A 135,600-nucleotide genomic window follows, 5' to 3' on the forward strand; every position below is an offset into this window, starting at 1 on the left:
TAAAGCCTCCTCATCCATCATGTGAATGAAAGCCCACGGCGCTCCACGCACCAGCTCTCTGCACGCCGTTCACAGGAAGCTGCAGCAACGTCCTGCTAATGACATTAAGGCTTTGCAGGACACTGCTAATTTAGGCTGAGGAGCTGAATAAACCTCTCACTGAAGCTCTGGGTTACGACACGTGGCCCATAAGCCACTGCTGACGGGTGCATGAAACCTGCCAACACACGCTTGAGCAATGTCACTGATGTGCTATTTATCTTTGCGTGAATGAACGTTTCTTGTTTTGGCCTCAGAGCTGAAATGATCACAAATGTTCTAGAGTAAATAAGTGTTTAAGCCTTCCAAACCTCCACAGCCTCAGCGCTGGAGGAATGCAGGAATGTTTGGAGATAAAATATTGATATCTGTGCAGCCTCACTGAAGGATCTGCAAACGTAAAGTGTGGCACATCAGCAGCGTGTTAAAGCCAGAGGAAGCACATACATGTGTGTAGTAACAAATTCTTTTTTATTACAACATTTCACGGTTTTCCATTTTGTAATGGTTTGTGGCAGAATAACATGAACTCTGGGAATTTACAAAACTCCAAAGAATTGTGATCTACAGTCAAAAGCAAACACGTGGATTCAATTGCCAGTGTTATTTTTTCCTTCTCTCCATTGTGAGACAATTTGAAGACAGACTGCAACATAAAAAAAAAATCCCAAAAATCACTCAAACTGGGGCAAAGAATGTTCAAATATACCGTAAATCGGGTCCATTTGAGCATCTCTCCCATCAAGATGGAATCCATAAGAAAAAAAACAACATTGTGACAAAACAACAGTATCAGTATTTGGGGCATTTACATTTTGGCCAGCGTACAGAAAGTTGTGCATTTCTGAAAATTAGAAGGCGAAGAAACAATAAAGCCTGACGCCTCAGCTTTGGCGCAAAAAAGCAGCCACAGGAAGTTGGGTGTTGGTGGTTTTGGTAAAACACGACGAAGAACTTCCTGGGACGCAGGCCACGCCCCATCCCTCAGGCCACGCCCCCGAACATCAATGGCGATAAGATAAAGGTGGTGTTGGTCAGGAGATGCGCACCTTTAGGACCGTCTTCTGCAGGTTCTTCTCACCCCACGCGCCCCGGGTGCATCTCCTCATCTCCCCTGACGAAAAGACGAGCGTGAAGGTGGTCGGTCACCGGGGCAACGAGCAGACTGGCATCATCTGGCGTCCTCTGGCCGCGGGCTGTGCAGCTTGGTTACTGTTGTCGTTTCATAATTTCAGGTTACAAAGTTATACAGCTAAAAGAAGTGAGTGAAAACAAGGCAATGCGGGAGGAGAGGGCGGACAGTGCACGGGAGGGGGGGGGGCTTCATGACGTCGCCGCCGCCTTCTCCTGCTCGATGGCTGCGGAGGGGAAACAAGGAGAGACGTGAGACTCGAGCGGACAAAATGGAGACAAAGACGTGCGCAAACGACGCCCGGCTGCGCAGCGCAGCGAGCGCTGGGGGCGTGACGTCGAGCAGCGCGCGCCTCACTTTCTTTCGAAGGCAGGGGGTTCTTCTCCTTCGTCTCCGTCTTCTTCAGCTTGGACTTGTCGAAACTTTCCACTTCAGAGATGTCGGGCTTGTCAGACATGGTTGCGGGGAGTCTGGAGGAGCAGAGACACGCGGGCGGTTGAACAGAAAGCACATAAAGACATTTCCAGGCAGCCCTCAAGTGTTATTGCGCAAACTGCACGTGTTTATCATCTGCGCCCTTCTCTCATAAACCGTCAAGAGGAGTGATTCAATAATTTATCTCATAAACGCACGTTAGGTTGTTACCACCGGAACATGTGGCGTCTTCTGATTTATTTTATCAGTCGTTGGGCGTTGCCTAAATCTGTGGTCAAACAATCAGTTGTTCGGCTAACACGGTTGTACGTGCGCAACCGCATTCTTTTGTCTGCGTGATGCGACCGCCGTCCACCCCGTTACGACGCGCACGCCGCCCGGGATGTGGCGCACGGGGGACGGGCGGCTCCAGACAATGAAGCCAGTCCAGCGTCCGGACCCCCGCATTTACATAACAATGGGGCTGCCACGCTGGGCAGATGGAGGAGAAACACAAAGGCTGCGCGTCTGCGCAAAAAGCAGCGGACATGCCGTTTATTTGGCCAAATGCGTGATATTGTGGCGGTCTGTTTTGGTTTTTTAGGCGTCCACTCGGGGACTTTCCACATGGAAGCAGTGCAACAGCCGCACATTCACTTGTCACGTACTTCTCCCCTTGGGGCGCGATGTGAAGGAACCACCGCCCAGATTGGCATGCAGCTCCATCTATTAGCCCAGGTTCCTCCTAACGACTATAAAGTCACCTGAAATAAACGCACAAAGCGCCGTGAACGCAACGAGCCCCGCTTTTGATAACGGAGCCCGACGCACGCAGCTCGAGCACAAACCGCAACAAAGGAAGCGTCAGATCTGCGTGAACGTGTGCCAGCGAGACAAAGACGGACCACACACCTGCCCGCTGCCACTTTACGCCACGTTCTCAGCTTTTCGCCCATAAAAACGACGCACGCTCGGCGGAAAGTCACATTATCCTATGATTTGCGGCCGCGTGTGTGTTTGGCACGTCTTCTCCAAACGCACTCATCACACTTCTAACATGACGGCGACAGCTCAACTCGCCGTTCACACTCAAGCACGACAACGTGGACGCAGTTCGCCTCGCTCGTCTTACCGGAGTGCTGGCTGGTGGCTCGAAGGTCTCTGGTTAGTGGGTTGCAGCAGTTGTGGCGCGTCTTTGCGCAAGCATTAGATATAGCCAGAAATATGCTAATGACATCTGACATCACCAGCCCCCGTCCTCCGCACCCCCCCTGCTGGACGGACACGGAAGCGCTCTGCTCGCAGTCAAACCGAATGTAAAGCTCTCCTTCTGCTCCTTTACTGATAAAACCACTATTAATCTATAGTTTGGCTCTTTTTTCCTGTATTGTGACGCACGTGGTGCTGAAAGTCTCTTCTTTTGGTTTACAAGCAGCACGTAGTCATTACACTTCCTTCAGCTTTTCATGAAAACAGCTGTTTTACTTTAAGTTCTACCGTGTATCGTCTAACTGCATTTTATGTGAAGAATAAGTAAAAGCGACTTAAACCACAGAAACGCGTCCTCCTTCATTCCTCATGTTGTGACTGCGGCTCTGGCTGCACATTCCTGTAGACTGGGCTCCTCCTGGTGGCGGGGAGCTGTTGCTCACTTTTGTGTCATGCATTAATGAATTTGGTCACTTAAATGCAAGAATACATGCCGTTGAGTTTTCACACCTACAATATGAATAATAAATCTTTAGAAAACAGTCACTTGAAATGCACAGACCGCCCGTTACCCATTGTCAAGGCTTTATTGTAAAACAAACAGCTTGTACAGTTACATGGTAAAGAAAATGATCACTTACTGCAGCTTCTTTCTACCTACAGGTAAAGCCAAACCTATCAATTTCAGCTGTGACAACCACACCATCTGCATAACTAACCATGGTTGCAAAATCTATAAAAATAAGTGAAATGTTTTCCTCTTCGTGACCTTAAATTTTTTTTCTCACGTGTGCCAAGGTACAAAATCCACCTCATCATAGACACCGATAATCCTCAGTTGAGGAAGCTACGTTTAAATTAGCACTTAAGGATGTGGTGCAAACGACTAAAAGCGCAGTGAAACGAGTGAAGTAATGTCTGTTGTGTTGATTCTGTGGTCAAATCGACTCAATTGCAGGCTTTAAACATCGATAAAGATCCAAGGAGCTTTGTGAGCAGATTAAACACTTTGCAGTGAAATGGTGCAGAATTCCACATTTACTACTTTATTGTCTATGAAGCCAACAAGTTTTAATGACAAACAGTGGAATGTCTCAGTTAAAGGAAGATACAAATGAGACTTCTGTTACATTGTGGACCCTTTGGTTAAAGTGAAGAACAGACCTCACAGGGGTCAAAGAACGAAACTGAAATGCGAGCGACAAATAGAGAAAGAAAGAACACACTTATAAATACAAACGTTGTCGTCATTGAAGGAAGTGATATTTTCACTGTGTCCTGGGTGAAAAATGGCAAAGAGGATGTGTGGGCGCGGCCTTTAAGCGACTGGTCTGAAACCAGGAGGCTCTATCAGGCATTTCTGGAGGATAAGTAGCCAAACAGCCTGATGGGTGAGTAGAGAGACAGAGACAGACGAGGAGAGGGGGCCGGGGGCCGCCCCCCCCCCATGTCTTTACAAAGGTACGTGGCTGAACAGGTAGGACACAGACTCGCCATTATGGGTTCGTCTAATGGCCTCTGCCAGAATCATGGAGATGTCGATGACCTGGAGGAAACAAATCCATCAGAAAAAGCAAAACTAAGCCTTTTTATGTACAAGTGATTCATGTATAAATTATAAAATTATAATTTATAATCACATTTGATTGTAGCAGCGTATTAAATATACAATGTCATTGGTTGTTTTAGCAGTAATATTTTACTACTTAAGAAAAGGTGATTGCATCTAAACCATACATCCACTGGATTAATGCAACCTAACCAAATATAAGACAACACGTGGACTCAAAACAAGGAAATCCAACAGCTCTTGTGTAGAATGAGAGCAGGTACCTGTATTTTAGGGCACGCCTTCATCTTCTCTTCCTGTGGGATAGTGTTAGTAACCACTACAGCCTCGAATGGGGCGTTGTTGATGCGGGAGATGGCGGGGCCAGAGAAGATGCCGTGCGTGAGGATGGCGTAGACCTTTACCGCCCCAGCGTCGATGAGCCTGACAGGTGAGGAGGAAGCAGATGACGGTGAGTCACCTCCTACTCATGCACAAACCACCAGAGTTAACGTTCTGGCCACTGACTTGTCGGCGGCGTGGCAGATGGTGCCGCAGGTGTCGGCCATGTCGTCCACCAGGATGGCCACGCGGTCCTTGACGTCGCCGACCAGCACCATGCGGTCCACTTCATTGGCCTTCTTCCTCTCCTTGTGGATGAGAGCGAAGTCGACGTTCAGGCGATCGGCGATGGACGTCACGCTGCGGATGAGAGGAGGAGCAAGACGTTGAACCTTCAGCTTCTCATCTAACTTACAGCTTTCAGAGTGTGCATTCTAATCTTCAGGATTTGAATTAGTGCTGAGGAAATGGAAAGACAGAAGCAAACTGAGTCGATCAAAACACCTTTGCACTTGAGCAGGTGTCCCCTAATTACGCCTCACACATGTGACACTGGAGGCTGTAGCTCTGTCATAATACAGCCTGGCTACTTTTTAACCCACTGTGTGCCGCTGCGTCTCACCGCTTGGCTCCGCCAGCGTCTGGAGACACAATGATGCAGTTCTTCCACTCAGGAATGTTTTCTCTGATCCACTGCAGAACAGCAGGCTCTGCATACAGGTTGTCCACAGCGATGTCGAAAAATCCCTTAGAAGGAAAAACAAAGTCAGCACAGTAAATACAAGTATGTAACAGACCAAGGTGTCAGGAGTTATTGTTTAGCAAAAGCCAATTAATAACCTGCAACCTCTAAAGGCCTTTCCCCATTAACGTCAGTACTGTGGGTCGACAATGTGCCATTAGGAAAGTGACGACGGTGGTGTGTACTGACCTGGATCTGAGAGGCGTGAAGGTCCATGGTGATGATGTGGTCGGCACCGGCCACAGACAGCATGTTTGCCACCAGCTTGGCTGATATGGGAGCTCGACTCTGGGACAAGCATCAAGTAGACACAGTGGTGTGAAACGAGGAAAAACAAGCAACTTCATTCACTAGGAGGAGGTTTTCTCTCATCAAAGCAAATTATGTGCATATCGTCTATGTTGCTCTTTCACTCAGGACTCTTATACCCAGGTCAAAAACCTTAATAGCATCACGTGTGGGTCGGTTAAAAGAAAACGGTGCTTTCTGTTTATCTCCAATTAATCAGCTGAGGTCGGCACAGTCAACAGGCAGCTCTCTGTTCTGCTGGGACACTTTCAGGGCTTGTGACTCCTGGCTAAACTTTATCTGTGACCTTTCCCATTACGGCATGTCAAATCTTGGCTGTGCTGTGGCCGCAGGCTTGTTAGCGCCAGAAAAAAGCAACACGGTGCAGCAAAACGGGCAGAAGGTTCAGAGCTTGTTGACAAAACACGCAGGTACCTGGAAATAATGGCCGAGCTGCGTTTGTGTGAGCGCCTACAGCAGCAGGGTGAAGAGAGGAGGAGGGAATGCAGAAGCTTATTGGCAATGAGAAAATGACGGGGTTGCAGTTATGGGAGTGATGAAAGAGTATTAACTGGACATCATTACATAGCTGGCATTTTTACCACTAGGTCATTCCACACAGATTGTTGACCTGCATCAGTGAAATCTGACAGCGTTGTGAAATGTGAACTGGACTCGACGTTTGCATCACACTGATCTTTCAATCAGCTCGACTGACAAAGCGAAATCTTTATCTGAAGTCAACAAGTGGATGAGGTCAGTGTTTGCAGAGGTCTGACCCCAGCGAGTAAAACGAGATATAAACCAATTACCAGCAGCTTGTGCGCCAACAGGTAGACTGAAGACGAGGGGAGGAGAATAATTCACAGGAAAACCACAGCTCTAACAACCGAGGAAACGCAAGACAATAATTTACAGCATAAGCAGACTGCTTGAACCAGTTTTCAGGCTGCTGGAGGTCTGATGCATTAAAACAGGTCTTTCAGACCAGCTCCAACTGCAATAACACTTTATTTGATTTGTTCACTTTAATATATTACTGAGCAACAACAGCAGAACCAGCAGCACTGAAGGAAAAATAACTAACATTAATGCTTAAGGTACAACTGGCAGCTTGATTTGTTACATTTCGACAAAAATGAAAGTCTGTCAGAAGCATCTCACAGCTGCTTTACTGGGATTAAGTCATCTGCGTGTGCTTCTACCTTGTCTTTCTTGTCCTGCCGGGCGTAGGGGAAGCAGGGGATGACGGCGGTGACGCGGGACGATGAGGCGATCTTGCAGGCGTTGATCATGATTAGCAGCTCCATGAGGTTGTCGTTTATTTCGCCGCAGCCGCTCTGCACGATGTACACGTCCTCGCCTCGCACGCTCTCACCGATTTCCACGCTGTCGAAGACAGAACGGGCAACAGGAGATATTCAATTATGCCGATTATTTATGCGTTTATTATTGGGCCTACGTGCTTCGCACAGCTCACACTGGGACATATCCTCTGTCACGTTCACAATCTGCAGCACACGCTGATGGAGAAAGTAAGCATTCCTCTGTGGGAGATGACCAGGTTCTCCACCAACCTCAAATGTGGTCACACGTACCATTGTAGACAGTGAGAGTCAGGTCAGCGCACAGGGTCATATGGGCTGAATGAAGAGAGGCCAGTAGAAAAAGTCCAAAAAGCAACAATGTGGCCAATATTTATGCTAAATACTCATTTAATTAGCACATACTCTATGCTGCATCTAGAAATAGGATTATTTTTGTTCAGGCATTCAGGATGGACAGCTATTCTAAAACCATGAAAATTCCCACTTCTTCATGCATTCCTGACATTTCGTTCCCAGTGATCCACTCCCTTAGCCTTGATCCATGACCTCAGCAAGTCACCTGCCAAAACTTGTTTGGGAGCTGTGGGAAGAGCCGCTAATAGTGCATCATTCTCGCATGCGTGTTGGTGTTGGATGATGGGAAAGTAATCTCTGTTGTGCACTGTGTGTCGCCCAAACAGCTGCGTTCCCTAGAGAGAAACCTTGACACGGATAATCAAGAGTTGTCCCTGGATCTGAGGCGCTGTGGGCCAAAACAACAGCGGCAGAGATGATCTAAAGACTGGATACAGCGGCGAAAGAGGCGCCTTCACAAACGGCGCAGTTTCACTTTACGGCAACAAAGATGACACCGCGGGACGAGACGAGCCACGCGCCCACGGCTCAGCTGAAGCGGATACACGTCAAGCGCGTGCGATCTAAGCTAAAACGTAACAAGTAGTAGCGACCGCTACGTAGAATTTCAGTCGCTAACGCTTCTCTTCCGTAACTCACCAGCGTTACCGTAAAACACGTAGAATTCATTGAGAATAGCACCGAGCTTGCGAGCGTCAATTACCGGACGTGCTCCCCGACCCCTTTTGCTATAAAAATTACAATAATCAACATTTAACTAAACATCGTTTAATCGTGTTCACAGACATCTGTAAGATGCGGACGTGTCTTTAGGGGTGTAGCGCAAAGTGTTCACCTAACTAGCCGACTTAGTTGACTAGCTTAGAAGATCTAAGGTATATTGTCAAATATTGTATCCTACAGCGTTCATTTCCCAGTTCAAACGTAGCAGCTACACATCTTAACAGTTCTATCAAACCACAAGCTAATCCGGCAAACAGCCACGGGGAACACTTTGCAACACATGCACAAGTGTGTGTCGGGACGCCCGCTAATCACGAGAACCAGGCGTAGCGTCAACAGAAGCGCAGTTAGAAAAATGCGCAGCACATTTAACATGGACGTATGGACGCTTTTCTATCGGTACATAGCAGATAAAACACACGTTCAACCAAAATCAAATAGAACTAAAGTTCCACGAGTGGGGCCTGGCGTATTTACATGTAGCTAGCTAGTCACGTGTTTCCATCTACCGCTACCCATTAGTAGAGTGCTGTTAGCTTCATGCTAGCATGCCCACATGGACCACGGAGGCTAAAGCAACGCCAACAGACAAGCACGCGCCTCACGCCGCACAAGTCAAACGATGCCACGCGACTCACCACGTCTCCTGGTTGCTGAATTTCTTCGTTATCACCTTCCCCAGCTCCAGCCCCAGCCGATCGGCCACTTTCTGGGACAGGTCGTGGTGGGAGCTCCCGCTAAAAAGCACGATGTTCGGCATGGCGGCTGCGGTTGGCTCCGGAACACTAAATCTAGAAGAAGCGTGAAGATGCGGCGGCTCTCCCCACTGGAGGGTTACAAAAACGGGGGGAGTTGAGCTCGCTAATGTTGCAGGCTCAGCATTGCGTCGGTGCGGCGCTGGGGACGGTGCGCTGCGCGGAGAGGAACTATCAGGTTAGTGTTTGCCTGCGAAGGGAAGTGGCCTCCGCTCATTGGTCAGCGCCGCCGTGACACATGTTCACTCGCCGCTCCGCCGTGTTTACAAAGCACGCTAACGCCTCGCGCTCGCGTCAGCGCACATTCATAATCTATGTCACCTCTGTTCCAACGACTTCATGTTCTAGTAATTTGATACTGTATCGTTTTTTATCTTATATTGTGTCCTGAGCACCTGTAAATAAGCCTATTATCCTAATTATACTATCAACATATAATCACTTTGGATATAAGCTTGTTAGTGCAAACTATAAATAATTATTAAATATTGTTCATGGTTGCTAAATCGACGTATGTGTACGTTTTTTTTCTTTTAATGTAATACCTATTTCATTCGTTAGGGTGTACATGAAGCCCACATTCTGCTTCTCTTACAGTATGTTCATATTTGTATGCACTGTTCATGTTCATGTGTTAAGGCAGAAATAATTATTAGAAGTCAAACATTTGCTAGTTTCTACAGTACTAAACTGATTCTTTACTCCTCAAAGCTTGTGTTTTTGGAAACCATATTAGGACAAAACCGTGTCAATGTGAGGAGGATGTCACCTGACAGCTGCTTCTTTGGACATAAATTCACTGTGCACTAATTCAATTTACCACTCAGAGAAGAGTCAGCTGACACGTCATGCCAAGACCTGCCTCCTTCACTCTGACGACATTTCTGCTTTGGCTGCGCTCACGTGCCGCCGCTAATTTACTGTTCTTCAAATGCAGCACAGAGTCAGGAGGATCAGCCTGATGTGGACACTACAAGTAGGGCTCCTCAGTGATCCTGCCTTTTAGAAATGCTATTATTTCAGGAATTTCACATCAATCAGCTGACCTGAGTATTTGCACTTAGATTACACTACAATGGATTTCAAGTAATCACTTCACTGGGTGATAAAACCAAAAAAGGCCGTCAGGAATTTAGATCTGATACTACACTCTTAATGTCTTACTGAGTGATACAAGTGTCTGTGTTCAATACGGGTCTGTTTGATAAACTGTTTTTTTTAAATCTTCAGTCATCGTAAACAGCTACCGACTTTCATACAAAAAAACTAAAAACAGTTACTTGTATTTTTCAGAAATATATTTTATAGATGATGTCAGAGATGAAATGTCCAAAGCGTAGGTCCCAAAGAAAGATAACATTTCTCATCAAGAGAGACAAACAACAAACAAAAAATAGCTTTTTTATCCATTTACATGTAAACCAAGATTTGCTCTTGAACCACAGTGGTTATATATATTTATATATATGTAGAACTGGTCGAGGTGGGTGTGACAATCAAACAACGATGCCCTTTTTTTCCAAACATTTTCTCAACCAATATCCAAAATTCCTCCACCATAGCAGTGCCTGTTTAAAAATCTTTGAAAGATGTACATTCTTTGGGAGAGTCTTTTTAAGGTGAGAATGTAGCAGAGTTTTGGCAGAGCATGTTTCTCTTAAACACAGTCCATACATGTTTTAAGTGCTGAATCTTGTTAAAATCACTTATTGGAAACAATATTCAATAAGAACAATATCAAATGTGTCTCAGTTGAGTCATTTGGACAAAGTCTTTTGAATTGTTTGCACACCACAGAGGAAGCAGTCGTTCCACCTGGTGCCCTTGGGGGAGGTTTCGTTTTTTAAGTCCTCCAGTGTTCTTCGTCTATTGTGCAAATACATTTTTGTTACATAGACAAGCAGGCATGCTGACTCACAAACCATGCAAAGAGTTAAAGTTGGCGCGAGCAGACAGCGAAAAAGAAAGAGAAGTAAGAAAGTTCCTACAAAAAAACCTCAATCGTCTTAAAAAAAATATGTTAAGCCAAATTAAACAAGTAACAAGTGGAATGTTTGTTAGACATGGAAAAGATATCAACTTAATTTCAAATTGTACAGCTTTATAAAATGATATAAGCTTGAAGTAAACATGACAGTCACTGTTAATCTGGTGTTTAACAAAGCAGTTAACAAGTGGGGGTTGGTTGGAGAGTCATTTTACAGCAGAGTAGTGTCAGATCTGTGGAGGTGAAGCAGGAAAAGGGAAGAAGGAGACTGACGTGATGGACAGGCGGACATGATAGTGCAACACATGCTCTCAAAGAGTTTATTAAAACCATCAGCTGATATTTTCCAGTTTAAACTGGAGAGAACTCCACTTTGCCGTGTCCCCTTCTTTTCTTTTCCCACCAATGTAAACTAGCTACATAAAACAGCGTCTGAACCTCTAGTTTTACTTGTGTGTCGGAAAGAGACTGCGTGTCGCCCGAGAGGCAAATGTAGCAACAAGGCGACGCAGGGATCCGATGTTCAGGCGTCCAAGATTCAATCGCAGTAATGATTCACTTGAGGGCGACTTGAAAACAGTGCAGTCGATGACAAGTTAATATGCTGCGTCTTCTAAGTTCATGGAGTAATAACCATACACCATACTGTTTTCGCTCACAATATCATAGCTGTCATTAGTTAGAGTACATTTATAAATTTTCCATATACAAATCTTCTATAAACAGCACGTTATAAATACACAGTTGATGAAATGCAGAGGCTTAGAGAGCCAAAGAAAGAAAGAAAGAAAAGTGTCGCTTCGTATTTTTGATAAATACAAGAAACGAAAGTTTGGAACAGCAAGTGACGATAGGACTAAGTATGTAAATGGCAGCCCTATAACTATCAGGAAACAGAAAACCCTAAGTCTTAGAAAAATAATCGTATACAATAAAAAATAAAAAGTGGACACGCTTACCAAACACATTTCTGATATTGTAAATTAACAACTTGATGTGAAAATCATACATGTAAATACACACAGGCAATACTCCATTACTGCCCCACAAAATATATTCAATCCAATATACATGACTAATGTTCAGCTCACACTAAGAACCAAGGTAGTTGCCAACGCCACGGCGGCGGCTCAGCGCACGTAAAGAACTGCTGACGCGGCGTGTGAGCGCTGGCGCCAGTAAACGGGTCGCACCGGGAGCCTCGTCCCAAAGGGCCAATAGCAGAAGTGTTCTACTGTAAATGCGGACTCATGCTTTGGCTTTTCTTGCTTGGCTTTATCTTTTGGATAACATTCAGAAATGTTGCAAAAATGTCTGCTCTCTGCTCAATTGCATGCTTCAGTCTGCGCGTGCGCGCGCGTGTGTGTGTTCAAAGCGATGGTGACTGCGGTTAAAGGGAAGCTACATAAAAGGCTGAACCTTTTTGACAGGTTTCAATCTAATTTCCTTGTTGAGACGTCTCCATGTTTGCCCCCTTGTCTACTGAAGCTGGCAACTACCTTAACAAAGCCTTTTCCGTTTTTTACACAAAAATAGATCCATCCAAAAGTAAAGTAACTCTTCAAGAGAGGCTGTGAGAGACAAAAATGCTGTCGTCATCACCATCCAAGTAAACATGCTGAAAGATTGTTTGCTTTATTTTTGTCGTTCTCGTCCCCAGTAGGACTTGAACCCCTCCATCTCCCTCCCTCCCCACCTCCCTCCCTCCCTCCCTCCCTCCCTCCTGCCGATTTCTCAAGGAGAAAAATCTTTTTAACTTAAGGCAATCATTTCCTGAACAATCCTGAATTTCAGCGGACCTTCACAAAGGCACTCCTCTCACTCGTCAACCCTCCACGACAGGCTGGTCCAGCGAGGTCACAGTCTCACCATCAAATCTTTGTAAAAGCCTCATTTCGGCCACAGTGAAAGCATCCTGTTAAATATTATCTCGGTTGCCTTGACGCCATTGTTTTGAAGGGAAATATAGTTGAGAAAAGACCAAAGAGGATCCCCGAGCTGCGGCAGCCAGCTGGGGATGACGCCGTCCCTGGTGTCCATTCCGTGGTCAGAGGGCGGCTGTGTAAAGCACCGTATGTTTCTGCACAGAAGTGTCATCACACCTTCCTATGACGCGAGAGGCTCATCTCGCGCCAATTCCAAACCGGCTCGCCCGCTGCCTTGGTCGCTCGGTTAGCCGCTGGGGGCTAACGTGGGGGTGCGAAGACTGACAGAAAAAAACGAGAGTCTCTGAGCGAGCGCCGCCGAAGCAACGCTGTCATGTTTATTTTTTTTCCCCAGTTCAGTCCTCTGTCTCCTGATTGGCTCCCTACTCTGAGGCTGAGCCCACCCCCTCTCCCTCGTTTTTGGCCGAGGGGCCGCCAATCAAGGTGACTGACGTGGTGAGTGGGGTTAGGGCGACTAAATGAAGGGATCAGTCGAGACTCTTCGCAGCTCAAAGAGGTGTTCTCCGGAGAGGTCAGTGGTAACAGTGTGACACCCTCGCATTTCCCTCCGTTACAGTGGTTCCTCCTCCTCCATCGGTTCCTCCTCTGGCCTGAGGGAAAAACAAGAGCAGGTCGTTAGACTGGGCTTTTCCTCCAACCACCTGTAGGGTTTTCACTGCAGCCGTACATGAGCCGTGCTTCCAGGACTTGGACCTGAACGCACCCTGCTAGACTGAAGGTGTGAGTGAAGCATTTTCTGGCAACGTTGAATCGGAGCTTTCTGTTCTCCAATACAGTCTCTGTGTTTACATACACAAAACATTTATTGGCTGTAGATTGTTCAAGTCCTAAATGGTAAATGCCACACTCTTCCCACATTCCTTTAAACAATGCTGAAGCTCCAGCTTTACTCAAACCTTTAGTAGTGATGCAATATATTTACCTGTAATAAAGAAAAAGCCATTCTAGGCATAGTCATCTCAAACATGAAATCCTGTACATAAACACATTCCTTACAAGCAGAGATCATTCTCTCAGTCCTTTACCTTTGATCCATAGTGTTGGTGTTGGCCACAGACAGGGAGGCCATGGCGCTGACAGCTTCAGCCTCCTCCGAGTCCCCTCGTTTGGCCTCCAGCAGGGAAAGTCCGAGCCGTGGCGAGTAGCGATGCACTGAGCGCCAGTACTTACCTGAAAAGGTGGGAGAAACAGACATAACTATAATAAACAGCATCACATGTGAGATGATGGTAAGGACCTCAGATAGAGGAGATTGCTCCCAGATGTGGGCTCAATACACAAACACACAACAGATTTACAGTTTCCAGATAAGATTCTGTTTTACCAAAAAAACTGTGAAAAATATGAAGCGTTTAAGGACCAACTCACTGTGAGTCTCCAGGACTTTCTCCAGAGAGCGGACAGCGTTGAGGTTGGGCCTTTGCTCGAGCACAGCCTTCGGCAGCGGGTCCAGCTGCACCGGACAAAAACACATGCACAGAATGTAAACACAAGCATGCAACAGGCAGCGTTTCTCATTGTTTCCACGTGGGGTCAACCTGGATATAACGCGCCATGTAACATCACTGATGAACTGATGTTTCTGACATTACTGATACAGCATGTCATACATATGATTGTGTTATTCCGTTTCCTTCCCTGTGTTTTGGCCAAGTGGCCTCCTCACCTCCTGGCCAAGCAGGGCGGCCACGCAGGCCTCGGAGGCGTCGCAGATGGCAGTGAGATCGTGACCCCCCTCAAGAGCCAGAACCACCCGGCCTCCGGCAAGAGTCATGAGCTGCCTGGTCAAATAGCCGAAACCTGGAGATAGGAGATTACATGAAGTGAATGAATGGACTGGTCAGATGCTTATTTCATCATCAGTCAACAGTTCATGTGCATGCCTTTGTGTGATAAGAAACACACTCCACATAATCTCATACTAACATTTGGAGGTCAGAGTGTAGCCGCCCAGCGGTGGAGGGTGTCCCTCCACAGCATCAAAGCCAGAAGACACCAGCACGATGTCTGGAGCAAACTCATTGGCTATGGGCATCACCACTGACCTGAGGGCGTGAGGGTGCAGATCAAAGATTACACAAATGGCCCACATTTCAATGTGAACACAAAAGATTAACACAGTTCATTTACTTTTACTTTCAGTATGACCACAACAATTTTACAACCTGCAAACGTTCCCCTTAATGTTGGATTCATCTGATATTTTTTACATATTTATATAAATATATATTGGTGTTTTTCATATTTCTGTCCTGATAGCCTGCTTCAATTTGTCCCAAAGACTGATTTTGAGCAAAAATCCAGCTCGTCTGGGTGTGATTTGACTCCAGCATTACTGGTACCTGAAGGCAGCCAGGTACTCTGCATCTCCCATAGGTGGATCAAGGCCACCAGTGAAGGCAACATTGACATTGAAGCCAACTCCAGGACCACTGCCCACCTGCAAGGTGACACAAGGACATGGATTATGTCCATAAATTGGTCCCTAGTTAATCCCACATTAAATCTAGTCTGAATTTCCCCCACAATGCATTTCAGTCGTTCAGTTTAGGTTGCCCACCTCATCAGGTGCTCCGCTTCCAGGGAAGAAGTTTCCATCGTCATAGCGATGAATAGAGATGTAAAGGACGTTGGGGTCGCCGTAGAAAGCTTGCTGGGTCCCGTTGCCATGGTGAACGTCCTGCATGCGGGTAGCACACATTTTATCAAAAGTCTCTCTACAAGGTGTGCAGTTTAAGATGGAAAGCTTGGAAAAAGTAAACAACAAACTTTCTGATATAACGTGTGTTTTGAAACTCACCCAGTCCACGATGAGGATCTTACTGACATTTAGTCTCTGCTGCAGCAGTTTGGCAGCAATGGCCACGGAGTTAAAGTAGCAGAAACCCCTGAAAGGGCAGCAGACAGAGAGAGCTGCTTGTTATGGAACTGATCTAAATCAAAGTGTTTTCATGCGGTTATTGTGAAGAGAAAATGAAAAATAAATGAAGCAGAACAAAGGCACTCAGTCATTGCGTGCTTTATGTAATTTGTATTCAAGTTGAGTCTGATGCTACACCTGTATTCATATACACACTGAGCCAAATATAAAGATGGCTCTGGCCTTACATGGGAGTGCTCTCCTCTGCATGGTGTCCAGGGGGCCGGACCACAGCGAAGCCATTCTGGAAAGACACACACGATTAATATGTGGCAAACCATTGTAAACATAAACCGTGCTTCTGAATGGAAAACTAAGCGAGCTCAGGAAATGTAGCGACTGCATTTACCTTGATTTCTCCTGTTGCCACTTTGAAAACCAGCTCCACCACAGAGCCGACGGCGAGACGAGCTGCACTGGAGGAGTGGACCTCGTTCCAAATGGTGTCGCTGTCCACCTGCAAACACAAGACACACAAGTCTCACATCTGAGCCAGAAGGTGAATGAAGTAGAGGTGAGACAGAAGCAGGTTTGGTTCAAACGGCTGTTTGATGTTGATCACAATACTAATACAAGCAACTTATTCTACTGACACTGGAATATATGAATATACTGCTGTTGTCTAACTGTAATTTCCTCATTCTAGCTTTATCTGTGCAGCCTTCTCAAGTACTAACTACATCTGTTTTTAAGATGTAACACAAAAAACATGCCCTTTAAAACCTATGTGTCAGTTTTATAGTGTACTAGTTCGCGCTGCAGCCATACGATACTTACTCCAACTCCTCCACACGGGAGCCGTACAAACATAGGAGTGATGGAACCTGGTGATTAGGAAATAAACATCACATTAGGGACAGTGAACAACTAAATATTAGCAGCTGAGTAATGCTGATGGTGTGTGTGTGTGTGTGTGTGTGTGTGTGTGTGTGTGTGTGTGTGCGTGCGTGTGTGCGTTCATGCGTGCGTGCGTGCGTGCGATCTTACAATCAAGTTTCTGTCGGAGAGGGTTGGTTCCGTACAGAAGCACGTGGGCTTCAGAGTGAACCGTCTGCAGCTCTTCCAGAGTAGCCTTCCTCCCACGGATGCACTACACACGAACACACAGAGGAATAGGACTTTCACAGCAGTTTACTACTTTGCGTAACGCTGAGTGTAAAACCACTCTGAACGCACCTCGCACTGCGCTCGGAGTCCGGTTTCCTGCAGCCGGGACCAAATGCTCTGGATCCGCCCAGCGTGCTCCGGGTGGCTGTTGGTGTTTCCACACATGCACTGATGCTTCTGCATTAGAGAGTCGTACACCAGGCCTGACAACACACACACGCAGACATCACAGTTCTTGTTTCTGCCTGTGTTCAAACAGACAAATGTCTGACAGGAACTGAGAGTGGGAGAGAAAACGACTCCTGCCCAGATTTATTCATCTAGCTCAGTTATTGCTGTGGAGGCCAGGAGTCATTACACTCGTTTCTGGCCAATTCACCTGCTTTGAGGACAGACATTTCTCATTGCAGTCCCCAAAACGATCATAAATACAGGCTAGAGTGAGGAAACAGCTGTTCAAATAAATACTAACTGCAACACAGTGGAAAACAGCCAAAGGGGGACAGACAGGATGCACAACTGAGAGATGTTACCTGTGGTGAAACGAGGTTTGACGGGAGGATCCGCGGCTGGAACGCTGATGGGAAAAGAGGAAGCCGAGGCCGGGGACGACTGGGCCCTGGACAGGGGCCGATGTCCCGGGAAGGAGACGGACAAGCCGTCGGCCTCCATGGAGGCCTGGTAGTTCCTCAGCTGATGAATCCGCTGCTGCTCCAACAGCAAGGCCTGCTGCTGGCACACAAGAAAGCACCGTGTCTTCACGTGTCACGGGGTGAGCGCGTTAGTGGACCACAGGCACGGGTCGGACTGCGAGTGCAGGTTTTGGCCAAGAGGTGGCAGTGAAAACTAGAGGAGCCGCTTCAATTTTGCCTCTGATGTTAATCACGGGGGACACCACGGGACATTTTCACAGCTACAAATTACATTTCTGTGTCCATGTTTTCAGTTTGCACCTCTTTGGGACTTCCCCAGAAACACCTACAATACATTAGTGCCAAGCAGAGTCAGGGAATCAATTCTCTGAAACTTCATATTGATTCTCTCAGCCTACGTTGTGTTGCAGCGGTAAACTAGGGCAGATGTCTCACTTTTCAGGGGTTTTTTGACTCCCCTATCCTTACCTGTCTGAACAGCAGCTCCTGCTCCGCCTGCCTCTCCCGCTCCCTGTGCTCTCTGTGCTGCTGCTGCTGCTGCTGCTGCAGGGCCTCCTCCTCCAGCTCCTGCGGGTCAGGCGGCTCCTGCTTGATGGTGACCCCCAGTGGCAGAGTGCCGGCATCCTGGTGCTCCCTCAGCTCCTCCTCCGTCTCCTCGGGGTGGCTCTGATGCTGGCGGCCCACAGGTGACTCGCTGGGCTTGGCTATCATCTGCGAGGGACACAGGACCGGGAGACAATTGAACAGCAGAGCGTGACAAATTCTGCCTGGCGCGTGAGGCTGCATTCAGACAAACAGGCACGTTCTCGTCTGAATCAAATTCCTGCCAAATCAGACCTCTCTCTGGAGCATTCTTCTTTTAACAAGCTTAATTTGGATTAGTCAGTCAGATTGGTGTCTTGCTCATTTTAAACCTATCCGTTTTAATTGAATGTGAGTGGCCGCTCCGCCGACTGCGTTCAAAAGAGACACATTTAGTACAGACATTCCACGTTCCCTGTTGTGCTGCTTTTCATCCACTCATTCTGGGGCCTGCTGCTAACCAAGCACTGATTCACTCGCCTCTTCATTCACTTTTTCCGGACGCGGACAATTCAAAGTGCCGTTCAAGGCCGTGGAGTACGTGCCTCCATGAAGTGTGTGTTTGTGAAGTGAGTACTAAGAAAGAGATGTGTTTGCTGGGAGATCTGCAGCCACAGGTGTGTGTAGAAGGGGGCATACGTGTGTGTGTGTGTGTGTGTGTGTGTGTGTGTGTGTGTGTGTGTGTGTGTGTGTGTGTGTGTGTGTGTGTGTTTCCCATAGCTCCCAGCCTCTGGGTCCTCTGGGTTGGTGCCAGGGGACAGCATTGACGTCAGAGCATTCACCAGCTCTCATTCACCCCCTCCTCTGCTCTACTGTTCTCGTCTTCTTTGCGTCCAAACTAACTCCTCTCTCCCTCTCTCGATGGTTTTCACCCCCCCTCTCTGTTCCACTTTCCCAGAAACCTCCTCTTTATCTGGCCTGAACTGATACTCTTCCTTCCCCTAATGATCATGAATGCACTGGATTCTTGTTGCTATAGGAGAACACAAGCTAGATAGATGGAGATACAGAGAACAAATGATCATGTGACCCAAATTTATGATAATAAATAATAATATTTTAATTCTTTGAAATATGTTCTTTCATTCATCTAAAAGAGAGAAAACTAAATTTAAAGTAAATTTAAATAACTTATTGGAAAACTCTTATTCTGAACAAAATGTCTGTACCATTTTAGAATCTGTGTTAACTGACCAAACTCATACTGTTTTCGTTTCTGCTCTGCCAGCGTGTTTCACCAGCATGAACTGTGTTTGCTTAATGTTTTAGACAAGTTAAGCATGACAGTTGCCCTCAGAATGTTTCAGCCCAATAACATGACAATAATCCAAAGCTATGCAGTAAAGCAGCAGTAAATGTTTTTACACAAACACAAATATTATAAAACCATATGTTGTCGTTAGAGGATGTCACACAAGATATATATACGTTTACCTTGGACAGGTGCTGCTTGGCAGATTTGTGACTACGCTTGGCCAGAGCCCAGTCAGCTGTGTCCAGTCTTTAATTTAAATTACATTAATAATAAAAAAACTATTTCTTACTCTAAATAATTATTTAGTAAAATGTCAGAAGAGGGGATTTAGATTTTAGTCTTGGATAACTTGTCCCTGACATGCCAGAGGCTGTAATAGAGATGCTTGTGAGAGCTTTGAAACACATGTAGGGACTGAGGGAGTAGAGCAGCGCAGGGGAGGTGGAGGAGGAGGAGAGGAAATCCCTTGTTTCATCCACCCACCTCTCCTCCAGCGAGGACTCTGCTTGAATAGGTAAAGAAGTGCCTGCTCGCTCGCTTCCTCCCTGACCATATAAGGCAGAGGCTTCCGTTTTGTTGCCATGGCAGCTCACAGTTACCTCGCAGCCCATGGCAACTGTCTCTGCCACAGTCGCACAGAGACGTAGATGCAAACATTCACACACGCTCACACACCACGCAATACATGTTAACCCAAACCTGCCTCCGCCTACTCACAAACAAAAATACTACACACACACACACACACACACACACACACACACACACACACACACACACACACACACACACACACACACACACACGTGTTGCTTGCTGTGTTACTGACTGCCACCTACACAAACAATTCCACTACAGCTCCTGTGGGTTATAGACGCAACTAGATGAAGCATTTCCTGAAATGCACAGTGAATGCTGTAATGCTGAACATATTCCTGAAGAATTGCTGAAAGTTGCTGAAACATTTAAAGTATAGCTGCATGTAACTGAAGAGAAATAGGAGTTGTTTTTACCGAGCTAAATATTTGCAGAAGAAGCTGAAGCAGCTCATTTCATTTCAAAATGAAAGAAAATGAAAATAAATTTTATAAATTTATTTATACATTTTTATAAACAACTCTAACTTAAAGTTAAAAAGAGAAATGTATTGGTGTCAAAATCAGCCTCTCGCTCTAAGCTGTGATATCACTCCTCTTGCTCACAAAACACACTAATACAAAAGCTGAAAAACCATCAAAACATCTAAAAGTCCAGACCAGAAATCAGCAGCTCTATGAATAGAAGATTTATAGATGAATGTCTTGCGACATGTCTGTGCTGAAGCAGTTAAACAGTGATTAATTATCTCTTTACTTGAATGACATGTCTGGTCTGTAGCTTCTTCCATCACCTCAGCCTCATAATATGCAACAATGATAACAACATGAAATGGCAGCAAAAGCCATCTGCATTCAAATAACACCCAGAGTTAAAAAATGTGACCCAAAGGGTCGACTTTACAGTAGAAGCTGCTTCTGCATTTTATTTGAGTGCTTTGCTGGCATCTACCTTGTTGAGGTGAAGCTGCTGCTGCTGCTGGAACTGTTGCTTATGCTTCTCCAGAAACTGCTGGTGCTGCTGCTGGACCACGAGCTGCTGCAGGGCCAAGGCCTGGGCATGAGCCTGGGCGGCGCTCCCTTGGGGCAGCGGCGCTGACTGGGTCCTTCCCAGGGGCCGGTGCTGCCGCTGCAGCTTGGCCATGGATGCTGCAGGCGACATGGAGAGGCCGCTCACACCTGAGACACAAAGAGGGAAGAGTTCAGCTACAAAAGGAAATGACACTGCAAACTACACACAAGACGCTGACAGCAGCTTAAGGCCTGGAGTTGGGCAGTGAACAGTGGATGCATTGTGTCTGAACACAGACAGTCGCATTTATTCAATTCTCTAGCTGCATTATCAGGCTTGTTTTTGTACTTTATAATGGTAATACTGTTTCTTCTGTTTTCCATTTGTGTACATGATCAACACATATACTACATATGTCAACACAAGTTACCTTTGTTAGCAGACTGTCCTAATAGGGATTTGCTCCAATCCAGCCTCCCTCTAAGCTCCCTCACGATGCAGAGCCACGTCTTGCTGATGCATGATGCACAAAGCAAACAGTACGTAGCTACGGATGCGCTTGTGTAACTGTTTAGGAAGGCTACGGCGGGCGTTTCGATGGCGACGCGCCTTCCCGCCGTTCCAAACACCTGAACCTTATGAAGTATTTAGACTAGATGTCATAATGATTCATGGTTGCGTCTGCACGGTCTATTTTGGTAGCTAGTTGAGGGGAAATGTGACAACATTTCCAAAACAGTTGCCGTGTTTTTCCAGATTAAGAATCAAAAGCAGACACTGGTGTTAGAAGGTTGATGTTTCGTGTCTCAATGAAGGGGGAGGCTGTCACGCCTGGCTCAAAGTAGGAACCGTAAAACCTATAGATGAGGTGAATGTTAAAGTTTATGGTGCACACACACCAACACATGGGAGTTTTAATTTCAGTCATACTGGTGTTGGACCTAAGATCAGTTAGCAGATGTATTTATGCACCACATTAAAATGACCATCTGTGCTGCCATACTGTGATTCTTCTATTGTGATGATACAAGCTGGGAAAAGTGAACATCTTAGTCCTTTTACAGTGTATCATCTGGGTGAGAAGAGCATAAAAACAGATTCAAGCGAATCTGGGAAATGACCTGAGAAGCTTGATTACTGTGCAAATCTCAGAGAAAATGACTACCAGAGTATTTTTAAATTGCTTCCAAAAAGCCTGCTGACGCAGAGCGAACACATGGCGGGTCGGAGCAACAAAGCACTAGAAGGAAGTCGGCGCCGATACGAAACGCTAAACTTTGTGTTACTTGGATATGGAAATATAATAACACGGTTCCCTTGTCTTAACTGCAGCTTATTGCATCTGGGCTGTAAAAATCCACGCTCTGCTCCTGGCCTGTGTGTGGGCGTGCACATGTCCTTGTCTGTATGTTTTTGTGCGTAGACACACATGCATGCGTCTGTATGTGCGTCATTGCCCATTCACTGCCACTGCCCAGCTGAAAATAGCAGCGATGTGGCAGTCAATGAATGAGCTGATGGGAAAGGGGGAACAATGTGACCATGTCACGCTGTGATAGCGTACGCTGATATATGAAAGGAGCTCATTAGTTTGAGCTGATGAATGGACGCCTGTCAGTGTGAGAAGAGGCACAGCATACCAGGGCCACACATCTCCAGTGATGCTCTTCCTTTTGACGTTGTGAGTAAATGTCAGGAAAGTAAAGATTTTAATATTATGTCTTTAGACATTTAAGCATTTAGTGATTCGACTCTAAACGCTACTAAAAAGTAAAACGGCCATAAGTGTTCCCACCTGTCACCAGGGGGCTCTGTGCCGGGCTCTGCTCCATGAGCACCATGTGTTGGAGCAGAGGACTGTGTGCCCCGTGTCCGCCTGTTCCTGCTCCTGCCTCGGCCAGGTAGGGGGTCAAATGGCCACCAGAGATGAAAGGAGGGCTGAGGGAGAGCGCTGGCTGCAGACTGCCCTCCTGCTGGGCCGAGGTCACCTGAAACACACACGTTTTGAATAAACAGACACATGCGTTACACCCCACACAAACCAAAGGCACAGTTGAACACTGCGCTCCTTCTTACGTTGGAAGCAGCAGTGGCTGTGGCAGTGGCAGGCAGCCCCAGGGTGATGTTGGGTAAGGATGGTGAAGTGTAGAGGGACAGCTGGTTAACTGAGCCTCGCTCAGCAACGCTGCACAGCCTCTGGGCCAAGGAAGCCTGGGAAACAGATTTAAATGATCTATCTGTGTTTGCACCATGAAAGAAACTCCAGCATTACAGCAGTTTGTCCCCACATGGAGAAAGAGACACATTTGGTGGCATAATATCATCCCCACCACAAGCCTACTCCACGCTGCCTGAGTGCTCCTAATGACTGCCACAAATAGCATCTTGCTGGCTCCATGTTGTTCCCCAACCCATCATCTGACTGTCTTTCACTCCGAACCACTGTGCCTGCCATAGGCATGGGCCTGTAACTGTAAAAGCTAATAACTAGCACCTGAATAGCCTAGCACCCACACAAAAGAGCAAAGCTACTCTGACACGTTATATAATATACTGTATATATTTGATTTTCTCACTTCTACTTGTGTAAGATTTGGATAATACCATTTTTTGGGCCTGGGCTGTCTGTAGCTCATTTTGGGTCATGATGCATAACACATTATTTTAGTTTCATGCTAAAATAGCAAACGTTCAATATGATGTTAAATAACTTTCAAATTCAGGCTCTTTGTATAAGAACTACAGTAGATGATAACTCAATAATTCCATGTTGACGCACCTCCGTGTTGTTGGAGACTGACACGGTGATGCCGTTCTCATTGGGGATGTTGTTAGAGCTGTTATTTGGGGAGCTCGGGCCTGAGCCAGGGGCGCTGCTGCACGCAGAGTCTGGAACACACATCCAAAAATAAAGCACTCCGAAAAAACAACGGCATCCCAAAATACAACAGTTTGAGGCAAGGCGGAAAGAGTGTCTCCTACCTGCCATGTCGAGCGAGCGCTTCTTGGCCGCCGTGATGGGGCTGTCTCGACGCCGCAGCAACGGGCTGCTCCTTCGCTCGCTCACCTTCTGCTTCAGCCTGGAGCGCAGCTTCAGGTTGGGCTCGGAGGCTGCGGGAAAGGATGGGAACCGAGGTGACTTATTGATTTATTCATAGTCTGACTGCTAAATTGCTATTTGGTGAATCTAGTGTTTTTCCCACGTCCCGACGAGTACAAGCACCTTAATTGAAAATAGAATCAAGGTAGAGACAAACAAATGTACCTACGCTGGTCGAAGTGTAATTGTGGTTTATTATTAACTGTTTCTCAATGAGAACACTTAAATATAAAAGTAATTAGTTCAGTAAGCTTATCAAACTAGAATAAATAGTGTCAGACAATGATGAATAATTAGAAGCTGTTCGTCTGATCCACTGTTGTCCTCCACATCATCATCAACATCCAAAATAAAGTACTACAACATTAGCACCTTCTCTAACTGTCAGATTTTTTCTGTCTGTTTAGTAACCCTGTCAGCAACTGTGCAGACGACTGATGGTTGGACAGCCGCAGACAAATCAATCAAACGGGTGGATGAGTTAACTGAGCTACAATCTGACAGACTCTCATCTTAACACACACTGTATTTGTCCCTCCTACTGTAACTAGACACTGGGACAATTCTGATCATTTTTGTCCAAATGCATCAGAGCTAAGTTGCATTTAGCTCTAATGTAGGAGTTCTATCTGATCTTCTACCGTGGCTCCAGCCAAAAAGGCAAACGCTGCGTTTACTTTGCCCTGCTAATCTGTGATTTTGGATGATTTCTCTTTTGGAAGTATTGAGTGTAAATAATGACCCAGAGAGATTACCAATACTATTATTTTCTTTATTTTATAACTAAGGGTAAAGGCACATACTGAAAAGCTACATATCCTGGAGAAACCTTTTCTAAGTCAGGTAAAAATGAATGTGTGAGACTGAAGTGTGAAAAACAGGAGGGAGTTCAGTCCAGATGGAGGCACAGTAATTGATTTCGAGGGCAGTTTAGTTAGCCGGTTTAGTACAAATTAGGATTTCTGGGGCTTCTTGTGCCTGATTTAATTTTTAGCTTATTAAAAAAGAATATTACAAGAAATTATATTACTCTTTAAAATGTAGATGAAGATTTTCAGTACTAGTTCTACCCAACAGAGCCAATAAGTGGGTGGTATTAAATTATTACTATTATATTCTTATACTATACAGTCATTCTAAATAATATTTTTACCATTACAGTCAAGGCTGAAAGTTAAGACCATAACCTCCCTTTGGGGATAAAATCATCTAACTATGCAAACCCGTTAGATTTGACTTGAATTACAGTGTCCAAAACTAATGACAAAGCTAATTTAAACGGAAATCCATTTGTTGATAGTCTGTTGGTGAGACACACTGAGCATGTGCAGTGCAGTTAAAAGAGATTTGGTTAGGTTAATTAGGTTTAGCAGATTGAAAATGAATGGAAAATGATCCGCACCCAATATAATCATGGCTGAAGCGGAAGAGAAAAGTGTTACAGTTCCCCCTCCGGCCCGTTGGTGGCGCTGTGGCTTTTTTGTATGTCAATGTTTTGTGACTTCGTTTCCTGTTTTTTTTCTGTTCAGGTGAGTCCTGTTTTATTCATATAAATCTGTTCTGTATTAATATTCACAGACATCACAATCCTTGTTGTTAACGTGTGATCTCTGAATCTCGTGTCCTAACTCTTTGCTCCACTAGCTCGTCTTGTTTGTAAGCTTGTTACTCAGTGTTTTGACTGCTTGATTCGTTAGTTTCTACTCTGCAGTGATTTCATTTTATAGTATTTTCCAAACTGATAGTTTGTTTCCTCTCTTGCTTTGCACAGCTTTGTGCAGCGCTTTACATTTTCTAATTTTACTAAATTCGAAATTCCGTGTTTCTAGTCTCGCTGTGATTTTTCGTTGTGTAAATCATGTCTTCAGATTATTCTTGCTCTTGAGTCTAACCTGTTAGCTATTGTGTTTAAAACAAAAACAGCCTGATGTGATGCTTACTTCTCTATTCTGATGTTTTCTATTTTTGCATTTAGTAATACTTAGTAATTGTAATTTATTAATTAGTGATGTTTAGGATTAAAAATGACGCAGTAATTCAAAGTCTCAACCAATCACAGCATTTTTTTTTAAATACTTGACCAATTTCTCAATTGTTATAGAATACAGGGAAATGTAAGCGCATTCAATCACACATTATAGTGCATTGTCCTCCTGTTAAAGCGGGCCTCCAAACATGTTGCTTTGAGTTCATGAAAGCGCTACAGTCTAGTTATCAACCAAAGCATGTACTGTACACTAGCACTCTGCCTATGTGCCATTGTATCCATGTGAAGGACAAGCTGCCCCAGTTAAGCTACAAAAACACATTTACTCATCTGTGAAAAGACAGGAACAGTATGTCTTGCTCTGCTTTTATCAACAAGCACTGAGTTGGAGGGCCTCACACTTTGACGTTCACCTCATTCACAGGCAATCATGTATTTGTGAGAACTTACACTAGACAAGGCATCCTGTGTGTGCACATTATGCACTGCAACCCTCAATATGTCGAGTGTAGGAAGAGCTCATCATTTCAAAGGCTTTTGCTTCTGACTGTAACTCAGTTTTTCGGGATATTAGATTTTGAAGCAACAGCTTTTCAATTTCTTTACACTCTGGAGTTTGTTTGTAGCATTGTAAACAAATGCCAGCTGCTCTTCTGGGGTATTTATGACAAAGTAGCTGTCGTCACGCTGGTTACAATGTGGCATGAGCGAAAGTATCAGCTGACCTAAATCGCTAAACTGTAACATGGGAGATGCACAAAAGAGTGCTGTTGTTCCCGTTGACTGTTGCTGGGAGCCCTGGGTGCCAGTCTGTTACTTTATGGCCGGGCGATGATATAAAAGAGCCTCTAACCTCGCTCGAGCTGGCATTACCATAAGTAAACCCCACAAAACACGTCATTGCTGTGGGCAAATATCAGGGTGGCACAGGTTCTCCCCTCGTTCTGCCATCCCGTACTCAGCTATATACAACTTAAGGGACAATCTCTTTATTCTTTGCAATCTTTCCAATTCCTTGGAATACCTTTCTCTTTACAGAGCAGGATTGTTGGGTGGGTGATAAAATTGTGTCATTTCCTGGAGTTCTTTCAAATATTTATTTTCAGCTCTCATTTTCTGAACTACTTTGTTGCTTTTACAGAGAAACCAATGGTCCCTCCAACACCCACCTCAAATGTTTGCCTTGACATAAAGGAAAGTGTTTTGAGGTCTTTTAAATAGTCATTGAACCCACCAGACTCCTGGAGGATAGTAGGTTGAATCCTCTTCGCTTTACCATTCTCTGTGTATGTCGGTGATTACACCTATAGTTACTTCACATCTCACCAGCTCTTCTACATTCGATTTTCAACAGTCTCCTACTTCCTCCTGTTCTCCAGCGCTTTTTCTTTGTATACTGCTCTCACACGGTGGAATGTGGTGGTGTGGGCTGGTGTCAACTGTGGTCTATCTGCTGTCGTATCCAGCGGCCTGAAAGCTCAGAGTCAACAGGCCTGGAGCGCTGGCTGAAGCTGCCTGCCGCTGCACTAAGTGAATAATTGCACTGTAAGATGACCGCTGCTTCATGGCTACACCACCACACATACCACTCACACTTTACAAAGACACACACACACACACACACACACACACACACACACACACACACACACACACACACACACACACACACACACACACACACACACACACACACACACCTGACAAAAACATAAAGCTGCTTTTACTCTGTAAAAGCTTCTGTGTTAAGACCTAAAGCCTTAAGTCGACTGCAGCTCTCAAAAACCTTTGTCCATCTTTAGAATACAGTTTTTTGGTCTGTCATCTACTAAAAAAAATAAATGTACTCTTTAAAATCTCTCCACTGTATGTTTTGTGTTTGTAAAAGATACAGTATAGCAGCTAATTAGTCAACAGAGCAGACTGAAACATGTATTACAGGTGTGTGGAATTAATTAAAGCAAGAACTCAAATCACTTTAAACCCTATTTGCCTTGTGTTTATAATAAGAACATTATCCTATTTGCTGTATCCAAGCAGGTATAAAATGTATTAGCATATACATGAAATTACTGCCTTGATGATCGCCAGATTAGTGGGTAAATGCACTGAAAATAGTCTCATTGTCATTACAGAGAAATAAAATACTACATTTATGAACTTCTTGACCCAGAGGTTGAGTGTAAATTGAAAACAATAAAAGTCAGAGAACAGAGCCCTGGAGAACACCAAAGGTAACGGTTGAACTGCAAGAGAAGGTAATCCCAGCTGACACTGACTAAGATCTGTCAGAGCCCCTTAACTTTAATGTGCAATTATCAAACTAATTAAGTAGAGTAGAAAGGCAGATAGTAGAAAGGCAGCCAGATTTGGAACACCAATTAAAAAATGTATGCAATAATATCAAACAACTGTGATTTATTGACAAAGGCAACATCAAGTTCAGCTTTCTTAAGAAAATGATGTAAAAGTTTAAGGCAGCATTAAGGTCTCATAAAACAGGCAGTGCTTAAATGGTAAAAACCTCTCTCACTCTATTGAACTCTTGAACCACCTACACTTACACGCTCTCTAACTCTCTCATGTGCAGGATGCTGGGAGACCCTGACAGCCCAGTGTGGCTGTGATTAATGGAGCAGAGTTCTGATGCCATCTAAATTATGCTAGACGTGAGTCTGCATAGCAGCTACTGTAATGTTACAGTTCCTAAATGTGTGTGTGTGTGTGTGTGTGTGTGTGTGTGTGTGTGTGTGTGTGTGTGTGTGTGTGTGTGTGTGTGTGTGCAATCCTCTCATGCACAGGAGCGTCTAGACAGCTATGCACTGCCACGTGTGTGTGTGTGTGTGTGTGTGTGTGTGTGTGTGTGTGTGTGTGTGTGTGTGTGTGTGTGTGCGCGTGCGTGTGTGATGTACCAGTCTTTCGCAGTGGGAAGTCATCCCGGGGGTTGTAGACACCCAGCACCGGGTGGTTGTAGGTGGACACACCAGTCTGTGGAGGCGAGCTCTGGTCCAGCGAGCTGTGCTGGGTTTTGCTATAGAACAAGAAGACGCATTGGTAAAAATGGCACCAATATCAAAAGCAGGTGAAACAAAGCCAAACACTGATATGTGACTGATTGATTAATCACAACAAAGTAGCAAAACTTCACATCAGCTATAGATGTGTATGATTAAAGCACCACACAAATCCCTTGGCACGGCCTCAGACATGTGCTGCCATCTGTTCGCTGCCGACAGAATAAGGTGGCATTTGTAGGAAAAGTTAAGCCGAGCTGGCTTTGGCCCAAATTCATGTTCCTGACAAGCGGATGCACACACTCTCGTCTTCCAAAAACTGAGGGGGCCGACGAGTCCAAACGAGTGAAAAAAAATGTACATTAGGGAGAGAAAACACAGAAATGGAGAGGCGGGATATAGAAAGAGACACTTTGTATCACTTCTAGCTGCTAAAAGTCAACACTTGTGGGTGTTTCACTGGGTCACACATCAAGATTATGTAACAGTATGTATTTGCATGTTGTGGTTTTATTTTATTATTTTGTTATGTGTTTTATTAAAATACAGGATTATGGACATCATCATTTAGATGGTATGTCCTCTGCTGTGCTACAGTACAGTAATGTGGAGGTTATTAAGTGCATTTACTCATGTAGTGTAGCACACAGGTACAAGGGTTTCTTATAAACTGCACGGATAACACACAAATGTTGATTTTGAATTACAAATTATCGTAGGTTGAACACCTCAAGACTTTATAAACTAGGAGAATCATAATTCTTTACTTTGGCCACACTTTAAAATGGAGCCATATTGTGGATAAATACTTTATAGTAATATGATATTTACATTAGTAGCAGATGTGAATACTTTCTCTACCTCTAGCAAATCTAGAGGTATGAAGTTATGTTACAGATACACCCAGATGTTGTATTATATAGACTTGACCTTTCTCTTCACATGCTTCTCGTCATGCAGCACATACAGAATCCCAGCTACTCAAAGACACTGAATGCATGTGACAAGGTAACAAGGAGGAAACAGCAAGTGTGCACACCTGCAAACCGCTGCGGAGATGCTACTATAAACACTCAAGGCTGAACCTTCATCGTCCTCCCTATCATCAGGTCTCAATATCCTGCTCCCTGTGTATGCGTGTGAGTGAGCATGCAAGTCCTATCATTGTTTGGTAATGCTGCTTGATCCATCCCTCAGTCAGGCTCAAACAGAGTGGCAGGTGAGGGTTTAAGACACAACCAATACATTATTCATCTGCTGTCAGAGGCGAATTTACATCCAAATTTAGAAACACCGCCAGCCTGCTTTTGTTAGAGCCAGGATACTTAATTGTTTCCCAGCTTGGTAGTGTCAATGGAGATCTCTATAGAATGAGCTCCTCAGCTACGCAGAAGATTTTAATCTACTTTGCAGCACCGCTACTTACCGGTACCAGTAGGGAGCATCATTGGGGAGACCTCCTTGGTTGAGGCTCCGCTGGGCCAGAGCCTTCTTCTTGTTCAAAACAAACTCCTGTAGGCGCATCTTCACCTCAGTACTGGCTACAGCACCTGACGGGTGAAGCAGAGAACATTTTCACCCTGCAGTTAGTGTTAGCTACAAAACTATAACCAGACAAGAAACAGAACAAAAAGCTCAGATCAGAAGACAGATGTAACCTTCTATTCATTAAGATTTTCTAAAGTTCGAATGTAAATATGATCAAATATCTTTTTGTACAGGTGTTCAGATACGTGTAGCATTTCTAAAAACAGTTGGGAGGTTTCCATCCAAGTATTTGACTGCACAACTGACCCATAAGTGACAAGGTGTCTTTACTTTACTAGTAATACTTAATTAATATCACATTTACATTGGTTTACATTTATTTGCACAGAAGAAGCAATTTCTAAATATGTTTTGACATCAGAGTCAAAACAATGAATCCATTTATGAAGTATAATACAGAACAGAAATGAAAACGGTGCAAAAGACTATGAAAAATGAGGGCTCTGAGGCAACGGAGCGCACTCGCGCAGGTACATGTGAGCGCAAAAATACTGTGCAATCCCTTTCTCACACACGCACACACTCTGCCTGCACGCATGCCGCCCTGATCTGTAACCACTTTCCATATAGTGTGTAAACTGCTCTCAAGGACTCCTGTCCACTCGCTTTCAATGAACTGTTGAGAGACATCCAGCATGCAGCGGTAATAACTTGGCTTAACCAAGGCCACTGGCTAATACAGCTCGTTTACCACAGTAAATACACAGGTTCTCCAAGCAAAATGGAAATACTCAGACATGCAATACAGATCTCAATGGTCCTTTCAACCTTGGAGCGTCTTGAATGAAGAGTTTTCACAAACTGGTTTGGACCCCTGCCAAATGCTACCAACAGTCTGACTGCTGAGACAGGAAACAACTCTCTTTGTCATGTGCAGCAATGGAGGTGTCCAAAAAGCTTTAAAAATATGTTTAGACAGCAGCAGTATCAGGTTCAAGTCTAATGGAAGAAACAGCATAGCCAACCAGCCAAGCAACACACAAGGTTCTATCCGTTAGCTTTCTGCTTTATCCATGTCCTTTAGTGCTTCAATGTGTGACTAGGTGTGAGAAAAAAAACCTCTCTGGCCTGAATTTACATGTCACACTGACTGCATTTGGGAGATATTTTAGATTAAACGTGTGTGTATTTTTGCACTTTGGGTGCTTTTGCATATATTTGTTAGTATCCTTTGTTTCCAAAGGCCATTACCTAGTAGACCAACTTACTGTAGCAACCACAGCTAGGATTTTGAGTGCTGCTCGGTGTCACATGGTGCTAACTTACTTTCTTGTCCCCTCTCCTTGTTCTTCAACAACTGCAGTTTCTGCTCCCTCTGCTGCTTCTCCAGCTCCTGCTCCAGACGATGGTTCTCCATCTTCCTCTGGTGCTCCAGAAGCTCCTGCTGGTGCTTCAGTGCCAGGAGCTCCTGTTGTTGCTGCAGAAAAGAAACCCATCACAATCATCGGAGTCGGTAAAAGCAGTAAAAATAGAAGCCATTACACACTATTCGCCTTTAATAGTGTAGACTCTCGCTGCTCCCTGTGAGTCACTGTGGATCGGAGCAACAATTAAAAGCCACAAGCGCACACAGAAACCAGCTTTCACCTTTGTCAAAGTCTTAATGCATTTTGAGGACCCAAGGCAACAAATCAAGTCCAAATTGCTCTTTAATATCTTTTTAATATACAATAAATAGGAACGGCTTTCTGTGCTTGTTCTCATCCAGCCACATAATCAGCTTTCTGTAACGCACATAGGAATCACCACCCCTCTGCCCCTTATCATCACACACCCAATGGCAATATTTGATCAGTTTACTGTAACTGTGCGTAACCAACTCCTGACGGTGTTTTTAAGTACTGTAACTAGACGGGCGGTAGCTGCAGCATGCACTTGTGTCTGACCATGAGACCAGTCTGTGAATGAATAAATGTGAAGGTGAGAGGAAGGTGAGGCAGGTTCCAACCCGGAGTTTTGTTTTGCTGGGTATCAGTCAGTGTTGGGGATGGGAGTCTGAGTGGGTGAGAAGGCTCAGTGTAACAAAGTCAAACACAAAACGAGTCACACAAACATTCTCTTTTGACTAATCCTCTCAGGAGCTTCAGGATGTGTCTCAATTTATGAGCGTTTAGTTGTGAGAAATGTGTTCTTGCTGACATTTTGGCGTGTGCATACAGCTCAATGCGCTGCTCCTAGTGTGTCAGTAGACTGGGCATGTATGTGACAGTGTGTTTGCTGACATTTGAGAGGATATGTATGTTTTAGTGCCTGTACAACTGTGTGTGTGTGTGTGTGTGTGTGTGTGTGTGTGTGTGTGTGTGTGTGTGTGTGTGTGTGTGTGTGTGTGTGTGTGTGTGTGTGTGTACACAGGGGCTGTGAATGGGCCTGATTGAGGCCGGGCCTCCCTGCTCACTATGTGCGTCACTAGCCTCCACCTGAGTGGTCCTGCAACCCCACCACAGGCCAGATGGCCCCTCGTATCACTTGCACCTCACCATCACAAAGAGACCCAACAACAGAGACTCACCAGGAGTCAAGCTTTAACAAGAAACTAGGAGAGGAAAAGAAATAATAAAAGGAGGCAAAAGTGGAAAGGGTAGTGAAGGAAGAGAAGAAAACAGGAATAAACAGTAAAAAAAACAAGACAAGACTGGAATGAAAGTAAGAACAAGAAAAGAGGAAGTAAGAAAACAGAAAAGGAAGAAATGATGAGTATGAAAACACAAATGAAGGAAAAAGAGGAGAAAAGGAAGAAGCAGCAAAGGAAGGTTGATAGAAGAAGAGCCAAAAATACATACAAGAAGGAAGAAGGAAGTCAGACTGAAGCAATAAAGACGAGACTAAAGTAAAAAAAAGCTATGAAAGACCTTCAGTGTGGACTATGGTACACATGACAGTCTCAAACTAAAGTGATCCTGCACAACCTAATCTCATTTGATCCCAAGTGCTGAAAAGTAGTGCATTTGTTCTTCCTGTTACAATTTATATTAGAGCAGTAAAAAAGAACAAATATTTTTATATGACACTTGGGCCCCACAGGAGCGCTCCGCTGCTCTCACAGGGCCTTGTGTGTTACAGCTTCAGCGTGTGGGCGTGCTGATCTAGATTTACTTTGTGTTTCCAGGTCACTATGATATGAGCATGTGATCCCACGGCTCCAACGGCTCGATACGCGCAGCAGCTCCAGCTCCAGCTGCCTTTTTATTTACCATTTCCAAAGCAGCGAGTCTGTCCGCGCGTATTATTGGACGCTGATATTTAAAGTAAGGACTCGGTGCATCATGGTTTAGTTATGTAACAACACCACGAGCGCTACAAAAGGTCTGCCTTTCACACGTTTTCTGAATTTAAACACACACTTATAGTAAATGAAGCCAGAGTGCCTCCTTGTCCGCTGCTCCCTCTTTATTTTTAAAGCTAAGCAATTTCAGGCTGACAGAGGCGCTCTCTCTCAGCGAGTCTGCTCTGTTAATGAATCTCGTGGCAGACCAAATTAAGAGCTGCCTCTACTTTGTTTAGTAAAGTTTTAAATAGGTTTGATCTCAGATTGTTGTCTCTGGAGGAACTTAAATAAAAATGAACCCTTGCTCTTTTGCACGGATCTGATTGTGTTTGTTTATGTGGATGTTCGTAGTGCTGCAGCTTTAATTACTGATTTCCTGCTTTAAAATAAAGACCAAGTAGCCAATTCACAGATCTTAAATCTGAAAGCACTGAAAGAATATATGTATGCAATCATCTTGCTTATCAAGGGGCCATGCATAATTAACCATACTGATGCCTTGCCTGTCCATTAAGGTTAACAGACTTCAAATACTATTAGAACTTCAAAGACTTTAATCCCAACCCTAACAGTACCTTAATGTGTTCCTGGAGCTGGGCCTCGTGTTGGCGGGACAGCTGCTCATGCTGCCGCTGGAACTCCGCGATGAGGATCTGCCGTTGGATCTGCTGCTTCTGCTTCAGAGCCAGCAGCTCCTGCTGCAGCTGCTGCTCGCGCACAGAGGCCGCCACCACGCCGCCCTGGCTGGTACCGAGGGAGCCGGGCGACAGCTGACCAGGTGGGGAGAGCGAGGACACCTGCTGCTGCTGCTGCTGCTGCTGCTGCTGCTGGTGGTGGTGGTCCACGCGCAGGTCCATGGGGATGGCAGCTGGAGGGAGACGCAGGGGCAACGCCGAGCTGATGTCCACTGCAGGAGAGAAGACGCATGCAGGAGTTGTATTCACACACGTTACTGCCTCTGACCAGGAAGTCGGCGCTGAGTAAAGTGGTGAATCGCTGTTTGACATGGTTGTTTAATGACTAGGTGAACACAGCCACAGCCATAGCTCTTCAGAATAAAATTAATTGTGTACATGCTAGGACATAAAATATGGAGTGGGTCAAAAAAGCTTTTGCTACGAAACCTCAGGTCCTGTTATCAATATATGTATCAACTCTGATCCACTCTTACTACGTGTATTTAGGAACACCTTTCATAGCATACGCTGATTTTAAATAAGCTTTAAATTGATACACAGTTTAAGAGCCAGGGATTAAAAGCGCTTTAGAGTTTAATTAAAAACCAATCTGCTTACATAAACCCATGAGCAGTCGCATCTCGCATCTGCAATAATAAAACAACTTTGCAACCTAGAGCTGCAAAGGTGTAGAATATTCTAATGGGAATTAATAAAGCTTTACACAAATAATCAGCAGCAATAAAAGCCATCAGTGCTGCTGATTCCTTCGCGCCGTCCGTAACGGCCTGTGACTGATGCTGCAGCTATGCATGGAGCCCGCCGGCATCTGACAAAGATGGCATTGACCCGGCGGCGGTGCAGGCCTTGGGCCGGGTTAGCCACCCACAAATCACTGCACAGGAAGCCTTCCAACCTCGTGGCTTCCCCCCCATTAAATCTGAATAAGGAGGAGTCGACTGGCTGATTATTCACCTACGTGTTTACACAGAGCGCGGCGAGAGCCAGGGATGCTTCGCGCAAATACGGAGGCAAACATGCCATCGCTGACACTTAATATGCTGAGCCACAACCTAACGCACAGGTACACTTACACGGGCACTTATATGAAGGAAGAAAACATCACAAATCAGTGGGAAGAACACACTGGAGAAGAGCCTCTTAAATAGGCGGCAGACGTGAGCCATTTCCCTCGTCGCAACATCAGCAGACTAACATTTACTGTGCATCACTGGCAATTAAATCCATATGGTGGTTTTAAGACTCCACTTCCTCCTGTGTGTTGCTGTGCAGCAGGTGAAAGACATCCCTGCAGCTGTTTCGTCTGCACCACTGGAGAACGGAGCAACAATATGCAACAGGTCCTTCAGGGCTGCTGTCATGTGGGAGATGGCAACAATATGTCAGCACGGCCTTGTAATCTGTGACAATTAGCCCACAGGACTCCAGGTCTGACATCATCATAAGACGACTTGATTCCACTTTCTTTCTGCTCTCTTCTTCTTCCTCTTTAATTTATTCCATGGGAAGCCGCTACAAGAGGTCCCGCTATTTCTGAACACACTTAACAAGGTGCCCAAAATTTAATGAAATGCAGAAATGCACTCATTCCTTTGGCTGCTCTCAGCTCTAGCTCATTTTAGAAACTGCGACGGTTACAGAGAGAGAAGGGAAGGACAGAGTCAGCCTGCTGAGGAAGACTACGTCCTACAATCGCAGATCCTTCTGTGCAGGAACAATGTGAGGCATCTGGAGTGAAGGGCAGAAAAAGGGAGGACCCCGTATAATTCTTCAGGATAAGTTGAGAAACTGACATCAAATGTAAACAGGCACTGTGACCGTTTAACTTCTGGGTGAAAAAATGATGAATTCATGGCTTTTGTTCCCTTAGTTCTTATCTAATATTAGTTTAGGAAGTATGAGAGCAAGCCAATTACTAAATCTTACAGGTATTAGGACAGGGAAGACAGATAGGACGGCAGCCATGTAATTATGAGTGAAAACTGCTCTAGCGGCTCCAATCCCGGCTAATGCAAATCCATAACTCATGCCCACGAGCAGACCTGCGCACACACACATCTCTCCCCGTACAAAATGTTCCTCCACAGATACTGAGTCCCTGACACAACACAAACAGCCTCGCACGCCTGACGGTGACGCACGCAGACGCACAAACGCACTTCGTATGGCATCTCTGTCACATCGGCGGCGCTAATTGCTCACCACACAAAACCGGGGGAGACAGAGAGAGTGGGTAATGTGTGTTGTCGTTACCCATCAGTGCCCTCCTCCTCCTCCTCTTCTCTGCAGCCTCCTGTCTTCGTCCTCGCCTCCTTATCCCCGCACCTCCTCCTCCTCCTCCTCCTCTCTTCCTCTCTCAGTCTATAGGAGGGAATGACAGCAGGCTCGCCTCCCTGTTCATCTAACTTCTCTTCTTGCTGTCCTCCTCACTCACTTTTGGCACTTGGCTCATCTCTTCTCCTGTTTTAACCTGATGGGCGTCTCTCTCGCTCGCTCTCTCTCTCCCTCGCTCTCTCTCTCCTCCCATCGTCCCTCGTTGGCCCAGTGGTGACATCACAGGGCAGTCTCAGGCATGCAGCCTGTTTATTCTGCAGCCCTCTGCTTTTCCAGGAACCAACGTCACTCTCTCTCACACATACACACACTTTCTCTCTCCCTCACTCACTGTCTCTCCCGACTCCTTTCTCCGCTCAACCTGCTTTCCTTGCTTCTAAGGCCAAGGAAAACCCTTTATGCCAGTAGCTCCACCTCCATCTCTCTCTCTCACCCCCCCCCCCCCCCCCCACACTTATAAAAACCACCTCTCCCGTGCTGTTTAATACTGTGTGCTCGAATTCCTGGTCTGGAATTTGCCCGCATTTCCCAAACAAATAAAACCACCAAATGGTTTCAGGTGAAGCTGAGTAAGGACTTTCCCCACAGGGAGGCTCCCCATATATTTAAACACTGGCTGTCTTAATAAAACTGAGCATTAGCATTTGGTGCTTACTTGTGATTGTTTCTTAATTCATTGTGCCTGGTCACACTGCACTGCACAAGTCACTTATTTTAACATTTCAATTTTGCCTAATTGTTGTGTGTGGAGGTGTTAAGGCTCAAGGAGGACTGCTTATTTTTACAGCAGCTCAGGCTGAACGCTAGACACATTTTGCTTGAGAGAGCAACCCACTCCTTTAAGTGTCTAAATACACACAAATCAATCTTGACTAAACAGAAACACGCTTGTGTCCCTGTTGCTGTGAAGAGCATTTATAGCCAATGTGCGGCTCATCATATCAATTTCACCTGAAATTAAAACTCTATCAGATAAACTCTGATATCGGCCCATCTTTGAATACAAGTCATGACGTCAAACCTGTACCAAGCAGGCGACAATGCGGGGCGCTTGTGCGAAACCAAAACAAAGACAAACGTGCTGTCTAAGACGGAGACCGTAGGAGCCCCCAGGAGTCTTATACGACTGACAACTATACCAACAGCAACACAAAAGGACTCCAGTTTGTCAGTGTTTCCTTGAAGATCTCAAGTGAGATTCTGCTGGGGCTTCAAAGACAAAAGGCAAGAGAAACCAGAGTGGAGGCCTGACATTCCTTTTCCTTTTCTCAGCATGGATCACAGGGAGGGAATCTCCATGACAGTCGCATCAAACTAAATTGTTTTAACATTTAAGACACCGCTACAAGACAATTCTACCCTGTTTTTTTAATGTGTTGTTCTTCAGCAGCATCTGTGAACCTTTACGCCTTCAACAGGTTCCTTCTGCCATCTACCTCCTCTGTCCTCCAGGTTCTTCCACGCACAGTAGCACCACCACCACCACCACGCACCTTTCTTCCCTCCATCTCCACAAAACAAATCACAATCTGTTTACAACCCCTCGGGCGCACTTCACGACTCTTCTGGCTCCAATTGCAGATCTATTTATACCAGACAATGCAGGGGCCTGGCGTCTCTGCTATGAGATTTTGCCGAGTGTATATCCCATGGTCTGACTGTCTGAGCTCCACACTCTTTAGGCTTAATAGATGTCATACTGAGTCCAGCAGAGCTCTTCAGAGCGGCCTAAGTAAAATGAGGCAGAGATCTTCTTTTTAAGCTGTGACAAGGAGGAGATTTTCTGCACAGGGTTCCACAGTGAATTTAGCAGCGGGGCCAGATGAGGAGCAACAAGTAGCACATCTGTTGATCGCGGCGTATAGCTGCGGTTGGCTTACTGATTGCTCTCCTAGGGCCGGTTGGGTGAACATCAGCCTGCGTTGCTTTCTCTCGCTGCTCTGTATTAGAGCGTCGCCACCATGCAAGCCAAGACTCTTAGAGACGACAAGAGCTCTTCCTGATCATAAGATAATGGCAACGACTGATTGTGATCTAGCTCTGACCTCCTACAAAACTAGACAGACGTCTGTCTGGGTAGGGTAGAGGAACGGGGAGGGTGTGACCAAGGTGTAGTAAATTTAGTTCTGCCGAGAGCACGTTGTAACTTGTTGAGGGCTGAGTGACGTCATACAACAGTCTGCAGCGCCACAGCTAATGGGGAAGGAGATTGTTGCATGTGGGGCAGAGACACTAGAGACAGAACATGAGATAAGTGTATGTGCAGCCACATCTGAATGATGAGACGTGCAAAAAACATGATACTGCTCATACCTACACACGCACAAATAAGCATTTTAGCGCAACGATCCAGAATCTGTTATTGTGTATATGTTGAGGCTCTGAAATTGCTTGACATCTATGAGTGACAGTCCAAAATGAGCTGCTTTAATATTTTATAAGCACTGACCAAATAACAAATTCTGTCAAATAAACCAGAATTCCTAATGAATTTTCTAGCCAGTTAATTGCATTAGCTCAAATTTCCTCCTCTGTAAACTTGTCATTGGGTCAAATGAATAATTACAAAATAAAAACAAAGAGCATTGTTATTTAAAACAAACCAGAACGGCTTTGCGTGAAACCAAATTCAGGATTTTACTTAGACTCTCTCAGCTCAACCTGCAGGTGCAGCCACCACTGCTTTGCATTCCAAAAGAAAGCCCTGCATGTAGTTTGCTTAAACGTCTCCACGGGCACCTGAATGCATTAAGATTAGATGACACTGTGCAACAATTGCCTTCTGCATTTTCTATGACTAAACTATTTCGAGCTGTAGTGGAGGGATTTTAGGGAGTGCACCGTGCTCTAAATGCTCTTAGACAGGTGCACTCTCCTCATCCTGTTAGCGGCAGATCCAAATGGTCTGGGTCACACGCGCTACCAACGTGGAGGCCCCGGCAGCTCTGTATCCAAGACAACAGATTTCGAGAATATCTGATGAAGTGACTCCAGTGAATTTCAATATTTTATCAGCCTAGCCGCAGGCACGCACAAAATAACTCCAGCAACAACATGAGGGAACACGTGAAGCCTGTAAAGGTTTGGGACAAAGGCGAGAGGCTTTGGGTCAAAGTACAGATCGCACTTAGCGCGACTGTTGATTTGTTCTGCTACAGCAACAGAATGGCTGGGCTCACTGCTGCTCGGGTGTTAAGCAGCATCTACCTGCTCAAAAGATGTAAACTGTAATATGCTGTTCTCATTATTTGAAGGAGAAAACTCATGTAGCTCTCTGTGGTAAATATGGACAGATTGCTTCATACCTTTCAGATGACCTCATCTCCGTCTGTGCCCCTTTCGTTTCTATATTCCTGCACCTACATCATGCTGCTTCATCTCTGCACCATCTCACACATATAGAACACACCATTATTAATTCAGTGCAACACTTGTATTATATTTTGTCTGCGCTTAGCAGAGAAGACTGATTATATGCAGCAGATGGGGATTCAGAGGCAGGGACGTATTTTAACAAAAAGGCACCGCTGATTTGTTGTGGGACTGATGAAGTGTCTCAGTAACTCGCAGTAAGAACATCACCAAAATGCATAATTTCTGTGGCTGTAGATATTTAGTTCACTGTCCAGCATCTGACAACAGATACATGTACACATGAGCTCACAAACAGAGCTCATACACTGAGGCATTTCCATTCCATTCAGCAAAATGGCTCTATGAGATTCCTGCATAAAATAAGACTGAGTAGTACACGTCTGCTCCTCATTGTACTTAAAGGGAGCGAGAATAGATCATACATATTTGTGAATTACAATTATCACACAGCATGTGACTATAACATGAGAACACGCCGATATTATATTTGGACATAAAAGATCAGCAGTATCGGACACATGCTGCAAAGATCACCTATGCATGCAAAGTCACACAGGATGTGCTTAATAGTGAAATCACGTAGATTCACACACACACGCACAGAGGCTCTGGTTTATGGAAGCTCATGCCCTCACAAACAAGCACACAGTCCAACCTGTTGGGATGTGGTTGAGCGCCGATGTCTTCAAAACCTCCAGCTGCTGCTCCTTCCCGAGGATCCCCTCTGTTGGAGAGAGAGAGCACTCTGCTTCAAATATGGTCCGCAACATTGAGACGAGCTTCCAGCAACAAAACCTGCTAATGAGTCAGTTAAGACTACGGTCCATGTGAGTGGGCTTCAGGTCATCTGCACAGCGGCACATGCCGCGGCGCCGCTTCTGCCACCTGAGCAACTGTCTGATCCATGACCAGTGAATGAGCGAGCTGTGAATTTGCGGAGATGCTTGGCTGCTGGAGGAGCTCTAAAATAAGCCTGAAATCTGAGGGATGCCGAGGGAACAGCCTTCACTCGCTCGTGTGTGAGTTCAGTGTGCGAGAGGAGGGATGTTGGGGCTCGACTGATACTGCCTGTGCTCAGCATAGCAAATGTGGCTGGCAGCCGCGGCAGAGAGGGATGAGGGGGGGGGATGGAGAGGAGGCGAGGGAGGGAGAGAGGTAAAAATAGCTCACCCTTTTGTGTATAACAGCACATGCAGAGCACGCACACACATGCAGACACAAAGACACAGTGGTGTTGCTGTGCTCCTGTGTGTGTGTGTGTGTGTGTGTGTGTGTGTGTGTGTGTGTGTGTGTGTGTGTGTGTGTGTGTGTGTGTGTGTGCGCGTGCGCGCGCGCGCAAGTGTGTAGGCTGTAATTATAGTGGCAACATGAAAAGGCTTTTGTAGCTGCTGAGCCCTGGGAAGACATGGCTATAAAAAGCAGAGCGACGGAGAAGGGTGGTGGAGGAGGCGGAGAAGGAGGAGGACGACGAGGACGAGGATGAGCAGGATGTAACAGGGGAGAGGGGGAAAGACAGAGGTGAGGAGGGGAGAGAGAAGAAGGGAAAGGCGAGGACGATGAAGCAATGGAAAGATGGAGGAAAAACAGCGAAACGGTGCAAAAACAGAGGACGGAACAGACATGCAGTGCAACCACACACCGATCTGAATACTTCACACAGACTCTATATTATATAGATCATATGCATCGGATTCATATATATATTGTGAGTAGAGGGCTTAAAGATCGGTGTGATGCACAAACACGCAATTATTCCCTTAGATGGCAGATGAAAACCCGTGTAAAATCCCCCTCAGAGGAATAAAAAACAGGAAAACAGACGAGCGTCTCGCTGTGCATGAGCTATTTCTGGAATTCTCTTTGGACCAGACTGGCACATACACACACTTAATTAGCCATGAAACCGGAGAAGGCATCGCGTCTTGATTATGCGTGTGTATTCGTCTCGCACCACCTTGCATGAATGGCTGCACCCCTGATGCACCAATCCCTCTGAGGACCTGGGTGTGGACTCGAACACCACGCTCGGCGCTGTTGAAACGGAGCTCACATCGCACAGTTTGTTTACCTAAATCCACCCGCGGGTGGCTACTGGACGTCGCCGCCTGATGCATTCTGATTTAAAAAACACAACAACAACCTCAAAACAGGTGGCATTCAAATTCAGAATTTTGCAAATTGATGGTCTCGTAAACATAAACACCGTCAGACTTCATGTAAAAGGTGAGGAAATATTGCAAGAGCAAACGGGCGGTCACGCCACTCCACGTGTCCCTGCCTCCTTAAAACAAACACACTGATATCTCTTGATGAGTCTATTCAAATGACACACACGCTGCTGGGTTTTGCATTGGAAATGAGGTACATTTGTGAGTCGACACCTGTGGCTTAGAGTAATTCGACACTGTTTTTTGAGCAAATTGCCAGTCGCAGCTTTACATCTCTGACTTAAGTGTGGGGACAAATGTCTTTGTCTGCGGTTCGCCAGACAAAGCGTATAGGCTTTCAGACCAAACCACGCACTTGATACCTGAGACAAACATGGAGGGAGCACAGGTGTGGTGGAGAGCGGGAGGCCGGACAGACAACGAGGCAGAGCTGTGTAATGAAGCTACAAACCACATGCACAACCACCACACACTAGCAGGGGAGAAGTGTCCTATACCTCGGTAGTGGGGCCCATCAATCTTGAATGCAGCCTAGATACTCAGCAGCCCCGTCCTCTCTCTCCCTCTCTCTCCTTGTCTTCCTTTCTCCTCATCCTTCTCTCCTCCTGGTCCCACTGGGCAAGCATCGAGAGTCAGAAAACTATAAATAGGCTCGGTTAGCCTCGGGCGAAAAGTCAGTCAGCTTAAGCTAATGCAGCTACCGCTCGTCCAAAACATGCATGTTATGATTGCCGCTGTTTAATGGGAAAGGATGCCAGCTAATGAGCTGACCGAATGTTGCAGAGCTCTGGTCTGCTGCATTGCTAAGTGCAGATTTGTGACAGCATAGAGGGACTGCTGAGTTTGACCCTGGACTGCATACTGTATGTTGACAGAGGCCTTTGTTATCTGGCAGAATGAGAATGAGATGTCTGTCTGTGCCTCAGCAGTGTTTACAAAGAGAGACAGTGACAGAGAAAGAGGGGAAGGATGCTCCAGCCTCATTACATTCAATGCACTTCCGTTCTGGCTGCTCCATCCAGGGTGACTCCATTGAGCAAGGTGAACCAGACAGGAACAATACGATTAATCAAACACGCCTCTCCTTAAAGAGCCTTTTCCTCTGGGTCGCAAATTTGCTTCCCGAGGGCACCGGCTGACGTCATGGCGACTGATAAAAGAGAATGGGTGACCCCTGTGTGAGCCACCACCGGTTTGTGTCCCATGAACAGTCGGAAGCAACCATCTGACCTTCATTTCATGCCGTCGGAAAAACACAGTGGTAATGCAATTTGGCGTGGCGTCTAAGTGCTTCTTTGTGCTTCTCGGTGAATGCTGTCATTTTATATAAAATCGCAAATTAGTTGGCAATTAGTAATTACACTGTGGGTGTCTGTTGCACGTCCAAAGCGCATTAAAGTCATGGGGTTAGCAGACGCTTGAACTAGGAATGTAAAGCAAACACACGTGGAAGCAAGCTGCTTGGGTCAACGCTGCGTTTAAGATTCCTCACTGTAACATGACCATAGCCTGAATATGAGTGGTCGGATGGGATTTATAACTTCATTTCTAATTTAGGCAGTGTAAATATTTTGAATTTACAGACAAAGGCCGCAGCTCGATGAAGACGAGGTGCTAAACTAATTACCAGCTTCCTGCTAACTTTTAAAATTGACTTCACTGAGAAAAGAACACTAGTATATTTTTTGCCAATGCATTGTGGGTAAATGAGCAAACGCCTATAATCCGTTTCTCTGCAGCTACTTTCCCCAGAGTAACCAGCGAGATAACATTTTGATCGTTTTCTTTGTTTCATGCACAAGGAATGACTGAAATGCGCTAGCAAAGCAGCAGTAGTTCCCTGACGCCCGTAACACACGTCATACCCCGTGTCAAGTATTGTGGAGCACTATGTCAAAAGGCACAAGGATGGGACTCTGAGGCAGCAGTGTAAACCGTAATTGCCGCTGACAGCTCGTTGGCAGAACACAGTGTATCCAGTTTCTCGACTGGGACAAGACAAAAGACACGGGGACAAAAGATGTATCCCGTTCCTTTCATTAGCTCATGCTCCCTCTTTGCTAATAGCAATTAAAAATGCAACTTTTCTAATGTACTTGGACATCCACCCTCCGTAAAGGCCATTAGGTGTTTGTTTATGGAGGGGGATGGGTGGATGTTGCACCCCGTCTGCACAAGGACAAAGCGGAGATTGTGCATGCGAGGGTTCGGCCGTTGAACAAAACACCCCCCTGGGTTTGTTCTGGGATGGACTGCTAGTCATGTTCAGCCAAGTTGGTGGCACATGGGAGGCCGGAGCTGACAAACTGTCTGGCTGGCAGGAACCTCATCTCTGTTCACCGGGTTCAGCGAGGGAGGGAGGGAGGGTGCGGCATTGTGGGAACACGCCGCCGAAGTGCATTTTGCAATCTGCCGCGATTTCGTAATTTGCTAGAAACAACATGTCAGCACAAGTGGACAGCGCACGAAATGTGACAATAAGGCCTGAAATTACGCCCGATGAGGCGCATGCCCGTATCACAACCACTGCCGCCGCGCGAAGGCGCTGGCGGTTGTGTCATGCATGCACTCGTCCTGCGATCCATTTTTAGCCGCGCGATACATGGCAACAAACCGCTCGGCTGTGAAGAGGAGCATCGACACGGGAGAGCAAAAATAATGACTGTTTGTTCGCCACGCGTGCACGTGCACATATCTTGTGTGCGTTTCTATAAATAGACCCAGGGATAAGCTGGGCCGCTTTATTGCAGTGAGAGCTTTTAACCCCTTCACCTCTAGATTTAAGCAGTGCGATGTGCCATTGCACGCATTTGGATGAAAACGGGTCACAGAATGGCTTTAAAATCTATATTTAACACTCGAACATTCTATACACATAAGCATGATACATATCTGTATAGACAGCCACTGCAGAGACACTATTACTGCTATTATAGTTTAACATCAACCTTTAAAGGATCCTTCCTTTTGCATAGTCCTGTCTGTGGCAGCTCTACTCGGCCAGTTATGACTTAATTGTCTTGCTCAAGGGCACCTCCACTTACTGAGGAAAAGGAAAGCGCTTCTTATTCAGTTTTTCCATTCACCAGCCAGCGCGGGCCTGTGATCTTCCAGTCCCAAGTCTGTTCCTTAAATCACTACTGCTGCCACTGCTGTCCCGTTAATAGTATGTGGCAGGTGTAATAAAAAGCAAATCCATAATATAGACTTATAGCCATCTAGAGATCTGTGTATACTGTACTGCAGTGCGTTTATCAAGGATGGGTCAAAAGTGGGCCATCAAATGATTTTGGAGCGATTCACATCCAAAATAAATAACTGTTATTTACAGTATGTAACTTTATGTAGAAATTTAAAGGTAATGGTTTTAATTCAATATGTCGGAGTTCAAATAAAAAACATATCCTAGACAGAAAACACTTTTCTGTCTCTACCATTTATGGTGAGGGAGAATCCAGGACCTTCAGATTGGTCTCGACAGTGCAGGAGTCTGGGTTTTTATTAGAACCAGGTCTAATAAATCCACAAGATTAGTTTTTGTTTACAACAACAATTTCCTAGAAGTATGAGGCCTATAAAGAGAAGTAGACATGGCCTATTGGATTTTTTCTCATCTCATACGAAGACGAGCATGAGCTGAGACTTCTACAACTGCTGGTGTGAGCATTTAACACCAGTGACACCTCTGGGATCCAGTTCTGAGAGGTGACGCCATTGACTACATGCTTGTCGTTGTCCTTGTCCCCTGAGCCACTTGTCCCACACCAGCCAGAGAAAAACCCCACACCTGGGTAAAGACACGTGTGCCATTAGCCTGTCCGTCGCACTGTTTACGTCATCAGCAGTCCCCTGGCGCTGCAGCCACAGCTCCCTGCTGACCACAAGTTACACAACAGCCAAACCTCACATCACAAGGATTAGTCGGTATCTGAGAAGTATTGAAAATCAATATTTTCATGTTTTTATGCTATGATTTCTTCAAAATAAAACACATGAACTGCAGCAGTGTTTGGGGTCTGTGCAACCCTCTTTGCTTTGTTGTTGTACACATTTAAAACCATTTTCCACAAAGTAAAAATATCAATAATAGCAACCATTGCTTTTTACACCACGCTACAAAGCCAAGAAGCAGCTATTTAGTCACTGGTATTTTCATGTTCAAATCTAAATTGTGCAAGACATTAAGCTGTTTATGCAAAACACGAATGAAAAAGTACACATCTTAAGGTGCCAAGATGCCCGAGGTCCAAAGTGACTAATCTTGGGCATCAACCCAAACAGTGCACTCTCCTGACCAGACTCATTAGTGTCTATTTTACATTATTTGATTTTTCTTCAATGTTATTGTGTTTCATTGCTGTATAAATATAGAAACTTCCACGCTTGTAACCTAGATACCGCTGAGCCTTCGAGGAAAGGAGCACTGTGTCAAGTTCACTGGTTCCAGCCATAAAAGGCGCTCACACCCACACGAACCCTGCAAAATAAAGCTGTAAAAAGCTAATCTGAACACAGTTTATCTCCTGCTGTAGACAGGGTTTTGATAGTGTTCATGGAATGTGTTAATCTTTAATTTTCATGTATAACAATGTAAGGCTCAAACCTCTCATTCACAAATAATCACTTGGTGAACCTGGCACTTTGTTACTAACCATTTACGGGCTGTGTGTGTGTGTATGTGTGTGTGCGTGCGTGCGTGCGTGCGTGCGTGCGTGCGTGCGTGCGTGCGTGCGTGAGGATGACTCAGACCCAGTTTTTGCTCCAGTGGTAAACACTGCAGACTTTCCTGGAAAGCCAGTATGTTTCTGACTAAGACAAAAACAAACGGTTGCCAGCTAGTGGCATCATATTCCCTCTTTAATAAGACACTGTAACACCTTAGCAGCGTGCTCTTTTAAACTTGTGTCTTCATTTTCACTCACTTTATCCTGCCTGCATCCTTTTCACAGTGAATCACCCACAGTAAAGCAGCTTTTATGGTGGGTTGATAATGTTGACACACACACACACAAAATCTTGATTATGGAGCCGTTCATACAAGGAACATGTATGCAAATGAAGATATAACTCACATACAGCTATAACATTTAAGTCTTTCCCAATAAATATGTTTAATTAATTCTAAACAACAGTTATTATCATCAGTTACGTTTCAGTGTCAAACATTTCTTGACAAATTTTCTGCATTTTTCATTTTTATTTTTTTCCTTTACCTTTGTTTTGTCACTGTGAGTCTGATCTAAACCCACACACAGCAGCCCATATGTGGGCACACTACATGGGCCCTATCTGTCTGGATGGGGGAAACCCACACTGTCATAAAGAACTGATAAGGGCACTCAACACATGACCACAACCACAGAGGGGATAGTTGAAGCACCTCAAGCAAAGGTGTTTCTTTGTAAAGAAAAAAAAAGAGCAAAACCTATCAGTGAATGATAAACCCTAGAAAATCACTCATTGACTAACTTTAAATTATTATATAGGTTAGTCATTTATGGTTTCAAAGGCAGTCAACACCTGCTGCCTACTGAGTTTTCTATGAAATATACTGTACTCCATATTTAGCCTAGCTCCTATCGACTAGCGCGATTCATCCTAAGTGTGACATTTACAGACACCTCCCAAACACGGCCAACATGTTAGCTCACTGCAAAGCACAAGTGCAAAACAAATGTCGCCAGCTAATATGCAGAAGCCGTCTGCACACAGAGTAATCACTCCTATGCAAACACTCCAACCTGTTTGATGATATGCCGGCAAAAAGACAGATGTGCTGGCCCTTATCGGCTTGACCCCCTTTTGTTCTGGAAAATCTAACCCTGACAAAAGCGTTTTGCATTTCACTTTTCAAGGAAAGATTTATGGCAAATTATATTTAATCTAAAAATCCCACTGCTGCTGTAATAAAGAAAAAGAGTAAGTCCTGGATCAAAATGCAAGTAAGCTCATTTACAGATTACAAAAATGGCACACAAGCAGGCGGGAGCGCTCACAAAACACTAGCCAGAGCTGCTACATGAGGGTGAACACACGCATTTAGAGCTTTACTGAGAGGGCTGCTAGATGATTGGAAGGAAGTGCAAAGCAAGCTCAGAGGAAAGTTGGCAGCTTCAGCTTCTGCTCCCGCTGCAAACACAAGGGTACAACAAAGCCGTGGATCTCAAAGTCCCATTCTTCACCATGAGAACAACAAATCGCACTGATATTAAACAAATTCGGTTTAAGTGTGGCAGACAACCAGAGCCCTGATGCAACAGGAAGCCGCATGATCAATTTCTCTGCATCCGTATCTGAAAGGAACAAGAAACTGAACTGATGCATCTCTTAAACACAGCAAATCCCATGACCGGAGCCGTGTCGCTCGTGTTAACCTCCCTGCTGCAAACATTTAGTCGGCTAAATAAGCCCCATGACAAGCAGAAACAAAGCTGACAATTTTTCACATTTGATGTCTTAAAGTTGTCTCTTAGCTGCCTATTTCTGTCTCTCTCCGTGCAGCGACATCCAACAAGTGTCTCCAAGCTGTCATTCAAGCAAGAGAAGCAACACCTCAAATTGACGCCCACACCTGCCAGCACTCTGAGGACTGAGATCGTCTCCCCTGAAGGCTTTTTGGAGGCAAACAAGACAGAGGCAAAGAGCGGTTGCGTGGAGGAATCATCACTTCTGGACTCGGAAAGATCACAGCTGCTCTGTTTGCATGAAAAGAGCCAACAGCGACGATGGGTAGTCGATGGGAAGGTAGAGGAGGGCTGGACAGGGGATTGAAAGCTGCTCACGGTGTCATCCCTGACACGATGTTTGCAGAATCACATGGAACCCAGTCTACTCACTGAGCTCAGATGTGTCAGCGGTGGCGATGCTGGTTGGCTGAGGGTGCTGGCTGAGGCTGCAGCTTGTTCATATCCCTCAGGGCCTGGTGGTTACCTCAGCTGTGGTATTTATAGTGCACACATTCCCAGGTGTACAAAGTAAACACAGCCGACGCTGTCAGGTAGCACACCGGCCCGTGCAGGAGGCTAACCTCCTCGTCCGCCTGGTGCTCACCGAATTATTCATCAGCTCGCTAAAACACAAGCTAAAGCTCCTAAAACTGAGCCTGATTAGGTGTCAAAGAGGAAATAGACTCTCTTAATGAGCCTGTGTTATGGACCTTTATTCTTGCCCTCTGGAGCTCATTCATATTGAATCAAGCCAATTAACAGTCATAAGACCAGATTAAAATGTTTTATTGCGTTTTAGTGAGCAGAGATCTGTCTGTGCTTCTAATCAAAATGTTCAAATACATCAATATGGCAGATGTAGCAGCGGAGAGATTTCCCCTAATGTGGCTGTATTAAGATGCTAAATTCTCATTACTCCACACATGGCTGGTATAAATTTGGCTGAAATTTTTTTCAGCAGCCGCCGTGGATTTTCTTCAACGTGTGGCCCGAGAAGATGCCTTAAAATACCAGCGACACCTTTTAAATTAGACTCAGAAAGTGTATTCTTAGAAACACTTAACTGACAGCTAACTAAAATTTTAAAATTACAATTAATATTTCAAAACTGGTTGTAAACCATGCAGGGAATGTAAAACTTCTGATTAAACATGCAGAATAAATTTTCCAGGAAACGTAAACAACAGCTTGAATTCAAATCTACCACAAAAATGTTCTGTACTTGTGTAACTTCACTCTGCATGTGTTACTGACACGAGACACTGGCTAAACGCCGACGAGGTAATGACACCGGTCTTACCTTGGTGGCTGTGTGACGTCATCGCCGACAGGTTGCTCAGGTGGGAGTCCACGCAGCGCCGCAGACGAACACCCGGTGCACGTATTTCAGAGAAGATGTGACTGTATGTGTCTGTGCAAGTGCAGATGTGAGTTACAGGGCGGCGGAGGATGTTATCCTGCCAAATCTGTGGCTGTCTGAGAGTGCGTGTGTGTGTGCTCTAAGGCTCATCCAACACTCAGGACGGGCCCTCAAGAATCCCTCAGGGCAGGAAACAGGAAGCAGACATCCAGCAGCGACGGCCAATCCCCATGCAGTGTGTGATTTGGCTTCTCCAATCAGGGTCTAACACCAACCTACAGCAGCACAGGAGATCAAAAAGCTCATATCAACATTTTTATGAAGAGAGAAGTACTGCTTCTAAAAATATCACATCCTCGTATTTGCAATAGTTTCAGTTCATGCCGTGATTCACAATATATAGATTTTAGAGAAGACAGATTTGAGACGTGTTAATCTCATCCTAGGAAGCAGGTTGATTCACTGTAAAAGCTGAGGAATCACAGTGGATGTGGGAAAAATGTTGTTATCACAATTGTACAGATTTTTTTGTGTTTTTACTGTTTGATCTTTCCTTGATAATAAAAGGCTGAAAAGCAAAGTGTTTCCAAAGGTCTTGTGTTGTCAGTAGCACAGAACAAGGCCCAAATATATTCTCATGTCTTAAGACATAAGTCACGTCTGCCCATTTATGCCTGTTAACTATACAAACATTCAAAATCCCAAATTCAACCTAGGTACGTGTGGTGAGAGGCCACTTGTAACATTTCATGTTTGTGTGCTGCCCGACAACAAACACAAGGGCAGAAAACCTACGTAAATGGAAGCGCATGTATTTTTGGCCCATGTTTAATTGTCGTCGAACGCAGGTCAGTGTTGACGCACATCAGCATCAGCTGTTTACAAAAGTGTCACTACATGTACCGGGCTTTTTATAATTATAATGCAGCAGGTCCAAGAACTGCGTCAAACATGAACAACTCCTCAGGAGACTTTAACCCAAACAGACCAGAAACTGCTTGTTGTGGACACTGTTTGTAAAGAAACTTCACTGTTTGTTGTTTCTGGAAATGATGACCGTTGTTTAGGTCTGAGTTCAGGAGTGTCAGGTGTAAATCACAGCTCGAGCCCAAATAGGAGGGAGACAACGGTTGAGGTATGGGGGCAACGCACATGTTTACGTCTTTGTGTGTCTTAGCAGAGATCTCAAAGGTCCTCACTAGCAGGATGAACGCATGTGTGTGTGTGTGTGTGTATTGAAGGGGGGTGGGTCTCAAGACAAGAGGGCCAGACAGTGCAGCCGCAGGACAAATTGCCCCAAAAAAGTCGGTCACTGCACACTGCACACACACTTGAGCTTTGTGCAAGGCAAGGAGGGGCGGGGAGCAAATTTGTGTGTCACAGGGAGTAGCTAACACTCCAGGGGGGCTCATGCAACACTATTCTCCCAGGGCATCTCATCTGTGTCGGGAGGGGTATTAGTGTGTGTGTGTGTGTGTGTGTGTGTGTGTGTGTGTGTGTGTGTGTGTGTGTGTGTGTGTGTGTGTGTGTGTGTGTGTCCTAGGCCATTGTCCCTAAAAAGGCCTTGTTTGATCCAGGCTGACAGATCTGGGGAGACAAGCCCTGCAGCTAAATGAGAAAAAATAATAAAAAACACACAGCTTGACACAGAATTTACCCCCAAATCACACAACAAGCAACATCCACTGTGCACCTAACTTACAACAACAATCGCACTATGCTACGGGATAAACATGACTCTCACAAAAAAAGGTGGGTTAAAGCTGCCACCGCATCCCAAACTCAAACTCCCCGAGCTACCGAACGCCCAACACTGGCGTTTGTGGTGGAGCCCGGTGGACGTGGAGCCGGTGGGGCGTCCGGCTGCACTTTCAGAGCCGTAAACACGGCCGAGCGGCTCCAGCAGCCCGTACGCCCCCATTCACAAAAAAGATTGACGCATGCAGAGACTTACCACCGCCCATCCCGAACCATTCACACACACACACACACTCACGCAGGCCCGTGCTTTGATTTTACACATTATCCCTCGCCAGTAGCAGATATGAATCACCGCAGACGCGATCGCGGAGCGCATATAGCGTAGAAGCCTAAGGCTGGGCGGCGCACTAAAAATAGCCCAGCAACAATCGGCATAATAAACATCGCCCGTCCGTTCCCTCCCGGTCGCCGACACACTTCCCGCCCGTTACCGCGCGATCAATCCCGTGGAAACGTCCCGACGAGCGTTCAAACAGCGATGAAATCACTCCTACCGCGGTCCGGCACGACTCGAGCCCGACGGCGGCCGCTCGCGACAACGGGGAAGCGGCGCGAAGTGGAAAGTTCAGGCGCACATTGTTTTGATGAATGCCGCCCGTGCATCGCATCCCCGGCTGCGCGTGAGCGTCGGAGCTCCGCGTTCATCCCGACGGGACGCGAACACGGCAGCGGCGGCTCACCTACGCGGGCCAGCAGGCGCCCAGTCGTCCCAGCACGAGTCCCGCACGCCTTTCTTATCTCGCTCCCATGTTAGACTTTGTGGGGTTCGTTTTCCCTCGGCGCGAGGAGGAGGGGGGCGAGGAAAATTCATCTGCTGACAGATTCCGCCATACTGGATTTTTGTTACAGCCCCAGCGTCACATGGAGCGCCCCTGCATTTACCAGAGGCGGGGTTAGCCTGCTGAAAATGTGATAAGTGCGCGGCGCGGCGCGGCGCGATGCGTGGGTCCGCGCGTGACACTACACGGCACTGGACGTGCTGCCGCGGATGAAAGGTTGTGATTACGGCGGTTGTTAATGAGGAAACGTATCCGAGCGTGGCCTGTGTTTGAACTATTGGTGTAATATTCCGACGCGCGCCTCCAGCCAGTAACTCGGTTTTTAATATTTTTTTTGATCACATCTCTCTCTGGAAGTGATCTGTTCTAGTACACACAGAAGTGTTTCATAACGATGATTGATGCACGTTTATTCTTCGATTACGCACATTGATATTGATTACGCATCAACAGCCATTTTATTAAGACACTTTACCAAGTTTTAGTCGTTTTATCCTTCTTAATATTCACAGCAGTCATTGAATGTGTGCTTCTCAGTGCTTCCTTGCTTGTGTAACTCAATGGTGTGTTTATGCTATTTTGATATTGCAGAACTCTCGTGTTTTGTACATATTGGTGAATGCTACTGTATGTTTATATAGGGAACAAACAAATGTAAAAGTCTATAAACTGGATTTCCTCAGGTCAGTCAGAGCAGAAAGTGACAGAGAGCAATCAAGACACCATCAAAACCAATTAATAATCAATATCCAATTTAACAAATGTTTACATTTCATTTTTTTATTACAGCATATATAGTGTAAACACCTACAGTATGGCAGAAAGCAGTTTGTTGCCTGGAATGTGTTGCAGCATCTCTACACGTCCTTCCAAGTTATTCTCTTTCCATAACCACTATGCAGCAGAACAAAAACAAATGATTTGCTCCAATTTTTGCTCATTACAACATGGCACGCCTTCCCAGCTGCCTTCTTTCCATTACTTTTTATTTGATTTTGCGTCTCAGCGGCCACCCACTGGCAAACGGCAATGCCACTGCCCAGTTTAGCTGACTTGATTACTGTAATATGCTAAGCGCTTTCTGCACAGGCCAAAGCTGCGGGCAGGGACTGTGTTATTATTTTTCCAGGTAGACTAGAAAATCTTGGAAGAATTTGGGCTTGCCTAAACCAGGCCTGATCATCACGGCCAACACGTTGTCACAATAAACATGCATCTTCCCTGTTTTCGATATAAATTTTAAAGCACAACGCCTGTCGTGTAAACAGAAAGTCTTATGCTTATATACTGCAGCTTCAGTTTAACAACAGAGGATCCACACACACACACACACACACACACACACACACACACACACACACACACACACATATATATATATATATATTGTAGGTGTTCATTATGTGTTTAAGTGCCTCAGGACTTCTACTGTATTATGAAACACTCAGCTGACTTTCCCACACAGACCACGACCTTAAGCATTATAACATCAGTACATGAAAATAACATCTAATATCTACCAAGTATTTTGACCGTTCCATCTAAATAAACATTTTAAACTAGTTTAAATGATCATCAATTACAAATCCTAGTCTATAAATTGAGCTTATTACATTGCTTTCATCAAGTGTTAGGATATTTTGCCTATCCACAATCGCTTGTATCAGATTTGCTGTTCAGATAATTTCTGAAAAAATAATCATCAATGTTCTATAAATTTTCGTGTTATGGGCAAAATATGTTTTTGCTAAACATGTATCATAAAACAATTAAACAAAAAATAAATGAAAATAAATAAAATTAAATTAAACAAAATTAATTCATATTTATGTAACATCTCGGTCCCAAAAATATTAAATTTTTAAACTTTTGCTTGTTTTTCGTAGCCAACCTCGCTACTTGTTCTTGGCCACCTACTGTGCCACCTGTTGAAGTTCCTCTAACCCCAGGATTGTAACATATATATTGATCATGTACATTTTTCGTGAAGCTACATGGTCTTAGCATCTCTTCAGCTACAGTACCTAGTTCTTCCTCTACAAGGGGATTAGCGTCAGGGTCCATCCGACATTACTCATCCTGCTGAAGAACAGGCAGGTGCAGAGCTACACACCGGAGCTCTGACCTTCCCGTCTCTTCCCTATCACCAGTCTTGTTACTGTCAACATGCCTCCTTCCATTACTTTTAACTCAGTCCCAGCTTTGTGCTGCTCTGCTAAAACTTGCATTTATTAATCAAGGTCGCTCCTCTTTTGGAGTACAAGGGAGGCCCGCTGGGACAGCCGTATCCATAGCAACAGAGGATTATAATTTCTGTGGATGAGCCAGGGAGCATCGGTTACATAAGGCAGTGGGTCTTTGAGGCATCTCTGATGTTGCTGTGCTTGAGTAATCTCTTTGGGCCACAACCTCAGAGCTGTGGGATTGCAGAAAGTCTTCCACTTTATATGAAGTATGTGTATATATATATATATATATATATATATATATATATATATATATATATATATATATATATATATATATATATAGTAAAATTGTTACCTACTACTGACTATTTCCCTTCTTTAGTTGAGTTTTTCCATGTACTGCTACTTCATAACGCAAGACCACCACATCTTGTAAATGTTGTACTTTGACTGCACTAGGCCTACTCGATAAACCCCGTAGTAGTAGTAGTAGTAACTATTTAATGTAGTGTAATGTAATTAACAATAAAACAGACATTATAGTCAAATCAGTGAAATAATTCAAATGATTCAAAACCTATGACCCTCAGAAGAACCGTTTGCATCTGGAAAATGAAGGTGATAAAATGTTAAAGCACCTACAATTAAAATCTAATGATAAAAGAGACATTTTTATAGGTTCTTTTCAGTAATATTTTGAATGCATGGCTTTTGCTTACAAATAATTTGTAAACTGATACAGACCACATTAATCTCTCGTTACAGCCCCTGGACAGTGTTTATTGGTGTTGTTTCCCATTTGTACTATTATTTAACAAATAAAATCAAACCTAATTTGTGACAATAGTACTAATCTTATTTTCAGCTATACAAAAAGTAACTACTAATGACCACAATGGATAAAGTCTCATATTCACAGACGTAGGTCATTGTCCAAAAGAACAGTTTATACTTGTGCTGTCAGGGAACACAGATTGCTCTTCCACATCTGCATCTGTATTGTTTGTCTATTGGCTTTTGCTGACGCAGGCGTGCATAAAACACTGAAATGTGTGTATACGCTTGTGTGTGTGAGTGAGTGTGTCCAGAGCAGTGATGTCAAAGCAGGGATTAGATTGGCTTATATTGCCCAGAGCAGCACATTTGCAATTCAGTGAACATCACCCTCAGGTTGCCAAATTGCTGATTATTAGTTTAACTATTTTGCGTCCAGCAGAGCAGCCCTCACCTCCTTCTACTTCATTTTTATGTCTGCCATGAGCAGCTATAAATCCTCCGATTTGGAGCGGGATGCTTTGCACCAAAGTACCTTACATGGCTCTGACTAAAAACACAGATTCTGAGTAATGATGTTCCAAAAATACACTGTGTTTTTGGCGGGCAACTGAAAGAGGACCAGCAACCAGGCTACAAAGTCAACAGGCTAGCGTATAAGGCCTGCGCAAACTACCGCCCTGCTACCACAGCAGACACATCACACACAGGCTGTGGACCAGACCACTTGCAGTACACACACAACTGGCTGTTAGTGGTTTGAGAAGGGAAGCTGTCGTCTCACCCAACACAGTCCCACATGAGTCAGATGCAACATGCAGACAAAGCAGGCAAACCTCAGTGTTATAAAGAAGCTTTGCTTTCTTTTTGAAACAGAAAACACTTGTAAAATATCCCAGGGCATTCAAACACGTGCAAATGGAACATGAGTTGGTGGGATTAGGTGAATTAAACAATCTTCTGGTATGTTTGCTTTTATTCAAAAACGAGACGCATAATCTTTCCAGAATTCCATGAAACTGGAGCGTTTAAGGGCGAAAAGAGAGCAAAAAGGAGCCATAAAGAGTTCTTGTTAAAAAGAAGCAGAGTCAAGGCTTCTTACAGTCGAGCCAGTTAGTCTAAAACTTTCCATCAAAGCCTTGCTGAGCTGCATGGAGTAATTGCCCCTCACACAGCAACAGCTCCCAGGCCTTATTATTGATACTGTTTGTGTGTGTGTAAGTGAAGGTGCGTGATTTGCACACACACACACATACACACACACAGAAGACGCCAGGGTCAGACAACAGTATGTGTTTCCACATGTGTGCGCCTATAAAATAGTAGCACCCCAGGATGTGCTTTTCCTACATAAAACCACCTTAGAGGCTTGAAGAAGCAAGAAATGCTGTTATGATCCTGATCTCTGCTGTCCTGATGATGGCAGAGAGGAGCCCACCCAACATGTTGCTCCACAGAGTCCACATAAAAATAGGCAATTCAAAAGACAAGACCGACCTCTAGGAAGCAAAACTCCCACCAGCGCTCAACTGCTGCTACAAATGGAGATGTAGTTTGGTCTGGTTTTGGCCTGGTTCCCGAACCTGGGCTCAGTTCCCTTTAGGAGGTCACGTGTTAAATAATCATGAGATTATAAATAGGAGAAGAAAGAAGCAACACAATCGAACGCCCACTGTGACTTTGCCAGGTGAGCCAAATACTACCGCTTTTTATACAGGTTAGGTTGATGGACATGTCAGATGGACGTGGCCTACAAAAGCCTGCTCATGCAGACAATCTATGCTCAAGACCTTATGTTAGCACTAAATGCTTTAAGGTGGTGAAATGACTTATTTTCTACCATGACTGATGTTTGACTGCATAACTTGGTTGGTCAGACGACTAAATCACAAGCTCTCTGAGGTCAAGCCAGCCATGAACTCTGCTAAATAAATGCATATATTTATGACCCACGGTGCCTTAAGGAGCTGCTAAGCCTGCAAGAATTCCCTAAGTGTAGGTTTTAATGGAGACTTTGAGTGTCTCATGTTGGTCTGACTGCCGTTTCTAGGAAAACAGTGAGTGGTGGTTTTGTTATGAAAATGAAATGATTTAATTGTTTATGATAATATCATCTCCTGGATCAGTATTTGTATCATTCTTTAAAATCAGCTGCTATCCACAGCTGTAGAAAAGTCCCAAAATGTGATTTACTCAGAACAGTACTAACAGTATTAGGGCTTATGTGAATGTGAGTTGAATGGAGCTACACGATGCCCCTAAAATGATAAACACAAAAAAGTTAATAAGCTAAAGCAGCTGTAAATATCTTTATAGTTGGTATCACTTTAATTGTTAAAAAAAAACTTAGTTTATAAATCTGAGTCGCTACATGTACAAACCTAAAGTGTTTTAAACATACATTACAGCCTGATGTTTCCAGTATCTCACCACATCATGACTTGGTTGTATTTTTCCAGGGAAGGATAGAAAGGGAGGGCCAAGGCAACCAGTAAAAATTATTCGGGCATTCAGTCTGCAAACTCTGCCAGCAGCATATAGTAAGAGGCATAAACCAAACCAGAAAATCTGAAGTAGACAAACTGTTAAGTGTCATAAAATATCACTGGCCAGGGAACGTCTGATGGAGGGATTAAGGAGGAGAGGAGACCTGCCTCTAAAATGGAGTAGGGCTTCGCTTAGAATGTAAGCCCTGTGCTTCACTGCAGACTAATGAAAACACAAGTGTGAGCGTCACTGTGGGGAACGTCAGACCTCTAGCTCTTCTCATGAACGACATTCATCCAGCATACAGAGGTCAAAAGTCAACAGCCCTGAAATGGATCAAATTCAGACCTGGAAGCTGAAAAGCTTTGTTCTGTCATATAACATTAGGGTTAGAAAACTAAAATAAAATGATTTCAAACAAACGTTTCAGTATTTTAATAAATATGGTATAATACAGCCAATTTAATTAATAGTGTACTGTACTACTAGACTACTTCCTGGTTCTTACCAGTAATGTAGGTATTGCCACCAGAGAAGAAAGCAATCAGGTTATAAATATAAGATTTACCTAATTACTAATTAATAACTATGTTATGAGCTATGTGACATTGTAACAGTGAACAACTACGTGCAAAATTAGAGTAGTACAGAGATCTCATGTTGACATGTTGCTGTAACGTAAACTACAGTTTTGTGTAACTACACCTGGCAGCGGCACAGCAGAATGAGGATGACTCACATGAGGCCAGACTCTAATTTACTGGCCAATGCAGAGAAAACCACCAGGCGTTACGCGTCAATCATTTCAGGCGTAGGTATGAGAAGAAGTCGATCCTAGTGAGAAAGTCATCTCAGCCAAGTAGAAAGGAACCTGTTGCAATCGCACAACAGGAAACAAGTCACAGTGATATTTTAGGAACAAGTGAGTGGATGTGTTTTTTTTGCCAACGTAAGAAGTTTTGCTTCCCAAAGAAAATACTAAAATAAAACAGAGAAAACGCCACACACTCGTCTTTACTCTACAAACACAAAACATAACAATACAACAATAATTAATTAATATAAATAAATATTAATAATAATAATAAAACAATAATTAAGAATTACATTCACAAAAGTATAGTGCATTTAGCCACATAGTGTACTTTTAAAAACAATTTTGAAATAGTATCTGCAGGTTCAGTATATTAATACAAAACAAGGATTAAACTATGATGTGTAATTATGAATTAAGTTTCCACAAAGCTACAACATTGGTAATGTTACACACTAATACACATTAGTAGTAACAGTACCACAAAACAGAAATGACACTTACTTATGTTGGATGCTAATTCTAGTACTTTAGTTTTTGTAGACACAATATTTAAAACGCCTTTCCTTACCTTAACACGGATATTGCTGAAGTAGAATGATTCAGTAGCGAGTAAGTAGCTCTAGCGCCAAAACTGATTCATTAAAGCTGATTTAAAAAGGATAATTATCGCTGATAGGCGTTCAAACTTCTTTGTGCCTGACGCATAACCTGGATGAGCGCGTTGTCAGTTTGTGCAACAGCGCCATCTTGTGAGCGTTCATTTAAACAGATAACGGGAACGTTTGTTCTACGTCATCATAATGCGACTCGTTCGCCGCAACATGTGAGGAAAACATGGAGAGACTGTTGTTTTGACATTTAATAACTAATTATTTGTTTTCATCAGACACGAAACGCGACATTTATGAGGAAAAGTACAACCTTTGCTTACGTTTCGACTCCGAAAATAGCTGAAAGTGTGTTAGCGTAAAGTTAGGTTAACCAACTTCACCACACGGTTATTTTTTGGTTGTTTTACTAGCTTTAAGCTTACGCCATGGATAACACCGAGGATAACACGATTGAGCTTCACGGAGATGAGGAAGTTATTGAAGTCATTGACCTAAACGAGACGGAGCCTTGTCCTGGTGTGTAGAAAATACAAGTCGTCACTTCTGGCAACGTTGACCCCTGCGATATGTGTATTTGGCATTTATATTTGAGCGTAGCTGAGGGATAGGACGTTTAACATTTCCATTACCTTCCTTCCATCTTCAGATGATTTGGCTGATGACTTGGGGGATGTTGACTTTGAGGACCCCGGTAATGCAGAAGATGACAACGAAGGCTGGGAGACCGAGGATGAAATGGAAGCTGAAACCGAGATAGATGACAGTGATGTCACCTTCTCTAAACACACTGGTAAAGTCGCACCTTATATTAGAGCCATTGCTACCTAACGAGGTCATTGGGTTTAAGTTTTGCTGTCTTCTCCTCTGACCAGGCTCAGTATTTTGTGTGAGTTTGGATCCTGCGACAAACAGCCTGGCTGTAACAGGAGGAGAGGATGATAAGGCTTATGTGTGGAGAGTGAGTGATGGAGAAGTTCTACTGGAGTGTACTGGTGAGTGTTGAAGGGTTTGTGTTTACACAGTGTGTTTGGATCTTTAATTTAAAACTGTATGATCAGGTTATATAGTGAAGCTCTCCAAAGAAAATGTAATGTAAAATACACCTCACAACTTCACAGAGAATACAACTAACCGAAACCCTAAATATGGATAAACATCAAATCCAGACGTGTGTGATCTCCACAGGTCACAAAGACTCTGTGACGTGTGCTGTGTTTAGCCATGACTCCTCCATGGTGGCTTCTGGTGACATGAGCGGCACGATTAAAGTTTGGAAAGTGGAAACCAAAGAGGAGATCTGGTCTTTTGAAGTTGGAGATTTGGAGGTGAGGGCTTCAGCACTGTATCGGCCTGGCTGTGTGCTTGTGTGTTTATATTGTGCATCTGTAAGTACTTGTGAAATGTTTTACTGGGCCTGAAGGAATTTATGAGGACACAAGAGGATGATTGCTCAGGCTGAGAATTTGTGGCTGTGAGGAGGAAATGAGTGATCAGACGCTCTCCCTATGCAAAGCAACAACTGCTGAGTTGCACACAATGTATAATAATTCCAACATCTGCTCACTGGCCACAAATAATCTGTGTAATAATGGGTGTCTATGTGTGAAGTAGCTCTTAATACATGGCTGTCTGCCGTGCTTCCTCCTCAGTGGTTGGAGTGGCATCCCGGCGCTCCAGTGCTGCTCGCGGGAACGGACGATGGCAGCGTGTGGATGTGGAAGATCCCTGCAGGGGACTGTAAAACCTTCCAGAGTCCTGGATGCCAGGCCACCAGTGGCAAAGTCTTACCTGATGGTGAGAGATGAGAACACTTATTTTAAAATGAAAGGGGTTTTACAGGATGCTATGAAGTATTCAAACCTACAAGTAAAAAAATATACATTTTATTTTTATATGTTTGTTTGTCTATATGTTTCCTGCTTTTTAACAACTTTAATCATCAGGTTTTTGTGTAGGTAAATATTTGCCTAATGCTGTTTTCTGCAGGTAAACGCGCTGTGGTGGGTTATGAGAACGGAACTGTACGCGTGTGGGATTTGAAGCACAGCAACACCATCCATGTTATTAAAGGCAAGTTTGAAAGTTCGAACATGTCATTTCATCTTCCTATTACCAGAGCTTTGGGACTGTAATAGAAAAAAACATCTATTAGAAAGCATTTAAAAAAGAAAATAGGCAGGAGAGTTTTTTTCTCTAAATAACAGCATGTTAGACAAGGTAAAGCTCTGGAGGAAATTCCCTCTGCTCTGCTGTTCCAACTCCCCATTATTGTGTAATGGAAGATGGAAGAGACATAAAAGAAATTTATTTCAGAGAGTATTCATAATTGTGCACACTTCAAATTAATAAACAGTTTCTCATAAATGTAGATTTTGTAAAATGTAACTCCTTTGGGATTTACCCCTTCAGGGGTCGCCACAGCGACTGATTTGAATGATAGATTTGACAAGTCTTTTACACCAGATGCCCGGCCTGACCCCTCTCTGAGGGGATTGAACCCACGACCTGGGCGACAGGCGCGTGATGTGCCTTATATGGATAGTTTATCTCACTATTCCAGACACATTAAATATAATAAATTAACTAAGTCTGTTAAAATGTTTTGGGACATAAATATGTCCTGGATTGTGAGATGTTGAATGATTGATGTTAAAAATACAAAATTTAAAATTATACGAAAGTGAGAGTTGAATGCTTTCTAAAGCAACTGAATGCTGGTTTACAAATCTAGTTACTGTAAGTCACTTTTGAAAGCTTGTCGTTTTACAGGTCAGGACGGACACCAGGGGGCGCTGACCTGTCTGGCATGCAACAAAGACGGCTCTCTGGTCTTGACGGGATCAGTGGATGGATGCGCAAAGGTCATCAACACCACAACGGGCAAAGTGGGTGCCAGAGTGATGTACTGAACATTAGAGCAAAACGTTTTGTGTGGTTTCCTTTTGAGCATGAACCATGTCTCTGTGAAGGTGGTTGGAGCATTTTCTGTGGAGGGAGGAAAACCAAAAGGTTCAAGAGATGAAGAAGAATCCAACTCTGTAGAGTCTGTGGGATTCTGTGACATGTGAGTTGTGAAGCATTGTAAAATGTTGCAGCTGCATTAGATTTTAGGTTGAGACAAAAAAAGACATTACTCAGTCTAATCCAGCTGTGAGTGTTTATTTAAATCAGAATCAGAAGTGGATCATTATTAGATCTTCTCTCCGCTCTTGTCCTTCTCAGCCTCCCTCTCGTAGCTGTGGCGTACCTGGATGGGACTCTGGCCGTATACGACCTCTCAACACAGAACCTGAGGCACAGGTGTCAGCATGAGGTAATGTCACGGTGATTGTGAGCAAACTAGATATGGTTAGAAGTGAATCAGTGGTTAGAGCCTAATTCTTTACAGCTCTCACCTGTCAAACTCTCCGTGTTGGTTCAGGCTGGCATCGTTCACCTGCAGTGGGAGGAGTCTTCTTCTGTGGTGTCCACCTGCAGTTTAGATGGTGCGCTGCGTTTGTGGGATGCTCGCTCTGGGAACCTGGTGTCTGAGTATCGTGGCCACACTGCAGAGATCCTGGACTTCACCATCAACAGGTACGGCATCATGGCAGGCAAATATATGTTTGATATATGAATCTCTTGACTTGAGTCTAACTGTCCTGTGTATCTTCCAGAGAGGCGACTCTTGCTGTAACTGCCTCAGGAGACAACCAGGCGAAAGTCTTCTGCCTCCAAAGACCTGATCGGTAAAAAAAAGAGCCAGAGGACACATGTCGAGCTATTTCTGGAGAAACAGCAGAGACATTGAATAATGAGACTTTTTGTGTTCCCCGACGTTGGAGAACATGTTTCCCCACCTTCTAAGGATTTTAAAATATTATTATTTCTGACCTGCTTTAGTTGAACTGTAGCATTCAAAAGATAACGTTTTTGTTTTAAACAGTATTTAAGTTGTGCTTTATTGGCAGCACAACTTAACTGAAAGAAGAAAAGCAAACCCAGAGCAGATCACAGCAGATGACAACAAACAGTTGACCACATTATCCTAGGTACAAGACGACCTGGAGAATAAACAGAGAAATTCAAGTGTGATGCATTATAGTGTCCTGCCTGTGACTTCCTCTTCTGACTTTCTTTCTTTAATGACTGTCCAGACTAAAATATTCAAAATCAGTTTTTCCTTTGCAGGCGTATGTGAGTCTTCCAAGTCTCATTCAGGAGATTCTCTTCTTTGCCAAACCTTCAATGTAATTCAAATGTAAATAGGAAATAGTAATATTATGCTTTGTTCTGGGAAGCCATTAAAATTCATATTCAACAATGTCTGTGTTACAGTATCTGACTAATCCCTATTCCTACAACACTTGAAATTAAATCTGGCGGTTCATCTATTTCTGACTTTGTGTAATACTTAAGCTTTGACTCACTAAAGTGAGACTTTGTGAGACGAGATCTTTTTAATTCGAGTGGTGCTTACCGTGTTTAGTCTGCACTTTTCATGCAGTTAATTCAGATGTGTTTTAGCAGATCTGAATAAAGGGAGATGAGTCAGATACTCCAGGACGTAGATCTCCAGATACGATTAAAGGTAGAACAGAGGTGGTGAGTTCTTAGCTGGTGATTTAGTATCTGCCTTTTAGTTTTTTATAATATAATATAACAAGTTGCTTATCAAAGGCTGGGTTGCTTCAGCGCTAAGCAGTAACTTTTAGATGACAAAAAAAGCTCTTGATGTGTTTTATATCAGTATAAGTTATAAAACCACCTCCATTGGTCACAGAGCAAAACTTAAAAATAGCAGGGCCCAAATAAGATCGTGTTTTATTGCCATGTGAAGCAGAAGTTTCACATGTGGCCAAAGCTCCCCAAGGGACCGCAGTGACCAGAACACACTACTTTAAACACGCATCACGTATCCTCTGGCCTGAGTCATAAACCAGTTTGTTGTATGGGTTTTAGGCCAGACCATCTTCCTTGTCTTCCCGGATGAGATTCACGTTTTCAGATCAGGGTGCTGCAGCGTAGAGGTGCAGTTCCCCAGGTGACGAGCACTGACTGGTGTTTGGTTTCGTGTGACTGGATCAAAGAATACTATGTTTCAGAGTCTTATAAACAGGTTGTGGCTTCCGTCCAACCACATGCAGATTGATGAAGTGGATGAAGGATGCTTGTCCCTGTTGCTTCCTTCAGCCTAGTTCAGTATTGACAGATAACACAGTTGTTATTACAGTTGTTGAGCTCTCATGACACCTGCAGTTGCTGGAAGAAGCACTTTTGACACATAATTTCCCGACCCCCATTACTTACAATGAGGAAAACCAGTAGCTGAGCCGTCCCACGTGCAGATCCAGGGGCCGTTAGGAGGACCGTGACCGTGTATGGTCACACAGCGAATACAGGCTTCAGACACTATTCAGGTTGAACATCTACCTGACACATACGTATGCGCATGGTACGGAGGGAGACCCTGTTAAATGTAAAGTGACAACTGCTGAACTCCACTGGTTTGCTGCTCCAGGAGCAGCGCAGCAATGACTCACTGCTGCTCACTGTATACTTAGAGCTCCGTGTACCATCACTTGCGGTAATGGACAGTGGATTTGGGGATGAGTCCCCGGAGCTTTGATCGCTTACCCACACCTCGACGAAGACCAGACTCCCGGTGACCTGCCGCTCGGGTCCGTTCCGTCAACTCTATTGTTGTTCTCCTGGCTGATGGCCAGGGAGAAGACAAACAACGGCATCCTGTGCACAAGTGCTTCTTCCTTGTACCTTTATTTTGAGCTCACGCAGTTACTGCACGTGTCTAAAAGTGCACTTGAACGGCAGCAGGTAAACTCAGAGGATTTCAGAGGGCGTTATGTGATATTAGTCTGTGGATGTTTTTTTAGCTTTAAGTAAAAGCTGTGCGATGTTTGACTCCTACTCTGAATTGCAACCTTTGGCACAGTCGCTTCAGACGATGCTCAACCACAATAGTAAGCAGTAGAAAATAGCATCTGTTAAGTGGCGTTCAGTGGCAGCAGGACATTTCCCCCCATCAGTCACCGCTGCGTGTTTGGCCACAAAGGTCAGCTCGTAAGGCTTCGATTGGCCAGAAGGATCATCGCCTTCAGCCCGTGATGAGGTTAGAGCCCGATCTATTAAACTGCAGCTCACATTTTCTGCCGGCTGCTTCACTGACAACAGATGCCAAACCAATTGGCTGAGCAGAGACAAACAGGTGGCGCTGCCAAGGTAAACATGTGTGGTGGAAGATGAGGCCAGTGACAAACACATTAACGACACATCTGCTCTATAAAAAACGACTCAGGGAACAACATTTCTTAGACAACTTTCAGTTGTTTTGAAGATAAAAGCACTACCGGTGGGTCACAGAAAACTCAAATACTAAATAGCAGAAGTGTTTATTGTATTATTCGTATGTATGTTTGCATATGATTCAGTGCTGTGCAGAAGCAGCTTCTCCATCTCTGTCTTTGTAATGTGAAGATGCTGTGCTCGAGGGTCCATCGTTTTGTCTCTGCGTAACGTCTCTCCAGATGTTTTCAGCCTCAGGAACGCGTCTGTTTAAAAGAAGTTATCTGACTGGATTTTCATCTCTACCAGCAGCACGTCTGCTCCAGACTATTAGTGAAGGCTGGCAAAAACAAGGTCTTCCATCCCACACGCGTGACATCTGTTATGAATCCAGATATATACTATATGTATATATGAAGAAAGAGAGGGCGCCTTTGTTTTTACCTACTTACAGTGTAGCCTGGATTCTTTAAAGAGTTTAATGCTGAAAACTACTTTTGATTCTTGATTCGACTGAGATCTTGAGGTCAACGCCCCAAATTCATTGTTGATCTTCTCAAACTGTTCCTTTGCGTATACAGTAGGTTGGTGGAGGCCACAGACAGACATTTGCTTTCCTCCCGTTGCTCATCTTGGTGCAGTGTCACACACTACTGCATGATGTCAACCTGGAACACTGACTCATACTCAAGCTGCAGTTTTTCAAGTAAACCGAGGGGTTGATGGATGACAGAGGAAAGAAAGAGGATGAGAAAATGATGAAGTAGGTCGAGGGTCAGTGGGTCTCCGTTAAGTGAGCGGAGACCCTACACCCTCCGCTCAGGAAGAGACAGACAGTGCAGCTGCTGCCTGCTCCTCCTTCAGAGCGCACTTCCCCTTTAAAGTATCAGAGGGACACGCTTTACATCAGGCTGCTCATTCTGCATCTGTGGTAAGGTTGTGAAAAGACAAGACGAGTAAAAACGTCTTTGGAGAAAGAAGAAGCTGCTGTAGTTTGTGATGGAGTCCGCACTTCGTTACTGCTTCTGCTCATGGACGTGACATGCAGGTGAATCTGTCACGAATATCAAGAGAGATATTATTTATAGCTTTAATCTACAGAAGGCATGACTCAACTCATTAAAAGGTAAAGTTTTTTTTTATTTGTTTCAAAAAGTTTCATACTAATCCATTATGTATTTGTAGTGCTTTGTTAAATGTGTCACTGAATTACAAAAAGAGGTCTGATAAGTACATTAAATTTTATTTTGAGAAAACAATGATTAAAGTTACAGGAAAAAAGTTAATTGAAGTAAAAAGTTTCAAAATAAAGCTGATTTACATTTAGTCAGAGGTGTTAGTTTCTGCATCAGGACTTAAACACCACAAACTACATTTCACTGAGCTTTACTAGTGATGATAAAAAGTCAGCCATAGTTTGGAGTTCACGCAAACACATGTGATTCATCTAAACTGGGCAAAAAATGTGGATCAACTGTCAGTTCAGCGTGTTCTTGCCTCAAATTTCCACAGCTTTTTCTTGAATTTTTACCCCTAATGTTTTGTTGTATGAATAAATTCCTGGATGCACTTTAGGAATTCTGGTTACACTCAGTGGGAATAAACATCTAACCCCCCCTTCGTTTCTTCTCACAGTAAAGTGCCACTGGGAGTCTGACACAGGGTCTTTGTGTTGATCAGTTCTCGCTGGTGATGCTTCAGCTTCTCTGCAGGGCAGCTGCACCTTGACCTGGACCTGGACCTGCTGCAGATGAGCAGGACTCACCCCATCGCACCCAAGATGGATGCTCTTCTCTCCAGGGAGCGTCTCATCTACACCATCACCGTTCCGCTGTCGACCTCCATCATCCTGGCCAATCTGATCATCATTCTAGGCATCACCTGGAACCGCCAGCTGCACAACACGCCCAACTTCTTCTTCCTGAGCCTGCTGGTGGCCGACATGTGTACAGGCGTGGCCCTGCCCTTCATTCCCTTAATGGGCCTGAACCGAGAGCTGCGCTTCAGCTCCTGTTTGGTGGCTCACGTTTTCCCCAACTTCCTCTTCCTGGCGTTCCTGTTCAACCTCGTAATGGTTCACTATGAGCGCTACATTTGCATCGCCGACCCGCTTCATTACAACACCCTGTGGATGCACCGCAGTTTCCCTCTGGCATTGCTGGCGGTGTGGGTGCCGCCGCTGCTCTACGCGTGTCTCCCTGCGTTCGGCTGGAATAACTGGAAGGGCCCAGATTGGAACGGCTGCTGTGCAAATAGCCAAAAGCTGGTGCCACTTTCAAACTGTTCAGCAAATGCAACCACCTGCTGCTCCTACAGGCGAGTGTTCCCCAAGGCGTTCATCTACCTGGAGGTGTACGGCCTGGTTCTACCTGCGATACTCACCATCGCTGGCATGACCGGCCGTGTTCTGTGGATCACGCGAGGCCAGCTGAGGGACATCTGCCGCCTCCACCGCTCGGTGGAGCGCGGCACCCAGGCGTCGGACCAAGAGCAAAGGCTGAACCTGCGGTACACTCGCTGCGTGGTGGCCGTGTCGCTGACCTTCCTGGCGTGCTGGGTGCCCTACCTCATTTACCAGCACATCTGCGTGGCATTTCTGATCAGCGAGACCACGTGGAGCTCCACCACCCAGATTGTGCTGTCCTGCACTAGCATTGGCAGCATGTCTGTGGTGCCAGTGGTGCTGGGCCTGGCTAACAGGCAGTATACAGAGCCTGCACGCGAACTGCTGCAGAAGGTCCGAGACAGATGGAGCAGAAGGAAGCATGGATCAGATGACGTGGCACTCTGAGAAAATTCTTCTTCTTCTTCTTCTTCTTCTTCTTCTTCTTCTTCTTCTTCTTCTTCTTCTTCTTCTTCTTCTTCTTCTTCTTCTTCTTCTTCTTCTTCTTCTTCTTCTTCTTCTCCTTCTTCTTCTTTTTCTTATTTTGTTTTTGAGTTTTGTTAATGTTCTTAAAAAAGGTAAAATTTGTTTTTTGTCTTCTGATATTTTCAAAGAAAGGTGGTCCAATAAAACTACTATTGTATCAGTGTTGTACGTTTGTTATAAAGCTCTGTATATTCTTGCTTCTTTGTGTGTTGCCTGCTCTGGATCAGTTCAACCAGTTGTAGGTTTTCTCCATCTGTCACCCCCTGCCTGCAGTGTTTACTCCTATGTCCCTTGCTAGTGTTTATCTACATACTGGTATGCAGGCTAAAGGATGCTCCCACAGTCTGTAATACATCTTCCAGACATGGTGAGATTATGAGGTATCTTCACACAAACACTGCTTCTTAAATTCCTCCTAAGATTAAAACTTAATTTTTACTTTTTAAACTTTATTAACTGTATTTGCTGCATGAAAGATATTGATTTGGGAATGGATCAAATACACAAACAATGTGCTGCATCCACAATCAGTGTTGGTGGAAAAGAAGCAGCGACCTGAGGAGGTGGAGACCATTCTAATCAAATAAAGTGCAAAGCAGGTCTGAACTGCAAAAGGACATTAGGAGAAATGGGATATCATCATGAGGTCACAACACACAGCGAACAACGCTTGTATGTTTTGTTTGTGTTTCTTTGCAAAGCCACAGCATCGGAAGATCATGTACTTTTGTGTCAGAGGAAGACCGAGGAGAACCGGGAGAAGAGAGCGAGGGAAAACAGAACGAGGCCGTCGGACAGCAGTTATTTGATGTCTTAACTATGAAGCACACAAAACACAATGAAACATTTGCTCTAATTTGATAGGAAAATTATAGCAGACCTATCTCTTTATAATGCTATTAGCTGGTGCTAGCAGCCGATTAGCAAAGTACAAATACATTTCTATATTTTTTGCTTTGCTTTCCTTTTTCCTGATGTTGCCATCGCTTGGTATTGCCACATCCACCACTACGGCTTTCCTCTGTTCTTTATCCACCACCACAATGTCTGGTTGGTTCGCCATTACCATTCTGTCTGTCTATATATCTATATATATATCTATATCTATATCTATATCTATATATATATATATATATATGTATATATATGTATATATATGTATATATGTATATATGTATATATATGTATATATATGTATATATATGTATATATGTATATATATTTGTAATTTGTTATTGTTGCATTATTTGTGTTTGTTGCAAAACAAGCAAATAAGTTGTAACTGTAACCGTGTTTAAGTTTGATACATTTTATTTTAGTCCCCTGACAACACTATTCAATATTTGAGGTACAAAAGTGCAGATGTGTATGAAAGAAAGAGAACAATTCCAAAGATCAAGCATTTTTTCAAGCAAGCAATTCCCTTTACCAATCTTGTCCAGGTTGCAGGACACAAAACACTGACAAGGATCATGTGTTTTGGTTCCAAATACCTTTCAAAGCACACAGTTGCTCCCCAGTATCTAGCTGCTTCCCCTAAGTGAAATACCGCAACTCTTTGCAAACAGAAACATAAACCAAATGTCTCCTACTACACACACAGATTGAAGCATTGATTAAGACCCTGCCAATAAGCACAAAAGCACAGAGACAAATATGAATATTTAAAGGTTGGCTCAGTGATTCAAGTTCAGTTTAACTTAATTTATCCTAATTGGATGTTTTAAATTCACATTTTATGGATTATAATTTAATGCTATAGTCAGATTATTGATGGACCGATCCGGTTAGTCTTCAGTGTAAAAAGATTTTTTGGACACAACTCTGCCTGACTCTACATTCATCCGGATCAGCAGGCGTTTCTTGACGACAGGCTGCTCCTCTGGGGAACCGGTAAGAGGCGGGGTAAGAGCGGTGGCCGAGGCGTTGGAGGGATCTGGGGTTTGGGGCGTCTTTGGCTTCACTGGCAGGGGTTGTTCCTCTGGGGAACCGGCACAAGGCGGGGGAGGGGCGTTGTTTGAGGCGTTGGACGGATCTGGGGCTTGGGGCGTCTCTGGCTTCACTGGCAGGTGTTGTTCCTCTGGGGAACCGGCACGAGGTGGGGGAGGGGTGGTGGCCGAGGCGTTGGAGGGATCTGGGGCTTGGGGCGTCTCTGGCTTCACTGGCAGGTGTTGTTCCTCTGGGGAACCGGCACGAGGTGGGGGAGGGGTGGTGGCCGAGGCGTTGGAGGGATCTGGGGCTTGGGGCGTCTCTGGCTTCACTGGCAGGTGCTGCTTCTCTGGCTGTTGCTTCGATGGCAGGCGAAGGTCTGCGTGCAAGTAAGGACTTGGATTGGTTGGTTTGTTTTTAGAAATCTGAGCGAAAGAGAGTTTGGATTTTAGTGAGATGCAGCACATGAACTGGTTAGTAGAATTAGATGTTTTTTGCCTTTATTTTCAACAGTATTCAACAAAAATGGTTCTCACTTGCATTGCGTGGGCCCTGCTTCACACCATCATATCTTCACAGCAATGGAAGAGAGACAGTGGTTAGTGTTAATGCATCATTTGCCCAAAGAGACTGCGCCGACATCCCCGCCGCTCACGTACCTCGCCTCCTCGCCCTCCAGCAGCTTGCGGTAGGTAGCGATCTCCATGTCCAGCTTCAGCTTGAGGTTCAGCATCTCTTGGTAATCACGGATCAGTCCAGCATAGTCCGTCTTGGCCTGTTTCAGCGCCTCCTTCAGTTGGTCGATGCCTTTGCGGGCCTCTTCCACGTTCACGTCAGTTTCTTTCTGAACATCATCGATTTCCTTCTTCAGAGAGACTTCCTGAAGAGACGCAGAAGAAAGGCGCAGTAATAAGTAAGTGTTTGAATGGTCACTATGTGTGGCTATCCGTAAACACTATGTGTGTCTGTCTCATCCCAACCTTTCTTGTGAGAGATTCCAGTTCCCCAGTGAGCCAGTGGATTTGGCGCAACAACTCCGAGATCATCCTCTTTATATCACGCACACCCTCCTCCTGCTGCTCAGTTTTATTGACCATGACATCCATCTAAGTAGGGGAAATGTTTTAAAGGTCAGTTCTAAAAAGACCTAAAGATCATAACTTGGGAACAAAGTGACATTTCTTGTGTGTGGACCTGGTCACCTTTTTCTTGTACCAGCGCTCAGCTTCCTCCCTGGACTGGACGGCCATGTTGGCATATTGAAGCTCGGTACTCTGAATGACGTCGCCCATGTCCAGAGAGCGCTTGTTGTTGTTGGGTAAGACCACGTGCTTGTTCTGGATCTGAGACAGCAGCTCCCTGATCTCCTACACAAATCAGACAATAGGAGACGAAAGTGGGGAGTCATTGTCGTGACATCAATAAAACCTGAACGAAGTAAATAATGCCCCCGTTATTACCTCATCAAAGGCATTCCTGAGAAATTCCAACTCATCCACCAGGTCATCCAGATCCAGCATCAGCTGGACATGCTCCAGTTGGCTGTTGTCTAGCTCCTTTTAAATGCACACACACACACACACACACACACACACACACACACACACACACACACACACACACACACACACACACACACACACACACACACACACACAAGGATGATTTCAGACTATGAACAACAAATTGTTTGTCTGAGGTTCTTTATGTTTCTGAATGACCAAGATTAAATTACCTTTTTGGCAAGAATACAATCGTTCTCCAGATCATATTTCTTTTTTTGCTCCTCTTCCAACCTAACACAACATGAAAAACAAAAATGATTAGTGACAGAAAGGACATAACTGACATGTTTGAAATTCTTCTGGACGTATTTTGTGCTTGCTACAGAAAACACAAGTGTGTGTACAATGCTCCCAATATAAAACCCTCTCCCATGTTGTTGTTGTTCTTTTTCATACATATACAGTAATAAAGCAACGACATATCCAGAGCTCATCGAGCTCCATGGTGAACATCTGACCTCTTCTTGGTATCGTCCTTCTCCTTTATGTTTCGTTCCCGCTCATCCTTCAGCTTCTCTTGTTCGCGGAGCAAGTTCTCAACCCTCTGCTTCAGGTCGTTCTTGTGCTGCTTTGCAAGGTCGTCGACCTTGCCCGTGTACACCTCGTACTCCTTGAGGATCTCAAGCTCCTTCTCAAGCCTTGTTTTCTCATCCTCCAGATTTTTCACCTAAAACCGAGACAACAGACAATGTCTTGAAGCTGCACATGGAAAAGAAGCAAATGGAAAACACAGGCGCAGTATTAATGCTAAGCTCAGCTATAATATGATTATATAGTAGTAGTAAAATTATTTATGTTTTATATTTTTGTTTTTGGTGTCACCCAGTGTGTCTGGACCACAGCGTTCACAGTAATAGCTTTCAGTTTTGCCATTGTCCACCAGGTGGTGTGAATGCTCCTCCATTCATTTTGAAGTCAAGCCTCACAGGAGACTTTCTGTCCTTAGGTCACAGAATTATATGTGACAGAGAGAAGCTGGTTTGTCTTGAACAAGTCTTAAACACAGGTCTAATTTAACTTCACTGGACCTGGATTTAAATTTAAACAGGGGAATAACCAACATAAATGAACTGTTTTACATTAAACATTTCAAAATCAGAATGCAGAATATTAATATTGTATTGCTTCACTGAAAAACGTTTTCCAAAACGTTTATACGTAAATAAGTTTATAAAGCTGACTAATTATACGGGTAATAACTTAATTTTTTGTTTAGTTTTTTTGTGTACACTTAAAACGTTATTTACGGTTTTCTGCATAATTATTCTTATAATAAACGTAAAACAAACCTTGTCAATCAGCTTGACGAACTTGTCGTTCAGTCCAACCAGGGCCTTCTTCTCCTTGTGTTTGTCCGACGTGTCCACACTCTTGGCCGGTCCCGAACTACTCGGGGTGTAGGACTGGCTGCTGAATCCTCTAGAATTAGACATAGTGACAGGTAAGAAAGCAGGAACAGACTACAGGTCGCGCAGGTGAGCGTCGAAGGCAAGGAACTCCTACGCATCCCCGTCTTTTAAGGTGGACTCGGACCACCCCTGACCTGCCTCACTCTCACATCCGTCCAATCAAAGGAGAACTAGTGGAATTTTCTAAGGAAAAAATGAAAGAATCTTGATGAAATACTTGATTTTCGACCTCATACCAGTTGGTCCGGTTCTGGTGCTGGGCACCGGCAGCCAATGGCATCGTCTGGGCGGAATCGTGCGCGAAGATATAAGGACGACCCGCGCCCTGGACCTCCACCAGGCGCCCCGTCAACCTGATCCGGTTAGTCTTCAGTGTAAAAAGATTTTTTGGACACAACTCTGCCTGACTCTACATTCATCCGGATCAGCAGGCGTTTCTTGACGACAGGCTGCTCCTCTGGGGAACCGGTAAGAGGCGGGGTAAGAGCGGTGGCCGAGGCGTTGGAGGGATCTGGGGTTTGGGGCGTCTTTGGCTTCACTGGCAGGGGTTGTTCCTCTGGGGAACCGGCACAAGGCGGGGGAGGGGCGTTGTTTGAGGCGTTGGACGGATCTGGGGCTTGGGGCGTCTCTGGCTTCACTGGCAGGTGTTGTTCCTCTGGGGAACCGGCACGAGGTGGGGGAGGGGTGGTGGCCGAGGCGTTGGAGGGATCTGGGGCTTGGGGCGTCTCTGGCTTCACTGGCAGGTGTTGTTCCTCTGGGGAACCGGCACGAGGTGGGGGAGGGGTGGTGGCCGAGGCGTTGGAGGGATCTGGGGCTTGGGGCGTCTCTGGCTTCACTGGCAGGTGCTGCTTCTCTGGCTGTTGCTTCGATGGCAGGCGAAGGTCTGCGTGCAAGTAAGGACTTGGATTGGTTGGTTTGTTTTTAGAAATCTGAGCGAAAGAGAGTTTGGATTTTAGTGAGATGCAGCACATGAACTGGTTAGTAGAATTAGATGTTTTTTGCCTTTATTTTCAACAGTATTCAACAAAAATGGTTCTCACTTGCATTGCGTGGGCCCTGCTTCACACCATCATATCTTCACAGCAATGGAAGAGAGACAGTGGTTAGTGTTAATGCATCATTTGCCCAAAGAGACTGCGCCGACATCCCCGCCGCTCACGTACCTCGCCTCCTCGCCCTCCAGCAGCTTGCGGTAGGTAGCGATCTCCATGTCCAGCTTCAGCTTGAGGTTCAGCATCTCTTGGTAATCACGGATCAGTCCAGCATAGTCCGTCTTGGCCTGTTTCAGCGCCTCCTTCAGTTGGTCGATGCCTTTGCGGGCCTCTTCCACGTTCACGTCAGTTTCTTTCTGAACATCATCGATTTCCTTCTTCAGAGAGACTTCCTGAAGAGACGCAGAAGAAAGGCGCAGTAATAAGTAAGTGTTTGAATGGTCACTATGTGTGGCTATCCGTAAACACTATGTGTGTCTGTCTCATCCCAACCTTTCTTGTGAGAGATTCCAGTTCCCCAGTGAGCCAGTGGATTTGGCGCAACAACTCCGAGATCATCCTCTTTATATCACGCACACCCTCCTCCTGCTGCTCAGTTTTATTGACCATGACATCCATCTAAGTAGGGGAAATGTTTTAAAGGTCAGTTCTAAAAAGACCTAAAGATCATAACTTGGGAACAAAGTGACATTTCTTGTGTGTGGACCTGGTCACCTTTTTCTTGTACCAGCGCTCAGCTTCCTCCCTGGACTGGACGGCCATGTTGGCATATTGAAGCTCGGTACTCTGAATGACGTCGCCCATGTCCAGAGAGCGCTTGTTGTTGTTGGGTAAGACCACGTGCTTGTTCTGGATCTGAGACAGCAGCTCCCTGATCTCCTACACAAATCAGACAATAGGAGACGAAAGTGGGGAGTCATTGTCGTGACATCAATAAAACCTGAACGAAGTAAATAATGCCCCCGTTATTACCTCATCAAAGGCATTCCTGAGAAATTCCAACTCATCCACCAGGTCATCCAGATCCAGCATCAGCTGGACATGCTCCAGTTGGCTGTTGTCTAGCTCCTTTTAAATGCACACACACACACACACACACACACACACACACACACACACACACACACACACACACACACACACACACACACACACACACACACACACACAAGGATGATTTCAGACTATGAACAACAAATTGTTTGTCTGAGGTTCTTTATGTTTCTGAATGACCAAGATTAAATTACCTTTTTGGCAAGAATACAATCGTTCTCCAGATCATATTTCTTTTTTTGCTCCTCTTCCAACCTAACACAACATGAAAAACAAAAATGATTAGTGACAGAAAGGACATAACTGACATGTTTGAAATTCTTCTGGACGTATTTTGTGCTTGCTACAGAAAACACAAGTGTGTGTACAATGCTCCCAATATAAAACCCTCTCCCATGTTGTTGTTGTTCTTTTTCATACATATACAGTAATAAAGCAACGACATATCCAGAGCTCATCGAGCTCCATGGTGAACATCTGACCTCTTCTTGGTATCGTCCTTCTCCTTTATGTTTCGTTCCCGCTCATCCTTCAGCTTCTCTTGTTCGCGGAGCAAGTTCTCAACCCTCTGCTTCAGGTCGTTCTTGTGCTGCTTTGCAAGGTCGTCGACCTTGCCCGTGTACACCTCGTACTCCTTGAGGATCTCAAGCTCCTTCTCAAGCCTTGTTTTCTCATCCTCCAGATTTTTCACCTAAAACCGAGACAAGAGACAATGTCTTGAAGCTGCACATGGAAAAGAAGCAAATGGAAAACACAGGCGCAGTATTAATGCTAAGCTCAGCTATAATATGATTATATAGTAGTAGTAAAATTATTTATGTTTTATATTTTTGTTTTTGGTGTCACCCAGTGTGTCTGGACCCCAGCGTTCACAGTAATAGCTTTCAGTTTTGCCATTGTCCACCAGGTGGTGTGAATGCTCCTCCATTCATTTTGAAGTCAAGCCTCCAGGAGACTTTCTGTCCTTAGGTCACAGAATTATATGTGACAGAGAGAAGCTGGTTTGTCTTGAACAAGTCTTAAACACAGGTCTAATTTAACTTCACTGGACCTGGATTTAAATTTAAACAGGGGAATAACCAACATAAATGAACTGTTTTACATTAAACATTTCAAAATCAGAATGCAGAATATTAATATTGTATTGCTTCACTGAAAAACGTTTTCCAAAACGTTTATACGTAAATAAGTATATAAAGCTGACTAATTATACGGGTAATAACTTAATTTTTTGTTTAGTTTTTTTGTGTACACTTAAAACGTTATTTACGGTTTTCTGCATAATTATTCTTATAATAAACGTAAAACAAACCTTGTCAATCAGCTTGACGAACTTGTCGTTCAGTCCAACCAGGGCCTTCTTCTCCTTGTGTTTGTCCGACGTGTCCACACTCTTGGCCGGTCCCGAACTACTCGGGGTGTAGGACTGGCTGCTGAATCCTCTAGAATTAGACATAGTGACAGGTAAGAAAGCAGGAACAGACTACAGGTCGCGCAGGTGAGCGTCGAAGGCAAGGAACTCCTGCGCATCCCCGTCTTTTAAGGTGGACTCGGACCACCCCTGACCTGCCTCACTCTGACATCCGTCCAATCAAAGGAGAACTAGTGGAATTTTCTAAGGAAAAAATGAAAGAATCTTGATGAAATACTTGATTTTCGACCTCATACCAGTTGGTCCGGTTCTGGTGCTGGGCACCGGCAGCCAATGGCATCGTCTGGGCGGAATCGTGCGCGAAGATATAAGGACGACGTGCGCCCTGGACCTCCACCAGGCGCCCCGTCGACCTGTAACAGTCCCCGTCTCCGTCAGCCCTCGACCGCCCAGCCGGAAGCATGAGCAGGAACTCCTCCGCCAGCATGTACGCCGGTTACCCGTCCGGGGGGCGCAGGACGCCCGCGTCCAGCCCCGGCGGCCTGCGCAGCCTGCTGGCCAATGACACGCACACGGACTCCGCGCCCGTCGCCGCCGCCGCCGCCGCCGCTCCCGTGACTCGGGCCGAGGCCCCCGCTCCTCCCGTGGCTCCCGAAGACGACAAGGAGAAAATGCGGGGTCTGAACAATCGGCTGACCAGCTACCTGGACATGGTGAAGACCCTGCAGCAGACCAACGACGGTCTGAGGAAACAGATCGATGAGATCCTGGCGAAGAGACAAGCTCCGAATGGGAGAGACTGGGATGAGGTCCAGAAACCCTTTGACGATCTCAGGAAGCAGGTGGGTCTTTAATTGTGTGCGCGTGCTCTTCAAGTGTATGTAGGGATTCAAACATTTCTGTTGTTAGATCAAGGAAATTACCATGGACAATGCCAACCTGTTGATGGACGCCAACAATGCCAAACTGGCCAATGAGGACTTAAAGAACAAGTAAGCTCAATTTAACAAATACTCCATTTAAATCAAATAACAACAGGACTGATGAAAGTGGTGGGTTCATCCAGGCTTGATGCGGAGATAGTTGCACAGAAGACATTTGAAAAAGAGCTGGATGATGTGAAGAAGGTCCTGGAGGAAGTCAAGCAGCAGAAGGAGAGCATAAAGAAGGAGACCGAGATGGTGAAAGATGAGATTGACCGCATTAAGCAGGAGCACAAGGATGTGAGGCCCCACACACACACACACACACACACACACACACACACACACACACACACACACACACACACACACACATCCGGGGGAATCGGACCGTGTGGAACGTGACACAAACCCTTAATGTGCCTGTTGCAGATGGTGGACGACCTGTGTGAGAAGATCAGGACCTCCAAGGTGACGGTGGAGATCGAGCCAGACAAAAACAACCTGACTTCAGTTATCGACAATATGCGCAACCAGTATGAGAAAATAGCTCAAAAGAATCTGAAGGAAACAGAGGACTGGTACAAGGACAAGGTACCTGTGATCCACACGTTGGGTGACACTGTTTATCTTCACCTGTATAACTTTCTTTTGCACCTCCACCTTTTTTCCTCTGGTTCTTCCCTTTTAGTTTGAAAACATCAAGGTGGTGGAGGCCGAGAACTCAGCGGCACTGGAGTCTGGGAACGCAGACCTCAAGGATAAGCAGAAACAGAAACAACAACTGGAAATACAAATCCAGAGTGTGATGACCAAGGTAAAACAAAGCTCACTTGATCACGATCACCACGGAATCTATACTAAAAGCGAGTCAGGAATGATAAGATTAGCCTCCCTGTCGTCTTCACAAGCATTCCTGTTTGTCCTGTCATTATGTTTCCAAGCTACTACTTACAGTAGGAGGCAAACGCTTGTCCTGTCACTGCAGTCAAATAGAATATGAGCTCACGGAACGTGAATCACTGTGATCGCCTGCACGTTTGTGTCAGAGAACAGTGCCAAGTCTACAGTCATGCTAAATTGTTCATTCCAGATCCAAACCCTGGAGGCACTTTTGGAGAACACCAAAATACAGTGCAGCAAACGCCTGAGCGTCTACGACAAAGAGGTGCAGAACACTGAGTCCGAAATAAAGAAAGTGAGGTCGCAGATGGAGCGCCAGAAAGAGGACATCATGAACCTGATGTCTGAAAAACTGAAGCTGGAGGAGGAAATCCGGAAATACAATGATTTGATGAACATGTGCAGCGACGAGAGGTGAGAGCGGTCACGGCTACAAACACCTTCATGATGGATGCAGTGTAAACATGACAGATGGATGTTTCCTGTGTAGCTCGCTTTAAAGATGTTAGACCTAAAAATGTTTGGGCCGAGCGGAAGAGCTGATCCTGATGTTTTCATGCTAAGCTAACGTGCGTGGCGCTTCCAGTCTAACTGAGTTTGCACATCTACCCTGTCCTTCCCTGACAGCTTGGAGCTTTCTTTAGCAGATGCACTGAACAGCGGTGAGTTCAAACCCCAGAAAAAGGTGCTTGTGTGCAGGTGAAAACTAAACTCTAACCCTAACCCTCATCTGTGGAGTCACCCAGTGTGTTTCGTCAGCGCTGACAATAATGTCTTTCAGTTTTGCCATTGTCCACCAGGTGATGTCTATGCTCCTCCATTCCTTAGGAAGTCAAGCTTACGCAAGAGACTTTCTGTGTCCCTAGGTCACAGAATTGTGAATGTGTCACACAGAGGCTTGGTTCAAGTCGTGAACAAAGGGCAAATTCAAATAATCTATTTGGGAAATATACTGTTTAACAATGTTTTTTAAAAGGTCAAATGACTCCTTCCTTTTTTGTACCACAACTCATTTGCATTAATCTGTAATTTAAAAGACTTTAACAAGCCCTTTAATCATCACTACCCAAAATTTTTGTCCTTCATTTCTAACCTTTATTGTCTTTATAACATTTAGCAGAAACAAAGACAAAAGGGAAGCTTAAGGACCAAAAGGATGTTGAACACGCTTATTGTTATATACTGTAAAACCTCTGTTTTTGTTTGCAGAAAAGTCGAGGCCTGAAAACGTGGTGAAACAACCAGAAAAATAAACGCCCCCTCGAACAAGAAAACACGCCTATCTGAAACACCCACCCCCTTAAAGCCTGCTTAAACTCCCCAATGCAAAAACCCCATAATCAGTGGAGGGAGACCCCAACAAGCCAGGGATGGTTTCCAGCAACTCAAATTGTGCCTTGAAAAGAGAAACAAACAACTAATAAGGGTTCAGACGCTTCTTTCTCATCCTATTGTTTGACGGTTACTGGTTCTATAAATGGTGTCGGATGGTTGTGGCCTAGCCTGTAATACTACTGTGAGGTTGTTATGGTGCTTTTTCCTAACTATCTCTAAATAAAATAATTTGATTTGCAAATAAACTCGACTTGCAATATTTTTTATTCACTCTTATATTATATTTATATTTACTCTTATATTTATATTTACTCTTATATTTACTTTTTTATTACATATATATTATATATATGAAGTAGTTTGGTCTCAAATCTGTCACAGTTGTAGCTAATCGTCTAGAGGTAAATATGATGTCATTCTACACACCTACATTCATTTAGAACAATACATTAAATTCATTTACACATTTAGTTACAGAAGCTACCGGTTTCAAATACTGTGTGGTGATCGTGAACTCAGAATGGTTCATCTGATCAAATATCATCCAGTTAGCAAACACACCATTAGTAAATGTTTACGCACAGCATTCACACCATGACGCTAAACTTGAGTCAGCGTTTATAATAACATGGCTTCATATAAACTGAGTCAACATTACTGTACTATAACTTTTCTATTATTTTGCCTACTTTATCTCAATTCCTCCTTAATGACAGACTACGATTTGCTGTGCCACTTTTTTTGAAAAATACTATTAACCAGTTTAAAAACCATCTGCAACAGAAGACCTTCATACATGGTTTTCTACTAATCACTTTCCAGCCAATAAAGCCAAAGCTGAACAGATTAACAAAGCTGATTCCACTTTGGTTGTGTTATTTATAAAATAAATATAGCCAAATATGCAACACAAATCAAGTAGCTCTTTGTCAGAGCAGATGGATTCCAGAACACAGGAGTCTTCAAAATAAAACCTGCACAGTGAAAATGTGCTCAGCAAATTTTTTTTTGTAAAAATATTGTAAAAACATCACAACCAGTGCGTTTTTGTAAGAGTGATTATTTTAATTTTTTCAAATGACAATGGTACAGACGACATGAAAGCACAAAAAGGGAATGAAGGGGAATTGATCATCCGGTATATAGATATTGCAGTGTGAGAGTTGACGGGCAAGCAAAAGTACCAAATGGAGTAAAAGATATCGTATCAAAAATTTATTTTTTTTCATATATATATATATTTATATAGGACTAATAATTCTCTTTAACTATGCAAAGCAAGGAATGCCCTTTTTTCCCATTTATGAACCTCGGCTTTCCCTAAGTATAGCCAACATTATTATTAATTAAAAAAAAAAAAAAAAACATATACTAGACACATTTTCTGGGGCTGGGCAGGGGCATTCTGTCCTGGAGTCTGGTCTGATGTGGCGTTGAGTCTCAGTGTGTTGCGTTTAGGTGTGTCCATGAGCGTTTGGATTCTTCTAAAGCAGGCCGGACTCAGCGGGAGAAGGTTTTTCCACTGTAAAACACCACAGATGAAACAAAACAGGTTTTTGTTTTTCCTGGTACGAACACACCTTCAAACCTTCATAATAAGTTTGATACTACTCATGTACGCACACAACAAAAGCATTAAATCAATAAAAACAGAGGGGGCAATTTGTCAATTTCAAACTCAGCAGTTGCTGCGAGATGGATTCTATAGCCCTTTGGTAGGACCAACACAGCTGTGTACAGTCTATTTGCTTTACATGTACTATATAGAAATGAAAGTGGTGTCAATCCTCAGCAAGAAACATGCAAAGAAGCATATTTCCAATTGTAAACCACTTCAATTGAAGTCAAACCGAAACACTGATGCCCATTTATTTAGAAAAGGTACTTACAGTATGTGAAAGCATTCTTGGCAACAGCATCTGATGCACCAATGATTTGTGGCTAATTAAAACTGTCACCGTAATTCAATTAGTGATTGACACTTATTTCAGTTGCTCTTTGTTAATCATCTCCTAAATGGAACACATTTTTGCACTTGGCTAAACCAAAGATTTCATCTGACTAGTTAATTCCTTTTTGTTTTCTCACAGGGAAGGCAGCTGTGGGTGGGTTACTTTTCATTGCAGTTACACATTGACAACAGAACAAAGGCAGTCTATGCTCAGACCAAAAATGTTTCCGAATCATTTAAACTGAATCTGTGGTCATTGTAAAGTTTGCCTAGGATGGGAAGCTGTAAAAGCAGAACAGATAAAAAACGGGTTATCATTAACGTGAGGAGACGACTTACGAGATAGTCTTCATCTCCTTCTTCTCAGCATCAGGCCGAGCACGGTTCAGCACTTTGAGGAAGTCTGATGTCTTGGCCCTCATACGTGTGTGAATGTAGGCCTGCAGATGAGACAGAACCACTGTTGATGCTGTAAAATACTTTATAATCTTATTATCTCAGAATGGCAAACATAAAATATTTTGTTTGTTTTCAGTGTCAGCAAAGCTCAGTTATCTTTCCAGCGCATTCTTTTCTTACGAAATACATGCATGTCTGTATTTTTAACAATGTTGATTAGAAACGTGGACCAAGGTTCTCTTAAACACAGGCACTTAAAGCCACCCACATCAGTCAATAAATCCATGTGTCATCCACCCTGACTCTGTCCTGTCTGAGGCACGAACATCTAAGCACATTTTACTACTGGAACCCTGACAACCATGTACTTAAACACAACAAAAGACTAACGCACGTCTTTGAAATGCAAGCCATCCAAAAAAAAAAAAAAAAAAACACGATTAGGGCTGACTTACAGTCAGAAAGAGTGTTTGTGGAGCCACCTGAAGCATATGTCAGTGAGTCATACCAAATGAGCACACAAGACCATAAAACCTGTATGATCACTCAGCAGTAAAGCATAACAACATAATGTAGGGTCTTGATGTCTCGCATGGAGATAGTTTTTATTGTGAAGAGTGTACTATAAATCCATGCAGAGAATAAAATCCATGTCATGCACTGATTGTCAAGCAGGGGTGGCTTCTCTCATTTGGCTCTTTATTGTTACTGACACCTGCTCAGGCACTGAAGTAATTATCTATGAAAACACAGTGATAGCTGCATTTGTCAGGCAGAATCATTCTGAGAAGCTCCTGAATCAAAACGGTTCAGTCACATGACTCTGGAACAGCACTGAGTAGGATTGCCTTGTATACATGTGTGGTAGTTAAAACTCCTACATGTTGATATCAAAAAGTGGTCAGATGGACTAACCTTGGAGCACTTTATATGGTAGTGCAGATAGTCCCTGAAGGTGTGGATGAGGTTGATGGTGTTGTCTCTGGCATTGGCATTGGTGTGACGCGGGAACAGAACTGAATGGAGTCAAAACAAATCAAACAAAATCAGTATATGTCAATTACATATGTGAATAGGACAGGTGCATGAAAACAATGGTCTGTGTTTCAACTGATGGATGCTGACCAAAGGTGATGTATCCAATGTTGTCCCCGACGGCTGCGTCTGTGTCCTTCAGCTCCAGAGGTGGCTCCCTGTGGCTGAACAGCACCTGAGGGGCTGTGTGGCTAGCTCGCCGACCCTCTTTGAACTCCTACATATGCATGACAGTAGTGTACAGATATTAATTGTATGCCCCCTATTAATTTTAAAATACAATAAATACTGAATATTAACAGTTTGGTTAGCCTCTGGATAAGTTGGAACGATGCGTCAGGTTCTGACTATGTTGTAGGTTCACACTGTCTGAAACACAGAACCTAGGACTACTTAAAGCAGGTGCACAAAAAACATGAGGGTCTGCTTTGACAAACCTGCATGAAGACTTTGCCAATGATGACGTCGTCGTCATCTTTGAACACTGTGCTGAACACAACTGTTACTCTGTCTTTCTTGGCCTCCACATACCTAAGAACAAGGGGATACTACATTTAAAAGACTGAAGACATCCTCTCCTAACTTTTAAAAGCAAAACTTTTGTCTCTCCACCACATACATGGACTCATCGTCTCTGTAGTGGACTACGGCCCTCTTTTCACCCTCTTTTCCCTCTTCCTGGAACTTGAAATACTTCTCGAACACTGAGGCGAAGCAGTTCCTTTTGAGCATTCCTGCCTGGTGAACCACCTCTTCTTTATTGGTTGGCAGTGCTTCCAGATCGTAGAGAAGGGACACATTGTAGCCTGAGAGGAAACCGATCACAGTTGAAGGGATTACGATACAGGTTACAGCAAGTTGACAATGTAAATCGCCTTATAGTCAGTTGTCTCTTAGTTTTAGTTTCCTATTTAAAGACATCACAAAAATCACCAACATGATACAGAAATGAGGAACAAAGCTGACATCTCTCACTACTATGTGACACGTCTTAAGCTTTATGTACTGTATGTGTTGCTATTTAACTTAAACTGCAGGATATTTTTAGCTTTGATTCATTTCTAAAAGTAACTTACCAGCTTCTGGTGACGCCAGGTAATTCCCATAGACCCTCTTGAGCAGCTGAAAAAAAATAAATAATTTGCATCACACTTCCCTTTCGTTCATGCCTCAGACAAGAGCTACAAATACTTTAAAAACTAAATCAATCACAGCAAATCAAACTGAAGTCACATGGAAAACTTTGAAATAACCTCTGATGCAGTTACTTTATTATACAATTGAGAGAGAGTTTAGATGCAAAACAGAAAAAACACTAATAGAAATGTCAAGACCAGTAAAAGCTAAGAGAGACGACTCAAAACACTGCACAACATCAGACCTCAGAAGCAGGAAGGGGAATGTGTCTGCAAGGGGTTAGCTTCACAGTGGAGCATCCTCTTTAACTGATACTTGTCATTTTGGTATGAACTGTAGTTCAGTCAGCAGGAATGTGCAAGTTTAACTAGACAAAAGTGGCTTCTCACTACTTTGTTCTTCCCCATTTCAGTGCAGCAGTGTAAATATATGAAAAACAAATAAAAGAACAAACCAACCCTTTGACAAAATCCACCCCTACCCCTCACTGCTTTACAAGCAGACTCTTCCCTGGAAGAAAAGCTGAATGTAACGCTGTTAAATCATTCAGTAATCCTTCTGCTCCTGATTTAGACAGAGCATAGAGGGAAATCGCTGGACAGCAACCAAAACATTCACACACAGTGGCTGCTGCTCACAGTCAGCACTTCCTCGCCTGGTGTGAGTCACACAAATTTGCTTCCTGTTTCTACCAGAAGCCCCAGCAGCTGCTTTCTTCCTTACATGGCAAGAGAACTCTTGCGGTGGAGGTGTGTGCATGCAAATAACAATAGTGACCTCGCTCAACTTTTTTAGAATAAGTTATTACTTCTGCTTAAAACCAATGACAGACAAACTTAATGCTTTTGTGCTTTGATGAGTTGGTGATAAGTTGTTTTTTTAACAGTAGCTGTATGCAGGTTTAAACAGTGTGACAGAGACCAGATAAAGGAGCCACTTTCAAAATGGCACAATATACTGATGAACCAGGAGAAAGTTGTGTTTCCGTGGTTATGCAAAACTGAGCAAAAGAGTTAGCCCATAAAATGGGATTTTATATAGTTATAATAAGCTGATATGAGAAGGAATGGTTGAGTTTATGCAATTCATCAATTAAAACAGAAAAATTACCACCTGGTTAATATATTACCAACATAATATTTAGTTACAGCCATATAAACCATGATTTTAAACATTTTGTAGAGATCTTAGATTTTGACTCTGTCACATTCTGCAGATACTGAAGATTCTGCCAGTTATTTTCATTAAACCTCCCTGAACTGACTGTTGAAGGTGTGCGTCTGTCTAGGCAGGCAAAGTGAAACGTCATCCACACTGCAATCTTGCACCCCCTCTCACAGAAATGTTGTTGTTTGTTGTACCTCGTCAGCTCCATGTTCCTGCAGCTCTTTGTAGAACTTCAGGGAGATGCTAATCATCACTTTGGTCTTGTCCCCGTTGGGGTTGGAGATGTGGTACAAGACACCATCGAAATCTACACCAGAGACAAACAATATTGAAATTGTGATCAGTTGCTACAAACTTCTGAAACTCAAAATTTTTAAACTTAACACGCCAACAAATTAGACTGATTTAAATCACTATTATTTTGGATGGAAAACCCATTTTAGCATATCCCAAAATAGGGAGTGTATGCCCAAGACCACAGCAGATGACACACCCCTCTCCACAGGATGATGAACAACAAGTTAGGACAATGTCCTAAATATTTCAGCCCACTACAAAAATACTTCTACAACAGCTGTGATGCAGGTGTGTGTTGTGTTTCTGCAGAACTACTCAGGTGTCAAAACATGTTAACTTCTAACTGTGAACAAAAATAAAAAAAAATGTAGAACGTTAAAGCGCATTCTGGAATTTGCAGATACATGTTTGAAATCTCTCGATGTACACTAACAAGAATGTGTGGGCTGTGTGTAAAAGGGGAAGGTCAAAAGACTTGCACACAAAACAGTAGATATCAAGATGTACATAAGGTGTAGCCTTACCAGCAAATGTCACATCGACGGCCTCTGGTTTGGTTCTGCCAGGAGAAAACAAAAGTCTGATATTAATTAAGAAACCTAAGATCCAATGTTTATATATGATCTTACAGCTACATTCTCTATAAAATGTGTAAATTTGAACAAGCTGATATCTCCCAGGGGTAAACTCTGTAGCTGAGATTCCTACACGACTGAAGGAATCTGTTAGTAGCAAGTATTTTAACTCCAGATTAATGTTTTATTCTTTAATTTATCTCAGATGAAATGACAAACATTCTCTACTTCCAGGCTCCAAATATTTTAAGATAAACAACATAGGATTGTTGGCATTAAATTTATTATTGTAATGTATTTAAAAGTGTAAAAAACACACACGTGTTTAGAAGCTGAAGGGCGCTATTAAATGACAAAGGTAAGAGCGTGAGATGCTGCGCAGACTTGACGCAGCCTGACTACAGGAACGCGGAAGCAGTGCAGAGGAACTACAGCTACCTGATAAGTAGCCTTTAAGTCGATATGCGATGCCTCAAAAAGCAGCTTAGTGGCTTTACTTATGTCCAAACAGTAACTTACATAAAATGTGTAACTGTAATAACTGTATGTGACTGTGCAGTAGCTGATCAGGATCATGATATAACACCGGATTCTAAATATGCTTCATATGCGGCTAACATTTATGTTATGCCATTATTGCTGTTAACAGGCTTGAGGAATAATTTATAGACATGTGTGGTTCTACATGATTTAACTTTACTACCAACATCCACAGGGTTGCGGGACATATAGCCACCTCTATAGGTCTCCTCCTTCACAAAACGTTTAAAAGCGTTTGCTTACCGATGTCAAGCCAGTTGTGTCAGAAGAAACACAAATGCTTCGTTATTTAATCTTACAAACATGAAAAGTATTCGTGGTTACACTTTAATTACATACACTGACCGTACAGACACACCCCAGCTTTAGGCAAACCAGACACGGCAAATTAGCACTCAGCTAATTCACCGCGGATCTTTGCATTTTACACTTAATAACACAACCCAGTTGACTTGTACAAAATATTAAGCGTGTATCACTTGCATCGGAACCGCCCATCTATCGTTAAACGCGGAATCATCTTTAGTAAAAGGCTAATCGAGATGCTAGCTGGGGTTAGCATGCTAGCCAGGTGTAACAATGATTTCTCACCCGTTGGATGCGCCATCGAACTTCAACGCCAGCGTCTCTTCTATAATGCGGTTATTAATTTCTAACAGGATCATCGCAACGGACGCTGGTGTCGAGGAAAGGGGGAGTAATATGTTCTATTTGGTGCAATTAACTTCTTTGTGTCAAATTCTGCAAATTTTTCCTCCCTTGACAGTCCAGACCGCTTCCGTCGAAGCTACTTCCGCCTGTCACTTCCGCGTATTTAGTCGCAGGACCACATAAAATGAGGATGTCCGCGATTTCGCCTGTACTAAAATAGTGCCGATGATGATGATGATGGTGCTGATGATGATAACGATAACATTAATACTACTACTACTACTACTACTACTACTACTACTACTACTACTACTACTACTAATAATAATAATAATAATAATAATAATAATAATGCAATAATTTAACATAAATGAAATATCACTCAGCTCTAATAATTTTTCATCCTTTACACTGTTGCTTCACCAAGAATAAGATGCCTTTATATATTTAATATGTAGCATATATGTCCCAGTAATAACACCAATTAGTAATTATTCAACTATCCAATTATTCAACAAAGAGCCTAAATAATGATATGCATAAGGGACTTTCAAGCTAAATAATATGTAATTTAGATGCAATGCAATTAGCTTCTCTTTAACAAGGTGTAGCATTAAGGGTGATTACACATAAAGTAATTAAATTGATAACTACTACATTGTTGATTGTGCAGTCTGATCGCAGCAGGTAGAAAGGATCTACGATATCTCTCCTTCACACAGCGAGGGTGGATCAGTCTGCTACTGAAGCTATTCCAAAGCAGACAGTGAGTCCTCCAGTGGGTGAGAGTCCTGGTCCAGGATGGATGTGAGTTTAGCCAGGACCCTTCTCTCACCCACCTCCTGCACCGTGTCCAGAGTGCAGCCCAGGACAGAGCTGGACTTGTTGATGATCCTGTCCAGTCTCTTCCTGTCCCTCACTGTGATGCTGCTGCCCCAGCAGACTACACGTACAGGATGGCTGATGCCACCACAGAGTCATAGAAGGTCTTCAGGAGTGGCCCCCTCACTCCAAAAGACCGCAGTCTCCTCAGCAGGTAGAGTCTGCTCTGACCTTTCCTGTACAGTGCATCTGTGTTATGAGTCCAGTCCAGTTTATTGTTCAGATGCACACCCAGGTACTTAAGCGTCCACTCTCTCAATGTCCCTTCCCTGGATGTGCATCGGTGGGATGAGAGCAGGCTGCTGTCTGCGGAAATCCACCACCATCTCCTTCGTTTTCCCAGTATTTATTAGGAGGTGGTTCCGCTGGCACCAGTCCACAAAGTTCTGAGTGAGTCCTCTGTACTCTGCATCGCCATCATCGGTGATCAGTCCGACGATCGCAGAGTCATCAGAGAACCTCTGCAGAATAGCTAGTCAAATAGACTAATATACTGTATGCACATTTTGCACATCTGAAGGAGTGTGGATTTTGGCTCCCATTGCTTGAAGGAATGCATCAATGGACAAAATCATAACAGTATGTACAGTAAAACCTGTTTGTGTGTTTACACGGACAATCAGCTTTTGTTTTATTGTCAACTATTTCTTCCTGAAATAAGTGTATTTTTTCTAACAACAAACCAGTGTCATATAAAAGCAATTTTAGTATTTTAGTAGTTTTAGTAAAAACTGCCTCTTTTGCATGTTAACGTGTCTATGCTGGACGTCAGTGACATGGTCAAATGACTACTTCGATGATGTATTGCATTACTGTACATCCCCCACCCACTGACCTGACTGGTTTTTACAAGTCAAATCATTTTCATCTTTAAAAACATATCTCATGTGTTCTCTACCCATAGTCAGATGCTGGACTTAGACGGGTAAGGAGGATGCAATGGTCATATCAGCAAACGTGTCTTTTAGGCGACAGGTAAAGTTGTACTTTAAACTTTATTTGCATTAAATAATTTTCTTCTTCAATTTTATGTTCAATATGTAATAAAATAAAGGGATCTAAGTTTATAACAAGTTTGCTTTATGCATTAGATTATTAGATGCTACTTCATCTAAATAGATTAACTGTGGTTCCCAACAGTCAAACAAAACAGTCAGGTTCTGGTAATCACCTATGGTATTATTAAAATATAGTTAAGTAGGGGATGTTTATTTATTCAGTAATACATCGGTTACATCTATTCAAAATGATTATTAAATGTGGTCCAAATGTAAAATGTTTAATGTGTACCAACTATTATCATTGCTGTTACTGACCAGGAACCATATTAGAGCTATATTGGTAATTAAATATCAACTTTCATTCAGATGGAAAATTACTTTATTACTATATTATAAAATTACTATTATTATATACATGAATGTGTTTTGATATAAGTTGATTAGGAAAGTGAGGCAGCAATGTCTATTTTACTTTGTACATACTTATTATAATAATATTTATTATTATTATTAAATTTACGTGATGATAACAACTTAACTACTGATATTTTTAATTACAACTTAGACCCAAAACTTTTAAAACCCTTTTAAAATGTTTAAAAGACTATTCATAGTTTTTACTGAGACATTTGCTGCTGTAACTGAATTTCATCCAGAGATAAAAGTTTTTATATCCAAGCTCTGAGTGTTTTTCCTTCTGTTCTGACTTGTCTACGTCCCCTGATCTTTGACTAAAAATTCAAACTTTTACTCAAAGTAGCCGCTTTTTAACAGCAAAAGAATGATTGATGGAGTATTTAAGAGATTTTAAAAAAATGCTGCTTCTTGGAAGCAATGTATGTTTTTACAGGCAAGTATTTACTTAAATAACACTTATAAGAAATCCACAGTAAAATAATTCCTTTTATGAAGATCAGAGCTGATGGGTTTGTCTTCTCATGGCTGTACTTAGACTTCTATCGAACCATTTTGTTTCTTCTTATCTTTTTCTTTCACTTCAAGATCCTGAACAGCCTGTCCACAACTGTCACACAGAAATCTAGAGGATTTCCAAAACAGTTTTAGTTTTCCTTTTAAAAGAGTTGTTTAAGCCTCAGATGCGTGTGCAACCACTGTTTTTTCCACTTTGGCATTGCTCCATGCAGCTGACATTTCTGAAGACTGGAATTTTCTTTGTTTGTGAAAACATTTTTAGCTGGAAGTATAGCATGTTGCACATACTGTATACTGTATATACTGTATATATAAACACACATAAATAAGTCTTATGACAGGTGCATCATTTACCACAAATTTAATGAGTAATGTGTTATAATTTGTATGAAAGCAAATGTATAAAGCATTACAAGTAATGTTTGGTTAGTAGTTAAGTAGTGGAAGGATAAGTGCCACAGGCATCAAGGTGAACTGACATCAGAATGTATGCTGCCGCAGGGTACCTCATTCGGCTCACTGACAAAAGGGCATGTTTTCTGTTGATTTTCTGCTGTTTCCTTTTTGTTCTGTTGTATCTGTGATTTAAATATTTCTCCTCAGCATTATTTTGACAGCCAGTATTTTTGTGTTTCCACAGCTTACAGCTAAATGATTTTTACCACCACCTTGTGTTAAACTGGCTAGTCTCAGTTACATTATGTGTGTAATGTTTCATACAAAGACAATATGTTTACTCCAACAGGTTTTAATTGTTTTTATAAAAAAAAAAGCTTGACATATGCAGGAAAGGTGATCTTTGACTGTGGAGGCCTATAGCAGTTGACATGTGCATAAATTTGTATTTTTCAGTCACCACAATTATTTTACAGCTGTAATAACTTTTAGATTGTTTACTAAAAACGGATAGTGAAAATTCAGCTTTGTTGTGTTGTGATTGCCAGGGATGATTCATTTTAGACATGTTCTGTTTCTTGTGTATCTTCTGTAATTTTACATAGTAAAGTGCAGAGTACATTAAACTCTTTCCCTACAAAACAAAATGTATTGAAATCAGGACAATGTGAAAGACTTAAACGAATAAATTCCACACAGACAGTGTGTCACTCTTTCAACTTCATTGCAATCTGATCATTTTCGATTCTCAGAGTAATTTACCAGTACACGCGATGTTTTTAGCTTCTGACCTTGAAAGACAGCAGGACTACAAAGATCTCTCCTGCTTAGAGATTCCAATCTTATGGCTGTGTACAAACATTTCCTCTTCGTTGGAAGATCATACGATATGTGCCACTTCCATGGAAGAGGCCTGTATCTCAGGTTCTGGGCCAGCTGCTGTGCCAAGTTTCAGGCTTTTGTATACATGTTATGCAAGTATATATTGTGTACAACCTCGCCTGCTGATGAGGGCACATTGAGATGTCAGACAGTTGGCACAACACACATGCAGAGTGGCAAATAATTCCTGTTTGGACAGATTCTTTCCAAGGAAATGCACATGCAAATGAAATGATAGATGATAGAAATTATTATCTTTGACTTTTCAAATGTTGTTATAGTATTTGTATAAAATCTATTCATATGTATAAATTAAAATGACTTTATGGTTTAAAATTGATTATTTTTGACATTTTTAAAAATAAAAATGTAAGTAAAAAAGTAATAATAAGTAGTAAAAAAAATTGTGATAAGTGATTCTTATCTGGATTTTGTTCTTCCTCCCAGATCCCCTCAAGTTTCATCTTTAGATGTTCTGTCAGTGAGGGCTTTGACTGAGCAAAACAAGGGCAATCCTAGATAATAAGTATGTCAGATATGTTGCCTTTTAATGTAACTGTAATGTAAATGTAAGTTTATTAAGCTCTAAATTACAACTTAACTGTAACCAAACACACGCGCACCCACATGCACAATGTTGACTCAGCTAGTGTTTGTTGAAGTAACCTGAATCTAAAAACTGGCTCCTCTTGTTCGATCACTGTGATGTTTCCTGGTGGATGGAGTTATGTCTCTGTTTACGCGTATTTACATAGACAATGGTGGGACCACATACGTCTGCTACGTCTAATTTACTCTTCACCTGTCAAAAGTGCAGTGGCCTGATAGAGACAGAGATGAAGAAGAGGAAGAGACATGTCTGGGTGCAGTTAACGCTACTGTAAATATTCAAGGAGGACGGGTTCCCTGTCATTCTGATAAGTGGTTGCAATATTTCTCTGAGTGCTCACTGATGTTTGTCATGCAACATAAAGATCCTGGCGCCATTCTTCAACATTACAGACAGTCAGACGCACGTTTTCTTTACAAATCGTATGAAAATATAATGTAAGAAACTCGTTATGAAATAGCTTAAATAATAGAAGAGGAAAACACCCTTCTTGTGTAAAAGGTTATGAACGTGGGAGCAAAACGCTGTTGCTGCAACAGGAAAAGTCAAGAGAGAGAAATTGCAACAATTCCAGAAAGTGAACATCATAAGCTACCTATTTGTAAAGCATCTTAACCTTCACCTTTATGTGATGTAAATGTGTTCAGTCTATTGTTTATCAGTATTATTTACACTACAGAACAGTATTAAAACACAAATTAAGTGTTTTGATTATGTATAATATTTGAATGTTTGGTATTTGGGAGGTATAAAAAATACATCACTGTGAGCATTTTGATTTGTAAGGTCCTTAGATTGAAAACACTGGGTGTGATGCTTGTGTTGATGATTTTTTAGTTAAGTACAACATCTTTAAAATGTGAGCTTATGTCTAATTTTATTTTAGGTGCACTTTAGTTGTTGCTTTAACAATTTGAGTTTTGATTTGTTCAGGATGAGAACATTTGTTTTTAAAATGAATAAATGAAATCACATGCTTACTTCTAGACTTACTAGATTCCTCTGTTCAGTCCTATTCTCAGTTTGTGATTCAATAAATCAAACTAAAACGAATACATTAATAAGTTCAAACCTCTTTTAGTGTTATACAGTTACTTGTTGCAAACGCAAATGACTCACTTTGACGAAGGAAACAGGACATTGGGTCAACCCTCCACCAAAAAAGCCCATATTGTAACATCTAAAGAACTTGTTTTTCATCACAAGCGCATTTGGGCATTTTCATCTTTGGCGTCTTCAGCAGTGCAGAAGGTGAGTGTCTGGACTAGTTTTTTTATAACAGGTAAAGATAGAAAAAATGTAACATTCATATTAAAAACCTATAAGTAAAAAGCTAAAATAAACATAGTATCATTTTTGCTCTGACAGTTTATCACTTGGTTTCCATCCACAGTCATGTCCATCACTTTCCACTTCAAGATTGATTACAACGACACTGACTACAACGATACCTACCTTGATGATGACACATCGCCATGTTACATGAAACTGCTGGAACCTACAGCAGCTGTGACCTTCTCTGCCATCAACATTATCATCTTCCTACTGGCAATACCAGGAAACCTGTTGGTGGGGTGGGTGATTGGCTCCAGCAGGCTGGCGCTGACGCCTTCCGACGTGTACTTGTTTCATCTGACAATTGCAGATGGTTTGATGGCCCTCACCATTCCGTTCAAGTCTGTTGAGTTGATCCAAGGATGGATATTCGGAGACTTCATGTGCAAACTCGTCAGCCTCGTCTTCGAAACCAACTTCTACACCAGCATTATCTTCCTGGCCTGCATTAGTGTTGACCGGTACCTTGTGATCGTGTGTGCCAGCGAGACGCTGAAGAGTCGCAGGAGGATGTGCAGCTGGATCCTGTGCGCAGCAGTGTGGGCCCTCGGAGTCGCTTTCTCGCTGCCATCACTTTTCAATGAGGTCTCTAAGTTGCACAATGACTCAAACATATTAACCTGCTCTGAAAGCTTTACGCTGGGCAGTGCCACTTCATGGAGACTGGCCACGCGTGGGTTCCGCCACCTTTTTGGCTTTTTGCTCCCTCTGTTTGTCATGATAACCTGCTACAGCGTCACCATATCAAGGCTGCTGCTCACCCGTGGTTTCCAGAAGCACCGGGCCATGAAAGTGATCATAGTGGTCGTGATTGCGTTTTTATTGTGCTGGACACCGTACCACCTAACCATGATCGTAGACACACTCATGAGGGGATCTTTAATACCATTTGACTGTGCAAAGAGGACGTCAGTGACTGCAGCTTTCAGGGTGACCCACAGCCTGGCTCTGTTCCACAGCTGCATTAACCCCCTACTCTATGCATTTGTTGGGGAGAGGTTCAGGAAGAAAATGATGCAGCTGCTTGACAGGAAACTCAGACAAGAGCGGTCATCATTGTCAAGGTTCAGCAGGTCCACGTCTCAGACTTCAGAAGCAAGTGGAATGGTTTTCTGAAATAATATCTCTATTTTTAATAATTTAGGCTTGTTAGTCCATAAATATTGTAAAGGTTTGTAGTTGTATACTTTCCACGTACTCGTAGCCAGAGATTTCTTTTAAATTACACTGATCTTTCGTGTTGCTGATATTCTTTGGGTTGTACAATGTTGCCACCTACTGAGCTCACTCAAGCTGTTTGTGTTCCTATTTCTCAACATATTTAGGAGGTGCTGCGCTGTTTATTAGGCAAATCTTCTACTGTGTGTTTTTTGGAAATCACCCACATTACTCTGACAGTAATGATCTAGTTGATAGGAAAAATATAGCTTGTGAGGCGTGTGTGCCTTTAACAAAAGTTGACTATGTAAATATTCCAATTTAATAAAACTTTATAATCCTGAAGTGTCTGTTTATTTTCACACTATCAGATAAAATGACTAATACCTCTCACAGCATAAATTATTCACAAAGGTCTGTGCATTTTTAACGAAGCCGAAGTTATTTTTGTATTTTAGTAAATCGTCTCGTAACGAAAGCTAGAGAACATCATTTCCCAGAAGTCTAAGTCTGTAAGGCGCGATAACGAACGACGGCTCAAACTGCGTAATTGGTTAGATGCTTACGGTAATTGTGTTGAACAAGTCTTATGAGAAATGCACTGGATTTAATAAGTTCTAAGCAATAATATTTTTATTACCTCCAGATATAAACAATAAAGGCTTATGCGACTAAAACCACAAGATTTTATATTGAAATCCGGAAGTTAGTTGATAAGGATTTGAGGTGGCTTACAAAAGTAGCTCTCACTCAACGCATGTATCGGACCTTTTTATATTTGTAGTTAAATACTGTAAAATAATTTATGCTTTGTTGTGATAATGTATGCACACGTTCTTACAGGCCCATTTACACATTCAGTGTTAAACTAAAACGGTCTTTTCAAACAGTCAAATACCGTAATGCTCCAAATACAGGGGCGGCAGATTAGACCACGCTAAGAAGGCTGCGGCTAGTCTTGTTTGGCTAATTGAACGCTACAACGTGATTTGGACCGTACGAGGTATGAAAAAATAACTGAAACGTCTGTATCTGCTTGAGTGTTACAGATATGTAAATTATATTACTGCCATGTTCTCTTGTATGTAAACTGGGGTGTCACCACATGCTAACGTTAATATTAACGATACGATAAATTTAAATTTGACACACACCAAATGTGCATTGTTGCTGTAGTAAGCGCTGCTAGCCACCGCGCTACTTAGCTAGCTTAGACTTATTCACACATTTTGAGTGTAGGTCTTGAAGCTCGCAGCATCATTCGTGTTGTTTATCTAAATGCTCTGCTCCGCTTTGCCTTGTAAAGTCGTGTTTTCCCTGGCCTGGTTTCATTTGTGTAGTGCCACCATTTAGTCAAATGTCTTTAATGATGGACTTGTTGTGTTTTAGCTAGTGTTTCTAACCGTACTAAACATGCCTGGCATAACTTAAACATCATTTTAATTTAGTGTTATTAATTTAGCCATGCTAACTCTGAACTAAGAGTAGCATGGCTACTAAGGCGTCCAGTTTTCTAAATATCTGGTTCAGCAGGACAAAGATAAGCAGTAAAATTTAAGTGGAAAAACTGCCTTGACTAAATTCTTGTCATATTTGTCTGTTTTTTTTGTCTGGAAGCTTGTGGAAACCTAATGGTGGTGTTCTTTTTTTAAATTATATTGATTATTAATAAAGTGTTAAAGTTAGGTGTAACTGGTAACGTACTTTGTATTCTCTGTAGCATTTCTGGTTTAAAAGCTTAAAGTTGATTGAACTCATAACAAAGCTTTGTGTCTGTAAATGGAGGTTTGTAACCTTATTTGTTGTCTTTAGTGTCTGCATGGTGTGACTGACTGGCAACATTCTTGTTTTCAAATTCAGCGGCTGCAGAGTGCCTGGTCAGACAGTTTCACCATGTGGGATGAAGCAAAGGTCAACATCGCACAAACAACAGCCTGCAGCTTTTTAACTATCATATCGTCACCTCGTTAAGCCATTCATTGCCATCGTTTCAGTCTTCTGAGCCACAAGAGGACGGAGGAGCTTAGAGGAAACCAGACCTTAAAGTTTTAACCCAGGCAGCTGGGTTTTTGCTTTTTGTTTTGTCAATACAAGAAGGAACTCTGCGGTTGTTCGCACCAAACAAGGACTCACATGCTGAGCTTGCAGCAAAGAACTCGACAAAAGACGCAATGGTAGTCGACAATATGGCAGAAAGTGGGAGCCGATCAGAAGAGGAGGAAGGGGTCCTCAGAATGCCTGCATCTGAAGACAAGGAAGGACAAGGAGACGGAGGGATGGCTGTCTCTGCTTCTGAGGCCGAGTCTCCCTCTGACCACCCCCCAGAGGAACCCCAAGAACCCAGAAAGTGGAAGTTTGCTGTGATATTTTTGTGTTTCTATGGATTTATGTCGTCTATAAAGCCCGGGGAGCCTTTCATTACTCCATATCTGCTGAGCTCAGAGCAGAACTTCACCAGAGAAGAGGTTTGTGGTGTGTGTGTGTTTGTATACATAATAATTGTAGAAAAGAAAAACACATTTAGTTGTGTAAATAACCAGCTTGTATAGAGCAGTGTCGACAAAAGCACTTTGTCAGGTTTTGTTTGTGCAGTTGGGCACACACTGTGGAAGTATTCAGTGCCCTGCAGGAAGTCTGCTGATCCACGTTACTGTGGTCAAAGTTCACATTCCTCTAATGTGGGTCAGCTGATTACACACATCAGCTGACCAATTTATAGAAAGAAGTGGGATGATCATATTTTTTTAAATTATTTTTTTGCTCTAGGGTTTTGAATTGACCATGATCTATTTGTAAAGTGTCACTCAGAGCTGACAAAAGCCTTTCCAGATTTGTCCAACCTGAAAAACATCATCTGTCCCGTGGAGGCATCTGTCTTTCATGGGGCTGGACACTCACTTCACCATCCATGTCTTCTTAAAAGGTGCATATCTGTGAAGGATACTAGTCCAGGGCATTAGGTTAATAGTATCGTATAAATGGGTCATGACAATTTGGTAATGTTATATTTATACATTTTTGTAATTGAAATAAAAAGTTTTAAGAAAATGTAAACAAACCCAGACAAAGGTTGTTCAGTCTGATGAAAGTGGCTGAAGTTGGATCTGCAGCAACACTGGATTTTAAAATGCAGATCTGTGGTAATCTAGAGCTGCAATTCTCTTGGCTTTGTGGTTATAGCACATAGATTTTGTCTGGGCTCCATATTTCCTGTTCCTGGACATCTGAAGACATCATCACACTGTACAATCAAATTCAAAATAAATTTAATCAGAGGAATCCATAATGCAGATAGTCACAGCTATTATTGTTTGTTATTCATGTTTCAGAGTTTTACATGAATATAATATATAGTTATAGTTATTGTCATTTATTTTCACCTAACTTGTGTTATGAGTTTTGTCATAGTACTGTGATTCATCTAAAGTTGTTCAAGCCTGAATTGTTGCAGGGTTGTATTTTGGATTTTGGTGTTATGATATTGGAATTTGGATTATTTAACACTCTTTGAACCATAAACGTAACTCTTATCCAGGTAAAAAAAAACAACTCTTATTGATTCAGAGTTTGTTTTATTCGTCTTCATCAGGTGACCAATGAGATCACCCCTGTGCTGACGTACTCCTACATGGCCGTGCTGGTGCCAGCCTTCCTGCTGACAGATCTTCTGCGCTACAAGCCGGTCCTGGTCATCCAGGGCGTCAGTCAGGTGGTCATCTGGCTCATTCTGCTCCGGGGCAGTACCCTCCTTCAGATGCAGTTAATGGAGTTCTTCTATGGCATCACCATGGCATGTCGTGTGGCCTACTCTTCCTACATCTTCTCCCTGGTCAGCCCGGTCCTCTACCAGCGTGTGGCTGGATACTCGCGCTCCTCTGTCCTCTTGGGAGTCTTCACCAGCTCAGTGCTGGGTCAGCTCTGCTTGTCTCTGGGCAACATCAGCTTCTACACCCTCAATGCCATATCGCTGGGCTTTGTCAGCTTTGGTCTCCTGCTGGCAGCTTGCCTGCCCTGGCCTAAACGCTCTTTGTTTTTTAACCGGACACAGAATCAGGAAAAAAAGGAGGCGGTAGCAGAACAAGCCACAGAATCTGAACTAGACAAAATAAACCCCAAAGTGCTCAAGTCGCCCACAGCCGCCCCCTCCTGCTCTACGTCACGCTGGAGGGACTCTGTCTTTGTGGGGATGCTGCTAGAGGTGAAAAATGTAGTGAAAAGGCCCAACCTGAGGCTCTGGTCCCTGTGGTGGATTTTCAACTCCACGGGATACTACCTGGTGCTGTTCTATGTCCACATTCTCTGGAACAAAGTCTACCCCGCCAGTGATAACAAGAAGGTTTACAACGGGGGAGTGGAGGCAGCTTCTACACTACTGAGTAAGACATGTTTAAGATAAGACTTCAAAAACCCAGAAATCATTGTTTCATGCTCTGTACACTCAGTTGGGTGTCTGTTTCAAGTCTTCTCGGCTTTCGTTCACAAGCAACACCAGCACTAAATTTAGAAATAACTGATGGGGACCGCTCCTCTGAACTCCACAACAAACAAGCAGAAAAAAAACATCAGCTAAAGGCAGCAAGGATGTTAAACAAAACGTTGGTCTGATAATAATACTCTAGAAAGGACTTTTAACATGAATCTTTTGCTGCATGACTAATAGTAAAATGTGACTGTTTAAAGTAGTTTTTCAGATCATTATATTTACAGATAACAAAACACACACTACATGTAAAATGTTGTAAACAGTAAGTGATTACGCCTGGTTTAAAAACATTGACATCTGTGAATTATATTATTGATTAAATCAGCCCTTGTGACAAAGGTACATTTTGATTCTAGATAACTCCTGTTTGTCTGTCCAGGTGCCATCATTTCCTTCATGGCTGGTTTTGTGAAAATCCGCTGGAACCTCTGGTCTGAGCTGGTTATTGGTGTCATCACAGCTGTACAGGCTGGTCTGCTGCTGCTCATGGTCAACACAGATAACATTTGGGTCTGCTACGTCTCGTACATCCTCTTCAGAGGCTTCTACCAGTTTCTGGTGCCGATTGCCACGTAAGTATGAATCAAAATGGGAAAAGTCTTGTTACCTAATATTTTTGGGCGCAAGCAGCAAAAGTTCCCCTGTAATGTTATTGTGTGTTTGTAGTTTCCAGATAGCCTCGTCCCTCACCAAGGAGCTCTGTGCCCTGGTGTTTGGCATCAACACATTCCTGGGGACTGTACTGAAGAGCATCATCAACCTGATATTTATTGACAAGAGGGGCCTCGCTTTTGATGTGCATGCCCAGGTAACAGTTGTTTCATATGTTCTTTCCTGTCTGTTTGTTATTGGTGAGTTAATACTACCAGTATTTATGTCCTAATATTTGTTTATATTACAACACAGACTTAACACAGTTCTGAATTCAAATGGCACAAGCTATGAACTCTAATGACACTTATTTTAAAGCAAATGTTCTCACCCCTTTTTACCACATTGCGGTAAAGGTGTTGCATAGCAAGATTCATTTAGGGAAATTAAAGATTGATTGTGATGAAGTAAAACACATTCTACAAGATGATGTTTCAGTTCAGTAGCATTTTGTACATTTGTATGTGAGTAAACTGAATAAAAATGAATGATTTTCTTTTTGCAGTTCCTCGTCCACTTCATTTACTTCACCTTTCTCACGGTGGTTTACTTAGTGTGTGCGGCTGTGGTCATCGTCCGACACTATCGGAGCCAGCAAAGGGGAGGAGGAGGCTCCAGTGACCAGGCGTCACCCACAGAGCTCAGCCCGGTGGCAGTCAACTTGGAGGTGGAACCTTTGTCTAATGGCAAAAGTGTCAAAGCATAACATTGTCAAATTTCTGATCTTTACATATAGGTTTACTATAGATTTTGCTAAAAGCACTTCAGAATCAGTGAGATGAGTTGTTTGAACCGTCTCATGTTGAAGAGCTTCTGTCAGTGTTAGTTGCTGAAACTTAATCATACAAGTGCCTCATCGGCTGTAGAAAGCTCTTGCACTACATGTCAGACATGCTGTACATGTCTACACATGTTTTTGATGTGTAACTGAAAAGATTTTGAAATTGTACTCTTCTACTTAATGCAAAGCATTAAGCGGTGCCATGCTGTATTTTTAAACAGGTTTCACATGAGCGGGACCATTTTATGGCAGAAACTGTTCCTTCAAAAACTCAGTTCCTTCTAATACTAATACTCCAGTTGATGCTGTTCAGCAGCAGTTGACTGCTGCTGAACAGCAGCAGTTTTGATAATCACATTTTTACAGAATTTCTTTATATGAAGCGCACAAAGGATGCAATATGTTGTTGTTTGTGATTTCAGTTAGATGAATTTATAACAGAGATGCTGCAGAACTGATTTGTGATTGTGAAATAGACTTAAACAAGCTGCTTAGAACAGAACATGGAAAAAAATGAGACATTTTTACATTCATACACAGTGAATGTAATATTTCAGCAGTATTTCAGTCGGTGGACTTGCTGCTATTCATCCCTGGGGCTTGTAATTTTGTCTGACAGCCACCAGTAAAGGCTCAGACTGCCAACACCTTCATTTGGGTCAATGCACAGCTGATCAGCTGTTCATTAAAACAGCAGCGTGTCTCAGTCCCGTAGAAGACTTAGGAATGCAGTGTTACTAAGCAAAGCAGGAAATACAGTGGAGGTTTGAAGAAATGTCTGTACTCAGTTGCTTATAATGCAACATGTGTTTAAAGACTTTTTTTTGCCATAGGAACAAGTGGTTTCAGATTGTCATAGTGGGCTTTAGTTGGGTTTTTTATTTATAACAAACACTTGCTGAATAATGACTGTGACTGTATAAATGCTGTACATAGGAAACCTTAATCAGATGTTTATTTTTTATTCACAAATAAATAATACTTGATGAATAAAAAGCCCCACAACCATTCTTTGACTTCTACCGCACTAAATGTGATGTTGCCAACTGAGGTTCAGGTTCACTTTGTGTTTTCAGCTGTGGCTCCACATCACAGGACGACTAATGTTTGTTGTCCCACTTGTCTTCATAGGGGCTCGTTTATGTTCGCTGCTGTTTCTACAGCTGAATCTAGTTCATCCACCTTGGTGATATGCAACATGAGCTGTTGGGAAAAACTGCCCATTTTCAGTCTAATAATTCACACGTGAAATTCTATTATAATAACATCTGTCCCAGTAGAAAGCTGCTGTAAAAACCTGACCTCACAGTGTACGGGACTCCACTCATGATTAGTGACATGTTCATGTGCTGTCCTCTAGTGGTTCCTATTTGTATTCAGTTTCAGTAGTTCATTATTTTGGGGTTTTAAGTTTAAGTAAAATCTGGACTAAAAACTAAAACTAAAAACTGATTTAGAAAAGGTTCAATGAAGGGCACATATTGGTTTTATTAACTACAACTCTTGTAAAAATATTTACATTTGCATTCATATGTCAACAAAAATTCAAGATGGTAGTTACTTAGTGCCTTCTGTCCAAAACTAAAAATGGAGTGTCAACAACTTTCTACACAAAATACCAAAACGTTTTAGTAATGATGTGCGAGTTACACAAATTCATTTAAAAACTAACTTTTTTTTACATAAATCAGCTACAAGCATAAAACACAACCTGAAAGTAACAAAGGTTAAAAAAGCAAAGCACACATTTACATTAATATTTCCACATTTAAAATGAAGGCCAGTTACAGCAGATGTTTGACAATAAAGGTATTTGCTCTTAAAAAAACTGGTTCCAATATAAAAAATAAAACAGTTAATAAATGATTGCTCAAACTAAAACCCTCCCATGTGTGTCAGTACACTAGTAACCACTAAGCAGCCAGCAATACAGGGCTGCACAATGCCTGGCCTGTTGGTTGAGCACCAGCCTAGACAATAGAGCCCCTTCTCCCCTTGATGTCAGTCCAGATCCTGCCCCAGACACAGAAACCCACACTGAACCCCCATCCAATGGCGTCAGTGACTGATTTAATGAGGCTGAGATGTGGAACAGGCAGGAAGAACACCTCACGGAGCTTCCTAGCATTGTTTAAATGTTCATAAACTTTAAACAAGACAAGCCCCAGGAGATGTGATTACAGCCTTTCTCTTAATGGACTCCTGCTCAAGTCGACAACCAGGCACGAGTCCATTTCTTTTAGTTTAACAGATTCAAAAACAAAAAAGCACATGCAGATGCACAGTGGCAGGCCAGCAGCAGGAGGCCACCACACAGGTGAGCTCCTGGATTTACTACGGTTCAGATCCACCCGCAGCCTCCACAGATCCTGAACCACCGTTCTTTGTCAGTCTTTGTTCTGCCAAATGCCAGAAAGAAAGAAGAGTCAAACACTTCCACTGCTTTTCATAAACACACAAACATCCTCAGAGCCATTCACTGCTTTAAGTCAGGGGTGTCAAACTGCGGTCTTCGAGGGCCGGTGTCCCTGCTGGTTTTCCACCTCTCCCATCTGATTACCTTGAACAGCTGTGTCAGTTGGCTGCTGATTGACTTAACACACCTGATCAAGGTAATTTGCAGGCTCTAGAAAAGGGAGAGTTGGAAAACCAGCAAGGGACTGGTTTGAGTTTGACACCCCTGCTTTAAGTGAAGGATTATTAGTAGCTGAATAGCATGTGGTTTTACTCTGTGGCCTCTTACCTTCCATTTCACACCTACTACGATCTGCTCTGTCTTCAGCTACAGAAGAATATTAAACATTAAAATGTCAACTTTATTAGAATAAAACTTACACGAAAAGAAATAGACCGTGGTTAAAACTTACACGTATTCTCTTTTGTCCAGAAATCTGGAAAGACATTAAAACAGGGGCATTAGAAAATACTACACAGAAGAAGAAACTGTTTACAGTAAGTGAATAATTGCTAATAATATAAGGTACTGACCTTGGCTCCAAGGCAACGACTCTGCAGAGAGACAATTAGCACAAAGATTATTCGTGTAAGTCAGTTCATGTGAAGGTTGAGTTGTTGTTTAACATGGTGCTCAAACGTGGCCTGATGCTTGTGGTTGAGGTTAAGGTCATGTGGTTACAGAATCAATGAGCTTTCTCAACTGCAACCACTTAGATTCTGATTTAGATATATATCATCAGAAACTATTTACAAGATATCTGTTTGTAGCTCAAAAGAAAAAAACAAATGATGGGAAGCTGACAATTTAAATGTACTTGTTGTACAGATCTGCTTGTGTAAGTTGGCTGGCTTAAACAAAGAACGAGACGATATCTTACCTTTTTCATAGAAACACACTCCTAAAAAAAAACAAGTGGTGCAGTTAAAATCTGAATAATGCAAATAATGAATGAAAAATGAAATTAATAACCGTATGATGATTCCTCACCTGTTTTGAATCTGTGTATAGTGATCAGCAGCAGTAGAGGCACCAGCAGACATAAGAAAACTATGACTCCTTTGATCACTTTCATTTGAGACCCTTCCTCTGGGGCTGTAAAATCACGTAAGCAGCAGTAGGAATTAAAAAATCATAATGTAAAATCATAAAGAAACATTATTGTACTTCCTCCTCTGTTAACTCACGGGCAGCGTTGGGGAGAGGGCTGTGAATGGCTGCGCTGCGCTCCAAACTGACTGGGTTCTGCAGCTCACAGCTGAACTCCTTTAAGCTTGAATTGTCCTTCTGGAAGAATAATAGCATTCATTATTTAGGGCCCTGAATCTGGTGTTAAATGCCTACTTTTGCAACTCTTCCAGTCTCAGAGTTTTTTTTTTCTAAACAACCTGTGGAACCTGCGTATGATGAAGTTAGGTTAAGAAAAGGAAGTGTGGCTATCAGAAATGAACGGTCACCAGTGTACGATACCGTTATCTGCAGTTGCCTCGTTGTTGAGTTCATGATCCCACTGTCTGTCCACCACGTGTAGGTGACCGGTTCAGCTTCTGCGCTGCTGCCATCGCAGGTCAACAAACAGCTGGTTTTCCCATCATTGCAGGAAAAAGTTACACTGGGAACAGCAACAGCAGCTGTTAGAAATAAAAAGAGGTTAGACTTTTACTTTTTGAACCTCACACAGATGTGCGTGTGATTTATGAACTTACAGATCACTCTCAGATCAATTGAAGCCAACGTTTTGCTGTTGATTTCTGGGGTGTACTTGTTACTGTCATCTAGAGTCAGTCCTGTGATTGTCATTTGTCCGGTTGCAGTGTTGAGGCTGCCTCGAGCTGGAAACAGACACGGACAGTGTTTAACACCATGAAGGACACTGAGGACCTGAGCTACGCCAGAATCACTGTACCTCTGAACTGACGATAAGAACTGATGTTTGGGTCACCGAGGTCCCACGCCATAGCAATGTCAGACCCTTCTTTCCATTGGATGCTCTCGATGACGTCAGACACAGAGTCTGGCGTGAGGACGACTTCATCACCCAACTTCTTGTAAACTGTGGCCGCTGCTAAGACAGAAATAAGCTCAATGTGCTGCTTTTCTCTGAGCATCACCTCAGGGATGGTCAGGAAGTACTTATTAACATTTATTACTGCTGCTAAAGGTAAAACACTGCTCCCACTGCATTAGGAAGCTCACAAGTTTCATCAGCTTAGAACCTTGATTCCCGATGAGATCTTGTAGCACAGTGCTTCTACTCCCCTGTGTGTATTTGGCTGTTCATCTACTTCTACTCAATATATATACAGTATATTAACAGTCTGGTCCTTTGCTGTAGTGTTTGAGACTAATTTGTTAGTTTTGCAAAGAATAGTGTAAACATGACATTCAGCATGTAGGCGGTTCTAGTGTGGTCACTCATTGATTTTAAATATGGCAGCCAAAACATTAGAACTACCCCACCCTGTTCCCACTGCGACCTCAATAACAAGCATATAGTATAAGCATATAAGTATAACCTTGGCCAGTAAAATGAATGAACTTGCGCTATTTGAATTAGACCTGATAAAGCCAGATATTTGAACAACTTAATAAAGCGGTACTGTATTAAAATGGCTCAGTCACGGGTGCCAATTAATCATCGATAGCGCTTCAGTGGTTTTATCGACATTATCGACACACAAACTTGTGAGCAATAGGCGTCGCGTTGTGAGAGCTGAGGCACAAACAGGTCCGACTGCAGACGCTGCCCCGCTGGGTGCGGCCGCGCGCACGGAAAATCCGCTGCCTCACAGCCAGCGCGTGTTCGCCAACGCGACCCGGCGCACGACGACAACCACCCGCGACCCCCTTAAAGCCGAGCCCCAGCGGCGATCCCTCGGCGGAGCTCTTACCGGCCTGAGCCGTGACAGCAGCCAGCAGAGCGCCCAGCCAGCAGGCCTTCGCCCGCACGCGCAGCCCCATCGCTGACGCCGCGCTAGAGACGGAGCAGGAACGACGCGTGTCCGTCCCGAGCCGACACCAGCATGTCCAGGAGCGGCGACCGGGGCCGCGACGACGCACACGCCAATGGATCACGAGAAATCAGTCAATAGCAGAGACGAGCACTCAGACCCGAAACCAAAAGTAAAACTGCGTTCAGGGACTTCAGCAGGCTCCGCCCCCTTTGACAATAAATAACATCTTATTAAATGTTATATTATTAAACGGAACTTAATACACAATAAAGTGCGGACTTTTTCCGCCACCTACTTTTTATGTGCTGCTACTGTAGAACTGAGCTTGGATTGACCTTGTTTTCATGAAAAACCTGATCAGAGCTAGGCTTCTAGTAATACAACGTTGCAGTGCTACGAAGACAAAAAACATAAAGGCTTTTATTGGTCAGAGCAAAAACATTATAGCTTTGACATGTGGCTCCAAAGCTGTAACTGAAGAAAGTGCAGCTCAGTGCAGATAGGTTTAAAATCTACAAGCTACTATGACATGAAGGACTAAATGAAAAAACACACTCAAAGAAGAGATAGAAAGTAAATGAACTGAGAAGTACATGCTTTAATGATGAGTTGTTTTCAAATTCACACCAAATCAAACATATGAAGACAGAGCGTGGTGTGTTAATGTGGAACCATATATACTGTGTTACTTTTGTAAAGCTGAAAAGGTTGACGTTTACACAAACAGCTACTGATGCAGATGTTATTGCTGTGTTTTCTCAGGGCTGGGTGCGTTCAGGGGCTCCAGCTGCAGCCACAGGCCTCCCTCTGTACGCAGGACCAGCTGGGGCAGGCGCCGGACGCCTCCAGAGCCGCCCCCGAGGTGGGGGTCGGACCCAGGGGTCAGACGGAACCTGAGCAGGGTCAACGCCACGACCACTCGCAGCTCAGCGAGAGCGAACTTCTGCCCGATGCAGTTCCTGGCCGCACGCATTGAAACCATCATTAGACTGGTTTTATGGCTCGTTGAGTGAGGACACTGCGTTGCACTGTACTGCACCTGGGGCCTGAGGAGAAGGGGATGAAGGCGTGAGGAGCGTGGTTCTCTGTGTTCACCGGGTCGAAACGCGCTGGATTGTACTCCTGTAGGAAAACACAGCCACGGGTTCAACGCGTGGACATGCGTGAAGGTGAAATGGGACGACTGCAGAACATGGTCTCACGTGTGGGTGGGTCCAGACAGCAGGGTTGTGGTGCGTCCCGTAAATACTGACCAAACAGATGGCACCTGGGAGAAGGAGCAGGGAGGTCACCGCTAGCCAATCAGAACGGCTGGACTGCTCTAACAGTGTTTGATGCATGAACAGACACGGACAGATAGAGGGGGTTGATTGAAACCCTCACCCGGTGGCACTGAGCGGCCTCCTGGCAGCGCCACAGCCTGGGTGTACTTCCTGGTGACAGCCTGCACAGGAGAGTGCAGTCTGAGGCTCTCTCTGATGCACATGGTGGTGAAGGGAAGGCTGGACAGATCCTCCCTTTGGACAAGGACGCGTGAGGACACGTGTTCTTATTGCTGTCTAATCTTAAAGCACTGATGCGTGTGTGTGTGTGTGTGTGTGTGTGTGTGCGTGCGTGCGTGCGTGCGCGCGTGTGTGTGTGTGTGTGTGTGTGCGTGCGTGCGTGCGTGCGTGCGTGCGTGTGTGTGTGCGTGTGTGTGTGCGTGCGTGTGTGTGCGTGCGTGCGTGCGTGTGTGTGTGTGTGTGTGTGTGTGTGTGTGTGTGTGTGCATGTGTGTGTGTGTGTGTGCATGCGTGCGTGCGTGTCTGTGTGTGTGTGTGTGTGTGTGTGTGCGTATCCTGACCACTCGATCCTCTGTGCGTCTCGTCCCTGCATCAGATCCACCACCTCCTGCCTGCACGTTTCCTGATAGTGAGCGTGTCGCGCTAGATTGTACAGCGTCCAGCAGATGGCGCTGGCCGTCGTATCGTGGCCTGCGGAGGAGAAGGACAGTGTAGCGTCGCCCCGCGTGTTGCATGGGCTCCACCCGAGCGCTCTCACCTGCAAACATGAAGGTGTCGGCCTCAGCTTGGATCTCCTCGTCCGTCAGGCCTTGTCCATTCTCGTCCTGCAACGCACACTTTGTCACTCTTCTTCCTTTTAAAACCACTTACTGACCACTCCTCTGCTCTCCTACCTTTGAAAGCAGTATAATATCCACAAAGTCTTTCCTCTTCTGAGGTTTGGGGGACTCAGGCTGTGTTGGGGCCGCCTGCTGTTCACTGATGAGAGCTCGGCGCTTCTGAACCACGTCCCTTGTAAACCTGCACACGTCAGACGTTACAGGGGATACACTGTAGATGCTGGTACAGTGAGACGCATGTTGCTGTCGCATACCTGTGTACTACGCTCAAGGCCTTTCTGAATCGTTTCCCCTGCTGTGTTTTCCAGTAAATCCAGTCCCAGTGGTGTAAAACCCTGTGGCGGCGGTCTATTATCAGGTCACTGAGCTCCACTATGGCCGACACGTACTCACTGGACGACCTGCACAGGCGAAGACAATGACGCGTAGAAGAAGAACAGCGTGGGTGACGGGCGGAGGCGTGTGGGCGCTCACTGCTGACAGTTGCTGTCGTAGCTGAAGGCACATTTCAGCAAACTGTCCAAGGTCATCAGACTGACGTGGTGGAACATCTCCAGACTGGTGCCGCCTCCTGCGAGCAGGCGACGCCATTTGTCCTGGGAAACAAGCGGAGATTAGCGTGTTCAGGAATGACAGCGGGTCTTGTGTGCGCGCGTCTTACGTGCATGACGTCGGTGGAGCTGTTAAATGTGGTGACGTAATTCCTCAGGACATCAAAGTGAAAAGCCGGGTTCAGCAGCCGCCTCTTGCGGGACCACAGGGCGCCGTTACTTATCAGCAGACTGTCCCCTGTGACGGACAGTAGCAGAGACAGGCTGTTCCACTTAGAGTTACAGTAGGTGAAAGTAGAAACAGCAACACGGGAGGTCTGACTCACCCAGCCATGGACGCAGGTGGTCGTAGATAAGATGGTCCTTCACCGTAATCCCAGCTGATTGGAGAAGGAACAATAAGCTCCATGCAAGGCTTGCAAAGTAACGCTAATAGTTTCCTCACCAGAAGCCATCAGCAGAGGTTTGACAAAGTCGGGGTGGAAAACTCTGACCAGGTGATAGAAAGGACCGATGAACCAGCTGCACGAGTGTTTGTACGTCTGCACCAGCTCATCCACCTGCACAAGGCCTTCCTCTGTGTTCTGCATCTGAGGCATGAGAACGGTTGAGCAAAGTGAAAGAGATGCTGCAACAGCTTCCCTGTTTTCAAAGACCTACAGTGAGCTGCTCATTGAAAGTGAACAAACACTATAAACCTTTAATTAAATTATGAGTGAAATCAACTGTGGGAGGTTTAACCTGCATTGTTTGGCAGAATTCACATCATATATGGCATAGAGGATGTTGTGTAATTAGATTCTTGCAACACTCTTTTCTCTCTTTAGTTCCACAGCATATATCATTTCCAATCTAGCAGCATTTAAAGGTCATAACTGAGGTAGACAGTAACATTGCTGCTGATTAACGTGGCCCGGCGTCCTACCTGTCCCAGGTGGCCGATCAGCCAGGAGCTGGCGTGTGGTTTAGCGAAGCAGGACAGCTGATGTGTGTACCAGGCGTGTCGCACCAGCAGCCTCACCGTCCAAGCTGTAACCATGGCAACCAGTCCTGCAGCCAGCACGCACAGGACCTGGCAGAGCCCAGCCCCGGTGAGGGCCCGAGAGAGCGCGGCCTGGAGGAGAGACATGCTGAGCGGCACCGAGCGGCCCGATGGCACTTCTGCTTTCACAGGCTGTGCATGAAGGAAGCTGAAAATGTGGAAATATGACGAAACTAAACTGCTCCATCCGGTATAACGATCAGAGAACCAACGGTGACTGAAAGTAAGTGCTTTCCCACAGCGTCACTTTCCCACAGAGTCACGACTGTGTGTGTCTTGACGCGTGCTCTCTATTTATCTGACATCTGCAGCAATAAAAGATACTGTATGTATATGTCACAGAGTGGTTACATAGGCTTAAAATGTCTGAAGTGAACCATAGTCTCAATAAAAAAAAAACATTATCTAAAAAATTTTAAATTTGTTATGTTTCTTTATATTTAGTATTATCTATTTATTACTGCTTTGACAGTAACAAATAACGTGACATTTCTTTAATTGGTGGTTGGGTTTTACGAGCAGCCCCTGAAGGCCTCAGTGATTGGCAGGCGGTACACCTGAGCAGACGGAGCTGTGGCTGCACAGAAGCGACACAAACGAGGAGCTTGAAGATCAGCTTGATTTATGCTGTGAAGAGCAGAGGGCGACGCTGCTGGTGTTTCCTGGAGTGATGTTTGTAGCTACCTGTCAGTTTCAGGTAAGTTGGGCCTTAACTGGCAAACGCGCCCGCAAGGCTGTCGCCATTTCGGCTGTTTAAGTTGGCTAAAGGCTCGACAGCTGGCTTTGAACATGTTGGTTATTAAAATTTAAATTAAATTTCTTTCTTTATTTTTTTGCTGTTGGATTAGAAAAAAAACAGACAAACAGTTGTATGTATTTACTTATTTATTTATACTTAATTGGCTTGTTTTATTGCAATTACGTTTCTACACCAAGGAGCAAAGTATACTTTTGTTTTTTATACTAAACCCGCTCAAGTTTTGAAAGAAAAATAAATTACCTTTTTATATTAACCTCATACAAATATGTCAATCGCAGCATGTAAAGCTGTTTCTAATTTTCTTTAAACATTTCAAATGTTCTAATGCAGCCTCTTTATTTTGACTAAAATGTATTTGGCTGTTTCGGTCTGTTCAGCACATCAGAATATTTTCCTTTCTTAGAACTTTTTCCTCATTAGCTGCACTACTACTGAGTTTTCTCATTGTCCCATCATCTCTGTGTGCATGTTGCAGGTCTTTTAGTGTGAATGACATGGCAGAAGGACATAGCGCGTGTGACAACCAGCAGGCAAATCTTCCTTCTTCAAGCTCCCCTCTGTCATCTGCTTGCTACAGCTCCTTTCAAACATGGCTGCCAGGTGAGTCGCCGCGGCGGCCGCTATGGACGGCTCATCAGCAGGACCATCCCATCAGGGCACAGTTGAATGAGCTACCTCCATCCACTTTCTATGAGGAACTGGTCTGTAGCAGCCAGTCCTCGGCCCCACTGGTCCGTCTGAGTGGTGCTAAGGCCCTGACGGCCTCTGGGCCACAGGGCGATGTGGTCAAACAGGGTTATCTGGGGAAGCTGGAGCAGAACCAGAAAAGATATTTTGTCCTGAAAGCAGGAAGTCACACCGGGCCGAGTCGACTTGAGTGGTACAAAAACCAGGAAAAGTTCTCCGCAACGGGGAAGTCTTCTGGTAAAGCTGCACTGGTGGGCTCGAGTAAACAGGGGTCTGTATGTGTAGCTTATTTTTTATTATTATTATTATTATTGTCATTATTATCTATTTTGATAATCTGTGCTTGCCTTCTTAAGCCTACATCTAATGTTAGACTCTGTTTTGCAGTGTGATCTATCTGAGATGCTGTCTTGGTGTCAGCCGGATTGGTAGCTCCAGGAAAGGCCACACGGTGGCGCTCTACACAAAGAATCAGACCGTAGTACTCGTGATGGAGGACCAGCAGGAACAAGATGAATGGTACCAGTCTGTTAGGAAACTGATGGAGGAAGAACACAAGGATGAGGAGCAAGGACAAGAATTAGATGAGGAGGACGATGGATACTGCACTCTACCGGCGGCTGCTTTTTACAAAGAGGTCAGGCTGATCATTTTTTACGATTGTGAAACTTTAAATTGGAAGTCTTTTTGATTTATTAAAATAAATTAAATATCTAGTAGAATCAAGTTCAAGTAACTTATAACATTTTCATTAACTTGGTGGCTGTTTTTATGTTTTTCTTTGTGTTTGACAAGTACTAAAACACTAAATGGTAAATCAAAAGCACCTGGCTTAGTCACTATTGTTCTGTTGCAAAAATCACAGATAATTAATCCTACTACGCAGAATATGCATCACGTCAAGTCAGGTGATTTCTCCTGTCTGTCTCTGGTTCATAACACTTTATGATTTTTTTTAAAGTGGGCTTTTCCTATTATAAAAAGGCTCACTTTTCAATACACATGTTTTATGAAGATTAAACATTTCGCTATCATCCAAGGTTTGGCCTGTAACCGTGAAACCCAGAGGTCTGGGCCGGTCCAAATCCCTTGCGGGAGAGGCTCGACTCTGCCTCACGGCCACTGCACTCGTCTTGGTCCGAGTGTGCGCGTGTAATGACTTGCCATCAGTTAAAATACCTTTGCTGAGCGTTCGACGCTTCGGCCACTTGGACGGCTCATTCTTCTTGGAGCTCGGCAGGTCAGCACCAAACGGTCCTGGAGAGATCTGGATGGAAGCAACTGATCAAGGTGATGAAAGGAAAAGTATGTGTTTACTGACGTTGCTAAGCAACAGCAGGACTCATCCTGTCTTTTCTGTACAGGAAACTCCGCAGTCGCCCAAAACATTCACGAGGTGATTCGAGAGACTGTACAAGCACTGCGCGCTCTTCCTGACTTCAGCCGTTCACCATCTTCCAGCAACAGCCATCCTCAAGCACTGTTGGCCTCCAAACGCAGCCGACCCAAATACAGAGACAAGTGTTTGAATGTGAGACCAACTGACTTGCCCCTGGCTCTGCCCCATAGTGTTCCTGACATCCACTCTAGCCCAACACAAAACCACCTGGAGCCCTGCAACGCAGACAAAACCGATGCCTCTGCTCTGAGTTTCACTTTTAGAACTCCGCAGAGATCCACATGTGACACTGACAGCTACGTAGAAATGAAGACTGACCAAAGCTGGGAGCTTGGTGACGAGGGGGAGAGGCAGGGGTACGTGATGATGTTCCCTCAGCTCAACCACACTTCATCTCTGCCTAAGGACGACTACGTGATCATGTCAAGTCCACATAAAGACGGCCATTCAGCTCATTCCTCCTTTTCTCTTCAGACGTTCAACAGGTCAGTTTAACTTGGAGATGATGTTACTGTAAATTTACTGTTACTGAAATATAAAAATCTATACCAATCATTTACCTTGGACTCTTTAGCAATGTCAGGAGTAATTGTGTATTATTTCCAGTAAACTGTGTCCTTTTTGTTTCTTGTTTTTAGCTCCACCTCTGAAGGTTGCTCACCTCTTCACCCATCACATCATCAGCCTAAGGAGCACCATCTGTCTCACTGGCTTGTGACTTCGGTTCGACAGTGGGAAGCACAAAAGGACCATTCACAGATAAGCATCAGCTCTGCTGACGCAACACAAACTACACAGGGCAGCACGACTTCTCCTGTGTTAGGCCTGATGGCACCGTCTGACGTGAGTGGACCAGTCTATACCAGGCCAGACCAGTCTAGTCCACTCCAGGCTGCTGAGTTCAAGCCTGCTCGAAGACACAGACTGTTGTCCTGTCTGCCTGCCTGCCTGCAAGCAGAGGAAAAATAATAAAGGAAAAAAATTAATACTTGTCTATTGCACAGACTTGTTGCACTGAGCACGAAGTCTGTACATGAATAAAGAGTCTTACATCCATACTACAGGTAATGCATAAGAAAAATAAAGGCTTTGTTAATACAAAATCAAGTTGCTTTTGTGTCTAATAGTTTGTAGTGCAGTATATTATTTTTTTACTTAACACTGTTTGTCCTTTTTAATGTCAGTAGGTTAAAGTAAAGTGTTAAGTGTGGCTGTTTTTGACAGACTGAGGAACGAAATCTATTCTAGTTTTTGTAGACTGCCAAAAAGTTTGTTTACCACCAGTTAAATCCAGTTACCACCTGGATTTAAATACGGAAATAGGTACGAGCCTCTTATTGGATAATTACTGTGCTCAAAGAATGAGGTCAGCTGACTACCTATCGGCATAACCGATAACTGATGGCACGGGCATATTCCAAGATGACAATGCCTACAAGCCTCAGGGTGCTTCAGGGAGCATGAGACATCATTTTCACACAATTGGATCAATTGGATACCACAGAGTCCAAAGTTTAACCCTCAATAGGGTTTGGAATGTGCTGCAATCAAAGCTAAAGGTGGTCCAACAAAAGTGTGTGTAACCTTTCTTTTTTTTCTTTGGTGGTGACTTTTTTTGGTCAGGCAGTGTGAATAATCTATGCTTATATGTACATTGGGCTGCAGTACGTTTCCTGCTGTTTCCTGTTTCTTTGGAGCCTTTGCTTACTGAGGACCGGGAATGTAGTGGAAATTTCCCATAAAGAGGCAAATGAGAGAGTTGTCTTTTGTGTGGTTTATTATAAAAATAATAATAATGGAGAAAGCAAATGAAAAGCATGAAAGTTGATCGTGCACATGAACAAACCAAAAACCAGCTGGGAGATCAGTGCAAACACCACGAAGGTGTGATGCAAAGAGCCCACGATCCTCAAGTTGCTTCTGGCTTTTAACCACTCTGTCCGACTACAGTGGAAGTCTGTGTAGCCCAATCAGACTGATGCACCATCTCATCCCTGTCGCTGTGTGTGTGGAGATGTTTACATTCTCACACCTGCATCACTGGCGTTTGACTATCAGAGAGGACGGAGCTCTAAGTCTCAACAGACAGAGACACAACTCCCCGGTCTTGGGTTTGGGAGCTAGAGTCCAGAGTCTATGAGGCAGAGACAAGCATTGAACAATGTAGGTGAAATGTCAAATACATAAAACAAATGTAAGACAAAACACAAGATACTGTATTAATTGCAGAACACAAGTCATAAATCATATAATAACCGCATAGAATAAGAAAAATTATTTTCCCATTATAGTTACCCCCTTTTGATTACACATCAAACATATAAATGTTGTTAATAAATAAACGTTGTTAAACATCGCATTCTGTAATAATAAAACACTTTCAAATTAAAAAACAATGAGTGTATTAATAAAAATACAGGTTCACAGCTGTTTCTTCTGTGGCCTTCATGTGTAACATCAATGAAACGCCATTGATTGTAATAAAGACAATTATATATGTTAGTCATAAGTTTCCGGTGGGGTTCTCTTTCATGTGATTTGAGCTAGTTTTCATGCTTTTGGATCTTTATTGTACATTTGCGTCTAAAGTGAATAGGAGAATCAGGGATTAACCAGAATCAACCTCTATCATCTGTAGATGAAGGATAAAAACTAATTGTAGCAGTGAATAAAGTGATTGTGAGCAAATTAAACACCAAATCAACTTTGGGTTATTTAAACTCAGTGTTGTGAAATTGTAAAATTTTTTCCTTCAAAAGTAGTGTGTAAAGTTACATAGAAACATCATATGATCAAGGCAATAATCAGAGTAACATAAAATGAAGTCTAACACAAGGTTAAAATTGATGTCTCGTAACAATCTGCTTCGTTCTGTTGAACACTAGCATTAGATTCTTTCCAACTTGTGTGTCGATGTATTGATTGTTCGTTGGAGTCCTTCAGGTTGTGATCAGCTGATCACAGAGACACTTGGGATTCGTTATCACCGCCAGGTTTCCTCCCAATGTCGTCTGAGTCACTGTCACTCCCGTGATGTGAAGAGTCTACACGTCGTCCAGCGGTGTAAGGTGGTGTTATTTCTAAGCCATCGGGCTGTAGAAAGATGGGATGTTTTCTGTTCCTAAAGAATCAAAGACAGTATGAGGACAAAAGAGCAGAAGTCGTACAACCTGATTTCTCATTCACTGTTTGAGTGAAAGGTCGCGTAGGGTCAGATCAGGGAGACCCAAAGTAGGAGCCGACTGAAGAGCAAGCTTGAGGTCAGTGAACGTTGCTCAGCCTCAGACGTCCACGTGAGACAAGAAGTGTGATGACCACTGTTTCACATCTACTGATCAAACCTACATCACATCTGTGTGTGAGCCACAGGGAAGCAGGGGCTTCCTGTAAGGCTGAGTGTTGGGTCAGAGCGTCCTCTGAAAAATGAAAATAAAAATAAAAACAAAAGCATGTAGTGTGTCATTAGAATGTGGAGGTATCAAGTTCACTGTTTGCTGCACATGACGGGCAGAATAAAAAAAGTTTTCTAAAAGTATGTAAAGTAGGTAAATACGTCACATGGGGTCAGAAGTCGTTCACCAGTCTCCACCCCGTTGATATCTGTTCACGAAAGGACCCACGTCCTGCATCCGTCTCCATCATGTTTTCACAGAGGGACGTGTGGAGCTGTAGAATAAAAATAAAAATCTTTTTGTTCGTTAGTAAAAGAAATCGCAAGCGCAGACCTGTTTTCATCCCAAAAGAGGGAAGTTGAAGTCAGTGTGTGTGTGAAATCATAACTCTTCAAACTTATCATCCGGACCAGAATACACATGTCTCTGATAGTCAGACGCCAGTGATGCAGAATGTAAACATCTCCACACACAGCGACAGGGATGAGATGGTGCATCAGTCTGATTGGGCCAAACAGATGTTCCAACGTAGTCGGACAGAGAGGTTAAAAGGCAGAAGCAACTTGAGGATCGTGGGCTCTTTGCATCACACCTTCGTGGTGTTTGCACTGATCTCCCAGCTGGTTTCTGCTTTGTTGATGTACGGATCTACGCGTGTTTCCTTCGTACGAACCAATCAACTTAGAATTGAGCGCAGGTGACTGAGTAGCAGACTCCTTCAATGACATGCCTCTATAAAAATATTTTAATTCATTTAAATACGGTCTAGGTCTGTGCAGTACGCACAGTCCAAGAGTCATTTATGCAGTGTCCTATGCAAAGATATAACTAAGCATTTGTGCACATTTACTCTACTCATATATGTTTGCTTCCAAGTACCATTTTAAAACGCTCACACTCTAATACTTGAACAGGACAAGTGTCTGTCACCTTATCTTTTCTGCATCTAGGCTGAAGGGCCAGCTTCTTGTTTTGGCTTCCTGTTTGTTCACACTTAGTCATGTACTTTAGCTTAGATGGAAACTGTCAGTAATTTAACTGTTTGGCTGTAACCAGATTAGGAGATGTTTGACAGATGTTTGATTTGAATGGTTCTTGTATATAAATGCTACATGCAGATGAACAAGGCTCAGACTCTTTGTGAACATAGAATTGTTTTTCACCCAGGGTTAATGCAGAAATAAATGAACACAAAGACAACCTGTTGGATTCTTCATTCTTATTGAATGACCAAAAGCCCAGTGCTATTTTAGTCACAACAGCTACATATAGCAGAGCTGTTTGATAATGCTTTTTTTATATTATAAATGCTGTAGTTGAGCAGTGATGTCTGCATATATGGGGTGCCAAATGTAAAAGTAGAACCTATAACTAGTTTTCTCACATTTAACTAAATGACACAACATGTTTTCTCACATTTAGTTAAATGTGCAAAAGTCTAAATGTAAATGTTAAATATAAATGTAAATGTTAAATATAAATGTAAATGTTAAATGTTAAATCTAAATGTTAAATGTTAAATGTAAATGTTAAATGTTAAATATAAATGTTAAATGTTAAATATAAATGTTAAATGTTAAATGTAAATGTTAAATGTTAAATCTAAATGTTAAATGTTAAATCTAAATGTTAAATGTTAAATGTAAATGTTAAATGTTGGCCGAGTGTAAAACTCGCGCTGGTCTCAAATCAGAGACGCGAACTCAAACACGTCAAACAGTACGCATAGCTCCGCCCACATCTGACTCTGGATCGGTGCACGAAAATACTGGAGAGAAGCTTGAAGTCGAAGCCATCATGGCCGCCAGCTCCGACTCCCTCCCGTTGGGGGAGATTGAACGGGCTGTAACGGCAGTTGTGCGGGCTGAGGCTCCGCTTCAAACTGCCGTTCTGTCGTAAACACCATTAATGAGAAGTCAAGTAGGTTTAAAAAGAATATTTCTGTGGCGCCGGTGGAGAATTAGTTGGCTAACTATACTAGCTAGCCGAAGTTACGTCCAGGCTAAAAACAAAAGTTTCCAGATCAGATGTGGGCGGGGTTTGCGCGCACTGTTTGAGGTGATTGAGTTCGCGTCTCTGATCTGAGACCAGCGCTGTTTGAGGGTAGGGATGGAGTCTACTTGCCCATTCATGAATATTCAGTTTTACGCTCGGCCAACATTTAACATTTACATTTAACATTTAACATTTACATTTAACATTTAACATTTAACATTTACATTTAACATTTACATTTACATTTAACATTTAGCATTTAACATTTACATTTAACATTTAACATTTACATTTAACATTTAGCATTTAACATTTACATTTAACATTTACATTTAACATTTAACATTTACATTTAACATTTACATTTAACATTTACATTTAACATTTAACATTTACATTTAACATTTAACATTTACATTTAACATTTACATTTAACATTTAACATTTAACATTTACATTTAAACATTACATTAACATTTAACATTTAACATTTACATTTAACATTTACATTTAGACTTTTGCACATTTAACTAAATGTGAGAAAACATGTTGTGTCATTTAGTTAAATGTGAGAAAACTAGTTATAGGTGCTCCTTTTACATTTGGCACCCCATAGGCATATGTGATCAAACATCAGGAAAATGAAATAAATGAAACTGTCCACAGATACAAGATGAATAAACTTAAACGCAGCCACCTGCTTTGATTTCTCTTATTATTCTTTTACATTTCACTGACTGCGCATGCCTTCATACGTACTGTATCACACACTTTGTTGATAAACAGTATGTGACATAATACTAACAAAGAACCAAAATAAAAGCATAGAAGGGCACAGAAGAAAGCCAACCATCTCTGACCTGAAGCAGTAAAAGGAATGAAACAAAAAGTTGTAAAATCAATGACATATGAAACATTGATGAAAATGTGTAGTTGAAGTAATAGCTGCAAAAAGGCTTTGTATAAGATTGGATTATTTTCTAAAATATTTGCTGTAAATAATGTTTTTGTCCCATGAGATTTTGTTACTTCGTTGTTGGACTTAAATCATATTTTAAAAAATGTCACTGAGTTAAATATTTTGTACAGTGGACCTGACCATTGTAATGATTAATAGTGCACACAAGTGTGATGTTGTTAATTTACATGTACAATGTAGAAAGTGAGCTCACTGTGCTAGTGGGTGGCACTGACGTTCAGCCTGCCAAATTCAGTCTCGCAATACACACATATTTTTTTAATTATATCAAAATAAATGTTCATCATCATGCAAATTTGACCAATTGCACTATATATAAACCCACTGCAACCAAGCTGAGGATTCAGCTGAGGATACAGACGACTCCTGCTTGGACCACAACAACAGAACCCAGGAACCCACCACTCACCAACAAGAACCCCACGGTACAGTACTGTGGCAGGGAGCCACGCAGCTCCTGAAAACACAGCAAGAGATTAAGATTCAAATATATTCAAAGCTATTATTTTTTTTTTATCTTAATAATTGTCTTGTTTTTATTCAGGAAATCATGAGAATGAAGTTTACCTGCCTGCTTCTGATCCTGTTTCTCTCCGAAACTCTCTCTGCTCAGATGATGTCTCGGTTAAGCTTCCGCGAGAAACAACTTATCAGTGGATGAAAGTTCGGAACATGTAAAAATCGCATGAGGCCCATCAATCGTGAATTCAGCGGATGTAAACCCACCAATACATTCATAATGGATCCCTCTAATACAGTCATGAGTCTCTGTCTGCGGCGTGGGGAACAAGATACAATATCACCTGAAGGGTACAATCTGTACAATCTGAAACTCTGTAATAAGCCACAGGGCACTTATCCTGACTGTACCTATGATCTTAAATCAATTTACAATAAGAGAATCAAAGTTGGGTGCCAAAATGGGAAGCCAGATCATTATATAAGACATCTTAATTAAGTCTAAGCTTCTCCTTATGTGTACTAGAGCTGCCTTTTCAATAGATGCAACTCCGTTCCTAGTACAGGTATTTTTTTAGGCTTCCATTATATTTGATTTTCTTTCTTTATATATGTGTAATGATGGTGTATGTGAACATTAATGGATTAATAAGGACAAAGAGAGAAAGAAACACGACCAGATAAACTGAAGTCAGATTCGACACTTGGAGAAAAGCTGTGGACCTGTAGGAGAATTCAGGCTGTTTTCTTTACACAGCCACTGTTTGCATCAAAACCTGAGAAGAAATAAATACCTTTTATTGTGACCTATTCTTGTACTGTTATCTTGCCATACACTTGTATTACTCTGCTTTGTTCTTCTGCATCAGCTAAATAAAGTTTTCAGGTTTTGATCTTTGATTAACTTCATAAACTCAATAAGTATAAAGTACTGGAGGAGTCAGAGTGTAGTTACAAACATCACAAAGGTAATAGTCACTGTTCGAAGAACAAAGAAGTTTCTGTCATAGCTTTGAATCAGGAATACCTGTGTGTGTGACCCTTCTCTTATCTCTTCCTGTTTCCCCTATTCAACCTGTCCGTCCAGCACTGTTTCTATTCAAACTGGACCAAACACATGTCACCAATCAGGAGGAGTCTATTACACCCTTATTTCACCTACAGTAGATAAAAAGACTCCTCCTGAAAAAGCCAAACTGTCCAACACAACAACACATGGGCAGGACAGAGGAAAACAAAAAAGAGTTGATCTATGTAACATAGACCAATTCTCTGTATCGTCTCTGGGCCTGTGATTTACAGTATATTAGTAGCACTCACACTGCAAACCAAACAAGCAATGATCTGATTATTCAAAACAGCTGTGTTTTATCTGTTTCTGTAGTCCGTTAGCAATAACTGGTATGTGTGTTTATATCCTCAATTAGTGGCTATCAACATGTCAATCAGGAATTTCTAAACAATATATAATAAACAACAGTATCTATATTTAGTGAGTAAAACAAACTAGGCTGAAGCGCCAGCTTCTTGTTTTGGCTTCCTGTGTGTTCACACTTAGACATGCACTGTAGGGGTATGAAGCAGAGTGACGTTTTGATAATTAAGGTACTTTTTTAATAACAAATGTGGTTGATAATGCGTACTACTTAAAGTGTCACTGTGCCAAAACAATGTCCATAAAAATACAAGATCAAAAGCAAATATCAAATAAAAGCAAACGACAATCACAAAACAAGCAAATACAGATATGCAAAAAAAACTTATGACAGTAGAAAAATGAAGGGTTTTGTCAGTAGCATAAACTTGGACACAGTCATTAGCCTATGAGATGAACAGGTCTGTCACCTTTGAATATGAGGACTTGTGTTTTATTAGTTTTTTATAAGCCTGCGCAGAAAGAGTTCAAGAAATTACTCAGACTTGTACATAAGCATCATGACATTTGTACAATTTTTCTCAGAATAACTTATCTCACACTTCCTTTAGTTAAGTAGTTCTTAGAACAGAGAAGTTGGTCTTTGTGTAGAACTAAAAGACAGAAGTCACAGCCGCCTGCTGCATCTGATAAGGCTTTACACAACTTCTTTCATTATGTTACCAAATTTTACAGAATCGTGTTCTTGGATTAAAGGACATGAGACAGAAACATTCAGGATGTCAACAAACTCCTGAGTTAAGGCTGAAGCTAATGAAGGAATGAACTCTGCCTATGATGCCCCTGGTTGCACTACGGTGGCCCTCGGGTCTATTCTGGGTGTGTATGTCCAAGGTTGAGTAGAATAGCTGCAGAGCGAGTTGGAATAAGTGAGAATATGTGCATGGTGTGTATGTGGATAGGCTCACACATTGTTTGGTGGATGTTTGTGTGAGTGTAATGGGTATGGGACTGTCTGTTTTTGTGCGCTACTGTGGATGTAGTACAGTGGGGGTATGGGTGGCCCTGCTGCCTGGATGGTATCTGACCTATCAACAGCCTGATCTCTGACCCTATGGGTGTTGACTGCAGCTCTCCTTGGAGGGTTAAATAGTGGCCTCTTTGTGATTCACAGCATCTGTGGCTTGCTAGCTCAATGGGCAGAGCCTTAATATGCAGGTCCCCAGTCCGATCCCCACCCTTTGCATCAAATGTGCCCTTGAGTAAGGTCACATTTGATGCTGTGAAATTGATATCATCCCTCTGGTGAATAATGCTGCAATAAAAACTTGTTACTTGTTGTACTTGTTATTTAAAACACAATACGAAACAATAGCTGATTATGTCCAGTGAATTAAATGTTTTATACAGTACAATTAACCAATTGAATGATTACTGTAACTGTTCCCGTGTACATAGTTAGATCAGTGAGCCAGTGGGTGGTAAAGACACTTTCTTTTTTATAATGAAAGTGTTTTGCTTTTTGCATTTGTCAGGATTATTTTGAATCCTCTTTCATAAAATCACACACAGGTCAAAATTCATGTTCTCTTTGATGTGTTGTCCGATGAAATTCTGGTATCTTACGTACTTAGTTTTATTTCCAGAGAGTACAGCAAAACTAAATGTTTTATACAGCACAATTAACCAATTTAATGGTTAACTGTAGACATTCACTGCTGTGGTTAGATAGTGAGTCACTGAGCCAGTGGGTGGTAAAGACACTGAAGTCCTGCCTACAAGGGCCACTCTTGCAACATACACTTGCAACGTACTGCACAATATATAAACCCACTGAAACCAAGCTGAAGATTCAGACTTTGACCAACTCCTGCCTCAACCACAACAGCTGAACCAGCAACCAACCACTCACCAACAAGGGCAACACGGTACGTGTTATTTCTAAACAGTTTAGAATTGCGTACTAAAATTATTATTTTTCTTTTTTACTTTTCAGAATCTAAATGTAATCCTTTTGCCACCCGGCTCATTGTGGAAAAGGGAATAACTAATAGGTGTTATGGCCCCTTAAACATTTAAACATTTAATGGGCGTACCCAGTTAAACATACAAATAATATTTTTAACCACAACAGTTAATCTCACTATGAACTGAGAGTCTCATTCAGGCCTGCGTTGGCACGCGTTGGAGCTCATTCCCATTGAAAATATCTCCTTCTTGTTAGTCTGAATAAGTTGTATTCAGTCTTACCACCCAGAACTCCACTGCCCTGTCGTCCTCCACGCAGGGGGAGCGGTGAATGTACGCCGACAACTCCGTCTGCTTCCTTTCTGCACACAGGAAGGCTGCTCGGACACGAGGATGCTAGCGCTAGCGTTAGCGGTGAACTCATTCTGTCGTCCCTAAAAACTCAGCCTAATTCACTCCCTTTCAGCGCGGGTCGTTTTCCAACTTCCCCGGCAAACTTCAACATGAACAAGTCAACATGAAGTGCGGGTACTGGGTTACGGGTACTGACTATGAAATAATGCAACCATTAGCCAACTTCTCTACATAGATGACATACATAGATGACAGTTGTTTGCCAAGAGTGAACAACATATTGACTCGCTAATACATACCACCAGAATATATAGCCAAGACATTGGAATGTCATTGGAACTGAATAAGTGTGGACGGATGGTAACAAGGAGAGGAAGGTCAGGGGATAAAACTACCAGAAGGCACGATACCTTGAAATACCTTGAAATCCCACAGGCAAATGGTAACCACGAAGAGGCCACAAGGAAAACAGCAACCACCAAGTACCTCCAAAAGGGTAAGGCAAATCCTGAGAAGTCAGCTGAATGGGAAGAACAAAGTCGGGCTGACCAATACCTACTACCCCTGGAGGGTTTCCCCCCAAATCCAGCACCTTGAGACTGTACACTAAGGAAGGAAGCCGAGGATTAGTGAGCGTCATCCACTATCCAGCATGAAACAACTACGATTTACTATAAATCAGGAAGGTGGCCCCAACAAATGATGTGTTCAGTGAATACCTCAGGCAGCAGAAACCAGAGGAGGGGAAGGTAGAGGAGGAACCCTCATGAAAGGACAAATCTGCACGATATGTACCACAGGCAGATAAAAGAAGTGGCTGATATCAAAATATACCAGACGTGGCTAGACAAAGCTGGACTGAAAGACAGCACAGAACAACTAATCCTAGCAGCATAAGGAGAAGGCTCTGAGAACCAGATCAATAGGTGCAGGCCATGCAAAAATGCCCCTGAAACAATTCAGCACATAACAGCAGGATGCAAGATGCTAGCAGACAGGGCATACATGGAACGCCATAACCAAGTGGCCGGCATAGTATACAGGAACATCTGTCCTGAGTACAGGCTGGAAGTCCCAAAGTCCAAATGGGACACACCTCCGAAGGTGGTTAAGAATGACAGAGCTAAGATCCTGTGGGACTTTCAGATACAGACTGACAAGCTGGTAATAGCCAACCAATTCGACATGGTAGTGGTGGACAATCAGGAGTACAAGACTGTACTGATGAATGTAGCAATACCAGGTGATTAGGTGAGGAGTGAGGAGCAGCAAATGTTTTCTTATGTTGGTCTGGTCTGTTCATCAAATGTTAAACTGGTTTTACCACCCTTGCTTTAAATAAATGTTTAATGTCATGTAAGGTAAACAGATAATCAGGTGTGGCTCATCCACACTATTTAATGAAGTTACAGGGACCAGGCTTCAGCTTCATAGACTTTCCTTCACTGAAGACATCTTCACCATCTCTAACCAGACAAAACGCTGTCACCTGAACCAAAGCTGGTGCATTAAAAGACCTTGTTCACATCCTCAGTAAAAGAAGGTAAGAGGACAAACAGTTTAGAGTGGTCTAAATTTTCTGTCTAGATATATGAAAACTGGTAAAATGTGATCAACGTCAAGATGTTCGTTATTAATTTGGTTATTTATAAGGCTCATTTGTATTTGAACTTGGAAAGAAACAACATTATGAATTAAACTATTTCTAACTATTTCAGTCACCACTGCTGCTCTAAACTCATATTAAAAATGAATGGTCTTGTTTTTTTTTCTTCTTTCAGTTAAAGATGAAGATTCAATTTGCTATTCTGTTTGTGCTGCTTGTTGCCTTTGAGCCCAGTGATGCTCTGACCTTTAATGACAAGCATGTCATCAACAACCTGGACCCAAAAGATTGTACTACAGTGATGAACAATAGAAAAATCAAAGAATACAATAAATGCAAGGCAATAAACACCTTCATTCTGACAGATTCCACCACTGTCCAGAACCTCTGTACTATGAATGGAAAAGTAACAAGTTATAATACTTTTACAGTTGTTATCTGTAAACATGACAAAATAAGCCCAGCTACTGCATGTGTTTATAAAGGTGAAAAACCAATCAAGCAGAAAATTGTAATTGATTGTAAAGCTGGTGTACCTGTCCACTTGTTTGGTACAGTGTAAATTATATGTGCTAGTTAAATGTACAAACAATCTTATATGTACATTTAGAAGCCTGTTGTCAATCACCAAACACTGAAGTGTGTTAATCCTGCCAAACTCACAATAAACTCAGCATGATCAACTTAGAGCTTCTGAGAATTTATTCCATTTAACTTTTAAAGGAAAAGTACACTGATTATCAATAAGAGTCGGGTAGTGTTTAAGAAAGTCAGGCTGCTGGACCGGTACTTCTAGGTCTTCCATTGTTCTTCCATTGTTTTTCCTTGTTTACCGGCACCTGCAGCAGAGAGCTGGCGTCCAGCAGAAATGCATCATGTCTCTGCGCTGAAAGAAGCTCAACTGCATCTAACAGACAAACGCTCACACGTTGCTTTACAGCTCCTGTAAACTGTCCCCTGGTAGGGTCTCCCTGCTGTCGACTGCCTCGCTTCCAACTTATTGCGGGCGCCTTTCGGCTGTGACAGCTTCGTCCACTCTGCGTACTGTAACTCGTCTGGGCTGCACTCTGGATCATACAAGTAACCCTGAATATCAGACTGTTCTAACACTATAAAACTCGCTGTCTTCTAAATAGTCCAGAGCAGGTCGGCTGGCCATTAAATATCAGTGCTGTAGGTGTATGCACTGGCGGCCGTTCGGTTTCGTTCCAGCAGGCTGGCTCCGCCCCTCTCAGTCTGACCAATCCTGGGGCAGGTACAGAGGAAACCAGGAAGCACTAGTTGTAGTTTTGGAGCAAACCATCTGCTGAGGTGTAATAAATGATAACTTCTCTGCATTAAAATTACGGAGCAATGTGACTGTCTCTTCATTCTTCAATATGACCTGAGGTAGTTTTGGTCAACTCTTATTGAAAATCGTAAAATATTTACTTTAAATCCCTTAGCTTAACCAATCATTCTATACTCACTCTGCTTCCTCTGTTTTCTCAGCATCCAGGTTTAGTGGAGACAGATCAACCTTCCTTGTTATTACTCTTTTAATTATCAACAAACCTGATCTCCATTAGGTTTGTCTATTCTCTAGGGGTTCTCACTCACCTTTTAGTTTGAGTTTCTGTTTTCCTAACATACTTTAATGGTGTCACACATACAAGAAAATGTTAAAGGACATACAGGTAGAACCTGTGATGGCCTTTTGGTTTATGTAGCTGGTTCACCACCACTATAAGTTCAGTTCAGATAAAACTCCTAGACTTACCCCAAGGACAGTGCACCTTTCAATCCCCACATACATGTTTGTTGATTAAACCAACATTACAAACTAATTTGTAATTATTTTTAAAAAAATGTGTGTTCCCGCTCACCACAGTGAATTATCTTCCATTTCACTCTATCCTGGTTTCTGAGTTTTAGAGTCTGGGTGAGAAAGGCTCGCAGCGAGGCTCTCAAGAGTTATAACTATGTTTAGGTTTAGAGTGAGTGGAGAACATGCAGAGAGGCGTGTCCTAGGCTCCACTCTTAGTTGTCACGAGATAGGGAAACTAAGCAACACGTCATTTTACTAGAGACTAGAAAGACTTCGTCCAACATGGGATGGTTCCCTTCTCTTCTTGTTTTGTCAAACAAACACCGACTCACCTAACAAGCACCTATTGGCAAAGCTCCTTCTTATCTTCTAAGACCTCATACTGTAGTTCCTTATGCTCCCAGCAGAACTCCTTGTTTGCAGAGCGCTGAGCTACTTGTGGTTAGAGTCTTTATATGCACACACACACACACACACACACACACACACACACACACACACACACACACACACACACACACACACACACACACACACACACACTTTGTGTCTTTGATGGGCAGCTGTGGGTCAAACCATCCTTTGCTCTTTTACTGCTTGTTGCTGTTGATTCTTTCTTTCTCTTTCTGTTTCTCCCTCTCTCTCTCATGACGTGAGTTTGTAAAAACACAATTCCTTTATACTTTTTGCTGGTGGACAGATAATATAAGCTTGTCACCTTGATTTATTTCAATATTAAGAATTGTGACAAATGGCAGAATCTGCATTAGATTCATGTGAAATATTACATATTACATGAAGATAGCATTATCTTCACAGAAAGAAAACCAGACCCGAAAACCGGCAGCATAAAGACAACTTAATTAATCTCAATAATCTAACTTGTTTCTTAGCTAAGATACTGGTAAGGGTCGTCCAGGACAGCAGGAGTCTGAGCCTTATACCGCTGTTATCGTACACATTTACATTTATACTTTTCTAAGCAGGAAATTCAGCATCAGGAAGTCATCAAGTCAGACTGGTTCACACCAATCTGTCCACTCAACAGCATCATGCAAATTGTATGTCTCTTTACTTTAGTGTGCGTGTGCATGTGTGTGCGTGTGTGTGTTCAATGCAAAGCAATTTGAAAAATGTCACACTTCTCTTAGTTAATGAGTCAGTTCTACTTAGCAGATTACAAGTTTTTAGTTATATTGTATGCCTGATAAACATTAACATTCGAACCCTGTACTACACCTGGGGCCCGTTTCAAGAAGGTGGTTTTGTGGAAACTCTGAGTTTGTTTACCCCGAAATGAGGAAAACTCTGAGTTTTCAGTTTCAGAAAGCGGGGTTACTTAAACCCGTAAAGCAGGGTAAGTTTAAACCCGTTTCAAGAAGCGAGGTAATCGAAACTCAGAGTCAGTTACTATGGCAACTTACTCTGTGAACCTAACCTGGTCGCGAGCAGGTTTTATTCGGGAAACCCAGAGTTTCCTTCGGTCTCCGCCCCTTTTTAAAGTGAACAGTGTTTAAATACCTCGTTTAATCTTTCAGTTCATTCATAGATTTCACCTGTTTCCTTCGCGCAGAGACCAAAATGTCCGTTTCTAGAGGATGCTGTAGATGAGGATGATGTATTAATTCACACGACGTTGAATTTACGGCGCGAGAGGATTTTAACGCCACAAGTTAATTTTCTGTCATATCGCCGTGCATATTTATTTTAGCGGTACCGTTTTTCTCTAGACTCCATACATATGTCAATAATCTTATCCACCCATACGTCAAACACATCACCCATCGTGGTCGTGCTCCTACATCCGAGCAGATTCTTTGTGTTGCGTTACGTTTTTTTTTGCAAACGGTAGTTTTCTTTATAAAATTGGAGATGCTGAGCACATTAGTGAAGCCACTGTTTGTAGAATAGTTCGATCTCAAGCGCTTTCCTTGACACAAACTCCTTAAAGCCATTAAGTAGGAGTTTCACAGGATTGCAGGTATGTGGTATTTAATTCGTTTAATTAAAGCTAATCTGAAAAATGATGATCAGTTAATAACATCTTACTGTAATCTGAAATAAACTGCTAAATGTGCAGGTACACTGACTACTCCTTCTAATGGTCACTGTAACTGACATTACATTGTTTACATCACCAAGATCATATGTGATGCTGCACATATTATCACAAACGTGGAGGCCAAGTCTGACTCTGGTCATGACTCATGAATATATCGTGAGTCAACCCTAAATAACAGGCTGCACTGTGTAAGTACATGTATGTCCTATACACGTATTTCAATGCATGCACTCACACTCACAGGAGCACTTCTATGCAGCACTAAAGTAATGAGAACTTTCTTTTAGGAGAGATTGACGACTTTCTGCTGGAGATAGGGGTTAATGCCAGCCCACACTACTGACCTCTCACTCAGAACCTGAAGCAGGCTCCCAGCAGCGCTTTAACGTGTCACTGCAGAACAAGAGCCCGGGTGGAAATGACCATAGGCCTGTTGAAAGCATGTCTTCAGTGTCTACGTCACCTTAGAGGCCTGTGACATTAATGTGGCATGTGTTGTTCTCCGAAATATTGCAATTTTTAAAGGGGAGCAACAGCCTGCCCTACAAATACAAGACCCCGAGGAGACTCCTTCCATTATGGTAATCTGCAGAGTGGATGGACAGTCAGATGTGATTTGCCATAAGATCAGCCATCACCACCACCAATAAAAGAAACTGAATAATTGCAAATCATAATTTATTTGGTTTTCTTCATTTCCTACAAATACAAAGGCAATTGTTAGATTTTATGATTCTTCCAATAATTCATACAATTCACCTTTAACTATACACTCATCTCCAGCTTGTGTTTGGGAATTTCAATTTCTAGATCTGTCTTTTCAATCTTGTGGTACAAGTATAATATTTCCTTGAGATTTAGTTTATACAACTCTGTTATGCGGTGCCAAATGTAAAAGTAGAACCTATAACTAGTTTTCTCACATTTAACTAAATGACACAACATGTTTTCTCACATTTAGTTAAATGTGCAAGGTCTAAATGTAAATGTTAAATCTAAATGTAAATGTTAAATATAAATGTAAATGTTAAATGTTAAATCTAAATGTTAAATGTTAAATATAAATGTTAAATGTTAAATGTAAATGTTAAATGTTAAATCTAAATGTTAAATGTTAAATATAAAAGTTAAATGTTAAATGTAAATGTTAAATGTAAATGTTAAATGTTAAATCTAAATGTTAAATGTTAAATCTAAATGTTAAATGTTAAATGTAAATGTTAAATGTTGGCCGAGTGTAAAACTGAATATTCATGAATGGGCAAGACTCCATCCCTACCCTCAAACAGCGCTGGTCTCAAATCAGAGACGCGAACTCAAACACGTCAAACAGTACGTATAGCTCCGCCCACATCTGACTCTGGATCGGTGCACGAAAATACTGGAGAGAAGCTTGAAGTCGAAGCCATCATGGCCGCCAGCTCCGACTCCCTCCCGTTGGGGGAGATTGAACGGGCTGTAACGGCAGTTGTGCGGGCTGAGGCTCCGCTTCAAACTGCCGTTCTGTCGTAAACACCATTAATGAGAGTCAAGTAGGTTTAAAAAGAATATTTCTGTGGCGCCGGTGGAGAATTAGTTGGCTAACTATACTAGCTAGCCGAAGTTACGTCCAGGCTAAAAACAAAAGTTTCCAGATCAGATGTGGGCGGGGTTTGCGCGCACTGTTTGAGGTGATTGAGTTCGCGTCTCTGATCTGAGACCAGCGCTGTTTGAGGGTAGGGATGGAGTGTACTTGCCCATTCATGAATATTCAGTTTTACACTCGGCCAACATTTAACATTTACATTTAACATTTAACATTTACATTTAACATTTAACATTTAACATTTACATTTAACATTTACATTTAACATTTAGCATTTAACATTTACATTTAACATTTACATTTAACATTTACATTTAACATTTACATTTAACATTTACATTTAACATTTAACATTTACATTTAACATTTACATTTAACATTTACATTTAACATTTAACATTTACATTTAACATTTAACATTTACATTTAGACTTTTGCACATTTAACTAAATGTGAGAAAACATGTTGTGTCATTTAGTTAAATGTGAGAAAACTAGTTATAGGTGCTCCTTTTACATTTGGCACCCCATACTCTGTAACCGGTAACTTAAAATACAGAAGATTTATAGTTACAAGACATAGTTCCTCATTACTCTTACAGAATTGAACTCTGGCATTTACTGAACATCACTGACTGTGTGCATCTGTGCAGCAGAATGTGACGGACCTCCTTCTGCTGTTCTTCCACACTCTGGGGCAGAGGGGAGATAATAATGTCACTATACTTGGAGATAAAGTTACATCATTTAGGCTACGCAACACAAACATCAGAAATCATGTGCTGTGTATAAACTGTATTAATATTACACTTTATAATACTGCTTATCATAATTTAAGCTTTATTTAGTATGATACTCACAACATCCTGGGTTTCTGTTGTGACAGGAGGATTCATATATTACCATCACAATCTGTTAAGACCAACAAAGAACCCAACCCAGAATCTAAGAAATGTATATATCAAAAGTAGCCTAGGTAAACAATCAAATATATAGGTAGACCTCTTACATTTTACACATGCACTTGTATCCTGGGGAGTGACTGGTTCTGATGACTCCCTCCAGGAATTCCTTCAGCCTCTGCTTTCCAGTGTTCATGCTGAGGGCCTTCTCCTCTGCATGCGTCAGTGATGGAGGTGCAGGTCCTCCACCAGTTGTTCTAGTCTCTGCCTTCTTTCTGTTGGCTGAGTAGAAGTCAAATGTTTAACTGTGTGAAAACATTACACCCATGTTGAAAATGGTGCTGCACTGCTATACTCTGCATGCTATTTAGTTATTTAATAAGTCAAATGTTGTAAAGTCAGGTAGTCTACACCCATGACATGATGGTGCCTTATACCTGTTTGAATTATGTTTTTACATTCTATTTTTAGCCACGTTCTTTTTATACCTATGCACCTACATAAAAATTGAAATTAAATTCTTATATTATTATATGTGTTTTGGGTAACTTTTAAAAACCTAATTAGATTAATGTAATAATTGCTCTCCATAAAACGTATTGGATTATTGAATTATCATTACTTTACAAATCCCACATCAACCTCAACAGGAATTTTAAAAATGCATAGACATAACACTGCACTTTTAATTCATACAAACATCGGTATTTATGCAATTGCTAAAGAAACTTCTTAGATGAGTGAACAATTACTTTACAAGTCCTTACTTTACGAGTTAAATATGACAACAATACTAAAATTATTTAGTAATTAGTTACGCTGAACACTTTATGATTAAAATGTAAACTTACACATTGACTCGAGCAGCTATTTTCTTCCAAGCTAATTCTTTCTCTTTCGCCGCTGCAGCCGTGTTGCTTTTTCTACGGATTATAGACTCGTAGTCATTATATGCTTGACGTATCATATCCATTTCCGGACGTCTTTTGTTGTCCTGTTGCCATGGTGACTCGTAATATCTTCACTCCATTGATCAGGGCTTTGTATCGTCGCGGCGCACGCGCCTAACTCTGAGTCAGACCACTCAGAGTTGATTAAACCAACTCTTTTCAGCTGTTCTGGAACCGAAAACTCCAGGTTTGCAAACTCAGAGTAAATCAACTCAGAGTTTCGTTTTAACTCCTTTGTTAAACCTCCTTCTTGAAACGGGCCCCTGGTGTTAAGCATGTAGGGGTGACACGTAAAGGTGTATAACTACTATGAGAGAGAACAATGTTGAAAACAATCTAGTTTTAAAAAAACGTTTGTATGTTTTGTTTTTCAATTTAAATCTTCCTTTTTAGGACCAAAGGGGGGAAATGTTGTGTAATAATTCATAGTTTATCAAGTAATTACTACTGATTTTTAAGGAGACAATGTTACAGAATTATACGGCACCTAATGTACTACGACAGCACCCACTGTGGCACGTGTGGATAATAACACTAACTGGGTCACGTGTGTACGGAGGAGACCCTGTTATGCAACAGAAGTGTAGTACCACCAACACCATTAAATCTACAGTGTGTTTTACTGACCTAGAAAAGGCAGGTGGGAGGTAGTTTGTAGTGTAGTAGTTTAGTGTAGTTTGTTCTGAATGTAAAAAAAATCTGAATTTGTATTACTGCCACACTTTGAATTTACTAGAACTGTATATAATATTGAAGTAGAATACATGAATTGAGAATGCATGAAATTCCACTTTTATTTAACTCCGCCCACAACAGTGACCTGCCATCAGGGAGGCTGGGCCTCTTGTGCCTGACAAATACAATAATATATCTACAATATCATTCAATAGAAATCCATGTATGTCCAGTGGTCAGTATTTTATATGTATTTAATCTACAATATCACTAATTCTTGAGAATTTCTTGAGTACAAATCACTGAATTTGTGCATTTCCTGATTTAATAGAGGGAGAAACCACCAGTGCGTAAATAAAAACTCGAGCCTCTGCCCCACAAACCGTCACTTAATGGGTTTCAGACAGATTTGTTCAACACTGTTACTTTCCACAACTTGCTTAACACATTTATCAATGCTTGTCTGATATAATCACTTTAGTTGATCGCACATAAAATGGCAGAGTAAAACTCTTGAAATAATGCAGATCAGGGACCAGCCACATCCCAAAGGGGGCGCTGCTGCCTTCCTTTTACAAAGGAATCAGACACAAACGGTTTTCAGGTTTCTAAAGAACGCATTAATGACACAATCCTCAATCTTGTAAAGCAAGTTTTGACCTTGAGTGAATCATTGTAAACCTGTAAAACTGATTAAAGCTGAATTTAAAGTTTAAAAAACAACTTAAAAATGTACTGAGGGTCAAACTTGAACATTTACACTTCTCTATGCTTTTGTTTAGAATCAGTATAAATTGTGAAGAACACATGGAGAGTATTCAGTAGATCAAATTGAACAACTTGTCTCTTACTGCTATCAAAGAATTGTTCCCCCTAGATCAAATATGTTATTTGGTTAAGAGAGGAATGGTGATAAATATGATAGTGATCATCATTGTGCCAAATTAATTGTGAAAAAGACTGTTCAGTCATCATAACTGTAAAAGGTGACTCTGGAGGACCCACCAGCCACAAACCTCACCACATGTCACTGGGCTGACCCTCACTGTGCTATCAGAAAATCAAAGAAGGCTTCATTCTCAAAAAGGTTTAGAAACAAAGTGGGTGATGCACAATGTGTCTTGAACACACATAGTTTTATGTTAGAACACAAAGACGGGTCTCCAAAGAGACCAACAAAAATTGCCATAGCTGACTATATTTCAAGTCATCAAGGCGGGGTATTGGGTAAAGTTTTCAACTAGCAATAATCGCGCCTCGGATAAACCTCATAGGCTACAATACTGCCACTGCGCAAGAATGATGCACAGACGTTAGAGAGGAGCGGCCTCTAACATCTGCACACCCCACTGTCAGGGTTCACAGTGTACCAATGATGAACCTGACAGTCTGTTTCACTATTAATTTGCACAATGATGATCACTATCATATTTCATTACCATTCCTCTCTTAACCAAATAACATATTTGATCTAGGGGGAACAATTCTTTGATAGCAGTAAGACAAGTTGTTCTTTGATCTACTGAATACTCTCCATGTGTTCTTCACATTCATACTGATGTCCTAAACAAAAGCATAGAGAGTGTAAATGTTCAAGTTTGACCCTCATCCATTTTAAAGTTGTTTTAAAACTTTAAATTCAGCTTTATAATCATTTTAAGGTTTTCACAATGATCACTCAAGGTCCAAAACTTGCTTTACATGATTGAGGATTGTGTCATTAATGCGTTCTTTAGAACCTGAAAACCGTTTGTGTCTTTTCCTTGTGTAAAGGAAGGCAGCAGCGCCCCCTTTGGGATGTGTGCTGGTCCCTGATCTGCATTATTTTAAGATTTTACTCTGCCATTTTATGTGCGATCAACTAAAGTGATTTAATCAGACAAGCATTGATAATGTGTTAAGCAAGTTGGGAAAAGTAACAGTGTTGAACAAATCTGTCCTGAAACCCATTAGTGACGGTTTGTGGGGCGAGGCTCGAGTTTTTATTGACGCACTGGTGGTTTCTCCCTCTTATTAAATCAGGAAACTGCAAATTCAGTGATTTGTACTCACGAAAATCTCAAGAATTAGTGATATTGTAGATTAAATACATTAAAAATATCTGATCACTGGACATACATGGATTTCTATTGATGATATTGAGATATTATATTGTATTTGTCAGGCAAAGAGGCCCCAGCCTCCCTGATGGCAGGTCACTGTTGTGGGCGGAGTTAAATAAAAGTGGAATTTCATGCATTCCTCATTCATGTTTCTACTTTCAATATTAATACAGTTCTATAACAGCAAATTCAAGTGTTCAGTAATACATTCAGATTTTATTCATTAGAACAACCTACATTGTTACATCAAGTGCTGTAGAAGCTGAAAAGGTGTGGCTA

The 135,600-nt window shown here is 42.9% G+C and overlaps 14 protein-coding genes, 1 long non-coding RNA gene and 1 other non-coding gene across 31 annotated transcripts; 7 read left to right on the forward strand and 9 right to left on the reverse strand.

Moving 5' to 3' along the window:
• Window positions 1-491: 491 nt before the first annotated feature.
• LOC114851182 (thymosin beta-12) lies at window positions 492-2,877 on the reverse strand. The gene is made up of 3 exons (XM_029142834.3): window positions 2,718-2,877; window positions 1,529-1,641; window positions 492-1,397 (listed from the first exon to the last, which is right to left on the reverse strand). The coding sequence occupies exons 2-3, from the start codon at window positions 1,626-1,628 to the stop codon at window positions 1,363-1,365; spliced, it is 135 nt and encodes a 44-aa protein (XP_028998667.1). The 5' UTR covers window positions 1,629-1,641; window positions 2,718-2,877; the 3' UTR covers window positions 492-1,362.
• Window positions 2,878-3,362: 485 nt separating this feature from the next.
• Window positions 3,363-9,100, reverse strand: LOC114851181 (ribose-phosphate pyrophosphokinase 2). The gene is made up of 7 exons (XM_029142832.3): window positions 8,759-9,100; window positions 6,921-7,104; window positions 5,617-5,715; window positions 5,308-5,432; window positions 4,872-5,045; window positions 4,628-4,787; window positions 3,363-4,340 (listed from the first exon to the last, which is right to left on the reverse strand). Exons 1-7 carry the CDS (start codon window positions 8,878-8,880, stop codon window positions 4,248-4,250), a joined length of 957 nt encoding a protein of 318 aa, XP_028998665.1. The 5' UTR covers window positions 8,881-9,100; the 3' UTR covers window positions 3,363-4,247.
• A 1,055-nt stretch (window positions 9,101-10,155) lies between these two features.
• Window positions 10,156-59,741, reverse strand: LOC114851179 (histone deacetylase 4-like). 7 transcript variants are annotated; one of them, XM_029142829.3, is made up of 28 exons: window positions 59,604-59,741; window positions 58,958-59,089; window positions 50,169-50,503; window positions 40,910-40,978; window positions 34,423-34,754; window positions 31,849-31,999; window positions 30,461-30,584; window positions 28,933-29,051; window positions 23,916-24,044; window positions 23,713-23,822; window positions 23,010-23,144; window positions 22,729-22,921; window positions 20,874-21,100; window positions 17,957-18,199; window positions 17,369-17,567; window positions 16,905-17,038; window positions 16,716-16,818; window positions 16,506-16,552; window positions 16,078-16,185; window positions 15,917-15,972; window positions 15,609-15,696; window positions 15,369-15,488; window positions 15,151-15,248; window positions 14,735-14,853; window positions 14,475-14,608; window positions 14,177-14,261; window positions 13,834-13,978; window positions 10,156-13,398 (listed from the first exon to the last, which is right to left on the reverse strand). In XM_029142829.3, exons 3-28 carry the CDS (start codon window positions 50,188-50,190, stop codon window positions 13,359-13,361), a joined length of 3,330 nt encoding a protein of 1,109 aa, XP_028998662.1. In that variant the 5' UTR covers window positions 50,191-50,503; window positions 58,958-59,089; window positions 59,604-59,741; the 3' UTR covers window positions 10,156-13,358. The 7 variants fall into 7 exon arrangements, with proteins under 7 accessions (XP_028998662.1, XP_028998661.1, XP_028998660.1 ...); XM_029142828.3 differs by lacking the exons at window positions 58,958-59,089; window positions 59,604-59,741 and adding an exon at window positions 52,674-52,844; XM_029142827.3 differs by lacking the exons at window positions 58,958-59,089; window positions 59,604-59,741 and adding an exon at window positions 52,670-52,844.
• Window positions 59,742-59,854: 113 nt separating this feature from the next.
• aamp (angio-associated, migratory cell protein) lies at window positions 59,855-63,949 on the forward strand. The gene is made up of 11 exons (XM_029142831.3): window positions 59,855-60,162; window positions 60,293-60,436; window positions 60,519-60,638; window positions 60,832-60,971; window positions 61,296-61,440; window positions 61,633-61,716; window positions 62,416-62,531; window positions 62,616-62,710; window positions 62,869-62,959; window positions 63,068-63,222; window positions 63,303-63,949. Exons 1-11 carry the CDS (start codon window positions 60,072-60,074, stop codon window positions 63,376-63,378), a joined length of 1,257 nt encoding a protein of 418 aa, XP_028998664.1. The 5' UTR covers window positions 59,855-60,071; the 3' UTR covers window positions 63,379-63,949.
• Window positions 63,950-66,825: 2,876 nt separating this feature from the next.
• On the forward strand, window positions 66,826-69,606 carry LOC114847007 (G-protein coupled bile acid receptor 1-like). The gene is made up of 2 exons (XM_029136295.3): window positions 66,826-67,054; window positions 67,564-69,606. Exon 2 carries the CDS (start codon window positions 67,679-67,681, stop codon window positions 68,717-68,719), a length of 1,041 nt encoding a protein of 346 aa, XP_028992128.1. The 5' UTR covers window positions 66,826-67,054; window positions 67,564-67,678; the 3' UTR covers window positions 68,720-69,606.
• A 1,111-nt stretch (window positions 69,607-70,717) lies between these two features.
• On the reverse strand, window positions 70,718-73,792 carry LOC114846907 (keratin, type II cytoskeletal 8-like). Its single transcript, XM_029136140.3, has 9 exons — window positions 73,581-73,792; window positions 72,750-72,958; window positions 72,462-72,522; window positions 72,187-72,282; window positions 71,929-72,093; window positions 71,707-71,832; window positions 71,386-71,606; window positions 71,263-71,297; window positions 70,718-71,151 (listed from the first exon to the last, which is right to left on the reverse strand). Exons 1-9 carry the CDS (start codon window positions 73,722-73,724, stop codon window positions 71,144-71,146), a joined length of 1,065 nt encoding a protein of 354 aa, XP_028991973.1. The 5' UTR covers window positions 73,725-73,792; the 3' UTR covers window positions 70,718-71,143.
• A 403-nt stretch (window positions 73,793-74,195) lies between these two features.
• Window positions 74,196-77,269, reverse strand: LOC114846912 (keratin, type II cytoskeletal 8-like). Its single transcript, XM_029136152.3, has 9 exons — window positions 77,058-77,269; window positions 76,228-76,436; window positions 75,940-76,000; window positions 75,665-75,760; window positions 75,407-75,571; window positions 75,185-75,310; window positions 74,864-75,084; window positions 74,741-74,775; window positions 74,196-74,629 (listed from the first exon to the last, which is right to left on the reverse strand). The coding sequence occupies exons 1-9, from the start codon at window positions 77,199-77,201 to the stop codon at window positions 74,622-74,624; spliced, it is 1,065 nt and encodes a 354-aa protein (XP_028991985.1). The 5' UTR covers window positions 77,202-77,269; the 3' UTR covers window positions 74,196-74,621.
• Window positions 77,270-77,493: 224 nt separating this feature from the next.
• Window positions 77,494-80,523, forward strand: LOC114846895 (keratin, type I cytoskeletal 18-like). Of its 2 annotated transcripts, XM_029136120.3 has the most exons (8): window positions 77,494-77,959; window positions 78,027-78,109; window positions 78,184-78,340; window positions 78,473-78,634; window positions 78,732-78,857; window positions 79,134-79,357; window positions 79,571-79,605; window positions 80,153-80,523. In XM_029136120.3, the coding sequence occupies exons 1-8, from the start codon at window positions 77,579-77,581 to the stop codon at window positions 80,194-80,196; spliced, it is 1,212 nt and encodes a 403-aa protein (XP_028991953.1). In that variant the 5' UTR covers window positions 77,494-77,578; the 3' UTR covers window positions 80,197-80,523. The 2 variants fall into 2 exon arrangements, with proteins under 2 accessions (XP_028991953.1, XP_028991960.1); XM_029136127.3 differs by lacking the exon at window positions 79,571-79,605.
• A 799-nt stretch (window positions 80,524-81,322) lies between these two features.
• Window positions 81,323-88,189, reverse strand: arpc2 (actin related protein 2/3 complex, subunit 2). Its single transcript, XM_029136166.3, has 10 exons — window positions 87,971-88,189; window positions 86,789-86,823; window positions 86,162-86,274; window positions 84,740-84,785; window positions 84,283-84,469; window positions 84,101-84,194; window positions 83,754-83,880; window positions 83,544-83,644; window positions 82,569-82,669; window positions 81,323-81,800 (listed from the first exon to the last, which is right to left on the reverse strand). Exons 1-10 carry the CDS (start codon window positions 88,042-88,044, stop codon window positions 81,779-81,781), a joined length of 900 nt encoding a protein of 299 aa, XP_028991999.1. The 5' UTR covers window positions 88,045-88,189; the 3' UTR covers window positions 81,323-81,778.
• A 143-nt stretch (window positions 88,190-88,332) lies between these two features.
• On the forward strand, window positions 88,333-95,591 carry LOC114842055 (C-X-C chemokine receptor type 1). 6 transcript variants are annotated; one of them, XM_055503430.1, is made up of 4 exons: window positions 88,333-89,491; window positions 89,817-89,887; window positions 90,916-93,985; window positions 94,128-95,591. In XM_055503430.1, the coding sequence occupies exon 4, from the start codon at window positions 94,130-94,132 to the stop codon at window positions 95,183-95,185; it is 1,056 nt and encodes a 351-aa protein (XP_055359405.1). In that variant the 5' UTR covers window positions 88,333-89,491; window positions 89,817-89,887; window positions 90,916-93,985; window positions 94,128-94,129; the 3' UTR covers window positions 95,186-95,591. The 6 variants fall into 6 exon arrangements, with proteins under 6 accessions (XP_055359405.1, XP_055359410.1, XP_055359402.1 ...); XM_055503435.1 differs by having other exon boundaries at window positions 88,333-89,066; XM_055503427.1 differs by having other exon boundaries at window positions 89,817-93,985.
• A 351-nt stretch (window positions 95,592-95,942) lies between these two features.
• Window positions 95,943-101,463, forward strand: slc19a1 (solute carrier family 19 member 1). Of its 3 annotated transcripts, XM_029142776.3 has the most exons (7): window positions 95,943-96,230; window positions 96,845-96,861; window positions 97,088-97,692; window positions 98,817-99,603; window positions 100,090-100,282; window positions 100,377-100,518; window positions 100,867-101,463. In XM_029142776.3, exons 3-7 carry the CDS (start codon window positions 97,399-97,401, stop codon window positions 101,065-101,067), a joined length of 1,617 nt encoding a protein of 538 aa, XP_028998609.1. In that variant the 5' UTR covers window positions 95,943-96,230; window positions 96,845-96,861; window positions 97,088-97,398; the 3' UTR covers window positions 101,068-101,463. The 3 variants fall into 3 exon arrangements, with proteins under 3 accessions (XP_028998609.1, XP_028998607.1, XP_028998610.1); XM_029142774.3 differs by lacking the exon at window positions 96,845-96,861; XM_029142777.3 differs by lacking the exons at window positions 95,943-96,230; window positions 96,845-96,861; window positions 97,088-97,692 and adding an exon at window positions 97,711-98,150.
• A 1,147-nt stretch (window positions 101,464-102,610) lies between these two features.
• Window positions 102,611-106,764, reverse strand: LOC114842062 (uncharacterized). Of its 2 annotated transcripts, none has more exons than XM_029127565.3 (11): window positions 106,489-106,764; window positions 105,504-105,662; window positions 105,304-105,429; window positions 105,068-105,228; window positions 104,785-104,884; window positions 104,588-104,692; window positions 104,478-104,498; window positions 104,131-104,151; window positions 104,010-104,033; window positions 103,886-103,924; window positions 102,611-103,541 (listed from the first exon to the last, which is right to left on the reverse strand). In XM_029127565.3, exons 1-11 carry the CDS (start codon window positions 106,556-106,558, stop codon window positions 103,477-103,479), a joined length of 891 nt encoding a protein of 296 aa, XP_028983398.1. In that variant the 5' UTR covers window positions 106,559-106,764; the 3' UTR covers window positions 102,611-103,476. The 2 variants fall into 2 exon arrangements, with proteins under 2 accessions (XP_028983398.1, XP_028983407.1); XM_029127574.3 differs by having other exon boundaries at window positions 105,504-105,659; window positions 106,489-106,763.
• A 361-nt stretch (window positions 106,765-107,125) lies between these two features.
• Window positions 107,126-110,366, reverse strand: LOC114842033 (cytochrome P450 4F3). Its single transcript, XM_029127474.3, has 13 exons — window positions 110,149-110,366; window positions 109,669-109,813; window positions 109,550-109,603; window positions 109,334-109,461; window positions 109,147-109,268; window positions 108,927-109,073; window positions 108,727-108,853; window positions 108,591-108,657; window positions 108,394-108,523; window positions 107,935-108,068; window positions 107,754-107,818; window positions 107,591-107,673; window positions 107,126-107,510 (listed from the first exon to the last, which is right to left on the reverse strand). Exons 1-13 carry the CDS (start codon window positions 110,350-110,352, stop codon window positions 107,294-107,296), a joined length of 1,623 nt encoding a protein of 540 aa, XP_028983307.1. The 5' UTR covers window positions 110,353-110,366; the 3' UTR covers window positions 107,126-107,293.
• LOC114842026 (insulin receptor substrate 2-A-like) lies at window positions 110,367-114,218 on the forward strand. Its single transcript, XM_029127444.3, has 7 exons — window positions 110,367-110,488; window positions 110,788-110,962; window positions 111,501-111,983; window positions 112,100-112,349; window positions 112,753-113,002; window positions 113,077-113,596; window positions 113,750-114,218. Exons 3-7 carry the CDS (start codon window positions 111,520-111,522, stop codon window positions 114,078-114,080), a joined length of 1,815 nt encoding a protein of 604 aa, XP_028983277.2. The 5' UTR covers window positions 110,367-110,488; window positions 110,788-110,962; window positions 111,501-111,519; the 3' UTR covers window positions 114,081-114,218.
• Window positions 114,219-123,130: 8,912 nt separating this feature from the next.
• On the forward strand, window positions 123,131-125,926 carry LOC114851400 (uncharacterized). Its single transcript, XR_008694036.1, has 3 exons — window positions 123,131-123,239; window positions 125,040-125,176; window positions 125,415-125,926. It is a non-coding gene; the product is annotated as an uncharacterized LOC114851400 (long non-coding RNA).
• An 8,453-nt stretch (window positions 125,927-134,379) lies between these two features.
• Window positions 134,380-134,520, reverse strand: LOC114851523 (U4 spliceosomal RNA). Its single transcript, XR_003785145.1, has one exon. It is a non-coding gene; the product is annotated as a U4 spliceosomal RNA (small nuclear RNA).
• Window positions 134,521-135,600: the final 1,080 nt, after the last annotated feature.

Source organism: Betta splendens, chromosome 2, assembly GCF_900634795.4.
Source record: "Betta splendens chromosome 2, fBetSpl5.4, whole genome shotgun sequence".
Lineage (NCBI taxonomy): Eukaryota > Metazoa > Chordata > Actinopteri > Anabantiformes > Osphronemidae > Betta > Betta splendens.

Coding starts and splice junctions, on each gene's coding strand:
- slc19a1 (XM_029142776.3), top strand. CDS start 97,399: ATGGTAGTCGACAATATGGCAGAAAGTGGGAGCCGATCAGAAGAGGAG. Junction 99,604..100,089: donor GGCAGCTTCTACACTACTGA/GTAAGACATGTT, acceptor TTGTCTGTCCAG/GTGCCATCATTTCCTTCATG. Junction 100,519..100,866: donor CTTTTGATGTGCATGCCCAG/GTAACAGTTGTT, acceptor TTCTTTTTGCAG/TTCCTCGTCCACTTCATTTA.
- LOC114851179 (XM_029142825.3), bottom strand. CDS start 41,024: ATGTTGCGGACCATATTTGAAGCAGAGTGCTCTCTCTCTCCAACAGAG. Junction 16,186..16,505: donor TCCCGTGTGGAGGAGTTGGA/GTAAGTATCGTA, acceptor TTGTGTTTGCAG/GTGGACAGCGACACCATTTG. Junction 14,262..14,474: donor CCGCCCTGCTTGGCCAGGAG/GTGAGGAGGCCA, acceptor TGTCCGGTGCAG/CTGGACCCGCTGCCGAAGGC.
- LOC114846907 (XM_029136140.3), bottom strand. CDS start 73,724: ATGTCTAATTCTAGAGGATTCAGCAGCCAGTCCTACACCCCGAGTAGT. Junction 72,094..72,186: donor TCAGGAATGCCTTTGATGAG/GTAATAACGGGG, acceptor TGATTTGTGTAG/GAGATCAGGGAGCTGCTGTC. Junction 71,298..71,385: donor CTGGAGGGCGAGGAGGCGAG/GTACGTGAGCGG, acceptor ATTGCTGTGAAG/ATATGATGGTGTGAAGCAGG.
- LOC114851181 (XM_029142832.3), bottom strand. CDS start 8,880: ATGCCGAACATCGTGCTTTTTAGCGGGAGCTCCCACCACGACCTGTCC. Junction 5,433..5,616: donor TTCACGCCTCTCAGATCCAG/GTCAGTACACAC, acceptor TTTCCTTCTAAG/GGATTTTTCGACATCGCTGT. Junction 5,046..5,307: donor GACGCTGGCGGAGCCAAGCG/GTGAGACGCAGC, acceptor TCTCATCCGCAG/CGTGACGTCCATCGCCGATC.
- LOC114846912 (XM_029136152.3), bottom strand. CDS start 77,201: ATGTCTAATTCTAGAGGATTCAGCAGCCAGTCCTACACCCCGAGTAGT. Junction 76,001..76,227: donor AAGGACGATACCAAGAAGAG/GTCAGATGTTCA, acceptor ATGTTGTGTTAG/GTTGGAAGAGGAGCAAAAAA. Junction 75,085..75,184: donor TGGAATCTCTCACAAGAAAG/GTTGGGATGAGA, acceptor GCGTCTCTTCAG/GAAGTCTCTCTGAAGAAGGA.
- LOC114842055 (XM_029127531.2), top strand. CDS start 94,130: ATGTCCATCACTTTCCACTTCAAGATTGATTACAACGACACTGACTAC.
- LOC114851182 (XM_029142834.3), bottom strand. CDS start 1,628: ATGTCTGACAAGCCCGACATCTCTGAAGTGGAAAGTTTCGACAAGTCC. Junction 1,398..1,528: donor CCCCCTGCCTTCGAAAGAAA/GTGAGGCGCGCG, acceptor TCCCCTCCGCAG/CCATCGAGCAGGAGAAGGCG.
- LOC114846895 (XM_029136120.3), top strand. CDS start 77,579: ATGAGCAGGAACTCCTCCGCCAGCATGTACGCCGGTTACCCGTCCGGG. Junction 77,960..78,026: donor TTGACGATCTCAGGAAGCAG/GTGGGTCTTTAA, acceptor TTCTGTTGTTAG/ATCAAGGAAATTACCATGGA. Junction 78,110..78,183: donor AATGAGGACTTAAAGAACAA/GTAAGCTCAATT, acceptor GGGTTCATCCAG/GCTTGATGCGGAGATAGTTG.
- aamp (XM_029142831.3), top strand. CDS start 60,072: ATGGATAACACCGAGGATAACACGATTGAGCTTCACGGAGATGAGGAA. Junction 61,441..61,632: donor TGGCAAAGTCTTACCTGATG/GTGAGAGATGAG, acceptor TGTTTTCTGCAG/GTAAACGCGCTGTGGTGGGT. Junction 62,532..62,615: donor TCAACACCACAACGGGCAAA/GTGGGTGCCAGA, acceptor GTCTCTGTGAAG/GTGGTTGGAGCATTTTCTGT.
- LOC114842062 (XM_029127565.3), bottom strand. CDS start 106,558: ATGGGGCTGCGCGTGCGGGCGAAGGCCTGCTGGCTGGGCGCTCTGCTG. Junction 104,034..104,130: donor GTCGTTGCCTTGGAGCCAAG/GTCAGTACCTTA, acceptor ATGTCTTTCCAG/ATTTCTGGACAAAAGAGAAT. Junction 103,925..104,009: donor CTGGACAAAAGAGAATACGT/GTAAGTTTTAAC, acceptor ATTCTTCTGTAG/CTGAAGACAGAGCAGATCGT.
- LOC114842033 (XM_029127474.3), bottom strand. CDS start 110,352: ATGTCTCTCCTCCAGGCCGCGCTCTCTCGGGCCCTCACCGGGGCTGGG. Junction 108,854..108,926: donor GCCTTGAGCGTAGTACACAG/GTATGCGACAGC, acceptor TGACGTGTGCAG/GTTTACAAGGGACGTGGTTC. Junction 107,511..107,590: donor CCCTTCTCCTCAGGCCCCAG/GTGCAGTACAGT, acceptor GCGTGCGGCCAG/GAACTGCATCGGGCAGAAGT.
- LOC114842026 (XM_029127444.3), top strand. CDS start 111,520: ATGGCAGAAGGACATAGCGCGTGTGACAACCAGCAGGCAAATCTTCCT. Junction 111,984..112,099: donor GTGGGCTCGAGTAAACAGGG/GTCTGTATGTGT, acceptor TCTGTTTTGCAG/TGTGATCTATCTGAGATGCT. Junction 113,597..113,749: donor TCTCTTCAGACGTTCAACAG/GTCAGTTTAACT, acceptor TCTTGTTTTTAG/CTCCACCTCTGAAGGTTGCT.
- arpc2 (XM_029136166.3), bottom strand. CDS start 88,044: ATGATCCTGTTAGAAATTAATAACCGCATTATAGAAGAGACGCTGGCG. Junction 86,824..87,970: donor TTCGATGGCGCATCCAACGG/GTGAGAAATCAT, acceptor TTCTCCTGGCAG/AACCAAACCAGAGGCCGTCG. Junction 86,275..86,788: donor CGTCGATGTGACATTTGCTG/GTAAGGCTACAC, acceptor TCTCTGGTGTAG/ATTTCGATGGTGTCTTGTAC.
- LOC114847007 (XM_029136295.3), top strand. CDS start 67,679: ATGAGCAGGACTCACCCCATCGCACCCAAGATGGATGCTCTTCTCTCC.